Here is a 109,550-nt window from a genome sequence, read left to right as displayed (position 1 = left end):
TGCAATGTGGATAAATTTATCGGTTTCCAAGAGCAAAATTGGTAGCGCGTCATCCCCTACAATGGCTTCCATTTCTACGATTGTGAAAATGAACTGGTGTAATGGGGAGATAATTTTGACGAAGTAGCTTCCTGACTGACTAAAAATAAAACAGACAGATTTACCTATATGTAGATTTTAATTCTTCTCTTTACATATATTAGATATCAATCAATGGTCTTGAGGTTTGAAAACGTACTTTAATTACCAACCGTATTTATTCACAGAACAAACAAATGAAGTAATTTACCGAACGTGACTTTTCTTCATTTAACATGTTTTTCTGTCTAGGTAATTTGACAGAGCGTGAGATTTGCACATAACATAAAAAAAATCATAGATATACATAATGTATTTCTTTACTTCGTGGATTTTTTTTCTATTTTGATGTATATTAAACTTTTGTAGAAAAAAAAATGCAGGAAAATGTATAAGTGACAACGATTTCATAATAAATCATTTTAGGTTAATGGTTCTCTACCTTTCCATGTGGTTCTTTCAGTTTCCTGAAAAAGTGTTCCAAAATATTGTACGCCTATAACATAACACAAGTGTTTCGTCGTTTGAACGCCTGGGTTTTTTTTTCTCTCGGAGGATTTTGGTGATGGTGTTTGGGCTCTATTCTTTTTCCAAACAATTAAACTAATAAACATTATTGCACAAGTGATGTTGTACCGAGATAACAGCTTACATCTGGATTACCCTTTTACATTTATAACTGTTCCGTATGTCGCGATTTTATTTGTGTAGTTTGTTACCTTATGTCGCCCCATTTGATTCAATCGCTCAAAAAACCTAAAGACCTAGATGAAAGTCACCACCATTTTTGTTTTGAAATATTTTTTCACTCCTGAAAACAGAACTTAAGAATAAAATTTAAATGCGCCGCCTTCATTTGATTATGTCTTTATCCCATTGGCAACATCACAACAACTACAAATTGTTGTTTCCTTAATTTGTGGTATATACCCGAAGTTTTTTTTATTTCTTTATACTTGCCGATTATTTTTTCTGTCGATCTCTTTATTGAAAAGAAATCATTTTAAAGGCATTTTAAATTAGTTATATCAATATTTTTATTCTAATTAGGAGCTTGCCAAGTTGGGGCAGTTATAGTGTGCCTTTATATAAATTTTGAGTTTTATTTTATGTCAATGTGTATCTGTATGATAAACATTTCCGAACAATACATGATCTGTAATGGTAAGGGGAAATAATATATATATAGACTGAGACTATACTGTATCACATATGTCAAAGTACTACCAGTAATAGATTAACGTAAAGCTGAGGATTTCGTGATTGAACGATTCCTATATTTGTACAAAGAAATAGTTCAGAATTTCATGACGATCATCAAAGAAATATATATTAGAACAAAGAGAGAATTTCATTATATATCAATAACGAAAGTATTGTCTCTGCACGTCACGAGTGAGAGCGTGCTATCGTAATTACCATTTCATGTTGGAAATATACAATCGGACTACTACAACAGGAAATAGGATTGTATCAAACGTTTCTAATAATACAAACGTGGTTCATTATGACGACAATACAATCTATTTCTTTAAGAAGTAAGATGAATAAATAAGACCCTTTAATAATATTGCCGGAAAACCATGTGATTTCAGAAAAAGTGAAATCTTGGTTCATCCAATCATCGGAAATGGGATACCAACCCGTTAGTATTATACGACTTATACGCCAGGTCAATATTTATATTCATAGGTTCACAGTGATTAACTGTTAAAGATTCTGTTTATAAAAAATAAAGGAGATGCTGTATGGATACCAATGAGACAACATTCCATCAATGTTCGAACAAATTCGGGATGTAAGCAATTATAGGCAACAGAATATCTGGTCAGCATCTACCGAAAAATTCTGGACACGCGTTAATGACAGCCAATAAAGTGTTAAATTTATTTGGGAATTCCATATAGAATTGTCCAATAAGTGTGTTCAATGTAACATTCACATGGATAATCTACAATGTTAAGCTGTACTTCTACTATTTTCTTAATCAATGTTGAAATATTTATAAACATGCAACTCCTTTGTTGTAATCTTCTATAAATGCTCTCGACAACAACAGACTCCTGTGTTGTAATCCTCTACAAATGCTCTGGACAACAACAGACTCCTTTATTGTAATGTTACACAAATGCTCTCTACAACAACAGACTCCTGTGTTGTAATCTTCTACAAATGCTCTGGACAACAACAGACTCCTTTGTTGTAATGTTATACAAATGCTCTCGACAACAACAGACTCCTGTTTTGTAATCTTCTACAAATGTTCTCGACAACAACAGACTCCTGTGTTGTAATCTTCTACAAATGCTCTCGACAACAACAAACCCCTTTGTTGTAATGTTATACAAATGCTCTCGACAACAACAGACTCTTTTGTTGTAATCTTCTACAAATGTTCTCGACAATAACAAACTCCTTTGTTGTAATCTTCTATAAATGCTCTCGACAACAACAGACTCCTGTGTTGTAATCTTCTACAAATGCTCTGGACAACAACAGACTTCTTTGTTGTAATGTTATACAAATGCTCTCTACAACAGCAGACCCCTTTGTTGTAATGCTATACAATTGTTCTCTACGTCAACGAACTCATCCGTGTTAAATCTTATTCAATTATTATCAACAAACTAATAATTCTATTATATTTTACCAGAATTTGTACGTCCCTTGCATGGTCGGCGGGTTGGTACTTAGATATGTTATAGGTACTCTCAACGCCATAATCCTTGTTGTACAAGTACTCCCAACAGACTTATCTATGTTATAGGTACTCTCAACGCCCCAATCCTTGTTGCACAAGTACTCTCAACAGACTCAGCTATGGCATAATATCTTAAAGTTACGCCAAACGCACCTATGCTTATTGTGTAATTACTCTCAAAATATGTTAGAAATTAAGAACATGGTCAGTATTTCAGTTAAATGTTCCTTTTATAGAAATAAGGAGATATGGTATGCTTGCCAATGAGACAGCTATTCACCTGAGCGTAAAGTACACGGCCTTCAACATACTTAGCTATGGCATAATCTCTTACAGTTACCATTACCGCATCAATCCTTGTTGTACAATTACTCTTAAAAAGACTTAGCAATGTTATAGGTACTTTCAAAGCTCCAATCCTTGTTGAACATGTACTCTCAACAGACTCAACTATGGCATAATATCTTACAAATACACTCAACGCACCTATCCTTATTGTGTTGTTGAGTGGTAAATAACTCAGTTGTTGTTGGTTTACGATGCTCACTTATCCAGTATATCCTATCTTTGATGAATATATGTCTGCGTTGTTCGGCACCAACATCAACTAACTTCTGAGATGGCAATGAAGGATTCACAGATCCATCTGAAATAATCGATACGCTCTGGTGATGAGGTTGAGCGTGTTGCAGGTTACAGATGGCCTTCACTGAGTCTGGTTGAATGGTTTTAGTACATCTAGATAATCCATCGGCATCTGCATTAGCCTTTCCTTGTCTGTATACAATGTTGAAATTGTAAGATGACAAAGCTGCGATCCATGTGTGTCCTGTAGTATCTAGTTAAGCTGACGTCAAGACAAAGGTGAGTGGATTGTTGGCCGTTACTACAGCGAAGGTGTTGCCAAATAAGTAGTCAAGGAACTTTTCTGTCACTGACCACTTTAATGCCAATAATTCCAATTTGTGGACAGGGTAATTCTTCTCGGATTTACTCAAACCTCGACTGGCATAAGCGATGACTATTTTCTTTTCGTTCTGTTCCTAGTACGAAACAGCACCTAGTCCAATCATCGATGCATCTGTATGAATATAAAAAAGAAGATGTGGTATGATCGCCAATGAAACAACTATCCACAAAAGACCAAAATGACACAAACATTAACAACTATAGGTCACCGTACGGCGTTCAACAATGAGCAAAGCCCATACCGCATAGTCAGCTATAAAAGGCCCCGATAAGACAATGTAAAACAATTCAAACGAGAAAACTAACGGCCTTATTTATGTAAAAAAAAAAGAACGAAAAACAATATGTAACACATAAACAAACGACAACCACTAAATTACAGGCTCCTTACTTAGGACAGTCACATACATAAATAATGTGGCGGGGTTGAAGTTCAAATGGCTTGGAGTACGATGGAAAGCCAAGGATCGGGTGACATGTGAGCTTTGACTTCAGTTGTTGAAATGCATCTTCTTGTAGTTTTCCCCATATCCATAATGTATTAGCTGATTGAAGTTTCGTCTTGCGCTTTCTTGTCTTCTTAGGTGGTTGTATAAGGTCAGTAAGTGGTCTGGCAATCTTCGAAAAGTCCTTAATGAACTTCCGGTATTATCCAATGAAACCCAGGAACTGTCTTACCTCATCGGCAGAGGTTGGAGGTGTCCAGTTGACAACGTTCTCTGTCTTTGCTGGTTTGGGTTGTATACCATCTCTAGACACCATATGACCAATGTACTTTACCTTTTCCTGAAAAAATGCGTACTTCTTTGATGAAAGCTTGAGTCCACTCTCTCTTAGTCTCTGTAGAACTCTTTGCATGCAGTCTATCAAGGTGTGCTTCGTATGTATCAGAAAAGATAATCAGGTCATCAATGTAGATGGAACAGATGATCAGGTGCAAGTCTCCAAGGATTTCTTCCATCAAACGTTGATTAGTGGCTGGACTGTTGACGAGTCCGAATGGCAGTCTGTTGAATTCATAACATCTAAGGGGTCCAACGGTGAACGCTGTTCGTTGTTTATGGGTTTCCTCTATCTCTACCTGATGAAAATCCACTCTTCATGTCTAGTACTGTGTAACAGATGTTTCCTCCTAGTGCATTCAATATTTCCTCGCTTCTCGGCAATGCGTAGGCATCTTTATAGGTGTTCTGGTTCAATTGACGATAATCTATGCACATTCTGAGTTTTCATTCCTTCTTGCGGCATAAAACAACGTTCGAAGACCATGGTGAGTGAGAGCGCCAGATAATCCAAGCGGCTAACAACTCTTGAAGATTGTCACGTACTGCATTGATCATGGCTGGATGAATACGGCGATGTCGCTGTTTGAAAGGTCTTTCGTCCATGCGATTGTAACACAATTGTGTTTCATATCATTAATTATCAAGGAATATTAATTAGGAAATTTATTAAAAAGGAATTAAACAATTCAATGACAATCATGTACGCTTTGGAACTTAATAACGATCTGTTCAAATATTATAGACATATATCCTGCAGCTAATAAATGACCATGTCTACTGTGAAATAACATGTATCCTTCAGGGGTTAATTGCATAGTTTGACAATTAACCATAGACTAGAATTATTTAACATTCAGACTGAATACGTAATCGGTCATTAGCTATGGGCCAATGTTTATGGACAACCGGACTATATAAGATCCAGCTTTGGACTTTAAGGAGGACAGATTGGTACAAGCTATTGGTACCGGAGATTCCGTCAAGGTCTTCCCCCTCGTGGGTAGGCTGGAACTCATGCGCTTAATATCCGAACGTACTTAATTAGGACTGAACAGTTATAAAACTATACGATCACGTGCCCTTGTGAGATATTGAACATTCGAACAATTGAACTTTAAAAACAGTTTGTGAACATTTCAACATTTGAACTTTAGACTCTTTCTTGACTTTGTAATTACGTAATAAAATATATTTATCCTTAATGACTTCGTCACATAAGTCACAATTTGGTGCCGTGACCAGGATCGACTTGGATTGTTTAAAATAACGCGAAGGAATATTAAAGGTAAGAACTCAGTTACTTTCATATTTCTTAATGGAAAATCAAGATATTTCTATGTCAGTACAAAAGGTAGAAATGGCTTTTCAAGGGATGGCACACATATTAAGTAAAGTTTTTAATTTTAAAGGGATTGAGGCCTTACTTTTAAAAGGCTTAAAATCTGATGGTTGTTCACGAGATGTGGTTTGCACGATTTTTGTTATTAGGTATTTTTAGGTATTTTATATATAGGTAAATTTAAAAATTATGAGTACACATTTTTTTTTTCATGATAAGAATGAAATGTTATTTTTGGTGGGTTTTTTTAGTTGCTGTTATTGAATTCAATAGATATCATAGGATAAATGATTTTTAAAAAGAGTAAAATATATTTTTTTTTAGAAAGTAAGAAGCTAGTTTTTCGTTCAGAGTAAATATGTTAAAAAAAAGAGTAAATATGGCTGATACAATATCATTTTTTTGGAGGTATTTTGGGTTTTTGTTTTGATCATATATTTTATGGGTTGTTTTTTTGAAGATACATGCAATTATTCTAGAAAATATGTATTTTACGTAAAATAAGCAGAGCACCGGTGTAAATTAAGGTTGATTTAGAACCTTTGGTAGATGCAGTTAAGGGTACTTTGAGGATACATTGTTTGCGTGTAAGAACCATTGGGTGATGGTTTCGCAGTTGGATAGTATTAACGCACATTTGTTTAGAGAAAACAAATAGTCTATAATTTTAGATTCCAACCCCTTCTTCGGATGATTAACATAAGTGATGTTAAGTTATTAAATGGTGCAAGTTGTTTATGGTGTTAGATTACGCCATATTTACATATTGTTAATAGATTAAGAGAAGTATCTTCATAAAGTAGCACATTAAAGAAAAACATGGATATGTTTGCCCTTAGGGATTTACTAGTAATGTTGTAGAAGACTGATATTTGTAAAGAAAAAAGAGACATATGAACTTCAGAACTTAATGACAAATCTTAAGTGAAATAGAAATTTGATATTAAAGGAAAACTAGCATTCAAATAAAATTAAAATTGAAAAGTAAACAATTATGAGGATTATTATCAGAAATTAAAATAAGAATAAGGAAATAATTAATTAAGGTGTTTAAAAAAAAAAAAGAATCTTAACGATGTGTTTAGTTCATAAGTAGGCATAGATTTTTTTTTAATTGTTTTAGTTTTTAAGAGGTTAGTTAAGTTTTAAATGTATATAATATTTTAAACTCAGATCTCAACATATACCCTAACACTGAGTCGTGTTGAAATTTATAAATATGATAGGCAGTAGGTTTGAAATTTTAAAACAAATGAAAAATAGATATATAAAAAAGAAAGGAAATAGTATGATAAGAAAACTATATACTTATTTTAGAAAAATGTAATACATTTCAGAGAAAGACATTTTTTTCGCAATAAGGTGTTGTCAAATATGAAATGTAGTCAGTAACTAATTGTGAAAAATATAAAAAAAAAATATCAATGGAATCTTATTTTTTTTAAGAGTATTGAGAATAAATATGTGGTCTTTAGCGTTATGATTAATTAATGAGGAAGTATCATGTAGGTGCAGGGGTTATATAACATGATCGAATTGAATTTTTTGTTGTTGTAAATTAATGATTTTTTTTAAGCTTGTGTAAATACACATATTTTTGTTTTTATTATGTAGGATTTTAAAAATTATAGAAGTTGTATAAGATAGTTCTCCCCTTTTATTTTTTTTGGTTTTAAATAGATAATTTGATATAAAAAAAGAACGTACTTTTTTCAAAATAGATAATTTGATATAAAAAAAAAGAACGTATTGATTTATATACGTAGAAATTGTGAAAATTTAATTTTGCTAGGCTTAGATAATTTTTGGAACTAGCGAGCTAACAACCAACAAACTATCAATAATCTGATAGATGATAAATAAAAATAAAAGAAACAAGGGGAAGTAAACAAGTTTTAGTTTGTTCAAATTGAGATAAATTTGTCAGTGGGGTTTAGGTGCGATCTTCATTGGAATAGCCATATTTTTGTACTGTTAATTAATTAAGAATATATCTTGGTTAGCCAAAAATAATGTTGTGAGTTCTGGTTCTAATGCCACGAACAATTGGTAAAAACAAATGGTGTATTCGCAATTGGTTGGAATAGATGTTACTGATTCCAGAGAGATGTCTTCCTCTGCGCCATTGATCAAGGACAAAAGTTAAGCGAATGCCGATGTTAACAGCCTCTAAAAAAGGACAAACCAACCAGCTAGATACGTCAAATACTACGTAATGGAGATGGTGATGACCGACACTTGTACAAAGATGTGCGCCCTTTCCAGCAGTTGATGAACTTTATACTATGATGGTGACGGAAATAAAACATGAACTATGTATATCGAAATATTTAACTATGTGTAGATATATCCAGCTATTGGACTTGATGAATGTAATCAACTTATTATATCCTGATATTGGACTTATAGAACTTTATAAACTTTAGTGGTGTGGTGATGGTTACCAGAAACCTTACAATGAACTATTAGAATAACCTACAGGAAGAAAAACTACCGAATTTTTTTTGAACTTTCGTTCTATTTAAGAGGAAAGGCATTTGTAACACAATTGTGTTTCATATCATTAATTATCAAGGAATATTAATTAGGAAATTTATTAAAAAGGAATTAAACAATTCAATGACAATCATGTACGCTTTGGAACTTAATAACGATCTGTTCAAATATTATAGACATATATCCTGCAGCTAATAAATGACCATGTCTACTGTGAAATAACATGTATCCTTCAGGGGTTAATTGCATAGTTTGACAATTAACCATAGACTAGAATTATTTAACATTCAGACTGAATACGTAATCGGTCATTAGCTATGGGCCAATGTTTATGGACAACCGGACTATATAAGATCCAGCTTTGGACTTTAAGGAGGACAGATTGGTACAAGCTATTGGTACCGGAGATTCCGTCAAGGTCTTCCCCCTCGTGGGTAGGCTGGAACTCATGCGCTTAATATCCGAACGTACTTAATTAGGACTGAACAGTTATAAAACTATACGATCACGTGCCCTTGTGAGATATTGAACATTCGAACAATTGAACTTTAAAAACAGTTTGTGAACATTTCAACATTTGAACTTTAGACTCTTTCTTGACTTTGTAATTACGTAATAAAATATATTTATCCTTAATGACTTCGTCACACGATCAATGCGGTGAAGAACTGTTGTACTATGACCAAGTCTATATCACTCTTGCTGAAAACATCTCTGAACTGTTGGATCAAATCTTTTCCTTGTTGTAATTGTGCATCTGACAAGTTCGTTGGCAGGGTAACTTGATGTGTAGGATCATCATCTAACTCAGCATCTATCTCTACATCAGCTACTGACACTGGCTGTATCTCGCATAAGATGGCATTCGGCGAAATAGTAACTGTCCTAGTGGTGACGTTGCTTATGTGGACTGGAATAGTGCTGTTGTTTCTGTACCTATATGACATCAATGTAGGAGCCACATCTAAGTAAGTGGGAATAGCTGCTTTCTAAGTTGGTTGTAGCATAGCACATACTGTGTGGTACGGTAACTCGTGATCTGTAAAACCTTGTACATGGTCAGTATTTCGGTTACTAGTATATGTTCCTTTTATAGAAATAAGCAGTTATGGTATATGATTGCCAATGAGACAACTATTCACCGGAGCTTAAAACTAATAAACGTCCCCGCACGGCCTTCAACAATGAGAAAAAACCATACCTTACTATCATGCATTTTACGTGTGTCATAGAAGGTTACCAATCATTCGTGATTTAAAATCTTAAATTGTATCCTTAATAGAATTGTGTTACATAGTGCAACCCATAACGCTGGTTTCAGGTATCGGGCCATTTTTTGTAAGTTAAGTTAATACTTTGTGTCGTAATCATTTTACGAATTATTACATCTCTATTAATCCCACTTCAAATGTTTGAATTAACTTCAATCATGTTAATAATTCGAATAAAATATTGATAAACCACGATGTTAATTTTTGCTAAATAAAATATGTAATAGAGCGGACGAGATTTTTTTAGGGGATGCATGTATGTTATGTAATATTAATCAATGGACTCAGGTGTTATTGACGTGTAGATGATTATCAGCTTCCGTTGCTTGACCTTTCGCCTTCTATAGTGACGTCACTAAACACAATTCCGTTAAATAAACAGGTGGATCATCGATTGGTCGTATTTACCTTGCTAACAAGTCACAAGAGACAGATTTATTTTTTGTTGCAATGTTTTTAGTTTAATATGCGAAGCGATTGATAGAATCTTATATCAACGTCGAATTAATCGAACCGAAATTTTTACCACTGCTAATCTTTATATAAATATGGAAATTGGCACAGTCAGTTGAAAGGGATTTAAATACATTAAACGTTGTGTCGGTAATATACATAGGGCTGCACTGAAAGTCAAATCTTCAATTATAACGTTTTACTGTTATGGTATTGGATGTATAGGGTATGAAGCGTAGAAAATGCTACGTTAAAAGTGTTTGATTTGACTAGAATGATGTCTAGTCCTATACGCCAGATGAATCAGCGACGTCTACCCCCACTCCCGGGAGTTCAACAGGGAAAATCTGGTCGTGGAGGACGCCCTACAACGGAAGAAATGATCATAACGGGTAAGCCAGTTTATGTTTCTTATTTAAGAATTCTTCATCTTTTATTTAATTTAAAAAATATATTTTTTAAATATCATTATGATAAATTCTTCATTAGCCAAGCTACTGTTAAAATTAAAAAAAGAATACAAATATTAGGAAAACTCTAAATTATCACATTACGTGAGACAATATGAACTCTCTGCATCATATTACGTGTGATTTAAGGAACGCTGTAGTTCACTTGACTTCAGGCATGAGGAACACCATAACTCGCTTTAGTCAGACAGTTGAAAAACCATAATTCACATTAGGTCAGACGTTAGGAGCATCACAATTCACATTTCATCGGAAATTAGGAACACTGTAATTCATATTACTTAAAATTTTCGGAACACCACAATTCACATTACTTCATACATTAGAAACCCCATAGTTCACATTACGTGAGACGTTAGGAACACCATAGTTCATGACATTAAGAGTACAATAATTCATCGCATTAGGTGAAACCAATTCCAGCATTTTTTTCTCTTTAAGGGACGAACATACAAGTTTTCTGGGTCCAGGAAGATTTCGGAAATTAATATGTTTACTTGTTCTTTACTGAAAATATATAGTCTTGCCCAAAACGGGATGCTAATAAATATTTTGTTCAACTAAATGCTTCGATAAATTGTGTAAAAAATCGAAAATATTTTTTCGTGGTTGCAAAGCACTCGAAATAAACAAGCCGACTTAGCAACAGGTGAAAGTGAATATTTCATTCACGAAAAATCCTCCTACATCACCCCCAAGTTATAAAATGGTCGGAACCTTTATGATGCATATACATGATATGGCTAAACTATTTCTTAATCTTAAATTAATACGAAGGTCGATGACCTATGAATGTAAAACCTAAACTAAATTATTTTAAAGTCTGAACATAATCCCCATGATATAATTTCGGTAATTTAAGACTTTCGGTTGCTTTCGTGTGGTATCTTATAAAGTCCTTCGGTTACTTGCATGATATCTTTGTTTCAATAATATTACAAAAACTGACTATAAGAATCAATTTAAAATTAACACATAATATTGTGCTTGGTTCTTTTTATATATAATATTTTTTTATTTTTTAATTATCCTAAATACAATTTACATTTTAAAAGTCTCTTTATAATTTCAATTAAATAGAAATGAATTTTCGCTTCATAAAATTTTATGAATAATTTGTTGATACTAAGATGTTACATTATTTTGTATTTAAATATCCATTGCAAAGTAACACTGGAACTTACTTAATATGTTCTACTATGTAACGAACTTATGTTCAAAATTAATTTTGTTCGAATACCGATGTATGTTAGACATCTAAATGATTTAAAAGAATTTTTAAGTATATTTCCAAATATTTAGTTAAATGTGGCGTAAAGTTTAATAAGGAATTATACACTTCTTTTGTAAGAACTTTACCATTTCTAATAATAACCTTCTATAACTTTATTACGTTACCTTTATATCTTATGCAGACCATGAACTTACCTCTTGCAATTAAAATGGGTTACATCAGAAATAAAGATATAAATGTGCATTATTCAATTAACTCTAAAGTAACTAAACCTGTAGTAATGAGTATGGGTAATATCAGAATTGAAGCATAAACGTTACACATCACATCACCAAAAACTTTAGAAATGAGCATGGGTAACATCTGAATTGTAACATGGAGCGGTACATCACCAAACCTCTAGCAATGAGCGTTGGTAACATCTGAATTAAAGTCTGAAGCGGTACATCACCAAAACATTTAGCAATGAGCATTGGTAACATCTGAATTAAAGTCTGAAGCAGTACATCACCAAACCTCTAGCAATGGACATGGGTAACATCTGAATTAAAGTCTGAAGCGGTACATCACTAAAACCTTTAGCAATGAGCATTGGTAACATCTGAATTAAAGTCTGAAGCGGTACATCACCAAACCTTTAGCAATGGACAGGGGTAACATCTGAATTAAAGTCTGAAGCGGTACATCACCAAAACATTTAGCAATGAGCGTTGGTAACATCTGAATTAAAGCCTGAAGCGGTACATCACCAAAACCTTTAGCAATGAGCATTGGTAACATCTGAATTAAAGCCTGAAGCGGTACATCACTAAAACATTTAGCAATGAGCATTGGTAACATCTGAATTGAAGTCTGGAGCGGTACATCACTAAAACCTTTAGCTATGAGCATTGGTAACATCTGAATTGAAGTCTGGAGCGGTACATCACCAAACCTCTAGCAATGGACATGGGTAACATCTGAATTGAAGCCTGAAGAGGTTCATCACTAAAACTTTAGCAATGGGCATTGGTAACATCTGAAGTAATGCATGAAGCGGTATATCACTATACTTCGAGAAATAAGCACGGGTAACTAACATATGATGCTTTACATCACAATCCCTAGAGCAAAAAGCACAGGTAACATTTTGAGTTGTACATCACCAAAGATTCGGTAACATCAGAATTGAAGCATGAACCGGTACATCCCCAAACTTCTAGCAATAAGCACGGCTTACGTCTGGAGCTGTACATCACCAACTCTAGACCAATATGCACGGGTAACAAATAGAGCTGTTCCTCGCCATCCATAGAGAACGAGCACGGGTAACTTCTGAAGCGGAACATCACCATCCCTAGACCAATGAGCACGGTTAACATCTTGAGCGGTTCCTCATCATAACCATGCACAGATCTCGCAGTTATGCTCTCTTTCTTTTATATGGAGTACTCATATCTCCACCAATTAAAAAATACAGCTAGGACAAAGTATCCTTAATTTATCAAATTGAGGATTTAATTTTCCAACAAAACATAAGAATTTATTGTGGAAACTTTATTTTACCTAGATCTACATAAATTGAATTAAAGTTAAACTTCACAACAAGCGTAAATTAGTGTTCAAAGTAAAGTAAACATGTTATTGTTTTTTTAAATATTATTCTTGAAAATCCTTATTGATAAAGGTTACACATATAGATGTAAGAAGATATAGTCTTATGCTGTTAATTCACTGTTAATTCACTGGTAATTCACTGTTAATTCACTGTTAATGTTTTAAATGTACATAGCAATTCCCTAGTTTATAGTTTTAAGCAATACTTAAATAATTTCCTGTATTCAGAAAACACATTGCTCTTGACATTGGGTGTCTTCCTGGATAATTTCAAAATATTCCAACATAATAAAAATGATAAAATAATTTCTCTGTTGTGTTGGGCGTTAAAATGTTTTTACAAGACCTAGTTAACCCTTTTTGTGAGTTATCTCTATTTTGACAAATGAAATTGTAGGATGGGGTTGCTTTTTGTAGTATCAAGGAGTCTTTACATAAGTTAATTTACTGTAAATATAACAACTATTCGAGTAAATAGTATAAGAGTTGTTAAATTTGAGTACAGATAAGGACATACGCTAAAATTAAGTATGTTAAAGTACCTCTTAAACGACGGATAAAATAAAGTACAAAAAACCTAAGCCAACAAAATTATTTTTTCATAGCGTATTGAAAACTGCGCACAGACACTACATTTCATAAGCTATGATACAATACAAGCAAGATCTAACAAGTTCTGTCTCAATTTAAATATGAGATAGAAAAAAGAAGATATTGCAAATGTCACATTAACACGACCTTCATATCATGAATTTTTATTAGAAAATCAACTGTGACATAATTTGTCAACACAAGAAATGAATAAAACTGAATACCTAATTTGTGCATTTAAATGAAAACATCCAACTGAGATAAAGAAAAACGCAATAAAATAAAATAACAGACAAGTTCCCAGTGTATTTTCAATTTAAATACGTTAAAAAGTGCAAAATAATGTAAGCGCCAAAAAAGGGTACTGATGGTTAGAGTTCCATATGACCCCCCTACCAGAAACGTTGTAAAATATATTTAATTGTTAAATATTTAAAACGTTGTAAAATATATTTAATTGTTAAATATTTGAGACGTTGTAAAATATATTTAATTGTTAAATATTTGAGACGTTGTAAAATATATTTCAATGTTAAATATTTTATCTACAATAGTAATTTGATACATTTGTTTTACAATGTTTTAACTCATGCTGAAATTCGATTTTAGTTTCGAAAACAATATCTTTTAATTTATTATTTTTCTGGCTTTGTTTTCGTTTTTGAATTAAAAAAAACATATTATCAATTCAGAAACGTCATCGTTTACATCTGCAAACGTCATTATCAATGATTGGCAATAAAACGTTAAATGACATGTATAAGTATTGTATGTATTATCAAATATGACAAATAATATTAGCAAACTGTAAAACTGCGATAAAATATTGCTTGAGTTAGGTAAATGATAAAACTAAATGTCTTTGGATTTCATTTAAAGTCCACAAAAAAAAAAAAATATCTAAAGTATCATAGTGATTCTCTCACTAACAAATTGATCTACGAATTAAAGTAATTCGAAAGTCATAATTTAATTTATAAGGGTGTATAAAATCATATGGTGTATCAACATCTACAACCTGTGCATGAGGTTGACATAACTGACATTTGAAAATAAAAAAGAGCAAAAGAACTTGTAATTATTAATTCAGGGATTCCTTCACAACGAATTACCTATAACATTTATTCGCGATTTCCAGAGTACAAAGTTAATTGGTTTATTTACATTATTATTCGTAGTTTGTTTACATTTATTTATTACACGTAGCTGGTGTACATCTAGATATTACATGTAGCTGGTGTAGATCTAGATATTACACGGAGCTGGTGTACATTTAAATATTACACGTAGCTGGTGTAGATTTAGATGTTACACGTAGCTGGTGTACATTTAGATATTACACGTAGCTGGTGTAGATTTATATATTACAAGTAGCTGGTGTAGATTTATTTATAAAACATAGCTGGTGTAGATTTATTTATAAAATTACACGTAGCTGAAGTTCATTCATCTATAACATGTATCTGGTGTACATAATATTATGAGTAGTCGGTGTACATCTAGATATTACGAGTAGCAGGTGTACATTTAGATATTACACGTACCTGGTGTACATTTGCATCTTACACGTAGCTGGTGCCCATTTTGATGCTATATAAAGATAGTGTACTGTTCTACACGTAGATGGTGTTCATTTATATAATATTTTTAACGAAAAATTTAGTGTCAAAATAATTGTTGTAGGTCGCCACAAGAAACGAAAAATAAAAGGTAAAACATCACAACCTTGACTAACTATGTTTGCTGTTGTTTGGTTTTACTAAAATTACATATCCCATGTGTGCTTCAGTGGTTCATTATTATTGTGTGCTTCAGTGGTTCATTATTATTGTGTGCTTCAGTGGTTCGTTATTATTGTGTGCTTCAGTGGTTCATTATTATTGTGTGCTTCAGTGGTTTATTATTATTGTGTGCTTCAGTGGTTTATAATTATTGTGTGCTTCAGTGGGTATTATTATTTTGTGCTTCAGTCATTCATTATTATTGTGTCCTTCAGTGGTTCATTATTATTGTGTGCTTCAGTGGTTTATTATTATTGTGTGCTTCAGTGGTTTATTATTATTGTGTGCTTCTGTGGTTCATTATTATTGTGTGCTTCAGTCATTCATTATAAATGTGTGCTTCAGTGGTTCATTATTATTGTGTGCTTCAGTGGTTTATTATTATTGTGTGCTTCAGTGGTTTATTATTATTGTGTGCTTCAGTGGTTCATTATTATTGTGTGCTTCAGTCATTCATTATTATTGTGTGCTTCAGTCATTCATTATTATTGTGTGCTTCAGTGGTTCATTATTAATGACTCTTAAAATAAAAAGGGACTCCCATATCAGACTAAATATCCGTATGTATGTATTCGTAGCTTGTCCAATGTGTGCTTCAGTGGTTCAATATTAATGTATGCTTCGGTGGTTCATTATTAATGTGTGCTTCGATGGTTCATTATTAATAACTCCAATAAAGGACTAAAAATCACTATGCATGTATTCGTGACTTATCTTTTCTCCAGAAGAGGAGTAGAAGGACAATATTTTCAAACGAATAGACATCAGTTTAATCTGTCATATACCAATCACTTGTTAGGCAAAATTAGCACATATATAATATATTCCCTATTTCGTATAACTCTTATACTACTATTATTTATTGTCATTTTCTTTTGTCTGCGCTCTACAAAGCATTTCAATTGCAATACATGTATGGGAATAGAGACTGAGAACGATGAATGTGTAAAAGAGGCAACAACCCAACCAAAGTGCATAAAACAGCACAAGGTCACTAATGTGTCCTTAAAACAGCGTGAAAATCCAGCACACGGATGCGTACTTCAGTTGGTCCTAAACTCAAATGACTCGACTTGGTCACTAGCACTTGACTCTGGGCATGCGCAAAAATGAGTCGGGTTAATCATATTTAGTCAGATAGTCCATTCGGCAATCCTCGGTAGAATCTATACTCTCCTTCTTTCCTTATATTAGGGTACGGAGTTGATACGAATGTCGTTATAGCGGTCTCTCTGTTACATACCTGTTTGAGCTCAAAAACCTCTGCAGTCAGAGAGGGACATCTGTCGACTCCAACTCAAACACTTTGCTGCCCAAAGTTAACTAAATAATTTACTTTGGAATCATTTAAAAGTTAACTAAATGATTTACTTTGGAATCATATTAATATAACAATGGAAGGATAATTTAAAAAAAAAACACCAAAGGAATAAAATTTATTCCTTACCATTGTAAGAGACGCAAAGAAAATCCGTTGGACTCGGGATATCATGGAAATAAAGATTTTTTTCCATAAAAGAATATAACATGAACCCAAAATGGAGTTGAAACACGAACCATGACACACACTTTCCTACACACATCACATGTTCGTGATATATCAGTTTGGAAAAGTCGAGGGAGTCAATTCAATATAACAATTAAAACTAACACATTTTGAATTTTTTTTTTCATAGTTCGCTTTAATTCAAAAACAGAAATTTGTATATAGCAAATGAAAACGTTAAAAAAGAAGAATATGTAGTATGATTGCGTAAAGAGATAAATTTGCACCTAAGCCAAAAAGCAAGCGATATGATGTTATACATGAATTAGGCCGTCAGTTTTCTCGTTTGAATTGTAAATACGTTGTCATTTCACTATGCGGTATGGGTTTTGCTCATGGTTGAAGGCCGTACGATGGCCTATACTTTTTTAAGTTCTGTGTCATTTTGGTCTCTTGTAGAGAGTTGACTCCTTGGCAATTATACCACATCTTCTTTATATATATATACTAGTATGTCTACATTTTGCAACATGTCGGCTTATAAAAATCAGCAAAATCCAAAAACGTATAGTAAACTACAATAGACACCGAATTGATAAAATACAAAGTCCGGCTTTCTATTGCTTTTTCAAAATTTTGAGTTTCATATATCAAAATTATTAATTTTATACTTTGCTTAAAAAACATTAGAAAAGTGTTTGCCATTTTAGAAATTATACTGTTATACATTTCTGTTACGTGTTTTTTGTATCTTAATTATCGGTTTTCTTAACATTGTTAATTCGCACAAAAAAGAAGTAACCAACTTTGTTAAAACCTGACGAAAACAAGATATAAAAGATTTAAAAGCTTAGTTTAGTACGCTTCCTTCAAAGGAGGTTTTTGACTTAACATATAAATAGTGTGTGAGCATTGAAAAGAAAAGTCAACATATTAACTTTTTATTAAAATGTTTAGTTATATTGAAATATTTTGTAAGAAAATAAGTATTGACTATTTCTCCATTCTTCTTTTATAAATTGAATGACATTGTAATTGTCGTCTATCCAGCTGGGTTAATGTCAGATACTTTCCTTTGGGTTGTACCAAGCAGTTTGTACCTGTTCACTTCATTTCAGAGTACACAAATTCTTCAATAAACAGGATTTAATCGAACATTAAATAGTTTTTTTAAGTGATTTTTTATTTTTTAAACTTCAAAACATTTGTCTTGAATTTTTCCTTTTTTTATTACATATTAACTTGCCATTCAGAAACAAACAATCAAGGGGATTAAAGGTACAAATCAATGATACGGCAACCAAACTACAAAATCAACCAAACACCTATTGGGCAACATTCGGGGAGTCTTAAAAAATATATAGCCTAGGTGTCCGTACAATATGTTCAGCTTTGAATTATCCCGAGTCTATAAAGTTGTGGAAAAATTTTAAAGAATTAATCAAAGACAAGATAATATCGTCAAATTCCATTGAATGACAAAAAAAATATCAAAATTGATTGAAACGGTAACTTTGCTAGTTGTATTTATAAAACTGTGTTTTGTGGTTTATCCTGTATACAGATATACTCAACCCCAATTCATATGGTGTTCATTTTTTAGCAATAGTGACTTTTTAGTAAAAACTTTATATCGTTTGTGATATTTAAGTACACCAAAAAAATATATACGTGCTATTTCTATCTTGCTCTTCTTGTACCTGTTTTTATTATTCCTCCATATCTCTCTTCTTTTTTTTATAATTATTGTAAATTTATTCTCATTTTTTTCATTAACATGTATATATGTAGTACAACCTTCGCTTCCTTCCCCGCTCTCCATATCTCTTAAAATGTACAAACAGAACTATCGTTTAAAAGAGAGGCTTTGATGGGAAAAAAACAAAATCAAAACTAAATAAACTAAAAGATTGCGTAGTTTCAGACCTAATACTCATTCATATTCCTCTGTGTTTCGATTCTATATGCACTATAACTAAAGCCAAAATCCAACCCTTCGGTATTTTTATATGATCACTATTCCTGGTCTGTGACACTGTTATGTATGGCACGCCGTTATTATATTTATTCAATTTCGAGATATCTTATAAACTAATTGGGATATCTTATAAACTTTTAGAGATATCTTATTAACTTATAGAAATATCTTATTTGATTGGTTATAAAGTTATCTTATTTAATATATAAGATATCTCCATAAGTTAATAAAATATCTCTATTAGTTTATAAGATATCTCTATTAATCAATAAGATATCTTATAAAGTATGTATTTAAAAGATGTCTTTATAAAGAAGTAAGATATCTTATATACTTTATAAGATATCTTATATACTTTATAAGATATCTTATTAATTAATAGAGATATCTTATTAATTTATAGAGATATCTTATAAATTAAAAGAGATATCTTATAAACTAATAGAGATATCATATTTACTTTCAAATTAAATAAGATATCATATTAAAATTAAAGATATCTTAATACTTAATATGATATCTTGTTAGATAAATAAGTTATCTTCAAATTTGAATAAATATAAAAAACGGTGTGCCATAGTTATGCTTCAGTATCATATTTGTGTGTCAATCTTTGTATGTCTTATGTATATATATATATGTATTTATGTATGTATTTGTTTGTTATAAAAGAGCTGATATTATTGGTATGAGACATGCCGACTTAAGATTAAACATTTCAATAGATATGTAATGGACCAGCATTATTATGCAATGTTTACCTATCCCTAGCAGCGTGACTCTCTAACAGGAAGGAGTAATTGTTTGTCTCATAGTGGATAACTCTGTGGTCTCATGGTGGATATCTCTGTGGTCTCATGGTGGATATCTATGTGGTCTCATGGTGGATATCTCTGTGGTCTCATGGTGGATATCTCTGTGGTCTGATGCCATCTTTAATTTTCAGTATAATTTGTATAGTCTGTTAGTTTGGGTTTTTTTAGTTGTTTTTTGCCGCATTGATGTCGGTCTCCGAATGATAATTGGCATTGTTCCTTTGTATCGTCTGTCTTTTTCATAATCCGGTTGTTCATCAGCTTTACAGCTCGGAAATCTCAAAATAATATGACACGAATAATGATAAATAAATGGTCATCTTATAAGGACTGTACTGGTGTCGAATTTCAAATTTTTAAAAATGTGGAAATCATTTGGTTTAGTTGTCTCCTTGTAAGTTTCAGATATAAGAAATAACGTCATCTCTGTGCGTGATCGACAATCACATGTTCAGTTGTTATAGCTGTTTATCACTTAAATGTTAAAACATTTACTTATTGTCCAGATTAGATACCTACGTATACGTTCATTATGAGTGTCCGTCTCTCGTTCATTGATTCTATTGTATTTTTTAGGAATTAGTTCTGTCCTTAATGATCAGCATGTGACGTCAAGTCGTAGTCGACATTACATGGCAACAGGTAGGAAAATCCATAACGATACATTACTCATTAGCCTACCGAACGCTTTATACTATCTCTATCTAAAACACATTATTTTCTTACATAAAAGCTGCATTAAAGTATATTTAGAAGTGTTTCCGTACTTTCAGGATATTGGATATGAAACGAAAGACTACAAATTAATTTATGAGCTGAAATGAAGGGTTATATTGGTGTAGGTACTCCAATGCTGCATTGCTATTCCTTTTAAGGGGAAATTTCTAAGAGTCTATTTTTTCATAAAATCTGCTTACTGGAAAATATAGTTTTTCTGTCTTACAATTCTATTAGCTTTATAAAACTCTCGATTTTTTAGTCGATTTGTATTTTGAAACTTTGTAATTGAACTTTATTCTGTGGAACATATATGCACAGCTACGACCACAAATAGGAACGAGTTTGGATTGACTTCTGAGTCATTCTTCAGATCTAGCATGTTATGTAAATTGCAAAAAAAATAATGTTTAACGTGTATCTTTACACCAAGTTCCTATTGTTGTAACCTTATCAAGAGAGACAGATTTATATAAGTTCTTCTTATGTCCGATCCCTGTATTTGTATTGTATTAGTGTGTGCACTTTTTGAAAATCTAACTATTTTTAAATCCAAAACCACAAACTACAAAAAAAAAACGAAAACAAAATTTACATTAAATATTTGGAGGTAATGTAGATGATTAAAAAAAATTGAGATATTGTGGACGATTAGATACATTGGATGTAATGTGTACGTGTAAAGAGAACTCTCAACACACACAGGTTCTATGATGTCTTATACAGCAGATGATTATGTGTGATAACGATCATGTTAGGCACAATATCTGTATCAGTCTCAGCCGATTTGTCATGGCTACCGTGAATTAACATGTGGGTCTAAATTATTTTTATAGTCTTACTGATGTAATATATTATTATTTACTTTGGTATCGATAATTCTTTCTAAGTCGTGAAATTCTGAGGGAAAAAAATGCAAAACCATACAAAACTCTATTCAGTTTCCCTCTTGAGTTAAAGAGTGTCGGTAGTCTAGTTTCTAGCCTCAAATAACTTTCAAGATAAGGGCGACATCATATTGCAATGCTGTTAATTTGTCATACTATTATTTCCAAGTACATGTATTTGTAATCAAGATACTTTATCATAAAAACAAAAAATGCCAATCAATTAAAAGATGTCTTTATATGTTAAGTAACGGATTGTATGTTGTCTAAAGATACCAAAATGTGTTATGCCATGAATTTCAAAATATTCAAAAGATCCATCTATATTAAGACAAGAGTTGTTCATGTGCATTAACTAAACAACTTTAAACCCTAGCAAATCTACCCGAATCGTTCAATAATCCATATCATGGAATGGCACTAATTTGAAAATAATAATGTCTTTATATCTTGGGCATTAATGGTAATTAAAATAACATTGAAATAGATAACATGTTTATTTGCTTTAATCTTCTGAGAATATTCTACTAATTAAAGTCTTAATCTGCCTCCATATCAGACATTGATTAATACATGTCTTAATCTGCCTCCATATCAGACATTGATTAATACATGGCTTTTTAGTATTTCATACGCATCTGATGACAAACATTAACTAAAACGTTTATTCGACTAGTGCTGGCATTCATTTTCATGTTATCTGATTTAATAAAATAGTTACAGTAATGTCTGTTTTAATTAAATTTGCAGAACATTTTCCTTTATTGACAAAAAATATGATATTGGCATCATAAAAACGAAACAAATAATATTGAAATGTTTGAATTGCCTCAGAGTAGTGACCATAACTATCATTTGTTGCATTGTGTCTGATGTTGGATTGCTGCCTGGTTGTCTCAGAGTAGTGACCATAACTATCATTTGTTGTATTGTGTCTAATGTTGGATTGCTGTCTGGTTTTCTCAGAGTAGTGACCATAACTATCATTTGTTGCATTGTGTCTGATGTTGGATTGCTGCCTGGTTGTCTCAGAGTAGTGACCATAACTATCATTTGTTGCATTGTGTCTGATGTTGGATTGCTGCCTGGTTGTCGTAGAGTAGTGACCATAATTATCATGTGTTGCATTGTGTCTGATGTTGGATTGCTGTCTGGTTGTTTTAGAGTAGTGACCATAACTATCATTTGTTGCATTGTGTCTAATGTTGGATTGCTGTCTGGTTTTCTCAGAGTAGTGACCATAACTATCATTTGTTGCATTGTGTCTGATGTTGGATTGCTGCCTGGTTGTTTCAGAGTAGTGACCATAACTATCATTTGTTGCATTGTGTCTGATGTTGGATTGCTGCCTGGTTGTTTCAGAGTAGTGACCATAACTATCATTTGTTGCATTGTGTCTGATGTTGGATTGCTGCCTGGTTGTTTCAGAGTAGTGACCATAACTATCATTTGTTGCATTGTGTCTGATGTTGGATTGCTGCCTGGTTGTTTTAGAGTAGTGACCATAACTATCATTTGTTGCATTGTGTCTGATGTTGGATTGCTGCCTGGTTGTTTCAGAGTAGTGACCATAACTATCATTTGTTGCATTGTGTCTGATGTTGGATTGCTGTCTGGTTTTCTCAGAGTAGTGACCATAACTATCATGTGTTGCATTGTGTCTGATGTAGGATTGCTGTCTGGTTTTCTCAGAGTAGTGACCATAACTATCATTTGTTGCATTGTGTCTGATGTTGGATTGCTGCCTGGTTGTTTCAGAGTAGTGACCATAACTATCATTTGTTGCATTGTGTCTGATGTTGGATTGCTGCCTGGTTGTTTCAGAGTAGTGACCATAACTATCATTTGTTGCATTGTGTCTGATGTTGGATTGCTGTCTGGTTTTCTCAGAGTAGTGACCATAACTATCATTTGTTGCATTGTGTCTGATGTTAGATTGCTGTCTGGTTGTCTCATAGTAGTGACCATAACTATTATTTGTTGCATTGTGTCTGATGTAGGATTGCTGTCTGGTTTTCTCAGAGTAGTGACCATAACTATCATTTGTTGCATTGTGTCTGATGTTGGATTGCTGTCTGGTTTTCTCAGAGTAGTGACCATAACTATTATTTGTTGCATTGTGTCTGATGTAGGATTGCTGTCTGGTTTTCTCAGAGTAGTGACCATAACTATCATTTGTTGCATTGTGTCTGATGTAGGATTGCTGTCTGGTTTTCTCAGAGTAGTGACCATAACTATCATTTGTTGCATTGTGTCTAATGTTGGATTGCTGCCTGGTTTTCTCAGAGTAGTGACCATAACTATCATTTGTTGCATTGTGTCTGATGTAGGATTGCTGTCTGGTTTTCTCAGAGTAGTGACCATAACTATCATTTGTTGCATTGTGTCTGATGTTGGATTGCTGTCTGGTTGTTTTAGAGTAGTGACCATAACTATTATTTGTTGCATTGTGTCTGATGTAGGATTGCTGTCTGGTTGTCGTAGAGTAGTGACCATAACTATCATTTGTTGCATTGTGTCTGATGTTGGATTGCTGTCTGGTTTTCTCAGAGTAGTGACCATAACTATCATTTGTTGCATTGTGTCTGATGTTAGATTGCTGTCTGGTTGTCTTAGAGTAGTGACCATAACTATCATTTGTTGCATTGTGTCTGATGTTGGATTGCTGTCTGGTTTTCTCAGAGTAGTGACCATAACTATCATTTGTTGCATTGTGTCTGATGTAGGATTGCTGTCTGGTTTTCTCAGAGTAGTGACCATAACTATTATTTGTTGCATTGTGTCTGATGTTGGATTGCTGTCTGGTTTTCTCAGAGTAGTGACCATAACTATCATTTGTTGCATTGTGTCTGATGTTAGATTGCTGTCTGGTTGTCTTAGAGTAGTGACCATAACTATCATTTGTTGCATTGTGTCTGATGTAGGATTGCTGTCTGGTTGTCGTAGAGTAGTGACCATAACTATCATTTGTTGCATTGTGTCTGATGTTGGATTGCTGTCTGGTTTTCTCAGAGTAGTGACCATAACTATCATTTGTTGCATTGTGTCTGATGTTAGATTGCTGTCTGGTTGTCTTAGAGTAGTGACCATAACTATCATTTGTTGCATTGTGTCTGATGTTGGATTGCTGTCTGGTTTTCTCAGAGTAGTGACCATAACTATCATTTGTTGCATTGTGTCTAATGTTGGATTGCTGTCTGGTTTTCTCAGAGTAGTGACCATAACTATCATTTGTTGCATTGTGTCTGATGTTGGATTGCTGTATGGTTGTCTTAGAGTAGTGACCATAACTATTATTTGTTGCATTGTGTCTGATGTTGGATTGCTGTCTGTTTGTCTCATAGTAGTGACCATAACTATCATTTGTTGCATTGTGTCTGATGTTGGATTGCTGTCTGGTTTTCTCATAGTAGTGACCATAACTATCATTTGTTGCACTGTGTCTGATGTTGGATTGCTGTCTGGTTTTCTCATAGTAGTGACCATAACTATCATTTGTTGCATTGTGTCTGATGTTGGATTGCTGTCTGGTTGTCTTAGAGTAGTGACCATAACTATCATTTGTTGCATTGTGTCTGATGTTGGATTGCTGTCTGTTTGTCTCATAGCAGTGACCATAACTATCATTTGTTGCATTGTGTCTGATGTAGGATTGCTGTCTGGTTTTCTCAGAGTAGTGACCATAACTATCATTTGTTGCATTGTGTCTGATGTTGGATTGCTGTCTGGTTGTTTCATAGTAGTGACCATAACTATCATGTGTTGCAATATGTCTAATGTTGGATTGCTGTCTGGTTTTCTCAGAGTAGTGACCATAACTATCATGTGTTGCATTGTGTCTGATGTTGGATTGCTGTCTGGTTTTCTCAGAGTAGTGACCATAACTATTATTTGTTGCATTGTGTCTGATGTTGGATTGCTGTCTGGTTTTCTCAGAGTAGTGACCATAACTATCATTTGTTGCATTGTGTCTGATGTTAGATTGCTGTCTGGTTGTCTTAGAGTAGTGACCATAACTATCATTTGTTGCATTGTGTCTGATGTAGGATTGCTGTCTGGTTGTCGTAGAGTAGTGACCATAACTATCATTTGTTGCATTGTGTCTGATGTTGGATTGCTGTCTGGTTTTCTCAGAGTAGTGACCATAACTATCATTTGTTGCATTGTGTCTGATGTAGGATTGCTGTCTGGTTGTCGTAGAGTAGTGACCATAACTATCATTTGTTGCATTGTGTCTGATGTTGGATTGCTGTCTGGTTTTCTCAGAGTAGTGACCATAACTATCATTTGTTGCATTGTGTCTGATGTTAGATTGCTGTCTGGTTGTCTTAGAGTAGTGACCATAACTATCATTTGTTGCATTGTGTCTGATGTTGGATTGCTGTCTGGTTTTCTCAGAGTAGTGACCATAACTATCATTTGTTGCATTGTGTCTAATGTTGGATTGCTGTCTGGTTTTCTCAGAGTAGTGACCATAACTATCATTTGTTGCATTGTGTCTGATGTTGGATTGCTGTATGGTTGTCTTAGAGTAGTGACCATAACTATTATTTGTTGCATTGTGTCTGATGTTGGATTGCTGTCTGTTTGTCTCATAGTAGTGACCATAACTATCATTTGTTGCATTGTGTCTGATGTTGGATTGCTGTCTGGTTTTCTCATAGTAGTGACCATAACTATCATTTGTTGCACTGTGTCTGATGTTGGATTGCTGTCTGGTTTTCTCATAGTAGTGACCATAACTATCATTTGTTGCATTGTGTCTGATGTTGGATTGCTGTCTGGTTGTCTTAGAGTAGTGACCATAACTATCATTTGTTGCATTGTGTCTGATGTTGGATTGCTGTCTGGTTTTCTCAGAGTAGTGACCATAACTATCATTTGTTGCATTGTGTCTAATGTTGGATTGCTGTCTGGTTTTCTCAGAGTAGTGACCATAACTATCATTTGTTGCATTGTGTCTGATGTTGGATTGCTGTATGGTTGTCTTAGAGTAGTGACCATAACTATTATTTGTTGCATTGTGTCTGATGTTGGATTGCTGTCTGTTTGTCTCATAGTAGTGACCATAACTATCATTTGTTGCATTGTGTCTGATGTTGGATTGCTGTCTGGTTTTCTCATAGTAGTGACCATAACTATCATTTGTTGCACTGTGTCTGATGTTGGATTGCTGTCTGGTTTTCTCATAGTAGTGACCATAACTATCATTTGTTGCATTGTGTCTGATGTTGGATTGCTGTCTGGTTGTCTTAGAGTAGTGACCATAACTATCATTTGTTGCATTGTGTCTGATGTTGGATTGCTGTCTGTTTGTCTCATAGCAGTGACCATAACTATCATTTGTTGCATTGTGTCTGATGTAGGATTGCTGTCTGGTTTTCTCAGAGTAGTGACCATAACTATCATTTGTTGCATTGTGTCTGATGTTGGATTGCTGTCTGGTTGTTTCATAGTAGTGACCATAACTATCATGTGTTGCAATATGTCTAATGTTGGATTGCTGTCTGGTTTTCTCAGAGTAGTGACCATAACTATCATGTGTTGCATTGTGTCTGATGTTGGATTGCTGTCTGGTTTTCTCAGAGTAGTGACCATAACTATTATTTGTTGCATTGTGTCTGATGTTGGATTGCTGTCTGGTTTTCTCAGAGTAGTGACCATAACTATCATTTGTTGCATTGTGTCTGATGTTAGATTGCTGTCTGGTTGTCTTAGAGTAGTGACCATAACTATCATTTGTTGCATTGTGTCTGATGTAGGATTGCTGTCTGGTTGTCGTAGAGTAGTGACCATAACTATCATTTGTTGCATTGTGTCTGATGTTGGATTGCTGTCTGGTTTTCTCAGAGTAGTGACCATAACTATCATTTGTTGCATTGTGTCTGATGTTAGATTGCTGTCTGGTTGTCTTAGAGTAGTGACCATAACTATCATTTGTTGCATTGTGTCTGATGTTGGATTGCTGTCTGGTTTTCTCAGAGTAGTGACCATAACTATCATTTGTTGCATTGTGTCTAATGTTGGATTGCTGTCTGGTTTTCTCAGAGTAGTGACCATAACTATCATTTGTTGCATTGTGTCTGATGTTGGATTGCTGTATGGTTGTCTTAGAGTAGTGACCATAACTATTATTTGTTGCATTGTGTCTGATGTTGGATTGCTGTCTGTTTGTCTCATAGTAGTGACCATAACTATCATTTGTTGCATTGTGTCTGATGTTGGATTGCTGTCTGGTTTTCTCATAGTAGTGACCATAACTATCATTTGTTGCACTGTGTCTGATGTTGGATTGCTGTCTGGTTTTCTCATAGTAGTGACCATAACTATCATTTGTTGCATTGTGTCTGATGTTGGATTGCTGTCTGGTTGTCTTAGAGTAGTGACCATAACTATCATTTGTTGCATTGTGTCTGATGTTGGATTGCTGTCTGTTTGTCTCATAGCAGTGACCATAACTATCATTTGTTGCATTGTGTCTGATGTAGGATTGCTGTCTGGTTTTCTCAGAGTAGTGACCATAACTATCATTTGTTGCATTGTGTCTGATGTTGGATTGCTGTCTGGTTGTTTCATAGTAGTGACCATAACTATCATGTGTTGCAATATGTCTAATGTTGGATTGCTGTCTGGTTTTCTCAGAGTAGTGACCATAACTATCATGTGTTGCATTGTGTCTGATGTTGGATTGCTGTCTGGTTTTCTCAGAGTAGTGACCATAACTATCATTTGTTGCATTGTGTCTGATGTAGGATTGCTGTCTGGTTTTCTCAGAGTAGTGACCATAACTATCATTTGTTGCATTGTGTCTGGTGTTGGATTGCTGTCTGGTTGTTTCATAGTAGTGACCATAACTATCATGTGTTGCAATATGTCTAATGTTGGATTGCTGTCTGGTTTTCTCAGAGTAGTGACCATATCTATCATGTGTTGCATTGTGTCTGATGTTGGATTGCTGTCTGGTTGTCTCAGAGTAGTGACAATAACTATCATTTGTTGTATTGTGTCTGATGTTGGATTGCTGTCTGGTTGTCTTTGAGTAGTGACCATAACTATCATTTGTTGCATTGTGTCTGATGTTGGATTGCTGTCTGGTTGTCGAAGAGTAGTGACCATGACTATCATGTGTTGCATTGTGTCTGATGTTGGATTGCTGTCTGGTTGTCTTAGAGTAATGACCATAACTATCATTTGTTGCATTGTGTCTGATGTTGGATTGCTGTCTGGTTGTCTTAGAGTAGTGACCATAACTATCATTTGTTGCATTGTGTCTGATGTTGGATTGCTGTCTGGTTGTCTCAGAGTAGTGACAATAACTATCATTTGTTGTATTGTGTCTGATGTTGGATTGCTGTCTGGTTGTCTTAGAGTAGTGACCATAACTATCATTTGTTGCATTGTGTCTGATGTTGGATTGCTGTCTGGTTTTCTCAGAGTAGTGACCATAACTATCATTTGTTGCATTGTGTCTAATGTTGGATTGCTGTCTGGTTTTCTCAGAGTCGTGACCATAACTATCATTTTTTGCATTGTGTCTGATGTTGGATTGCTGTCTGGTTGTCTCATATTAGTGACCATAACTATCATGTGTTGCATTATGTCTAATGTTGGATTGCTGTCTGGTTTTCTCAGAGTAGTGACCATAACTATCATGTGTTGCATTGTGTCTGATGTTGGATTGCTGTCTGGTTGTCTTTGAGTAGTGACCATAACTATCATTTGTTGCATTGTGTCTGATGTTGGATTGCTGTCTGGTTGTCTCATAGTAGTGACCATAACTATCATGTGTTGCATTGTGCATAATGTTGGATTGCTGCCTGGTTGTTTCAGAGTAGTGACCATAACTATCATGTGTTGCATTGTGTCTGATGTTGGATTGCTGTCTGGTTGTCTCATAGTAGTGACCATAACTATCATTTGTTGCATTGTGTCTAATGTTGGATTGCTGTCTGGTTTTCTCAGAGTAGTGACCATAACTATCATGTGTTGCAGTATGTATAATGTTGGATTGCTGCCTGGTTGTTTCAGAGTAGTGACCATAACTATCATGTGTTGAATTGTGTCTGATGTTGGATTGCTGTCTGGTTGTCTAACAGTAGTGACCATAATTATCATGTGTTGCATTGTGTCTAATGTTGGATTGCTGTCTGGTTTTCTCAGCGTAGTGACCATAACTATCATTTGTTGCATTGTGTCTGGTGTTGGATTGCTGTCTGGTTTTCTCAGAGTAGTGACCATAACTATCATGTGTTGCATTGTGTATAATGTTGGATTGCTGTCTGGTTTTCTCAGAGTAGTGACCATAACTATCATGTGTTGCAGTATGTCTGATGTTGGATTGCTGTCTGGTTTTCTCAGAGTAGTGACCATAACTATCATTTGTTGCATTGTGTCTGATGTTGGATTGCTGTCTGGTTTTCTCATAGTAGTGACCATAACTATCATTTGTTGCATTGTGTCTGATGTTGGATTGCTGTCTGGTTGTCTTAGAGTAGTGACCATAACTATCATTTGTTGCATTGTGTCTGATGTTGGATTGCTGTCTGGTTGTCTCAGAGTAGTGACCATAACTATCATGTGTTGCATTGTGTCTGATGTTGGATTGCTGTCTGGTTGTCTTAGAGTAGTGACCATAACTATCATTTGTTGCATTGTGTCTGATATTGGATTGCTGTCTGGTTGTCTTAGAGTAGTGACCATAACTATCATTTGTTGCATTGTGTCTGATGTTGGATTGCTGTCTGGTTGTCTCAGAGTAGTGACCATAACTATCATGTGTTGCATTGAGTCTGATGTTGGATTGCTGTCTGTTTGTCTTAGAGTAGTGACCATAACTATCATTTGTTGCATTGTGTCTGATGTTGGATTGCTGTCTGGTTATCTTAGAGTCGTGACCATAACTATCATTTGTTGCATTGTGTCTGATGTTGGATTGCTGTCTGGTTATCTTAGAGTAGTGACCATAACTATCATTTGTTGCATTGTGTCTGATGTTGGATTGCTGTCTGGTTGTCTCAGAGTCGTGACCATAACTATCATTTGTTGCATTGTGTCTGATGTTGGATTGCTGTCTGGTTGTCTTACAGTAGTGACCATACCTATCATGTGTTGCATTGTGTCTGATGTTGGATTGCTGTCTGGTTGTCTCATAGTAGTGACCATAACTATCATGTGTTGCATTGTGTATAATGTTGGATTGCTGCCTGGTTGTTTCAGAGTAGTGACCATAACTATCATGTGTTGCATTGTGTCTGATGTTGGATTGCTGTCTGGTTGTCTTAGAGTAGTGACCATAACTATCATTTGTTGCATTGTGTCTGATGTTGGATTGCTGTCTGGTTGTCTCAGAGTAGTGACAATAACTATCATTTGTTGTATTGTGTCTGATGTTGGATTGCTGTCTGGTTGTCTTAGAGTAGTGACCATAACTATCATTTGTTGCATTGTGTCTGATGTTGGATTGCTGTCTGGTTTTCTCAGAGTAGTGACCATAACTATCATTTGTTGCATTGTGTCTAATGTTGGATTGCTGTCTGGTTTTCTCAGAGTCGTGACCATAACTATCATTTTTTGCATTGTGTCTGATGTTGGATTGCTGTCTGGTTGTCTCATAGTAGTGACCATAACTATCATGTGTTGCATTATGTCTAATGTTGGATTGCTGTCTGGTTTTCTCAGAGTAGTGACCATAACTATCATGTGTTGCATTGTGTCTGATGTTGGATTGCTGTCTGGTTGTCTTTGAGTAGTGACCATAACTATCATTTGTTGCATTGTGTCTGATGTTGGATTGCTGTCTGGTTGTCTCATAGTAGTGACCATAACTATCATGTGTTGCATTGTGCATAATGTTGGATTGCTGCCTGGTTGTTTCAGAGTAGTGACCATAACTATCATGTGTTGCATTGTGTCTGATGTTGGATTGCTGTCTGGTTGTCTCATAGTAGTGACCATAACTATCATTTGTTGCATTGTGTCTAATGTTGGATTGCTGTCTGGTTTTCTCAGAGTAGTGACCATAACTATCATGTGTTGCAGTATGTATAATGTTGGATTGCTGCCTGGTTGTTTCAGAGTAGTGACCATAACTATCATGTGTTGAATTGTGTCTGATGTTGGATTGCTGTCTGGTTGTCTAACAGTAGTGACCATAATTATCATGTGTTGCATTGTGTCTAATGTTGGATTGCTGTCTGGTTTTCTCAGCGTAGTGACCATAACTATCATTTGTTGCATTGTGTCTGGTGTTGGATTGCTGTCTGGTTTTCTCAGAGTAGTGACCATAACTATCATGTGTTGCATTGTGTATAATGTTGGATTGCTGTCTGGTTTTCTCAGAGTAGTGACCATAACTATCATGTGTTGCAGTATGTCTGATGTTGGATTGCTGTCTGGTTTTCTCAGAGTAGTGACCATAACTATCATTTGTTGCATTGTGTCTGATGTTGGATTGCTGTCTGGTTTTCTCATAGTAGTGACCATAACTATCATTTGTTGCATTGTGTCTGATGTTGGATTGCTGTCTGGTTGTCTTAGAGTAGTGACCATAACTATCATTTGTTGCATTGTGTCTGATGTTGGATTGCTGTCTGGTTGTCTCAGAGTAGTGACCATAACTATCATGTGTTGCATTGTGTCTGATGTTGGATTGCTGTCTGGTTGTCTTAGAGTAGTGACCATAACTATCATTTGTTGCATTGTGTCTGATATTGGATTGCTGTCTGGTTGTCTTAGAGTAGTGACCATAACTATCATTTGTTGCATTGTGTCTGATGTTGGATTGCTGTCTGGTTGTCTCAGAGTAGTGACCATAACTATCATGTGTTGCATTGAGTCTGATGTTGGATTGCTGTCTGTTTGTCTTAGAGTAGTGACCATAACTATCATTTGTTGCATTGTGTCTGATGTTGGATTGCTGTCTGGTTATCTTAGAGTCGTGACCATAACTATCATTTGTTGCATTGTGTCTGATGTTGGATTGCTGTCTGGTTATCTTAGAGTAGTGACCATAACTATCATTTGTTGCATTGTGTCTGATGTTGGATTGCTGTCTGGTTGTCTCAGAGTCGTGACCATAACTATCATTTGTTGCATTGTGTCTGATGTTGGATTGCTGTCTGGTTGTCTTACAGTAGTGACCATACCTATCATGTGTTGCATTGTGTCTGATGTTGGATTGCTGTCTGGTTGTCTCATAGTAGTGACCATAACTATCATGTGTTGCATTGTGTATAATGTTGGATTGCTGCCTGGTTGTTTCAGAGTAGTGACCATAACTATCATGTGTTGCATTGTGTCTGATGTTGGATTGCTGTCTGGTTGTCTCATAGTAGTGACCATAACTATCATGTGTTGCAGTATGTATAATGTTGGATTGCTGCCTGGTTGTTTCAGAGTAGTGACCATAACTATCATGTGTTGCATTGTGTCTGATGTTGGATTGCTGTCTGGTTGTCTAATAGTAGTGATCATAATTATCATGTGTTGCATTGTGTCTAATGTTGGATTGCTGTCTGGTTTTCTCAGAGTAGTGACCATAACTATCATTTGTTGCATTGTGTCTGGTGTTGGATTGCTGTCTGGTTTTCTCAGAGTAGTGACCATAACTATCATGTGTTGCATTGTGTATAATGTTGGATTGCTGTCTGGTTTTCTCAGAGTAGTGACCATAACTATCATGTGTTGCAGTATGTCTGATGTTGGATTGCTGTCTGGTTTTCTCAGAGTAGTGACCATAACTATCATTTGTTGCATTGTGTCTGATGTTGGATTGCTGTCTGGTTTTCTCAGAGTAGTCACCATACCTATCATGTGTTGCAGTATGTCTGATGTTGGATTGCTGCCTGGTTTTCTCAGAGTAGTGACCATAACTATCATTTGTTGCATTGTGTCTGATGTTGGATTGCTGCCTGGTTGTTTCAGAGTAGTGACCATAACTATCATGTGTTGCATTGTGTCTGATATTGGATTGCTGTCTGGTTGTCTCATAGTAGTGACCATAACTATCATGTGTTGCATTGTGTATAATGTTGGATTGCTGCCTGGTTGTTTCAGAGTAGTGACCATAACTATCATGTGTTGCATTGTGTCTGATGTTGGATTGCTGTCTGGTTGTCTCATAGTAGTGACCATAACTATCATTTGTTGCATTGTGTCTAATGTTGGATTGCTGTCTGGTTTTCTCAGAGTAGTGACCATAACTATCATGTGTTGCAGTATGTCTAATGTTGGATTGATGCGTGGTTGTTTCAGAGTAGTGACCATAACTATCATGTGTTGCATTGTGTCTGATGTTGGATTGCTGTCTGGTTGTCTCATAGTAGTGACAATAACTATCATGTGTTGCATTGTGTCTGATATTGGATTGCTGTCTGGTTGTCTCATAGTAGTGACCATAACTATCATGTGTTGCATTGTGTATAATGTTGGATTGCTGCCTGGTTGTTTCAGAGTAGTGACCATAACTATCATGTGTTGCATTGTGTCTGATGTTGGATTGCTGTCTGGTTGTCTCATAGTAGTGACCATAACTATCATGTGTTGCAGTATGTCTAATGTTGGATTGCTGTCTGGTTTTCTCAGAGTAGTGACCATAACTATCATTTGTTGCATTGTGTCTAATGTTGGATTGCTGTCTGGTTTTCTCAGAATAGTGACCATAACTATCATTTGTTGCATTGTGTCTTATTTTGGATTGCTGTCTGGTTTTCTCAGAGTAGTGACCATAACTATCATTTGTTGCATTATGTCTAATGTTGGATTGCTGTCTGGTTTTCTCAGAGTAGTGACCATAACTATTATTTGTTGCATTGTGTCTTATTTTGGATTGCTGTCTGGTTTTCTCAGAGTAGTGACCATAACTATCATTTGTTGCATTGTGTCTAATGTTGGATTGCTGTCTGGTTTTCTCAGAGTAGTGACCATAACTATCATGTGTTGCAGTATGTCTAATGTTGGATTGATGCCTGGTTTTCTCAGAGTAGTGACCATAACTATCATGTGTTGCAGTATGTCTAATGTTGGATTGATGCCTGGTTGTTTCAGAGTAGTGACCATACCTATCATGTGTTGCAATATGTCTGATGTTGGATTGCTGTCTGGTTGTCTCATAGTAGTGACCATAACTATCATGTGTTGCATTGTGTTTAATGTTGGATTGCTGTCTGGTTTTCTCAGAGTAGTGACCATAACTATCATGTGTTGCATTGTGTATAATGTTGGATTGCTGTCTGGTTGTCTTAGAGTAGTGACCATAACTATCATTTGTTGCATTGTGTATAATGTTGGATTGCTGTCTGGTTGTCTTAGAGTAGTGACCATAACTATCATTTGTTGCATTGTGTCTAATGTTGGATTGCTGTCTGGTTTTCTCAGAGTAGTGACCATAACTATCATTTGTTGCATTGTGTATAATGTTGGATTGCTGTCTGGTTGTCTTAGAGTAGTGACCATAACTATCATTTGTTGCATTGTGTCTGATGTTGGATTGCTGTCTGGTTGTCTCAGAGTAGTGAACATAACTATCATTTGTTGCATTGTGTCTGATGTTGGATTGCTGTCTGGTTTTCTCAGAATAGTGACCATAACTATCATTTGTTGCATTGTGTTTGATGTTGGATTGCTGCCTGGTTGTTTCAGAGTAGTGACCATAACTATCATGTGTTGCATTGTGTCTGATGTTGGATTGCTGTCTGGTTGTCTCAGAGTAGTGAACATAACTATCATTTGTTGCATTGTGTCTTATTTTGGATTGCTGTCTGGTTTTCTCAGAGTAGTGACCATAACTATCATTTGTTGCATTGTGTCTGATGTTGGATTGCTGTCTGGTTGTCTCAGAGTAGTCACCATACCTATCATGTGTTGCATTGTGTCTAATGTTGGATTGATGTCTGGTTTTCTCAGAGTAGTGACCATAACTATCATTTGTTGCAGTGTGTCTAATGTTGGATTGCTGTCTGGTTTTCTCAGAGTAGTGACCATAACTATCATTTGTTGCATTATGTCTAATGTTGGATTGCTGTCTGGTTTTCTCAGAGTACAGAGTAGTGACCATAACTATCATTTGTTGCATTGTGTCTTATGTTGGATTGCTGTCTGATTTTCTCAGAGTAGTGACCATAACTATTATGTGTTGCAGTATGTCTGATGTTGGATTGCTGTCTGGTTTTCTCAGAGTAGTGACCATAACTATCATGTGTTGCATTGTGTCTGATGTTGGATTGCTGCCTGGTTGTTTCAGAGTAGTGACCATAACTATCATTTGTTGCATTGTGTCTGATGTTGGATTGCTGTCTGGTTTTCTCAGAGTAGTGACCATAACTATCATTTGTTGCATTGTGTCTTATGTTGGATTGCTGTCTGGGTTTCTCAGAGTAGTGACCATAACTATCATTTGTTGCATTGTGTCTGATGTTGGATTGCTGTCTGGTTTTCTCAGAGTAGTGACCATAACTATCATTTGTTGCATTGTGTCTAATGTTGGATTGCTGTCTGGTTTTCTCAGAGTAGTGACCATAACTATCATTTGTTGCAGTGTGTCTAATGTGGATTGCTGTCTCATTCACTTATGATAAATATCATTTATTTAGCCAACATCTCAAAAGTTTGTCAATCTTGTTTCTTTGGCCTTCGTAAACAAACCATACACAACACTCTCATCCTTCTGTATTTTTCTACGTACTTGTTGTACTTATATCAGAATCATAACTGATTGAGCTAGGTGATCTCTGTCGTATGGATATACTAAAATCATAATTGGTCATATAAAGCTAGGTTAACCTTATCGTATGCTAGTGACGTCGTTGTTTCTAAGAGCTATTCCGACTGTTTAAAATGAAAACTTGTCTAGACTCAATGCCTTGCGGCTTTATATATGTTATGGACACCTCTATCCTTAATAACCTTATGTTTGGCTATTAGCTTGCTGTTCCGAAGACGTTTACCACAGAGCTTTTCTAACTATGTTAGAGTAGCGCATTATAATAAGTTACTTTGTTATACTTATTAAAACAGAAACAATCTGATTCAATGCTCAATGTTCTGTTAACCAAATCGTTTGTTTACCTTTCGAAAAATACCTTGATAAACCATTAAACAGTCTCATCATGTATACCCTCCTTTAAAGTGTAAAAACCTTTAAACAGTCTCATCATGTATACCCTCCTTTAAAGTGTGAAAACCTTTAAACAGTCTCATCATGTATACCCTCCTTTAAAGTGTGAAAACCTTTAAACAGTCTCATCATGTATACCCTCCTTTAAAGTGTGAAAACCTTTAAACAGTCTCATCATATATACCCTCCTTTAAAGTGTGAAAACTAGACAACAAGTAAGATAAAGATCTATAGCGGAGGCAATGTAGTATGAAAGATTTAAACCCATATATCTATATAAAAGATTAATAGCTGATTATACCAGATTTTTACAAAAAGGTGCATTTTAGTTTTGTTTAAAAAATCACATTTTTGTGGAAATTAATTAAAACTTCCTTAGAATAAAAGTTCCAGATCGCTTATGTCAAATTGTTTAATATGCATTTACTTTATAAAATCCTTTATGCGTTTTATGCATCTGTTTTCGCAATTTCATCATTTTTTTGCATGTACAAAACATTGTTGTAGTGACCCATGATGATGCTAGCGTTCTTGTTTTGAGATATAGGTTTCTCTCTTGTCAGTCTTTTAGAAAACGATTAATATACCGTACCTTACATTCCTCCATTTTTGTAAGTGATAATAGTGATAGTGATACTTAGCAATACATCAGCGTGCCGTGATATATGTGATCCTTGTTGTTGGTATTTTTTGTATTCTAGTTTGAAATGTTATTCATCAGTTAACGGCCATTAGTTAAAGATGACAAAATTTCATTTTTGAATATGAATATACGCAAAACAATACATAAAAAAGTCAACATTTCCAAAATTAACAAAAATTAATTAGTAAACGTGAGATTATGTATTGATTTCAGGTTAATAAACTGTGAATGTAAAAGCGATTGACACAGTTTCCCATCATACACTGATTTCTTTGCGGTGATTACGATAAACTATATAAAAAGTTTGTTTGTGAAACACTACGTTTCAGACAAAATTCAACACTTTTTTGTACGATTGTGAACTTTTCAACAAAAAGTCACTCCGAAGTAGAAGCAATTGTAAAACTATTTGTGTATAGATACTTTTTTTGTCCGACAATACTGGTATCATAAACAGATTTTCTTTTACTATGTTAAATAGTCTTTTAAGTTTATAACAAAGTTTGCCTAAGTTTGGAGACGTCATAAGTTTACTTAACCTTTTAGATTAAATAAATAAAAAATCATGAGTCTTGGTTTAATCACCCATGAGACAACTATCCATCAGGGTCCATCGGACGAGGATGTAAACAAGAATAGGGCAATGCACGACCTTCAACAATGAGCTTAACACATATCTTCTAGTATAAGCTATACAAGTTGAATGCATTTTTAATGACGTAAAAATGTCTCCATGGAGCAGAAAAAAAATATAATATATATTTGAATAAATCTATTTTCGTGTGAAACCTGAATATCTGAAAGTGATACCTTCGATAAATGTGGTACAAGGTTTTAATACAAATTCTCTTTGTGACAATGTATTAGTTATTCTTGTCGCATACATGAAATGGACATAAATCATTCAGACTTTTACGTAGTATGTTTAAACATTCACAAATCATTTAACTAGTCCTTACAAATGGTTTATTTACATTTGACAATTTAAATAAGAAATTGCAGGAATTGCAAAAGTTAATACATGTTAATGTGTTTCATTAGTGAATCAATAATACGCGAAAACGACTATATCATTTGTTTAAGTACACAAACTAAATCTAAATTTAAATTGTATGTTTGGATTTAATTTCTAATTTATCTGACTGTCGAACGGGTACCAGTCTTTCAAATTAAAATATATATTTGACTAGTGTGTGTTAGGATTTCACGGTTGTTGGACATATAAGTTTATTTTGTGGATAAGTCCAGTGTTTGGCAGAACCCGTCTTTAATCAGCTTATACCAATATTGAGTTCTGTACGTGTATGGATCATTGTATACCAAAGTCGATTTTAAAAACTGTGCTTCAATTTTAATGGGAAAGAATTTGTGCGAATTTATATTAAAAAGGATTTTTCATGTTACGGTTTTGTGCATGGATACAAGATGAAATGGATCTAAGATAGAATGGTTAAAGTTTTACTATGGCAGGTAAAATCATTTATAAGCGTGGAAAAGTCAATAAACTTTTACCCACTTTTTATTTGTTCAATTGACATTTTCAAGCGCATTTTTCATTCAAAGATTAAATACGTGAACATTTTCATTTCAAATTTTGAATGTTATATCAATAAAAGCAAAATGATTTTTAAACAAATATTTTTTGAAAGTATTTCGAAGCATAAGTTAAACAATAAATGATCATATTTTAATATTGAATTTAATGTAAACAACCTTGTTATTCTATGTGTAGCCAAACATTTTAACCTAGATAACGTAATTATGTATTGTTTCTAAAAGAAAGAACTTTATTTAAGTTATTGTTCTTTTGACTTCATGTACGAACTTAATTATTCACAGTTAGTAATATAACAGAGTAATTGCATGCTTCAATAACTTTATAGTGCAACCGACTTATCCGATATGTATGGCATATTACTTAAATTGTTTGTTTATAAAATTTAAAGTTTGTTTGTGAGGCTGTTGATAATTTCTCTATCTCAGTCTATTATTACAAGGGCGACTGTTGACATATGTTTCTACCTTAGTGTAAATTGTTTGTGAGGCTGTTGGTATATTTCTCTCCCTTAGTGTGTTATTTTGCATGAGACTTAACATATTTCTCTACTCTAATGTATTATTGTTTGTGAGGCTGTTGACGTATTTCTCTCCCTTAGTGTGTTATTTTGCATTAGACTGTTAACATATTTCTCTACCTTAGTGTATTATTGTGCATGAGACTGTTAACATATTTCTCTACCTTAGTGTATTATTTTGCATGAGACTGTTAACATGTTTCTCTACATGAGTGTATAAGTGTTTGTCAAACTGTTGACAAATTTATCTACTGAGGTTCAAAATTGATATTGAGACGTTTTACATATGTATCTATCCATAGTGCAATATTGTTTGTGAGACTTTTTAAACATGTATCTATCCTTAGTGTAGTATTGTATGTGAGACTGTTAACCTATTTTTCTTACTTAGTGTATTATTGTTTGTGAGACAGTTGACATATCTCTCTACCTCAGTCTATTATTGTGTGTGCGACTGTTGACATATTTCTCTACCTTTAGTGTATTTTTTACACGTGTATCTATCCTTAGTGCATTATTTGTTTGTGATACTGTTGACATATTTCTCTACCTCAGTGTATCATTGTTTGTGAGACAGTTTACCTATTTCTCTGCCATATTGTTAATTGTTTGTGAGAATATTAATAAAAAAGAATAATGGCTGTTTGCTAAGTGTGCAGTGGCAAATACTTCATAACTACTACAGACCGTTTAAGGGTTCTTTGTCGTGTTGAAGACGTGACACTTTTCATACACGATGTACCATATTTTATAATCCCACTCCGAACAGACATTGCTGAATGCTTATATACCAAACTCTGCCAAGCAGAAAACCGTACACTAGACCCAATGCATCACCTAAGCCAGAAAAAACTTTTATTTCGTCAACCGTCGTGGGGGGGGGGGGGGGTAGTATCAAATGTGGTAATAATCTCAGTGTATATATTTGTAGTTCGATTACTGCACATAGTTTTCTGTTCCAGCAATTTGTATTTGTTTCCATATATTTTTGTTCATCTTTTATCGTTTTAAACTTGAAATTGTATTGAGTAAATATTGGTAGTGTTAGCGATAGAAAAAGGCGTAAACAGATTTCCATAAGTGTGTTTAGAGTATTGATTTTAATATATTGTAATGTATTTATCAAAGAAATCGACCTTTCATATTTTATCAGTAGTAAGTCCTTTTTAAAATATTTTAATAGAAATTTTATATATATTGTGCAGATGTGAATGCGAGGCCATCAACATTTAACATATTTAATCTTTAACCGACAACGAATTATCCAACATTCCACTCCCTTCCAATGAAAGGGGGAGGGCAATGAAGATGCTGGTGATACAAATGACCCATATATATTCAGACTGAGTAAAACCCTGCTTTCCTCTATAGTATCCCCTACTTAGAAGTAGATTTTTTACATCGTTTAAACGTACAAAATATCGCAAGGTGTTTTTTCCCCAACACTTCACAAGTGCCTGTGGACAACGTCATTGCTTTGACTAGCAGATTAACAGATACTGTCCCTACTCCAAAAGCGGTTTGGTTACAGCATAAACATGGACAAAAAATAAACTGCGCAATGAAAAATGAGTATGCCATTAACGCTGCCTTAAAAACAAAAACGTAAGAAAATGTTCAGTAATTATTAGTTCTTTGACATTAGTCTAAGTACGTATGTTACTGAAACGTAAAATTAAACAACAACAATACACTTACCAGTAATATTGCAATCCGATTAGTAACACCTTAACGTGTTTTTTTTTGTCTACAAATTTTGTTTATCCACTTGAAAAAATACATAATAAATTTATTGAATGAAGTTCGAAAGTCATTATTTTATGAACAAGAAACTCGATCGAATTTGGATCTTTTGTGTAAATTGTTCTCCTATGCTGGGCCTCTTCTGCTTTGTGATTGAGTTGGTCTTCTTACTGTTTCGACTGAATCAGTTTCATGTGCACTAAACGCACATTGTCTAGAATATAAGCCTGGTATCTGTCATTGTACTTCTAATAGAAAAAAATAGGGCCGATTTCCCCTTATATGTTTGACACGATGCTTTTATAAATTCCAGAAATAGCTGTTGGGAGAGGAGTAAGGGCAATAAAGGCCAAAATGAAAAATAATTTAGTTTTAATTTCCTGATTTACGTAACAAGTACCGTATTTAACTAATATTCTTATAATAGGTGTTAGATTATATCTTTATGTATTAAAAACCAACAGAAATTTAAATCCGGCGTTAATTCAAAAGTATGTCTTATGAAAATATATAAATTACAGGTTACTATTATGGCGTTCGGTAAAATCCTTTATGGATTACCGTGCTTGTATATTTAAATATTAAAAACGGTTTGTACTTTTTCGTCTGATATACGAAAGGAAAAACTTGCTCACCAAACCGGTCAAATTTTCATGAATTAACCACAATTGATATTTACTTCAGAAGTCATCACACAGTAAACGAACAAAAAGTTGTCCAAAATCATTGCATACTCACTATGAATTAATGAACAGTTATAGTAACTCCTTAGAAGCTCCTCTATTTTTTTTCTTGTTTGAAGAGAATATCTACATGAAAAAGAAATAGATGCCATATTTATATATTTTATTTAGAAAACTAACCCTTTACATCGGGGGCACCAGTCATCAGGGTAGAAGTGAAAGTGCGTCTATACTATATTATTTACAATTATATACATTATAGTTAATGATTTCATTATTTATCTGAGGTGCGAGGACTGATTACGCGAGCCAGAGTTGTTCATTCTTTTTGGACATAAATAAATAAAGGGTGCTGTGTTCGGATACTAGTATAACTGATTAAATTCCAATAGAAAGTCCTAAAAAACAAAAACTCAAATATTTAAAAAAAAACAACAAAAAAAAACGAATGTCCAATCAGAAGCCGCCTGAAAACTAGAGTTTTTTTTTCATTATAAATAAATAATTGGTTTTTTTTACAATATAATCACAATAATTTTCATTATATTTCAGATGTGTCTCCTGAATTAGTTACGCATTTTTTAAACGAAAATCCAGAATTTCTAGATAGATATGTAACTACACATGTTTCAGAGGACAAAATTCGACAATGGTCACTACGCAAAGGCAGTAAAAACGTCCACACCAGACAACATAACTTAAATGGTAAGTTTCTTGAAGTTAAAAGTTTTAATATTAACAGATTTTGGACAAGGAAATAACCAATATATTATATAATAGTCTTTACTAGTAATTTGTATTGCTGTTAATGAATTTAAATAAAAGCTTTTATTATTCTACTAGTCTACTATTGACATTCTGCTTCTTTTATTTGAACTTCTGACAACAACGAGTACTTCAAGTGTGATTCAACATTGAAAAATGTCTAGTTTATTGTCGATATAGGGCGATTTAAAAAAAATCTTCTGAAAAAAGAAAGAGCTATGAGTTTCCAATCCAAGCCCGAAAAAGCCGCTTTTTTCATAATTATGCCATGTAGCTTGCGTAATTTTTTCTATTTTTATTTTCCAAATTCCCCCAAAAATGATTAATAAGCTGCAGTAAAGTAAGCCTGTACAGTGACCTATATTTCGCGAACTTCTACTGTTCATATTTTGAATAGGAATGCGATGCATTGTTTTTTCAAGCCCTCATTTTGCCCTTTATTATTGATAATACCAAACAGTTCTTTTATAACCAATTACATAGAAATAATTTATGACATTATTATATTGTGATCATAGTAGAAGTTAAAGGTGAAGAAATGCATGTGGCTAACAGAAAAATTTAATTCGAAATGTTTGAAAACAGTTACATAATGAGAATAGCTTATACCACTGATAAAAACTAAAGATGTGTCAATAATAAGATTTCAAAATCAGCCGGAACACTTTGAACATTATGGTCGTTTTATTCTGTATGCAGCTTTAAATACAAATTCAAAAATTAAATGACACACGGCATAACACGAACCTGCAGAATCTTGATATAACAACGACCAGGGTTTACACCAAAGAAGATTTGTTTGTACGTTTATCCCCAAAAAATGGAAATAGGGTTTTATCGTATGTTTTTATATGTTGTGATGTTATGCTATTGTTTCAGAAAAAGGGAGAAGGTTTGGGCCCATTAAAACGTTTAATCCCGCTGCAAATGTTTGCACCTGTCCTAAGTCAGGAATCTGATGTACAGTAGTCAGGGGCGTAGCTAGGTACTTGGTCAACTGTAGGCACCAATCGGCAGGGGGTCTGGGGGCCGCTCAAGGCCCCCAGTAGGTCCAGGGCAGAGCCCTGGTAGGGGGTTCAGGGGGGCGAAGCCCCCCGACGGAAAACGGTTTTCAGCGTTTTAGCTGCAAAATTTTATGTACAAAATATTAAATTTACTGGTTATTTTATCAAGAAAATTATAATATACATGATGAAAAGTTCGAAGAATTATGAATAATTTACCATAACATCTGACTGGTGAATTAAATTAAATTAAGTACTATCGGAAATATATATATAAAAAAATATTTACAATATAAAGGACTTATATAGACTCTATATACGTCCCTGACAATATGCATTGCCCAACGTAGATTAGCGTATCCCTTTAACATGTTTAATTAAGCAGTACACCCTGTTTGGTATTTTCATATCTCTGATATATACGTTTAATTTGATTATTAGTACTTATTGACGATCGTTCATTAAAAAAAAATAGGCACGTAAACAATGATATTACTATCCTTTTGGCTAGACATCAACCATCAATCTTTTGATTCTTAAACCTTTACCGAAGCCACACAAACACATACACACATAGTCGATGCCTGGCTTATGCAAAAGTTCTGTTCTGTTCATACTATCGTAACAAAATTCAAGAAATTCATATATCTTCATATCCTCTACTTTAAAATCCCTACCTGCTTAGGAATTTGATAATTGTGGTCATTACACACAGATTGGAGAGTACCCAAAATTACTGGAAACTAGTTGATTGATGGATTTTCATAAATATTTATGCAAGTTCAGGATTTTTATAAATACTTATGCGAGTTCAGGATTTTCATAAATATTTATGCAAGTTCAGGAGAATTTTTTTTTTTTACAATAAATACAACAGGTAGCTAGTTCCTGTAATAGGTGTCGTACGGGACGAAGTTCTGGAAATTTTAAAATGCCATGCATTACATCGGAAAATGATGGATTATTGGATAGGAGCAGAAACTTTGCCTTTCAGTAGACAAACTACGAACTCATCAAAGAGTAGCATTCTCTCTACAGCTAGGCGTCGGATTTATTGTCCCCATTCTGACCAGACGTGACTATGTATTTGTACATCCCACACAGCCAAACAGACGACCAACATTGGCAAGGGTTTTATTGTAGGTCGGGTGAAGACAAAGTGGATAGCTAGTTGAAAACTAACAACAACTTTAATTTAAAAAAATCATGTCTCTAAATTGAGGTTCATTCAAGTTTTTATTGACAGAAGTTAAACTATCTGAACCAAAGTTTTTGTTTAGTTTCTATATAAGTACGTAAAATCATATATAACATTCAATTATATCCAATATTCCATTCACTAACTTAAGGACGAGAGACTAGTGTACAAATGACATTCGTCATTGGCAACTTCACTGGCGTTCATCTACGAATAACGTTGTTTATTATTTCTTTTAATAAAAAAAATATTTGTGCAAAAATTATGTGTAGGCACGTGCCTATAGTGCCTAACGGCAGCTACGCCCCTGGTAGTTGTCGTTTGTTTATGTAATATATACGTGTTTCTCGTTTCTCGTTTTGTTTATATAGATTAGACCGTTGGTTTTCCCGTTTGAATGGTTTTACACTAGTAATTTTGGGGCCCTTTATAGCTTGTTGTTCGGTGTGAGCCAAGGCTCCGTGTTGAAGACCGTACTTTAACCTATAATGGTTTAATTTTTAAATTGTTATTTGGATGGAGAGTTGTCTCATTGGCACTCACACCACATCTTCCTATATCTATTTTAGATCATTTCACTTACGTCAGGAACATATATATCAGATATACTGTTCCCAGCTTAAGTTAGAGAGTAAAATTAAACCAGAAATAAGGAAGCGAAAGGGGGGTCTCTCTATTTCTGATTCCTCCGAAATAAATCTATAACGTTCTTTAAAAAGTGCACATAATTGATTTTTAATTTTAAAATAACACATGATCAAATAAACTGTCAATAAAGTTATGTTTTCATGCCATTGCAAAGACTGTGCAAGAATTTCCGGAAATAACTCACAATAGATCCAGATTCAGTGGCTAATTAGTATATAAGTTTCCGGTATCAACAAATGAATGTGTTTCTGTCCAAATAATTTCCTTGGTAGTCTCAAGGATGTGTATAGTCTAACTATACAAATCCTTGGTAGTCTCCAGATTATTTTAAACATATCCAGTTGAACAATTTAATGAGCTCATATTTAATTTTGTGCTGTAAACATGCGTATTAGTTTTTACCTTTGAATAGACTGCCACATGCGGTCCTACTAAAATGCGCCCGGGAGCGCCCGGGTGAAGAAAAAGCGCCCGGGGAAAAGAAAAAGCGCCCGGAGAAGAAAATATATCGCCCGGGGAAGAGAAAAAGCGCCCGGGAGAAGAAAATAATAATATTTCATAACATTTTTTTTCTCCCTTAAACTTTGAAATAACTAATCATTGCTTGTTTTGTTCTAAGTAATAAAAATGGGGATATGTACGATGCTACATCTAAAGTGTTGTTGTACTTTTACATTTTTCAAAATAATCGGTGCATGAGGTCTATTATTTTCGAAACTGCATGTTGAAACATGTCTTTTGATGTCTTACATGTTATAAATCTGCTGCATAAACTGTGATCCATTAATATTATTATCAGTCTTTCGAAATAGTATTCATATAATATTGTTAAAAGTGAAATATTCATACTTGTTTTTGTGCTTTATTACAAATGTCTATTATCTGAATTTGCAAATTACTTGTCTAAAATTAAAAAAAAATCAATGTCCATAACTTAAAAGTTGTCTCATGCCAATAAAATATCTAAATATTTTTCCCGGGCGCTTTTTCTGTTCCCCGGGCGCTATATTTTCTTCTCCGGGCGCTTTTTATTTTCCCCGGGCGCTTTTTCTTCACCCGGGCGCTCCCGGGCGCATTTTAGTAGGACCCGCCACATGAGCGTGCAATGTCTCTAAAAAGAACTATAACACTACTGGGAATGGCCATGGGAACAGTATATCTAACCATATGTTCCTGAAAACTATAACTACAAAAGTACGAAAAACACAATTTTAACACACAACCATTGCATTGTAAGATACATTTGCCTTTGATGACATTATAAAATTTAAAAGCATAGTGTGCAAAAAAATGTACAGTATGTATATATCTTAAAACATAATATAAGTTATAAATCAATCTAAATCCAGAAAAATGTCTATCAGACTATCAGTGTGTTTAAATATTTTTTTGGAAGATACTTTAACAAACCTGGCTTTGAATGTTATATGGTAAGATTCTTAACATTGAATGGCCCCTGTTTCCTTGTATTTCTAGCCTAATTTTTAAATTGGATATTGTGACTAATTTCACATCTAATATATCTTTATGGTCATGACAATGACTATATCTATATTTTTGCTAAATATTCATATATCAACATTCTATTTTGACAACACAAATTACCACATTTTGTATGAAGACCTATATAGACACAAAAAAAAGTCGTTAAATATACATGTAATATCATGGGAAAAAGTAATTTGAATAAATGGATATAGATGTTATTCCATTTTAAGAACAAATGTAGATGTAAATTTACGGTGACGTCAATTAACAATAACATTTTTATTGGCCAGGCAGACCTTATCTTTCCTAAAATATTTTTTTATTGATGTAGTACTGTTGATGAATAAAAATGAAATAAGTTGTATTCTGAAAAATCAAACTATTCCAGACAAATTGCAATCTTATTAAAATTAAATCCTTGAATTGCTCTTGTTCTGATATGTCATACTACATGTATTAAAAAAAGAACAATTCAAGGATTTGATTTTTTATAGATTGGAAAAACTGGTGAAATCTAAGACATATTGGTCATAAAAGCATCCATTTCTTTCACAAAAAAAGTGTTTCTCAATTTAGAAAGTCATGAAATATTTGCCACTGGACATTTAGCAAACAACAATCAATCTATGTACACACAAAAATGAATTTTGATTTTATTTGATTTAAAAACAACACACACATATGAGACAAAAAACAGATAAATAAAACATTTATTATAACATAAAAAGAGTAACAACATCTGAGGTCATCCTATGTCTTTCATTACCTGATTAATTGTTATTTTTAAACAATTTTATTATTTACATAACATGCAATTGCAGTAATTAAACATGCACAGAGCTGGTCATGTGGAATTATGGACACTTAGCACCCACTCACATGAACAGAGCTAGCCATGTGGAATTGTGGACACTTAGCACCCACTCTCAGCACAGAGCTGGCCATGTGGAATTGTGGACACTTAGCACCCACTCACAGCACAGAGATTTGGGCATACATGTATGTTTTAGGTTTCAAAATATATACAGTTTTTGTCTGTTTAAATGTTTTACAATTTTTATACATGATAATATATTTTGTTTTCTTTATTAGGGGAACTATTGAGAGAAAAGAAAAGTAGTAAATGGAAGGTGAGTATTTTGACTAGTAACAACCTCAGGAATATCCTGAAATCTATCATAAATAAACTTATATTGCTAAAAAGAAGAAAAAAAAAGGTTGAAAAGACAAACAACAATTTACAGAACAAACCACACAAACTTTACATCTAAGCATCATGTTTACCATCTTTAAAAAAAAGGGAAGGGGTGGGGTGATCTCTAGTGCTCAGAAAGGTTAATATTTCATTATTTATCAATAAAACATGTACTCCTACAATACATGACACAAGGTGCCACATTTTATAGATATATTATTTCAAAAGATTCGTAATGTATTCCATTGCTATTTGACAAGTTTTGTAATGTATTCCATTGCTATTTGACAAGTTTTACACATGAATGTGAACATTAAGCAAACACAGATTATATTAATGTCGTCACTTTAAACTTTGGATGAAATATTGTCCTTAAAGAAATGTGGTTTTGATATGAATGGCCATTAACTGTCATGGTTAAGATAACAATGTTAAATCCTGCTGGTCAGTTTACCTACTGATAATACTCAGAGATTTATTACTTACACCTAGGTTTCCTCTTACCCCTCACTTTAGGACGGTACTTAGCCATTACTTATTAGTAGTAAATGTAAGATGGGTATAAAACCTTGTATATGATTTGTTGGTTACATACTGTTTAAATAAAATATTAGTTATTATGTACCAAAACCATTTATAGTATGAATGTCTTTTAAATGTAGATTAAACAGTTGGTTTTCCAGTTTGAATGGTTTACACTAGTAATGTTTAGGGCCCTGTATAGTTTTCTGTTCAGTGTGAACTAAGGCTCTGTGTAGAAGGCCGTACTTTGACCTTTACTGGTTTACTTTTATATATTGTGATTTGGATGGAGAATTGTCTCATTGGCACTCATACCATGTCTTCTTAGATCTAAGATTGTCATGTTGAAAATGTATCTTGTATTTAGTTTATTGTTTATAAATGTCTTTTGTTCACTTTTTTATTTTGTGTCAGGAGAATATACACATTCATTGTAATATGTTTTCGTATCACTAATACTGTGCCATGTAGGAGGCCATATGTCATGACCCCGGAAAGTTTATTATGAATTTTAGAATCCAAGTTTTACTTTTATTATTTGAAAATATGATTGATCTCCGACAGTGCCACTCCAATATATATTACATATTTAGTAAACTAATGACATTGTACTTGTAGCTTCCCTTTATGGTAGGAATTTCATGTTTTAAGGTATGAAATTTAGGTGATTAGGTGAAAGAATTCTCATTTGTCGTAAATCACTTTTAAATTGAAGATGAATAAAACATAACCAATTTAAAACAAATTTCAACATATAGTTTTAATATATCATGAAAATTGAATTTAGTTAATTTTTTTGAATTTATTTTTCGTTTGGTAGAAAATATCTTTACAGTATTTCTTAAATGAACCTTGCATGAACCAATATAAGTAAACTTTATTATGATTTTCAATGAAGAAAAAGACATTTTTTTTTTAATTTGCATGTGTTGAATTTGCCTCTAATGAAGTGTAAAGGTCCTTGGGAAAATGTTTATGGTATTGAATAGCAGCTTAAGTAGTCTTATTTCTCTATGATGTTTTCTGAAGAGGTGTAATAAGTTTTTGTTGACAAGATATTAAGATAGGATTATGTTTAATATAACTTATTTTGATGAGTTGGGGTTTATTTACGTATCTCTGGGTAACAGGTAATCTTCAGAAATCGGTGTAACGTTCGTTATGGATTTATTTAGTAGGTGTATTACAGGTTACTCTCTCTCTCAGTTTAAATCTCTTTTTGATCGTAAAATGCAGTGAATGGAAATCTCATTATATTATTTTATACTGTTCAAACATAATGACGTAAAGTGTGACACAGTTTTGACAGGGGATAAAAACCGTTACACTTACTGGTTATAATAAAGTATTCACCGCAGTCTCGTTAATTGATAAACCTCTCATTGATTTCTATTTAAATTATAGCATTGGAAGTATGAAGAGTTCATATTAAATATAGTGAAAGTATTCCAATTTATTAAGTGTCTAATCTGGTTACCTGATAAATTCTAAATAAATATATAATACTGTTTACAATGTTATATATTTTAAAAAAGAAAAAATATAGCCTTATGAGGTCACCACACATGAAGCACTGGTGTCATAAATAACTAAAAATTAACATGTTCATCAAAGGAACAACATTTTTATTGCTGTCCTTCATCTTGACAGTAATTGGAATGTTTGATTAATTAATAAATTACAAGTCTGACACCTTACCACAAGTAAAAGACAAGTAAAAGACAATGCTCGTAATATTCATTAATTAGTAGCAAGGTAGTTCATATCTATATGTAGGTCAGGGAACATAAGGGGATGTAATCAATGGATTGCATTTAAAACTTGTGAATTCTGCCTCAAATTATTATCGTTCTTTGACCATAAAAGGATGGGGTTTTTTTAATGTCTAGCAATTCAATACAAACCTTGGCACCTTTAGGTTACAGAACATGTTGAATCTTAGAATGCAGCCATGGTTTTCCTTAGTTGTCTGAAAAATGCTCAAAATAACATTTTTTATAACATCTCTAAATTGTGCTGACCTTGGAGCCTATAATGTACTCTCATTGAGATTTTATTTTTACTAGGCTTTTATTTAAGGTTTAGAAAAAAATTCAAGGCCATATTTTGGCATAGGTGAACCTGGTGCTTCAGGGGACACCTTTATCTTCCATACGATAGAGACTTTATCAATATAAATTTGAAGTGATTTTTAAGTAGTTTCAGGTACAGTATATATAGTTACAAGATTTCTGATTGGACAGTATATATTTTTTGTAGACCTGTGTACAATCAAGCAAATGGAAGGTGTTACATGAGATGACAAGGGACATAAGTTATCAGACAGACAGATTACAGATTCTCGCAGAACTAGCTCAGTGTGCCGTAGATTGTAAGTTATAGTAATAACTTGTCTATAAGATCAACTTGTGGTTGACTCATGTTGACCTTTATAGATAACTTATTTATTTTTAGCTAGCTTTTTGCCATGACTTGGCGTCCGTTGTCATGGTCCGTCTTGTGTTAACTATTTTGAACATCTTCTCCTCTGAAACTTAAGCTGAATGATCCTTAGGTTATCGTGAATACAGTTTGTGTTTTACTTTCTGTTTCATCAAAAATATGGGGGCCATGCCTCAAAATAAGATATATGAGTAAAATGAAATTTTTGGCTTGTATCTCAAACACGAAAGCATTAAGAGCAAATCTGATGCGCTGTAAAAATGTGCATAAGTTCAAGTTCTATCAGCCATGAAATCTTCAGGTGAATCTAACAACCCATTGTCAGGTTGCTGCCACTGAATTGGTAATTTTAAGGAAATTTTGCAGCTTTTGGTTATCATATTGAATATTATTAATGATAAACTGTAAACAGCAAAATTGTTCAGCAAAGTAAGATCTACAAATAAGTTTATATGATAAAAGTTGTCAATTGACCCTTTTTAAGAGTTATTGCCCTTTATCTGCAATTTTTCACAATTTGTTCATCTTGTTTGCTTACCTAAAAAATCTTCAACAAGGAGCCTTGGTCCCAAAAAAATGACTAGTGTATAACTATTCAAAGGGGAAAACAAACAGTTCTCTTTACGTCGGAACTAAACACATTTATTCTAAAAACAGTTGTTGGCATGACACGGGTTATGTTCTTCTCATATATGTTATGATGGTATGATACTAAACCCCTAATGGGAAGGATTGTGCCTGATGTTCCTATGATGAAATCATAATCTTTCAGTCAGTTTAATTGAAGTCTGGAGCTGGCATGTCAGTTAACTGCTAGTAGTCTGTTGTTATTTATGTATTATTGTCATTTTGTTTATTTTCTTTGGTTACATCTTCTGACATCAGACTCGGACTTCTCTTGAACTGAATTTTAATGTGCATATTGTTATAGGGTTGAGATCTCACAAACATATTTAACCCCGCCGCATTTTTGCGCCTGTCCAAAGTCAGGAGCCTCTGGCCTTTGTTAGTCTTGTATTATTTAAATTTTAGTTTCTTGTGTACAATTTGGAAATTAGTATGGCGTTCATTATCACTGAACTAGTATATATTTGTTTAGGGGCCAGCTGAAAGACGCCTCCGGGTTCGGGAATTTCTCGCTACATTGAAGACCTGTTGGTGACCTTCTGCTGTTGATTTTTTATTTTGGTCGGGTTGTTGTCTCTTTGACACATTCCCCATTTCCATTCTCAATTTTTCATATCTATATAAAAAAACTAAAACAAGAAACATTTATGAACCACATCAACAAATGACAACCACTGAACATGAGATTCCTTGCTTTGTTGGGTATTATATACATAAATGATAGTGTATTATAGTGATTTTCTCTTTATCTTGTATGTTATGATAATGACACATTTATTTTTCAGCAACCAGTGCAGATGGGTTCAATTTATACCTGGCAGACAGTAATCAACAGGTAAAAAATTACCTGCTTCAAATTGATATTATTTTATGTTTGCTTTTGGGTGGAAACATTTCATTACTTTACATATGTGACTGAAAATAAATTGATTTTAAAGGAGATCAAGGGGCAACAAAAACCAGTGAAATAGAAAAATTTCCATTTATATATGTTGTAATTCCAAATCCATTATGGTTAGTGTATGAGAAATGACATATCCTCCATGGAGGTTGATAGCCTTTGGAAGCAGCTCCTGATTAATGATACCATGTACCTTTGGGTCAGATTAAGATTATATCTAAGAATAGAAATAATATTCCAGTAATTGTACTGTAATCCAATAAACCAAAATAATGATGGAGAAAATACTTTTCTGTATGATTAACCACTCTAGCAGAAAGAAAAGGACTAGGTTACCATGGAAACTATTTTGAAAACAAATGTTATATTTTTTATTTGTAAAACAAAATGATTATAATCTGAAAAAGAAAAAGGAATCAGAATGTCTTTGTGGCATGTAGGAAATGTTTATTCACATATTTTTGAACCCTTCAAGAAATTATTAGAAACAAGCAAAAATTTCAAAGAGTTACATAGTTCTTAAAAAGAAAGTGCAAAACTATTTATATATAGCTCAAGTTATATCAGGTGAATTGAAATATCAAAGGCCTCAGCTGCTCAATTCATGTCCAGCCAATAAACTCAAACTCGCAAATTTGATTAATACTAAAATGTATATCAGAATTACAAAGTTTTCAATAGGAAACAAAATAGAGGAGATTAAGGGTGGGGGTGCTTGGGGCCACCATATGAAGCTACACATATGATAACTGCAGACATTTTACAAGTATTACTCTTAACTTTGACTTCCATGTTAGAATGTTATTATTCAATATTCTGATCTTGTAAATGGTCAGAACAAAATCATAGTTAATGCTGTTTTAAAAACATATTTACTGACAAAGGAAATAATATTTAGTTTGATTTAATGTAACCTAATTTGTATGTAAAGAAGATACATATTATTATGTAACTTTGCATGTTCTCATAATAAACACATTAATTATGGATGAATTAGTCAGTATATATGTGCCATGGGCAAATTCATTTATAGTTAACAAAATACCAGAATAGTTTTTAACAATTATTAAAACTGGCACTCTGAAGGACACAATCAAGTTAATTCACATCACACTGTCACATTACAGAAACTCATATATTTTTACAAAATCATATAAATTTTAGAAACACTTAGTGCCAGAATAAAAACTTTAAACTCAATACATCATTGATATAAACTTAAATGTTACAGAAAGGAAATACAATATAACAACTCTGTGATTGTGTCATTACAAGATACAGAGTCCTATAGCTGTGGAACTGTAGATCTAAGGGCATTCTGATATTTTTGACTATTTATGGACAAAGGACCTAAGAGCTACAGTTCCGAAGCTACATAATCCTACTTTTGTACATGAAGGCTGGGACTTAAGTTTTATTTTGGTACCTTATTTTATACTAAATGTTGCGTAGGGTTACTGTTACTTATAAAATACGTTGAAACATAAACCTAGAAGTTGTAATGGAACTATACATTAACTTTGAAGAGAACTAACAACAAGTCCAAACAGATCATTAATTAATCACTGTTTATGTCATGTCTTTAAAAAGATAATCCAAAGTAATTATCAAAAGCATGTACCTTAATAAGATAACCATTGAAGTATACTACTAAAACAGCTGAAACCTTTTTTCTGGAGGCAAATTTACCCAAACTGCCTATCATTAAAACAAAATAATAAAGATTCATTTATTTTTTTGTGGGTACAGTTTCTGTGGTTTGAGTTAAACTTGCAAATTTGTGGTTTCTCCCAGTCTGCATATATTCATATAGAAAATTTGTATTTCATTGAACATGAAATTTTTAGTTCCCCTGTGCCCATGAAATCCACAAAAATTTGTACCCATGATAACAATACCCACAGCAATTAATCTCATAAAAAATGGAAAACTGTCTTTATGGAAAAAAACTATCTAACTACATGGAATATAATGAGGTTGCTAATTTGTGGCGTTATAGTGCTGACAATGTAACAGATCAATATTATTGGCTGGTTATAAAGATAATTGTCTCTTGTTTTCACAGCTGTATCATCATAAAGTATCACCTATATCATCCAGCAGGTTAGTAAACCTATGGTACTATATGTTCTCAGGCTTGAAGGGTTCATGACTCAGTAATCTAAAGCTATTTATCGATTGACAGTACAATATTCTGTAATTCCACAGATATTCATGATAACTCTACATATACTTACAAATACAGACAAATACAAAATGAAATTATCACAATTCTTGTCCTCACCAATAAGGAATGTCTGTAATTCTACAGATATTCATAATAATTCTACATATATGATATACTTACAAATACAGACAAATACAGAATGAAATTATAATAATTCTTGACCTCACCAATAAGAAATGTCTGTAACAGAATGTCGTATTTGAAAATAATATTGCCTTCATGGTGACAATGATTAACATATTCTTTTCGAAAAACTAAAAATAAATTAAAGATTAAATAGTTTACACCAATGATTGGTGTGATTACTATTTATTATTTTCTCACAAGTGTAAGTCATTCTCATTTGTTATATTTATATTATGTTTCTGTATAGGGGAAGTCGTACAACAGACAGACCTTCTGAGGGATCGTATATTGGTAACATAGAAACTGGAACATCCCTACCATCTTATGTTGCCAAAACAAAAGATACAATCAGAACTAACCATGTTCAGGGGGTAGGTTCAATCAGGATACAATCATTTATTTAAGGTCTTGGATTGAATAAGTGAAAGCACTTCTAGAATTTTTCATGCTATTTTATTTATTCATCATAGCTATTTATAATAATGTACTTTACTAATGTGAGGGATGCATGAGTCTTAAATAAAAAAAAAATAGATTTCTTTATTAATTCATGAAAGATAAAGTCTTAATTTAAGGCCTCTGGCTTAAAAGGACCATAGATATTAAACCAATTAGAACCAACCATGCTGTAACTTTAGCTAATTTACAATAGAAATTTACTAATATCTGTTCAAGGGATGTGATAAAGATTGCACAGTTCCAATTATGTTTTGACTTTCTGAAAAAACTTCAAATAAGGTGTAATATTTATCTTTTTATTAGTGAATTCACTTTCATTATCAGGACATGAGGTTTCCAGCTGGCCTAGGTATAAAGATGGAGCACGTCCAGACTGTTCTAGCCATTCCAATATTACAGGAAGACTCAGGGGTGTTAGGTAAGTGTTCTAGCCATTCCAATATTATAAGAAGACTCAGGGGTGTTAGGTAGGTGTTCTAGCCATTCCAATATTACAGGAGACTAAGGGGTGTTAGGTAGGTGTTCTAGCCATTCCAATATTATAAGAAGACGCAGGGGTGTTAGGTAGGTGTTCTTGCCATTCCAATATTACAGGAAGACTAAGGGTTGTTAGGTAGGTGTTCTAGCCATTCCAATATTACAGGAAGACTCAAGGGGTGTTAGGTAGGTGTTCTAGCCATTCCAATATTACAGGAAGACTCAGGGGTGTTAGGTAGGTGTTCTAGCCATTCCAATATTACAAGAAGACTCAGGGGTGTTAGGTAGGTGTTCTAGCCATTCCAATATTACAAGAAGACTCAGGGGTGTTAGGTAGGTGTTCTAGCTATTCCAATATTACAGGAAGACTAAGGGTTGTTAGGTAGGTTTTCTAGCCATTCCAATATTACAAGAAGACTCTCGGGTGTTAGGTAGGTTTTGTTAAATCTTCAATTTCACCAGAAAACAGATGAGGTATGCAAGACACATGACTAAATATGAAGCAAAGGTTTAACACAAACATCTTAGCCTAAATCTACATAATAATCAAATATAGTTCCTCAACTTCCAAATCAAGTACATGTATGTCAATTTTATAGGTGATCGATATCTGATATTAACGTAAAAGATAAGAAGATGTGGTCTTATTGCCCATGAGACAACTCTCCACCAGAAACCATATGAAGTACAACATTAGCTACTATAGGTCTTCAACAAATAGTAAAACCCATTCTGTATGGAAAGATAATGATCTCACAATGTCAAAAGCAAAAAAAAAATCAAGTGAGAACTATAACAGCCTGATTAAAGTACAAATCAAGCAATAAACAAAAACAAATTTGATATACAGCATCAAATTAAGTTCTACATGTCTCTTTGCATTAGTCATAGTTTAATTTTAATATATGTTTTGTAGGTGTAATAGAACTTTACAGACAATTCAGTACCGACTCATTTACTCAAGAAGATGAAGAGGTAGGCATCAGACCTCTACAAGTTAAACTTAGATTGTCAGTTATACAAAGAGGGATAATTCATAATTCATAATATGATAAAAAAAGATCATGTTATGTGTTCCCAAAAGACACCTCTTATGATTCTTAAAACAATTTTCACTAAGTCATTATATAAGTGTAACCTGCAAACTTATTTTTTTATTTAAATACATGTCAGAATTGATTCCTTCATAACTCAGCCTAATTCATTTGTAATTCAACTTGTTATTCTGACTGAAGGTTTTAGAAGTGTTTTTTCTGAACAATTCTTATTTCTTTAAAGCATCCCTTATTTCTTCATTGGATCTAGTTACTTCGTAAGTCAAAAACGAAAAACTAAAACTTTTACCTCAAAAATTGTAACCATTGGGAATAAGTCAACCTCACTTTACATATACTCTGTTTAATTTACTATATCAGACATTGTCCTTTTAAATTCAGGGTAGTTTTTACAACTTTTAAAACATATATTAAATGCAAATACATAATGGCTTTGAAATTTAAACTAGAATAAAATGATAGAATAAAAGCTTGTTGACAAAAAGCTAAGTGAAAAATGAATTGATAAACATATTTGTTCCAAGATTTTATGTAGACTTTTAAAACTTTTGACTCCATGTGAAGTTAAAATAGGGTTTATATAAGGTAATGAATTCCATTCTATACAAACTGCATATTGCATTAATTTTGAATAGATATCTTATCAATATTTACAATGAGTTAAGCATCAAGGGCTAACATCGTTCTTTTTAACAAAATTTTAGCATATTCTTTCTAGATTTTTGTTTGAGCATGAAGTTGTTTAACATAATAAAATCAATTTAACATATGTAAATGTAATTTGATATGCAAACAAAATATGAATAAAGATATATAAATGTATTATTATGTATAAAATGTAATTGAATGTTGAATTCCATTGCTTTACAAGACCTGTTGGTGACCATCTGCTGTTGTTTTTTTATTTGGTCGGGTATTTGTCTCTTTGACACATTCCCCATTTCCATTCTCAATTTTATTATTATGTATAAGAAAAAGGGCAATATTAAAGATATATCAACAGACTCTTTGAAATCGTTAAACCAAAGATTTGTTTGAATAATGAGTTGCTGTCTCATTTACATTTACTGTAGATTCATTTATTTAACAGAAAATAATACTTTAAACAAATGTATAACTAAAATTAGTAGATAGTGTGATTGCCAATTATACAACTATCCACCAGAGCTTAACAGAAGTTGAAGTTAGCACTTATAGGCAACCTCACAGCCTTCAATAATGAGAAAATCCATATATAAGAGGCCCTGACATGAAGAAAAATGAGAAACAATTCAAGGGAGAAAAAACTAACAGCCAAGTTTGTAACAAAACTATTTTTGAAATACAAATATGGCAGATATGAACTGATGCAACCAATGGCATGACATTATTTCATCATGGTTTCAACCAATGGCATGACATTATTTCTTCATGTTGTCAACCAATGGCATGACATTATTTTATCATGGTTTTCAACCAATTGCATGACATTATTTCTACATGGTGTCAACCAATGGCATGACATTATTTTATCATGGTATCAACCAATGGCATGACATTATTTTATCATGGTGTCAACCAATGGCATGACATTATTTTATCATGGTATCAACCAATAGCATGACATTATTTTATCATGGTGTCAACCAATGGCATGACATTATTTTATCATGGTGTCAACCGATGGCATGACATTATTTCTTCATGGTGTCAACCAATGGCATGACATAATTTCGTTATGGTGTCAACGGATGGCATGACATTATTTCGTTATGGTGTCAACCAATGACTTAACATTATTTCATCATGGTGAACAAGCAATTAAATTACCCATCATCCTTTGCATATGTCAATTGATAATTTGTAAATAATATTTTTGTTTCTGTATAAAATGAGAATTCCATTGAATATTGTAATAGTGTAGTTTGTGTGCATGTTTCACTGTTGTGTGTTCTAGGTGACTGCTACATTGTTAGTCTGGGCTGATGTATGTGTGGAGTATGTGCAGGTAAACCTAAGTGTGCTCTATATATAACCATATGTGTGCTGTGTACTTTCTGCTTTAATCGATTAGAATAGCCAAATTGCATATTAATATTTTATTTTTGATTTCTCCTGAAACTATATAGTTGTAATGCATTTTGTAAAATAAATTGATCAATGAAATGGCGGCGGGGGGGGGGGGGGGGGGGGGTAGGTTTTGAGAGGTCCAATTACAGTGTGATGAATATTTCAACTTCTTTTCCCTTTATTTTTGAAAAAAGGTTAATATGCAATGTCTATATTTATTAGTCATATAGTTATACAGCTGTAATGAATAAATATATATTATGAAAAAAATGATGCTATACTTTCAAAATTATTTATCAGAAAGTATTTCTCTGTGATAATGAAGCCACCATTTACCTAAAATGTGTAAAGAAAATTCAGTTGAATTTAATTCACAGATAACAAGTTTTGGGACACAAAAGTAAGATATTTATGTGAATAAAGAAGTTACATTTAGCTTTTAATGTAAAACTCACGTTTCGTTCTTTGTATGTATTGTTCATTACAGCAGAATAGTTTTATGCATTTTCTATATCCCTGGTTTTGAGAGGTCCAATTACAGTGTGATGAATATTTCAACTTCTTTTCCCTTTATTTTTGAAAAAAGGTTAATATGCAATGTCTATATTTATTAGTCATATAGTTATACAGCTGTAATGAATAAATATATATTATGAAAAAAATGATGCTATACTTTCAAAATTATTTATCAGAAAGTATTTCTCTGTGATAATGAAGCCACCATTTACCTAAAATGTGTAAAGAAAATTCAATTGAATTTAATTCACAGATAACAAGTTTTGGGACACAAAAGTAAGATATTTATGTGAATAAAGAAGTTACATTTAGCTTTTAATGTAAAACTCACGTTTCGTTCTTTGTATGTATTGTTCATTACAGCAGAATAGTTTTCTGCATTTTCTATATCCCTGAGAGTGTTATATATATTTAATGCACTGATATATGTCCTGCTTTGCACTTTTCTAATTTTTGCATAGTGGTATTAATTCAAGCACATAAATCATGTTTTAAATTGCAGCAAACATGTTTTGACTAATGATTTCTGCTTTAGATTGCAGCTAACATGATTTTCTGGGGGAGCTTTGCTGTCTATTTTATAGAGGTAGTATATCATGTTGTCTGGCTGCATGAGTCTACCATGGAGTAATGTTACACCCTTGTTAATCTGTATCATTTTATGTTCACCATCTATTGCAACCAGCTTTTATTTAAAGCTTCATGCCTGATTCCTAGTATTTGGGGGCTAATCTAGAAATAAATGTCAAATGGGTTGAAGGCACAATTTTGTCTATTCAAATTTTTCTATGAAGCTAAAAATCATTTTTTTCTCATCTTGACAAGACTTCAGTGTTGTGTTTTTCATCTGCAATGTCACCTTGAATGAGTTTGCATTTGAATAGGTCAGTTCATATGGAAGCCATTAATAGAGGTAGGTGAAGGATATATGGTATGCAGTTATTGTTAAAGCATTTGCACATTTCATTTCTGTAGATATTATTTGCCCCCTCCCCCATAGTCTTGGTTTATTGACTTTTAAGTTTTTGCTTAGTTTTATAAAGTTTTGATTGGCTCAGTTTAATGGAAACCAATAGTGATAGATCAATGATATTTGGTATAGGGTTGTTTTAGCATTGACAGATTACATTTCCATGGTGGTTAATTGGCACCTTCACCTAACTAATGGTCTATCAGACATTAAAACTCTTGCATAGTTGACACTTTAAAGCTTGTGATTAAGTCAGATCAATATGACAAACAAACTACTAATGGTAAAGTAATGATAGTTGGTATACAGTTGTATCAAAATTTGCATGTCTCAGTTTCATGCAGATTGTATTACCTGACAACCAGGGTCATCATGGTTCATTGACTTTCAAACTTTCAATAATGATTAGTTTTAGCATTTTCATTTGTATTGAGATAATTTGACCCCACACCTTTATTTCTGGTTCGTTGACTTTGAATGTTTTAGAAAGTTTATATGTTAAAGTGTATGCTATTTTGATCTCAACATTTGCACTATTATAATCATACTTGCATAAAGCCAGTACCAGTGACAGATCGAGCACTTTTCATAAGGGGGGCACTCTGCAGTCATGCTTCAGTGATTCCCTATATAATCAACCAAATTTTCCCCAAAAAAGGACCCCCCACCATCCCCCTGGATCTGCCTATGAGTACATATTTATGTGTCAACAGTGTATTTCCAGATAAGTTATTCATACTTCTCATATATATATAAAAAAGTATCCTAAAAATATATAATTATAAAAAAGTGCCTCTCAACCCCCTTGTCGCTTTATTTCTAGAATAAGCAAGTTGTAATGTTATATCCTTGCTCAATAATTCATAAAATATTTGTTTACCAAATTACATGAACACAACTCTGAGAAAACTACTTTTTAGTTCTAAAGAAACATTACTGTCAGGTGTCTTGACAGCTTATATATATTTTTATTGAAACTTTCATTGAAAGAATTTTGAATAAAATTAATTTAAGTATTTTCAAAGTAAAGATTTGTAGATAAAAATGTTTTTTGGTAAAAAGAGTTTCTATTTTATCATGTAAAATATGTTATTCTTGTGGAAGAAATTCAATAATTGTTAAATATTGCTTTACTTTACTGAAATAGAAGTCAACTGGATAAAACATAGGATGACTAAATGTCTGATTATTAAAAGAGAATTGTCTTTATGCTTATAATGATCAAGTTGTTTTTCTTATTAAGGATAATTTTAGATAAATTGAAAATTTAGATAATATTTGGTAACTACTAGTATTTCATTTGAGAGAAGCAAATAGGTTTCAGACTGTGTATTTCAGGTAACCTTTATACAGATGTTTTGTAGTATATATCCTTATCATTTTACATGTATTATAGTGTGTTATTATATATATTATTACAGATGTATAATAGTATGATGAGACAAAGAAAATTAAACGATTTCTTGTTAGCAGTCACAAAGTAAGTTCTGAAACATTTTATTGTTTTTAAGACATTCAGGTTTGAACATTTTCATGCCCCATTTATGGGCATTATGTTTTCTGGTCTGTGCTTCCGTCTGTTCGTTCGTTTGTCCGTCTGTTTGTCCATCCGTCTGTCCTGCTTCTAGTTAAAGTTTTGGTCAAGGTAGTATTTGATTAAGTTGAAGTCCCATCAACTTGAAACTTAGTATACATGATATTTCCTATGATATGATCTTTCTAATTTTAATGCCAAATTAGAAATTTCCCCAAGTTTTCACGGTCCATTGAATGTAGAAAATGATAATGCGGATGTGGCATCCGTGTACTGGGAACACATTCTTGTTTATATATGTAGATGTTTATGAATGTTTTTAGCTACATTTGACAATACATGGTAACCAAAAGTTAAAAAAAAATACACAAATATAAAATTTACATGTTGTTGTACAACATTAAATTATAACAATATATAAAAATCAGGATAATGCAGGGATATTCACACTCATAGGTCAACAACAAACTGACAATGCCATTGCAAAATACATGAACAGTTGTTCAACAAAACACAAAAAGAGCGAAGAATGAGCAACACAAACCCTGGGTTAGCAGATCCAGCTCCACATGTGACATCTGTCATTTTGCTCCTTTAAAGTATGTTTATTAGAATTTCAAGTGATAAAAGGCATCACAAAACAGCTTTAAGCTATAAACTTGTAATTTTTTTGTTTGTTTTATAGGTCAATATTTCAAGACATAGTCAGCATGGATACAGTTATTATGAAAATTATGGTAAGTAGCAAACTGTAATCTCTCAAATATTTGACATGAAAATTTGTCATATATTCACAATAGTGCAGACCTTTTCAATTATCTAGTACCCATTCAGTATTTCTTAAATTTTGCTATTTTATACATGTACCTGTTTTCAGTACTGTTAAATCTGTTTTGTGCAATTTGCTGTTTTACAAGGCAATCTTTGCTTACATAAACTATGTTCTAAATAGCTGAGCTATGAAATTTATATTGAGAACTTTTCAGATATTGTAGTTGAATTCCCATTGGTTTAATACTAGATACTGTGGATTCATTTATTTTCCTTGGTACCAATTTTCATGAATTGAGTAAAACTTGTATATTTGTGGATATTTAATTTAGTGGTTTTGGCCAAGTCTGCATACATTTCTTTAGAAAAAAATTATTTTGTTTCCCCTGTACCCAAGAAATCCACAAAAAATAGTATCCAACAGATATTAATGAATTTACAGTAATCAAGGGATTTTTTCATTTTCAGAATTATGCTAAAAAACTAGTGAATGCTGACAGAGCATCATTGTTTCTCCTAGACACAAAAACTACTGAATTATATGCTCGAATATTTGATACGGGTAAAGAACATGTTCCACAGAAAGAAATTAGGTAAGAAAATCTGTTTATAGCCTTGTGAAACACATGGGTTTTTTGTTCATCTCTTCACACTTTCTAAAATCTACAAGCAAAAACCAAGGACTGGATTTCATTAAAACTTTAGAATTCTTCAGTGCATTTTCTGCCTGTATGGGACATTGTATTGCATATGCCATAGCCAAAATTTTGTTTGTTTTTTTAAGTCTGACACATATTTTTGCTACTATGCTTTCCCATTAACAGATATATGTTTTTGTTTCAGATTTCCTATGGACAAGGGTGTAGCTGGTCATGTTGCCTCCACTGGGCAGGTGCTAAATATAACTGATGCCTATAATGATGGAAGGTTCAACAGGTAAGTCACATGACCTCCACTGGGCAGGTGCTAAATATAACTGATGCCTATAATGATGGAAGGTTCAACAGGTAAGTCACATGACCTCCACTGGGCAGGTGCTAAATATTACTGATGCCTATAATGATGGAAGGTTCAACAGGTAAGTCACATGACCTCCACAATATTTATGATACATTGTACATTGTACATAATAAGGAATGTTATTTTGCTTCGATGATGTCAGTGTATTTATTATGTTTATAGATTGGTTATTATAATCCCAAAACTAATTTACATAATGGAAATTTAGGCAATAGCAATACACTGGAATGCCCTCAACGGTCATCCGCTGTAAAAAGGACAAAAAGAATTACCACAAATATTTGAGAGTCCAACAGAACACATCAAACCTGTCCAAAACTTAACTCATTTATAAAAATAGACCTACATGACAACACAAGATCAGGATATAGCAATGATTACCTGATATAAACCTGAATGACAACACATAGTACTCAATACTTGTTTGCTCTTTACCAAAAATATCTTGTCATGGTAATTACTGTTATATTTGGTGGCAATTGTAGTCTTTAGTTATACAAATTTATAAATGATTTCCACTTTACCACATACATATACATGTAAATAAAACTGAGCTTTTGCAGCTGCTCATGAGCTCAACAGTTTGTGTAAGTCTTCAACACATATCTTACATTCTACAGTCCTTGTTGATAGACACTTATATATATTTATTATTATTACAGGGAAGTTGATATGCAGACAGGGTACAGAACAAAGTCTATATTGTGTATGCCTATTTATATAAGAGGGAGGTTAGTCAACAGTTAATATTCTTGTATTTGTTTACATAGAAGAATGAAAAAAAACACTGAATATGAAAACTGTCAATCCGACAACTATTCAGCAGAGTTCAAATGGACAGTAACATAAGCAACTATTAGGACACTGTATGGCTTTCAACCATGAGCAAGACCCATACTCTATTGTCTAAAAGTCCCATACAAAACCATAAACAAAAATTGAATATGACAGACAGCAACCAACAACAACATAGAGTCACAGGCTTCAGGCATGTAGTAAGTGGTGAACTCACCACTAAAATAGGAAGTTGCTGTTAGAGCACAACATCAAGACAAACTAACATTTAGTTAGAAATGGCATGACTCCATAGATTGATATAAAACACAAGAAAGAGTGAACACAGAATCAAAAGACACAATTAAGTACTGATATGAAAATGTTCACAGTGACTGAAAGACAGTTCAAAACCAATTACAACTAACAAGTAAATCATGTTCTATCAAACTAAATTATCAATCAGTATACATCTACCAGATTTAGTGTAAATTCATGATAAATTGTCCTCAGAAAAACTTCATCTAATTTGCAATATGTTGTATGACATTAGAGGAGTAAAATTATGGATATTTGTTTGACTCTGAAATAGCAGTATTTACCACCTATTTTCATCTTATATGATAAGTAAATTTAGCAACAAAAGATGATAATGTGTGGATATTAGTGACTACTGATAATTTCTTTTATTTCAGTATAATTGGTGTTGTACAGATGGTCAATAAAAAGGAAGGCACATTTACAATGGCTGATGAAGAATCATTTGAAACATTTGCTATATACTGTGGACTTGCCTTACATCATGCCAAGGTATGATACCAACAAAAGAAAACAAAAAAATGATTTATTATAGGATTAAACACATTTTTTCTAGAGGTTATTGATGTGTAAACCGGGGTGATTAACTCACAAACTGAAAAAAGTCGAAGGACTTTTATGTAAAGTTTGTGAGTAAGAGCCCCGGTTTACACATCAATAACCTCTAGAAATAATGTGTTTAATACTTATAATTCTTCAGCCGACCATACAGGATTATTAATTAACAGTATTACTTTGATGGCTACTATATGCACCATCAGAAGCACAATGGCATGTCGTAACTAAGGAGTACGTCACCATCTTGACTTTCTAAAAAACTTAAATGTTCGATAAATGCAACAGAATCTTAAATGAACTAGCACCTACCTCAAAAACTTCATTTAAATTATATACTATCCGAATTTGAAGAATACAAGTAACGAAATAATCTTTCGTCTGAAAGTTTTCAATCGTATGACGTCCTGTTTTGCTTTGACGAAAATTCGCCAAATCATTCGTGAAATTTGCCGTAATTTTATTTTTATACATTTTCGAAGGTTTAGTGCATTTATTTTATTTCTTTTTATTGGATTAAATATACATTAGAATATAAACAACTGTTATGCAATTGTTTTATAATTTCAACTTGCTGAAAATCCCAGTATCCCTGCAAGAATGTAAATCATGCATGATTAGATTACAAAAGTAGTTTCGGAAACATGGTTTATCGAAGTGTAAACCAAGAGAAAAATTCTAATTGACCAATCCAATTCAAGTATTTATAGATATGCAAATGAGATAAGAATTATAACAGATTGTTTTGGAATATTATTGTTAATTTAATAATTAACAAAATTCTAGAGTCTGCATCATATATTTTAATTGGTAGATATTCTGCCAAATCAAAATTTTAATTGGACCTACAATACATTAAACATTAATATATTGTTGATTTGACCTTTACAGTTGTATGTGATTTGACCTTTTGTTTACAGTTGTATGTGATTTGACCTTTACAGTTGTATGTGATTTGACCTTTTGTTTACAGTTGTATGACAAGATAAGACGATCAGAACAGAAATATAAAGTGGCATTAGAAGTTTTGTCATATCACGCTCAATGTACCGATGACGAGTACAAAATTATCAAATCTACACCGTTTCCAGATAATATACCAGGAATTATTGAGTAAGTATTTAACTGTAATTATACGTTTCCAGATAATATACCAGGAATTATTGAGTAAGTATTTAACTGTAATTATACGTTTCCAGATAATATACCAGGAATTATTGAGTAAGTATTTAACTGTAATTATACGTTTCCAGATAATATACCAGGAGTTATTGAGTAAGTATTTAACAGCAATTATACGTTTCCAGATAATATACCAGGAATTATTGAGTAAGTATTTAACAGCAATTATACGTTTCCAGATAATATACCAGGAATTATTGAGTAAGTATTTAACTGTAATTATACGTTTCCAGATAATATACCAGGAATTATTGAGTAAGTATTTAACTGTAATTATACGTTTCCAGATAATATACCAGGAATTATTGAGTAAGTATTTAACAGCAATTATACGTTTCCAGATAATATACCAGGAATTATTGAGTAAGTATTTAACAGCAATTATACGTTTCCAGATAATATACCAGGAATTATTGAGTAAGTATTTAACTGTAATTATACGTTTCCAGATAATATACCAGGAATTATTGAGTAAGTATTTAACTGTAATTATACGTTTCCAGATAATATACCAGGAATTATTGAGTAAGTATTTAACTGTAATTATACGTTTCCAGATAATATACCAGGAATTATTGAGTAAGTATTTAACTGCAATTATACGTTTCCAGATAATATACCAGGAATTATTGAGTAAGTATTTAACTGTAATTATACGTTTCCAGATAATATACCAGGAATTATTGAGTAAGTATTTAACTGCAATTATACGTTTCCAGATAATATACCAGGAATTATTGAGTAAGTATTTAACTGCAATTATACGTTTCCAGATAATATACCAGGAATTATTGAGTAAGTATTTAACTGCAATTATACGTTTCCAGATAATATACCAGGAATTATTGAGTAAGTATTTAACTGTAATTATACGTTTCCAGATAATATACCAGGAATTATTGAGTAAGTATTTAACTGTAATTATACGTTTCCAGATAATATACCAGGAATTATTGAGTAAGTATTTAACTGTAATTATACGTTTCCAGATAATATACCAGGAATTATTGAGTAAGTATTTAACTGTAATTATACGTTTCCAGATAATATACCAGGAATTATTGAGTAAGTATTTAACTGTAATTATACGTTTCCAGAATTATTGAGTAAGTATTTAACTGTAATTATACGTTTCCAGATAATATACCAGGAATTATTGAGTAAGTATTTAACAGCAATTATACGTTTCCAGATAATATACCAGGAATTATTGAGTAAGTATTTAACTGCAATTATACGTTTCCAGATAATATACCAGGAATTATTGAGTAAGTATTTAACTGCAATTATACGTTTCCAGATAATATACCAGGAATTATTGAGTAAGTATTTAACTGTAATTATACGTTTCCAGATAATATACCAGGAATTATTGAGTAAGTATTTAACTGTAATTATACGTTTCCAGATAATATACCAGGAATTATTGAGTAAGTATTTAACTGTAATTATACGTTTCCAGATAATATACCAGGAATTATTGAGTAAGTATTTAACTGTAATTATACGTTTCCAGATAATATACCAGGAATTATTGAGTAAGTATTTAACTGTAATTATACGTTTCCAGATAATATACCAGGAATTATTGAGTAAGTATTTAACTGTAATTATACGTTTCCAGATAATATTCCAGGAATTATTGAGTAAGTATTTAACTGTAATTATACGTTTCCAGATAATATACCAGGAATTATTGAGTAAGTATTTAACTGTAATTATACGTTTCCAGATAATATACCAGGAATTATTGAGTAAGTATTTAACAGCAATTATACGTTTCCAGATAATATACTAAGTATTTAACTGTAATTATACTTTTCCAGATAATATACCAGGAATTATTGAGTAAGTATTTAACTGCAATTATACGTTTCCAGATAATATACCAGGAATTATTGAGTAAGTATTTAACTGCAATTATACGTTTCCAGATAATATACCAGGAATTATTGAGTAAGTATTTAACTGCAATTATACGTTTCCAGATAATATACCAGGAATTATTGAGTAAGTATTTAACTGCAATTATACGTTTCCAGATAATATACCAGGAATTATTGAGTAAGTATTTAACTGTAATTATACGTTTCCAGATAATATACCAGGAATTATTGAGTAAGTATTTAACTGCAATTATACGTTTCCAGATAATATACCAGGAATTATTGAGTAAGTATTTAACTGCAATTATACGTTTCCAGATAATATACCAGGAATTATTGAGTAAGTATTTAACTGCAATTATACGTTTCCGGATAATATACCAGGAATTATTGAGTAAGTATTTAACTGCAATTATACGTTTCCAGATAATATACCAGGAATTATTGAGTAAGTATTTAACTGCAATTATACGTTTCCAGATAATATACCAGGAATTATTGAGTAAGTATTTAACTGCAATTATACGTTTCCAGATAATATACCAGGAATTATTGAGTAAGTATTTAACTGCAATTATACGTTTCCAGATAATATACCAGGAATTATTGAGTAAGTATTTAACAGCAATTATACGTTTCCAGATAATATACCAGGAATTATTGAGTAAGTATTTAACAGCAATTATACGTTTCCAGATAATATACCAGGAATTATTGAGTAAGTATTTAACTGCAATTATACGTTTCCAGATAATATACCAGGAATTATTGAGTAAGTATTTAACAGCAATTATACGTTTCCAGATAATATACCAGGAATTATTGAGTAAGTATTTAACTGCAATTATACGTTTCCAGATAATATACCAGGAATTATTGAGTAAGTATTTAACTGCAATTATACGTTTCCAGATAATATACCAGGAATTATTGAGTAAGTATTTAACTGCAATTATACGTTTCCAGATAATATACCAGGAATTATTGAGTAAGTATTTAACAGCAATTATACGTTTCCAGATAATATACCAGGAATTATTGAGTAAGTATTTAACTGCAATTATACGTTTCCAGATAATATACCAGGAATTATTGAGTAAGTATTTAACTGCAATTATACGTTTCCAGATAATATACCAGGAATTATTGAGTAAGTATTTAACTGCAATTATACGTTTCCAGATAATATACCAGGAATTATTGAGTAAGTATTTAACTGCAATTATACGTTTCCAGATAATATACCAGGAATTATTGAGTAAGTATTTAACAGCAATTATACGTTTCCAGATAATATACCAGGAATTATTGAGTAAGTATTTAACTGCAATTATACGTTTCCAGATAATATACCAGGAATTATTGAGTAAGTATTTAACTGCAATTATACGTTTCCAGATAATATACCAGGAATTATTGAGTAAGTATTTAACTGCAATTATACGTTTCCAGATAATATACCAGGAATTATTGAGTAAGTATTTAACTGCAATTATATCTTAATTGAAAATAACTATCGATTAGGATCGAGCAGCTAATTTTATGATTATTTAGGAAATCCAAATAATGCTGATTCATTAACCACTTTCACAGTTCTAATGGGCCAACGTTCTTTTTGTAATTAGAGTACAAATCGATCAATTGGTGACATTTTTAGCCATGTGTTTCTTGTTGCATTTGTGATAAAATTAAGTTTCATATTAATTGTAAAATAAACTTAAATATTGTAATTTATCTTACCACCTATTCATTTCAAGGAATTTCATTGGTTAAAAGCAAACACGTAGAGACCCTGTATCTTTGATATTGGGTCAGCTGTGTGTTTTAATAGAAAACACGGTTAGTAGAACTGTTACATCCCTGTATAAGAATGAACAATATTACATTGAAAAAAAATCAAAAACATTTTGCCCAAACAGATATGGAAGAAATTGATGATAAACAACTGAAAATAAACGAAGCTTACAAATTGATAATGTGTGCTAGTGACTTGATTTGATAAATATTGTATAAGGTCAACTAACACTCTGTGTAACTAATAATATGTGTCCCTTTGTTAAGAAATATTTAATGTTTACTTAACAGTTATGAGTTTTCTCCATGGGACGTAGAAGACAACAGAAAATGTTTGTATGTGTTATATATGATGAAGGATATCTTTAGTATGGCCACCAAGTAAGTATATAAACTGTTTTATATTCATCTTGTCAGTGGTATTCATTTGGCCATTATAAGCAAAGGGAGACAATTCCATATTGGATATTTGAGCTGAACAGTGTTATCTCCCTTAATAATTGATTCATGATTTTCATTCACATATTTTGCCAGGTCACAGAAACCAGATAAACTTTATGGGTCATCTTGCTTACAAATTGCTTTAGTTTTTGACATCATTATTTTGTGAGGTTTAGAAGCTTTATGGTCTGTAAATAGCTGTCAAGGACCAACATAGTATTGCTGTTGGAGCTTTTTTAAAATGGTCTTTAGAAACAATGATTTAGTTTTTGATTTGCCTCTTTTATATAGTATTTGACTTTTTAGCTCACCTGGCCCGAAGGGCCAAGTGAGCTTTTCCCATCACTTTGCGTCCGGCGTCCGTCGTCGTCCGTCGTCCGTCGTCCGTCGTCGTTGTTAACTTTTACAAAAATCTTCTCCTCTGAAACTACTGGGCCAAATTAAACCAAACTTGGCCACTATCATTATTGGGGTATCTAGTTTAAAAAATGTGTCCGGTGACCCGGCCAACTAACCAAGATGGCCGCCATGGCTAAAAATAGAACATAGGGGTAAAATGCAGTTTTTGGCTTATAACTCAAAAACCAAAGCATATAGAGGAAATCTGACATGGGGTAAAAATGTTTATCAGGGCAAGATCTATCTGCCCTGAAATTTTCAGATGAATCGGTCAACCTGTTGTTGGGTTGCTGCCCCTGAATTGGTAATTTTGTGGAAATTTTGCAGTTTTTGGTTATTATCTTGAATATTATTATAGATAGAGATAAACTGTAAACAGCAATAATGTTCAGCAAAGTAAGATCTACAAATAAGTCAACATGACCAAAATGGTCAGTTGACCCGTTTAGGAGTTATTGCCCTTTATAGTCAATTTTTAACCATTTTTCGTAAATTAAAGTAATCTTTTACAAAAATCTTCTCCTCTGAAACTACTTGGCCAAATTAATCCAAACTTGGCCACAATCATCATTGGGGTATCTAGTTTAAAAAATGTGTGGCGTGACCCGGTCAACCAACCAAGATGGCCGCCACGGCTAAAAATAGAACATAGGGGTAAACTGCAGTTTTTGGCTTATAACTCAAAAACCAAAGCATTTAGAGGAAATCTGACATGATGTAAAAATGTTTATCAGGTCAAGATCTATCTGCCCTGAAATTTTCAGATGAATCGGTCAACCCATTGTTGGGTTGCTGCCCCTGAATTGGTAATTTTGTGGAAATTTTGCAGTTTTTGGTTATTATCTTGAATATTATTATAGATAGAGATAAACTGTAAACAGCAATAATGTTTAGTAAAGTAGGATTTACAAATAAGTCAACATGACCGAAATGGTCAGTTGACCCGTTTAGGAGTTATTGCCCTTTATAGTCAATTTTTAACCATTTTTCGTAAATCTTAGTTATCTTTTACAAAAATCTTCTCCTCTGAAACTACTGGGCCAAATTAATCCAGACTTGGCAATCATCATCTTTGGGGTATCTTGTTTTAAAAATGTGTCCGGTGACCCGACTATCAAATCAAGATGGCCGCCACAGCTAAAAATAGAACATAGGGGTAAAATGCAGTTTTTGGCTTATAACTCAAAAACCAAAGCATTTAGAGCAAATCCAACACGGGGTAAAATTATTAATCAGATCAAGATCTATCTGACCTATAATTTTCAGATGAATCTGACAACCCATTGTTGGGTTGCTGCCCCTGAATCGGTAATTTTAAGGAAATTTTGCTGTTTTTGGTTATTATCTTAAATTTTATTATAGATAGAGATAAACTGTAAACAGCAATTATGTTCAGCAAAGTAAGATTTACAAATAAGTCAACATGACCGAAATTGTCAATTGACCCCCTAAGGAGTTATTGTCCTTTATAGTCAATTTTTAACAATTTTCATAAAATTTGTAAATTTTTATTAACATTTTCCACTGAAACTACTGGGCCAAGTTCATTATAGATAGAGATAAATGTAAGCAGCAAGACTAGTAAAGTAAGATTTACAAACACAAATTTTGTCATGAATCCATCTGCTTCCTTTGTTTAATATTCACATAGACCAAGGTGAGCGACACAGGCTCTTTGGAGCCTCTAGTTATGCTTTTACTTGCCATTTTAATCATGAATTCCATATATGCATTGACTCTGAACATTTCCACAATTATCATTGAATATTTTCAGCAATATAAAAGGGTGAGATTTTAGTTCTGAGTGTTTTTGATTCTCTGACACTGACTGATTGCTAACAAATATGAGATAAACTTTTTCTCAAAATATTCCTGTAGAAAAAAATTGTTTTGCTAAACAAGAAAATGTTGTGTTTCTAGTTATGAACCTTACTTGGGTCTGATTGGTTGCTAAATTTTTATTTCAACTTACAACAGCAATATGTAAAAACAGAATGTAGTCAAAAGTGTGGGGAATCATAATTGTTTTTCTGTTGTGGAGAATTTCTGTTTGTAAATCAATTTTAATGCACTTGAAAAAAGCTTTAATATTTAAAGTTGTAAAATCCAAAAAAGAATCCATCTTTGGAAAGTATTTAACAGACTTCATATTCTTATTTAAGAATCAGCTTGAAAAAAGATTAGTTTAAGAAAATATAGGATCTCATTATTAACTGTTAACACAACATTTTTTTATTTTGGTTTATCTATGATACTATTTTGCGGATATATGGTCCTCTCTGAAATTATAGCTTTGGTTCTATCAAATATGCTTTTCGCTTTATAGATATCCCCAGCCTTAGCTTAGCTATCATTAAAAGTTAAGTGAAGTTTTTTTATGAGGACAAAAAGTTTATATTTTTTTTTTCGTTTTGGGGAATGCAAAATTGATTTTAAAATATTGTATTAGTATTTTTTTACAAATTGAAGATAATTTGTAAAGCTGCATAGTGCTATAAGATCATTTCTTCTTTTGTGTTTTGCAGAAAGAATGAAAATGAGAAAAGGTATATCCATTTAAATCTCACTGTTTAGAAGAGTAGACTGTTTGCAGTGGATCACTCACTAATTCCATTTCTCATTTTCTATCTTCACAATTTTACAGCTTTTTAATTTATCTGCAAAAAAAGTTGCAATTGTATTATAGTACAGGTATGTTGTCATGTGTGGCCTGCACTTTAGAGTCAGCATGTAGGAACTGTTTACCATTGTACAGCTATTTGTGTCTGTTGTAAATAAACAACACTCAAGAACTTAGGGGTATATCTCGTAAATATGTATGTGTACATTCACTATGTCAGTACATTTGTCCGTTTGTATAAACGTCTGTTTGTCCATCCGTTTGTCCATTAATTATTTACGTCACACTTTTCTTAGGTTTTACTGATCCTGATTTTATACATGGACAGCAGCTTAACCACATTAAGCTGGAACATGAGATCATTTTTAGAATCTGTCTGACACCTACCTGCTTACAGAAACTTTGAATTTTTCAACATATTGAATGAAATTTTGATTGTTTATGTCTACATCCTTAAATAGATAGTTACCTCATTGGCAGTCAGGCTGCATCTCCTTATTTTTATGCCCCACCTACAATAGTAGAGGGGCATTATGTTTTCTGGTCTGTTGGTCTGTTCGTTCGTTTGTTCATTCGTCCATCCGTCCGTTCATTCGTCCCTCTTCAGTTTAAAACTTTTAGTCGAGGTAGTTTTGATGAAGTTGAAGTCAAATCAACTTAAAACTTAGTACACATGTTTCCTATAATATGATCTTTCTAATTTTAATGCCAAATTAGAGTTTTTACCCCAATTTCACGGTACACTGAACATAGAAAATGATAATGCAAGTGGGGCATTCATGTACTTAGGACACAATCTTGTTATGATTATAAATTATTTGCTCACATGTGTTTTTTAAATACCCTTTATCAGATAAACTTAAGACTAAAATAGCTCCAAAGCCCAAATATAAACAAAAACATCTTATATGAAGCCCCTGCTTGACCAATTAATAAAAACAACCTAACTGCATTGTTCTATTGGAAGTGACATTGGGAATATCTTTTTATTATTTTAATTTTATAGCTTTCCTTTATATGGTTTTGGTAACAATTTTTTAAAAGGGATTTTCACAACCAAACAAGGATTTCCTCATAAAAATCTTGATGATAAAAAAGAGATGCATATTATTCTCTTAACCTGCAAGCAACACAATTTCCTTAGAAACTCATATCTGTGTCTTAATATTATTTGGTAATAAATGGCAGGAAAAAACTGGATATTTCAATTTTTTTTTTAATTATTCAAATAATTGTCAGTTATTTCTTTGCTCAGTTCTGAATTATAGATCTTCAAATACAATTGTAGATAAAAAATAATGGAAAGAGTGAACTGTATAGATATATAATGCGGCTAGTGGGGCAACTAGTTGTTTTAAGCTATAAGCAGCATTCCAGGTTTTTAAACCAGATTTCCGAAGTATTGAATTCTGGATGTATGGCGGGGTTGGAGGAAATTGAGGTATCCTGGGGAAAAAATATTAAACAGTTATCTTACCCATTGAAAATGTAACCAAAAATAGCTTGCTCATTATAAACCACTTAAATGTTAGACTGTTAGTTTGCCCAATTGAATTGTAATTGTTTGACAGCTTATTAATCTAAAATATTGAAAACTTTTCCTTATATATTGATTTTACTCTATTTCAGCTAAAAAATAAATAGTTTTAAAATAAAAGCTAAAATAAATGTAGAATAGTTTGTAAATTCATGACAATTTCCTTTTCCAAAATATGAATAAAAAAGATTGTTAAACATCAGTGTGACAGTAACCCAACAAGTTTATTAAAGCAGAAATCTAGAGGATTAAAGACCTGTATTGATGGTTGTAAGATATTAGACTTCTGAACTTTTCTTTCCTTTTTATATATTCAGAGCAACATATCTTTGTATTATATTATATATGTAGATTCTACCACATCTCCTGGTTGATTATGTAATTCATAAACTCAATAAAGTAAAACTTTCAAACATTAAAACCAGAGGTTTACGGTGGGAAATTACATAAAAACAATTTAGTTAGTTTTTAATAATGTGTAAACATGTATATACAATCTTAAAAGGGTGATAACTCTTTAACAATTTATCATAATGCTAAGAAAGTAGTAAATATTTGTTTGTACAATATTTAACTAGGGCAAGGTTAAGATTGAAGCGCACTTCAAATCATTGTAGCAATATTGTTGAACTAACTGAATATTTCATGAAATTGTGTAAACAGATGAAATGTCCTCATTTTCATGTTACGAGATTAAAACATTAATGCAACTATAGGATTTTATATTAATTTGGGATTGGGAAAATTCAACATAGGGCCTCATTTTACTGAAAGGATTAACTTTTGTTATGTCAAAATACTAAATCACAACATCTCACTGTAAAACAGTCTCTCCATGCCACATTAAAGTTAACTATTTTTGTCATATTGTTACCTTCCAATGCCACATTATAGTTCACTGTTTTGTCATATGTGACATTAAAGTTACCTCTCAGATCATGTTGTTATTGGCTAATGTCACATTATAGTTGACTGTTGGATCATGTTGTTACCCTCCAATGCCACATTATAGTTGACTGTTGGATCATGTTGTTACCCTCCAATGCCACATTATAGTTGACTGTTGGATCATGTTGTTACCCTCCAATGCCACATTATAGTTGACTGTTGGATCATGTTGTTACCCTCCAATGCCACATTATAGTTGACTGTTGGATCATGTTGTTACCCTCCAATGCCACATTATAGTTGACTGTTGGATCAAGTTGTTACCCTCCAATGCCACATTATAGTTGACTGTTGGATCATGTTGTTACCCTCCAATGCCACATTATAGTTGACTGTTGGATCATGTTGTTACCCTCCAATGCCACATTATAGTTGACTGTTGGATCATGTTGTTACCCTCCAATGCCACATTATAGTTGACTGTTGGATCATGTTGTTACCCTCCAATGCCACATTATAGTTGACTGTTGGATCATGTTGTTACCCTCCAATGCCACATTATAGTTGACTGTTGGATCATGTTGTTACCCTCCAATGCCACATTATAGTTGACTGTTGGATCATGTTGTTACCCTCCAATGCCACATTATAGTTGACTGTTGGATCATGTTGTTACCCTCCAATGCCACATTATTTTTGACTGTTAGATCATCTAGTTACCCTCTTATGCCAAATCAAAGTTAACTGTTTGGCTATTTTTTTACCATGATCCTGAGCCACTGTATATTTGACTGTTTGATCATTTGTTGTCCTCCAATGCCACATTATAGTTGACTGTTTTGTCATGTTGTTACCCTTCAATGCCACATTATAGTTGACTGTTTTGTCATGTTGTTACCCTCCAATGCCACATTATAGTTAACTGTTGGATCATGTTGTTACCCTCCAATGTTACATTATAGTTGACTGTTGGATCATGTTGTTACCCTCCAATGCCACATTATAGTTGACTGTTTTGTCATGTTATTATCCTCCAATGCCACATTATAGTTGACTGTTTTGTCATGTTATTATCCTCCAATGCCACATTATAGTTGACTGTTTTGTCATGTTGTTACCCTCCAATGCCACATTATAGTTGACTGTTTTGTCATGTTGTTACCCTCCAATGCCACATTATAGTTAACTGTTGGATCATGTTGTTACCCTCCAATGCCACATTATAGTTGACTGTTTTGTCATGTTATTATCCTCCAATGCCACATTATAGTTGACTGTTTTGTTATGTTATTATCCTCCAATGCCACATTATAGTTGACTGTTTTGTCATGTTGTTACCCTCCAATGCCACATTATAGTTGACTGTTTTGTCATGTTGTTACCCTCCAATGCCACATTATTGTTGACTGTTTTGTCATGTTGTTACCCTCTAATGCCACAGTATAGTTGACTGTTTTGTCATGTTGTTACCCTCCAATGCCACATTATTGTTGACTGTTTTGTCATGTTGTTACCCTCCAATGCCACATTATTGTTGACTGTTTTGTCATGTTGTTACCCTCCAATGCCACATTATAGTTGACTGTTTGGTCATGCTGTTACCCTCCTAAGCCATATTGTAGTTGTTTGGTCATGTTGCTACCTTCTAATGCCTTATTATAACTGACTCATTTGTCATGTTTTTCCCCTTTAATGCCACATTATATTAAACTGTTGTATCATGTTGTTACCCTCCAATGCTACAGTAAAGTTGACTGTTTTGTCATGTTGTTACCCTCCAATGCCACATTATATTTGACTGATTGGTCTTGTTGTTACCCTCAAATTTTACATTCTTGTTAACCTTGTTAACTGTTTTTCATGTTGTTATCCTCAAATGCCACAGTAAAGTTGATTGTTTGGTCATGTTGTTACCCTCCAATGCCACAGTAAAGTTGATTGTTTGGTCATGTTGTTACCCTCCAATGCCACAGTAAAGTTGATTGTTTGGTCATGTTGTTACTCTCTTATGTCAAATCATAGTTGACTGTTTGGCCATTTATTACCATAATCCTGAGCCACAGAATAGTTGATTGTTTGGTCATGTTGTTACCCTCCAATGCCACAGCATAGTTGACTGTTTGGTCATATTGTTACCCTCTAATGCCACAGCATAGTTGACTGTTTGGTCATGTTGTTATCCTTCAATGCCACAGCATAGTTGATTGTTTGGTCATGTTGTTATGGTCCGAGACCACCATTGTCGTCCCTTGATTTTCGTTGTTCACAAATATAGTCCCTAGTGTTGACAGTGGTTTACTTGCCATTAATTTTTATACCCCTTCCAAATTTATTTCTCCATGTTCACTGCCTCAAATTGCAAGTAGGGGGTTGAAATTACACTGTAAAAAAATTTGGGTACAGAATTTTAAAGGAAAGTAGTGACTTGGTCCAGCTGAAAAAGGTTGAAAATGAGCACTTCGGAAGCTGTCAAAAGATTTCAAGACGCCCTAAACATAAAATTGTCCATATTTTGAGTTAGAGGCGATGAAGTTTTCTATAAATTTGATATAATTTGTCCCAAAAGTAGTACAACACACTGTAAAAGTTTCTTTGAGAAAGCGCAGGTGGGATTTTTTTTATTTTCATTTATGTTCTAAAAGAAATGCACTACGAATTAATTGTGTTCTCGGACCTCCTCTAATACCACAGCATAGTTGATTGTTTGGTAATGTTGTTATCCTCCAATGCCACAGTATAGTTGTTTGTTTGGTCATGTTATTACCCTCCAATGCCACAATATAGTTGACCCTTTGGTCATGTTATTACCCTCTAATGCCACAGTATAGTTGATTGTCTGGTCATGTTATTACCCTCTAATGCCACAGTATAGTTGATTGTTTGGTCATGTGATTACCCTCTTATGCCACAGTATAGTTGATTATTTGGTCATGGTGTTATCCTCCAATGTCACAGTATAGCTGATTGTTTGGTTATGTTGTTACCCTCCAATGCCACAGTATAGTTGATTGTTTGGTCATGTTGTTACCCTCTTATGCCACAGTATAGTTAATTGTTTGGTCATGTTATTACCCTCTTATGCCACAGTATAGTGGATTGTTTGGTCATGTTGTTACATTCCAATGCCACAGTATAGTTGACTGTTTGGTCATGTTATTATCCTCCAATGCCACAGTATAGTTGATTGTTTGGTCATGTTGTTACCCTCCAATGCCACAGTATAGTTGACTGTTGGATCATGTTGTTACCCTCCAATGCCACATTATAGTTGACTGTTGGATCATGTTGTTACCCTCCAATGCCACATTATAGTTGACTGTTGGATCATGTTGTTACCCTCCAATGCCACATTATAGTTGACTGTTGGATCATGTTGTTACCCTCCAATGCCACATTATAGTTGACTGTTGGATCATGTTGTTACCCTCCAATGCCACATTATAGTTGACTGTTGGATCATGTTGTTACCCTCCAATGCCCCATTATTGTTGACTGTTAGATCATCTAGTTACCCTCCAATGCCACATTATAGTTGACTGTTGGATCATGTTGTTACCCTCCTATGCCCCATTATTGTTGACTGTTAGATCATCTAGTTACCCTCTTATGCCAAATCAAAGTTAACTGTTTGGTCATTTTTTTACCATGATCCTGAGCCACTGTATATTTGACTGTTTGATCATTTGTTGTCCTCCAATGCCACATTATAGTTGACTGTTTTGTCATGTTGTTACCCTTCAATGCCACATTATAGTTGACTGTTTTGTCATGTTGTTACCCTCCAATGCCACATTATAGTTGACTGTTGGATCATGCTGTTACCCTCCAATGCCACATTATAGTTGACTGTTTTGTCATGTTGTTACCCTCCAATGCCACATTATAGTTGACTGTTTTGTCATGTTGTTACCCTCCAATGCCACATTATTGTTGACTGTTTTGTCATGTTGTTACCCTCTAATGCCTCAGTATAGTTGACTGTTTTGTCATGTTGTTACCCTCCAATGCCACATTATAGTTGACTGTTTTGTCATGTTGTTACCCTCCAATGCCTCATTATAGTTGACTGTTTTGTCATGTTGTTACCCTCCAATGCCACATTATAGTTGACTGTTTGGTCATGCTGTTACCCTCCTAAGCCATATTGTAGTTGATTGTTTGGTCATGTTGCTACCTTCTAATGCCTTATTATAACTGACTCATTTGTCATGTTTTTCCCCTTTAATGCCACATTATATTAAACTGTTGTATCATGTTGTTACCCTCCAATGCTACAGTAAAGTTGACTGTTTTGTCATGTTGTTACCCTCCAATGCCACATTATATTTGACTGATTGGTCTTGTTGTTACCCTCAAATTTTACATTCTTGTTAACCTTGTTAACTGTTTTTCATGTTGTTATCCTCAAATGCCACAGTAAAGTTGATTGTTTGGTCATGTTGTTACCCTCCAATGCCACAGTAAAGTTGATTGTTTGGTCATGTTGTTACTCTCTTATGTCAAATCATAGTTGACTGTTTGGCCATTTATTACCATAATCCTGAGCCACAGCATAGTTGACTGTTTGGTCATATTGTTACCCTCTAATGCCACATCATAGTTGACTGTTTGGTCATGTTGTTATCCTTCAATGCCACAGCATAGTTGATTGTTTGGTCATGTTGTTATCCTCTAATACCACAGCATAGTTGATTGTTTGGTCATGTTGTTATCCTCCAATGCCACAGTATAGTTGATTGTTTGGTCATGTTATTACCCTCCAATGCCACAATATAGTTGACCCTTTGGTCATGTTATTACCCTCTAATGCCAAAGTATAGTTGATTGTCTGGTCATGTTATTACCCTCTAAAGCCACAGTATAGTTGATTGTTTGGTCATGTGATTACCCTCTTATGCCACAGTATAGTTGATTATTTGGTCATGGTGTTATCCTCCAATGCCACAGTATAGTTGATTGTTTGGTTAAGTTGTTACCCTCCAATGCCACAGTATAGTTGATTGTTTGGTCATGTTGTTACCCTCTAATGCCACAGTATAGTTAATTGTTTGGTCATGTTATTACCCTCTTATGCCACAGTATAGTGGATTGTTTGGTCATGTTGTTACATTCCAATGCCACAGTATAGTTGACTGTTTGGTCATGTTATTATCCTCCAATGCCACAGTATAGTTGATTGTTTGGTCTTGTTTTTACCCTCCAATGCCACAGTATAGTTGACTGCTTGGTCATGTTATTATCCTCCAATGATACAGTATAGTTGATTGTTTGGTCATGTTGTTACCTTTCAATGCCACAGCATAGTTGACTGTTTGGTCATATTGTTACCCTCTAATGCCACAGCATAGTTGACTGTTTGGTCATGTTGTTATCCTCCAATGCCACAGCATAGTTAATTGTTTGGTCATGTTGTTACCCTCCAATGCCACAGCATAGTTAATTGTTTGGTCATGTTGTTACCCTCCAATGCCACAGCATAGTTAATTGTTTGGTCATGTTGTTACCCTCTAATGCCACAGGATAGTTGGTTGTTTGGTCATGTTGTTATCCTCCAATGCTACAGCATAGTTAATTATTTGGTCGTGTTGTTACCCTCCAACGCTACAGTATAGTTGATTGTTTGGTCATGTTATTACCCTCCAATGCCACAGTATAGTTGACCCTTTGGTCATGTTATTACCCTCTAATGCCACAGTATAGTTAACTGTTTTTTCATGTTATTACCCTCTAATGCCACAGTATAGTTGATTGTTTGGTCATGTTGTTACCCTCTAATGCCACAGTATAGTTGATTGTTTGGTCATGTTATTACTCTTTAATACCACAGTATATTTGATTGTTTGGTCATGTTATTACCCTCCAATGCCACAGTATAGCTGATTGCTTGGTCATGTTGTTACCCTCCAATGTCACAGTATAGTTGACTGTTTGGTCATATTGTTACCCTCTTATGCCACAGTATAGTTGATTGTTTGGTCATGTTGTTACCCTACAATGCCACAGTATAGTTAACTGTTTTTCATGTTATTACCTTCTAATGCCACAGTATAGTTGACTGTTTTGTCATGTTGTTACCCTCCAATGCCACATTATAGTTGACTGTTGGATCATGTTGTTACCCTCCAATGTACATTATAGTTGACTGTTGGATCATGTTGTTACCCTCCAATGCTACATTATAGTTAACTGTTGGATCATGTTGTTACCCTCCAATGCCACATTATATTTGACTGTTGGATCATGTTACCCTCCAATGCCACATTATAGTTGACTGATGGATCATGTTACCCTCCAATGCCACATTATAGTTGACTGTTGGATCATGTTGTTACCCTCCAATGCCACATTATAGTTAACTGTTGGATCATGTTGTTACCCTCCAATGCCACATTATAGTTGACTGTTGGATCATGTTGTTACCCTCCAATGCCACATTATAGTTGACTGTTTTGTCATGTTGTTACCCTCCAATGCTACATTATAGTTAACTGTTGGATCATGTTGTTACCCTCCAATGCCACATTATAGTTGACTGTTGGATCATGTTACCCTCCAATGCCACATTATAGTTGACTGTTGGATCATGTTGTTACCCTCCAATGCCACATTATAGTTAACTGTTGGATCCTGTTGTTACCCTCCAATGCCACATTATAGTTAACTGTTGGATCATGTTGTTACCCTCCAATGCCACATTATAGTTGGCTGTTTGGTAATGGTGTAACCCTCCAATGCAACATTATAGTTAACTGTTTGATCATGTTGTTACCCTCCAATGCTGCAGTAAAGTTGACTGTTTTATCATTTTGTTAACCTCCTATGCCCCATTATTGTTGACTGTTAGATCATCTAGTTACCCTCTTATGTCAAATCATAGTTGACTGTTTGGCCATTTTGTTACCATCCTGAGCCACTGTATAGTTGATTGTTTGATCATGTTGTTACCCTCTAATGCCACAGTATAGTTGACTGTTTGGTCATGTTGTTACCCTCTAATGCCACAGTATAGTTGATTGTTTGGTCATGTTGTTACCCTCCAATGCCACATTATAGTTGACTGTTTGGTAATGTTGTTACCCTCCAATGCAACATAATAGTTGACTGTTTGGTAATGGTGTTACCCTCCAATGCCACATTATAGTTGACTGATTAGTTTTGTTGTTACCCTCCAATTTCACATTCTTGTTAACTGTTTATCATGTTATTAACCTCAAATGCCACAGTTAAGTTGATTGTTAGGTTATATTGTTACCCTCCAATGCCACAGCATAGTTGACTGTTTGGTCATGTTGTTACCCTCCAATGCCACATCATAGTTGATTGTTTGGTCATGTTATTACCCTCTAATGCCACAGTATAGTTGATTGTCTGGTCATGTTGTTACCCTCCAATGCTACAGTATAGTTGATTGTCTGGTCATGTTGTTACCCTCTAACGCTACAGGATAGTTGATTGTCTGGTCATGTTGTTACCCTCCAATGCCACATCATAGTTGATTGTCTGGTCATGTTGTTACCCTCTAATGCTACAGTATAGTTGATTGTCTGGTTATGTTGTTACCCTCTAACGCTACAGGATAGTTGATTGTCTGGTCATGTTGTAACCCTCCAACGCTACAGGATAGTTGATTGTCTGGTCATGTTGTTACCCTCCAATGCCACATCATAGTTGATTGTCTGGTCATGTTGTTACCCTCTAATGCTACAGTATAGTTGATTGTCTGGTCATGTTGTTACCCTCTAACGCTACAGGATAGTTGATTGTCTGGTCATGTTGTTACCCTCCAACGCTACAGGATAGTTGATTGTCTGGTCATGTTGTTACCCTCCAATGCCACATCATAGTTGATTGTCTGGTCATGTTGTTACCCTCTAACGCTACAGGATAGTTGATTGTCTGGTCATGTTGTTACCCTCCAATGCCACATCATAGTTGATTGTCTGGTCATGTTGTTACCCTCTAATGCTACAGTATAGTTGATTGTCTGGTCATGTTGTTACCCTCTAACGCTACAGGATAGTTGACTGTCTGGTCATGTTGTTACCCTCCAACGCTACAGGATAGTTGATTGTCTGGTCATGTTGTTACCCTCCAACGCTACAGTATAGTTGATTGTCTGGTCGTGTTGTTACCCTCCAATGCCACAGTATAATTACTGTTTGGTTGTATTGTTACCCTTCAAAGCCACAGAATAGTTTATTGGTCATATTGTTGTTGTGTTTTTCTGAGTAATAATGTGATTTGCTGTGACTAACTTTTTAACATACCCATATTAATTATTACTCTAAATGGTATAACTTATAAAATACTTGTCTGATAAGGTAGTGGTTTGTTTGTATTAGTAGTCCAAATGGTTACTGTACAAAACTGAAAGTCTTCAACATTTGACTGCCTGTGCTATTGATTGATTAATGAATTTCATGGTAAAAAAAAACTGTTTAACCTTAGAAATCAGAGAAAATTATTTTAAGTTTTAACATTTTTCTTCCTTTTCACTGCTTTGAATATAACCCTACACTGTAACAGCTTTATATTTTATTTGTTGAATTATTTACTAAATGGATTTTTTGGTAGATTTTATTTTTACAGAATTGCCCAAAATTGGTAAGAAATCAAGAAACTGAGATATAACTGCAAAGAATTAATCAGATAACCTTTGAACTTATATAGGAAATATTTGAATATAAACCTAATTACAAGGGAAATGAAAAGATTATTGTTTCAAAAACTCTTAAGCCATCACATTTTACTATATTATACATGTTGTAAGAAACCTATTGTAGCTTTCTCTTCTTGTAAAGTCAAATAGCTAGTGCATGCTTTCCTTTGCTACAAAAATCAAGACAAAATGTTAACATAAAATTATTTGCAGCACACTCAAAATGACAAATCATTTAATCTTTTTCATAGTAAACTTAACAAACAAGCAAGTTATACCATGCCCCAAATTCATGTTGGGTTTAGCTACACATGTTCTGGTGGACTGTGACATTGTGAACTAGAACATAAAATATCACCATGTTGGTCTAGTGGAAAGCAGCGTTCATATTCATATCACATTAACATTCTTTGTCTAATATAGATGTATAATTTTACAAGATCAGGATCCTAGATATGTTAAGAGTAAGGACTTGATTTGTAGGTAAAACTTTCCTGGTCTTGTTCAATCAGGCAGCATGTTAAACCACTATATAATGATTAATTTATATGTGTTTTCACCATACTTTATTTTTAAGACTTGAACAGCATAGATCTTAACCTGTACAGCATACTTTACATTTGACACTTTAATGAACTAGATCTTAACCTATTTACAGCATACTTTATATTTAAGATGACCTAGATCTTAACCTTAACAGCATACTTTATGGGAGTAGGGATTTGTTTTGTTTCAGATATGACCTGGATGATATGATACGTTTCACTATGACAGTCAAGAAGAACTACCGCAATGTTCCTTACCACAACTGGGCACATGCCTTCTCCGTGGCCCATGCTGTGTACACTGTAATCAAGACAACTAAACACAGTTTCTCTCCAGTTGAAGTAAGTTTGTAGAAAAAATAGATTAATATGATTATTCTTACTTAAAAGATACTTTCTTAGCAGTTAGTTTGCACGGGTGTAAAATTTTGTAATTGTCATTTGATAAAGTAAACACAATATTTTGGCGGTTGTATTTTTGGCCAAAAATTTAAACCCGGAAAAAAACCTTTATACAGTATTCCTCAATGGATAAGATAAAAAATTGTTCTCAAATGTTTAACCACTTGTTTCTTCAGTACTGCTAAAATTTATATTGACTAATGAATTATGCGTGACACTTTTAGGTTCTGTCAAAGTTGTATGTCATGTTTAAGATAAATGCTGTTAAACTTTTATATGAATATGTTTATTATTTTTGATTTCAGTGTTTAGCACTGTATGTTGCATGTTTGTGCCATGATTTAGACCATCGTGGTAAAACTAATGCTTTCATGGTCAAAAGTGCTTCCCCTCTTGCAGCTATATACTCTACCTCAACGATGGAACACCATCATTTTAATCACACTGTTACAATACTTCAGGTAAACACATTTTTAAGTATTCAAATAATTTACACAATTTTTTTCTTTGAACAGACTTCATTTTACACATTAGAATGAACTTGGTGAATGACTGCTAAAACATAATCAGCTCCATCTTATTGTGAAAAGAATTTTTATATTAAGTTGCTTAAATTTTTTAATTTTTTTTTTAGCATACTCTCTGATGGAATAATTAGGGAAAAATATTTCCAATAGCATTGAAACTTAAAATGAAAAATTTGCCACTGGACATTAAGCAACAAACAATCTATAATGCATCATCAATGATTATTTATTTTCAGAATGAAGGACACAATATTTTTAAGCACCTGACTTCTGACCAATACAAGCAGGTATGTTGCTTACCTTAATATTTTGTAATATAATAATATTGGTTATAAATTATTTTTTAAAGTTGAATGAGAGATCGGATAAAGGGTCCTTAAACTTTAACATGAAATTGAATGTTTCCTCAATGATTAATGATATTAAAAAAAACAAATGGATTATAGTATGAGGGAAAAAAATAAAAAGCACTGGATCTTTAATGGTGCAGATTTATATATACTGTAGTGTGTTATTTTTATAAAAGAAACATGCTGTTGAAGCCAGGAAATAATTTTCCATTCATTCTGAAATTTAACATCAATAAGACAGCAGCCGATCAACACCAGTAACTGAAAAAACCTCTTGAGGCAAACATGCTGACTTCAACAATAAAACCATATTTGATGTTCTGACATGTATTTTATCTATAGTTTTATAAAAAGGTAGATATAAGGTCTTGAAAAAGATATCAATTTCAAAATGTAAAAGGTAACTAATATTGCTGCCGCTGATTTTCTGTAGTTTCCTGTTATGTTTGTCAGGGATAAGTTATTTCTAAAAAAAAACAATTACCTTAATTCTCCAATCCCTTTCATCATATATTTTATAGAAACACTAGTTATGTACATTTGTAGTTTTTCTGATGCAATTAAAATAATGGTCTGATTCTTTTGTAGATTTTAGGTGACATCAGGCAATGTATTCTGGCAACAGATTTAGCATTATTCTTTGGCAACCGGGCGAGATTACAGGAAGTTTCTGATAAAAATGAATTTTCCTGGGATGATAGTGAACACAGGTATATATAACCTCTTGTGTAAAACTCATATAAATTATGTCGTCTTTGATTCTTTATAGTAAAGAATATTTATGAAATAAATGTAGGTTTTAATTCAAAATATGTTTTTGGGTTTTTATGTTATAGGAGATGAAATAAGGTTAGAAATGTGAAAAAAAATATGGTAATTTAGGTTCATGGGTGGGGGGGGACATACAACATTAACATGTTATAAATCTGAAACTTTGTGTAATATTTACTGCTGGAAATTAAGTATCTGTTTATTTATTTGTTTAGCAGCCCATGCTCTGATGTCTATATAAGGGACTTAATTTTATTAGAATAATTTGGACAATGACATTTTGCCCATGAAATGAACAATGGGCTTTGTCAGTTCATCAAAGAAGTTGTAATTCATAACCCCTGAACATAGGTTAACTTTTATTTACAGTTTTTAGCTGTGAGCATATTCATGAAGTAATATAAAAAGTTGATATTATGAAAATAGTCTTTTTAATACTAATTTCTACCCATGTGTTTATTACAATTTGATTGAATGAAGTTTTATTTAATAACAGACGATTATTACGAGCTGTTACTATTACTGCTTGTGATCTCTGTGCTAGTGCTAAGCCATGGGATGTACAACTTCAGACCGTACACACAATATTTGATGAATTTTACATGCAGGTATAAAAGAAATATTTGCATGTTATGATGTCGTTTGTAATTTTCTATAGTAGCAATCAAGTGCAAGGGTCAGGTTAAAAACATCATCAAATACCAAAATTTTAGATTGTGGTTTAATTTTGGAAGTACTGTTTATTATCCTAGATTCTCCAACTTACCTCACACAATCACTAAGGATTAATAAATATAGAAATCACTTTCTGTTGATGTGAGACAGATATTCCTACATATCACTAAATAGTTTGAAAGTGATAACTGCTATTGTATATAGGATATCTATAGCAGAATGATCTCACAGCAAAATTATCTCCACTTGTTTTTCTTTTATTTTATCTGTTTGTTTTATTTGAATGTGCATGATGTAAATACTTCTTCTTTCAAAAAATATTCAATCCAACATTTGGATACCAGAGAGAAAACAGAAACTAAAGGCAACAAATTATTTATTTTTTATATATATAATTGTATGGTTAAGAAAAGGGGAGATAACTGATGAGTTATTAATGAAAGGGAGACAATTGCAGACAATTTTGTGTTCTTTACTACTGTAGATATTGTATAGCATTTGTATTCTGCTTTATTAATTGTATTCTCTCTATCTGTCTGACCCTCTGAACAGTTTGATATGTACTGTACATTCATTATGATTTGTGGGGAACTAAATTTCATGGATTTTGGTGTTAAGAGGTGAACCAAGAATTCAACTGGTTCATGTAAAATACCACAAAAATTTAATTATTTCACAAAAACTGGTACCCACAAAAATTAATGAATCCATAGTAAGATGTGATATGAAATTAAACATTTTACTGATTAAAAAGTGAAAAATTTATATTTCCTTTACACAAGGACTTAAAATATACGTCCCTGCTTTACATTTTTAGTAGTAAAAAGTTGTTTTCATATCATATCTTATATCTTTATTATACAGCTAGATATTTCATTCAGGATAGAAATATGCTTGATAGTAAATTGTTCATTCAATATCTATCAGTACCTGAATTTGCCACTCTGCAACAAATCTAAGGCTTTTGGGGGGACTAGTATCTATCAGTACCTGTATTCCCCTTTCTGCACTGTACTGAACAACAAATCTAAGGCTTTGGGGGGGACAAGTATCTATCAGTACCTGTATTCCCCTTTCTGCACTGTACTGAACAACAAATCTAAAGGTTAGGGGATTATTATCCAGTATCACCAGTATCTACGTCCACCCTTCATGATGAATAATAACAATAAGGATTTGGGGACTATTATCTGGTACTTCTTTCATCCACCTTTCCACTCGGATAGACAATGAATATAAGGATTTGGGGACTTTTTTCTGGCATTTACAGATCTCAGATTGACAGTATGGATAAAGCTTTTAAGACAATCTCATATCAGTACCTAAACGTTCGCCTTTTTTCATTTTGAGTCAACAACTTTCTGTAAGATCATATATATAATAAATTCCACTCACCTTTTTACCTTATGATGGACTAGGAAGGATAGGGCTTTGCAAAAATGAGTTGGTTTGAGAGAACATTTTACCTACAATTGGTCATGGGATAATAATGTGTAATGTGTAAAGAGAATTTTCTCTTACATGTACAACATAAAAATGAGTTGGTTTACAGTATCTTTAATTGGCCAAGGAGAAGTAGGTGTGCTATTTACCTAACGCTAGTGACTTTACTCTAGCGTTTATTATTGTCCATTATCACTGTACTATTATGCATATTTTTAGGGGCAAGCTGAAGGACACCTATGGGTGCGGGAATTCTCGCTACATTGAAGACCCATTGGTTGCCTTCGGCTGTTGTCTGCTCTATGGTCGGGTGGTTGTTGCTTTGACATATTCGCCATTTCCTTTCTCAATTTTTTTACTCTAACACATATGAGATAGAGATCCTAGCTCCTAGAATTCCTGATTTGGAATCAGAGTTATAATAAAGCTGTATGGTAAACTAACGTAAATGTTGAGTATGTTGTTCTGCTTCATGTAGTGTATGTATTTCCAGGCATGTATTGATGGCTATTAGCATGACCGCATGTGATCTTTGCTCTATGTATAAACCATGGGATGTACAGCTCCAAGTTGTTAATGTTATCATGGAGGAGTTCTGGCTCCAGGTTTGTATATAGAAATCCTCGGATATACAGCTCCAATTCGTTAATCTTGGGATATACAGCTCCAGTTTGTTGATATTATCATAGAAGAGCTCTGGGTCAAGTTGTTTATATATAATCTGAGATTTAGAACTCCCAAGTCAAAAATGTTTTATGGCGGAGGTAAGTCTCAAGGTTTTTATTTGTAAATGGTGGGATATGAGGCTCCTATTATCTTCAATAAATTATGTTTTTAAGGAGGAGTTCTGGCTCCACATTTGTATATATCAATCTTGGTATATACTGCTCTAAATCATTGATGTTATCAGTAAGGAGTTCTTGGAACAGGTTTGTATATAGCCCTTTTAGGGTACACAGCTCCAGGTTGTTAATTTATTATGAATGAGCTCTGGCTCAGGATTTGTAAATGTAAATCTTGGGATATTCAGCTCTTTCTGATTCATGATATGGAGGAGTTCAGACTCCAGATTTGTATGTTAACATAATCAAAATGATATAGAGCACCAGGTTGTTACCAATAAGGAGCTCTGGCACCAGGTTTGTATAAACCCATGGAATGTACATTGATTACTTAGAGGAGCCCCAGGTTTGTATAGTCAACCAATATGTACAGAATAAGTTATAATAGCATATGTTTATTCTATCATCTGAAAATAAATACATTAAGTTACACTTTATATATATTTTAATGAATTTCAGATAGTTTCATTTCAAGCAAAAATCATCCCTCTTGAATGTAAACATATTTTATTTATGAATTTGCCATGTGTGAATATTAGTTCATGTTTTCAAAAACAAGAATGTGGTACACAAGTGTATAATTATACACAAGTAAATGCTATAACATTTATATTGATCTCGCTATATTCTGAAGTATGCAGCTTGTTAGGTCATCAACTGGTATAGAATGAAAACTATTATTTTAGGGGGATGAAGAGAAACGATTGAGCAATCAAACAATACCTTGTATGGATCGTAGTTTTGCTAATAATTTACCAGATAATGAGGTATAGGAGAATACCAGTCATTATCCTACTGATTTAATATCATATACTTTTAAATGGCTACAGAAATAAATATATTTTATTCTATTTTTAATTCATTAAGAAGTTTTTACCTTTTTGTGGTAATGACTGTTTGGTGACTGTTTTGTATTAGATAATATTTCTGTATCTATTTATAGCACTGTGATTCATCTAATTATCACAAGATTTGTATTAACTGATCACCAATTCCCAAATTTTATTTCTTTATTGGATTTGATATAAGAAAAACATATAACATAAAAAAAATTAAAAAAAATATTTAAATGTGTATGATTAGATAAAATCACTTGTGCATTAAATCATATATGTATTGAAATATTTGAAATATTATGAGAATATTCTTCATTGTCAATTTTGATGTGATCTGAATTTTAAAATTTAAGAAAAGGATTGAGAAATTATAGAGAATAAAAATTTGGGGATAGTTTGAATTAAATCACTTTTAACACACAGGGTGATGAAGAGAAATCCCAAGGCCTGACACCCATGCCAATGATGGACAGAGATAAGAAAGACGAACTTCCACACTTAGAGGTATTCATAATCACTTTTATCAGTTTTAGTCGTATAATCAATGATCATCTATATTTACAATATTTGTCCATATGTAATCCTCTAGATTATTTAATGTCCTTGAAAAAAAATAATTAGACAGATTCTCAGAAAACACAATGAATTGTGAACTTTTATGCCCCATTTCTGGTCTGTGTGTCTGTTCGCTCGTTCATTCGTCCATTTGTCCTCCTTCAGGTTAAAGTTTTGGTTAAAGTTTTTGGTCAAGGTAGTTTTTGATGAAGTTGAAGTCCAATCAACTTGAAACTTTGTATACATTGATATGGGAAGATGTGGTGTGAGTGTCAATGAGACAACTCTCCATCCAAATAACAATTTATAAGAGTAAACCATTATAAGTCAATGTACGGCCTTCAACATGGAGCCTTGGCTCACACCAAACAAAAAGCTATAAAGAGCCCCAAAATTACTAATGTAAAACCATTCAAATTGGAAAACCAACGGTCTAATATATATAAAAAAAAAGAGAAACGAGAAACATGTATAAATAACATAAACAAACGACAACTACTGTACATCAGATTCCTGATTTAGGACAGGTGCAAAGATATGTTCCTTAAGATGTGATCTTTCTAATTTTAATGCCAAATTAGAGTTTTTATTCCATTTTCATGGTCCACTGAACATAGAAAATGAAAATGCGGATGGGGCATCTGTGTATTCTTGTTATAGCAGAGTTTCTGTTGAGTTTGTTAATTGTGTGCCTTGCAATCCCTTTTATATAGATATAGGAAGATGTGGTGTGAGTGCCAATGTCTTGAAATAAGGTTTTTCATTAAGATATTTTTGAAATTAACTTTAAATTCACCTGGAAAACAAGAGAACAACCTCTAAGAAAATTGCCAGCTCTCAACTTCTAATACTAATTCTATAGACTTACTAACATACATTACATTCCTGTTACTCTAATTTATTTTTTGTTCTTGCTTTCTAATAATTGTTTTCTGGCCTTCTAAATGTTGTTTGTTCTTGCTTTCTAACAATTGTTTTCTGGCCTTCTAAATGTTGTTTGTTCTTGCTTTCTAATAATTGTTTTCTGGCCAGATTCTAAATGTTGTTTGTTCTTGCTTTCTAATAATTGTTTTCTGGCCTTCTAAATGTTGTTTGTTCTTGCTTTCTAATAATTGTTTTCTGGACTTCTAAATGTTGTTTGTTCTTGCTTTCTAATAATTGTTTTCTGGCCTTCTAAATGTTGTTTGTTCTTGCTTTCTAATAATTGTTTTCTGGCCTTCTAAATGTTTTTTGTTCTTGCTTTCTAATAATTGTTTTCTGGCCTTCTAAATGTTGTTTGTTCTTGCTTTCTAATAATTGTTTTCTGGCCTTCTAAATGTTTTTTGTTCTTGCTTTCTAATAATTGTTTTCTGGCCTTCTAAATGTTTTTTGTTCTTGCTTTCTAATAATTGTTTTCTGGCCTTCTAAATGTTGTTTGTTCTTGCTTTCTAATAATTGTTTTCTGGCCTTCTAAATGTTTTTTGTTCTTGCTTTCTAATAATTGTTTTCTGGCCTTCTAAATGTTGTTTGTTCTTGCTTTCTAATAATTGTTTTCTGGCCTTCTAAATGTTTTTTGTTCTTGCTTTCTAATAATTGTTTTCTGGCCTTCTAAATGTTTTTTGTTCTTGCTTTCTAATAATTGTTTTCTGGCCTTCTAAATGTTGTTTGTTCTTGCTTTCTAATAATTGTTTTCTGGACTTCTAAATGTTGTTTGTTCTTGCTTTCTAATAATTGTTTTCTGGACTTCTAAATGTTGTTTGTTCTTGCTTTCTAATAATTGTTTTCTGGCCTTCTAAATGTTGTTTGTTCTTGCTTTCTAATAATTGTTTTCTGGCCTTCTAAATGTTGTTTGTTCTTGCTTTCTAATAATTGTTTTCTGGCCTTCTAAATGTTGTTTGTTCTTGCTTTCTAATAATTGTATTCTGGCCTTCTAAATGTTGTTTGTTCTTGCTTTCTAATAATTGTTTTCTGGCCTTCTAAATGTTGTTTGTTCTTGCTTTCTAATAATTGTTTTCTGGCCTTCTAAATGTTGTTTGTTCTTGCTTTCTAATAATTGTTTTCTGGCCTTCTAAATGTTGTTTGTTCTTGCTTTCTAATAATTGTTTTCTGGCCTTCTAAATGTTGTTTGTTCTTGCTTTCTAATAATTGTATTCTGGCCTTCTAAATGTTGTTTGTTCTTGCTTTCTAATAATTGTATTCTGGCCTTCTAAATGTTGTTTGTTCTTGCTTTCTAATAATTGTATTCTGGCCTTCTAAATGTTGTTTGTTCTTGCTTTCTAATAATTGTTTTCTGGCCTTCTAAATGTTGTTTGTTCTTGCTTTCTAATAATTGTTTTCTGGCCTTCTAAATGTTGTTTGTTCTTGCTTTCTAATAATTGTTTTCTGGCCTTCTAAATGTTGTTTGTTCTTGCTTTCTAATAATTGTTTTCTGGCCTTCTAAATGTTGTTTGTTCTTGCTTTCTAATAATTGTATTCTGGCCTTCTAAATGTTGTTTGTTCTTGCTTTCTAATAATTGTATTCTGGCCTTCTAAATGTTGTTTAGAGTGTACCTAATGAGTGTTATTGCAGAAACTTGTCACAACATTATTGCTTTTTAAAAATAACATTCACAATCACATTTAGTTTGATGTATGTAAATTTTTACTTCAATGTGTTCTTTGAATTACATTTTCGAAGTGATGTATATTGTAATGTCTAAGATTTCATTAATTTTTTACTGCATTTTAATTTTTGGATAAAGAAAAAATGTAACAAGCCAAAAACTCTTGAAAGAAATAATAAAATAATGATATTGATTATTTTTTATCAAAAGTTAACAGTTTAGTTTTAACTTATATGTTTTGTGACTTCAATCTTCATTTAGTTGAGAACATGATTCATCTTCATCAACTGCATAGCTTTGAACTATTAATTGTTATTGATATAGTCTTGGTCGTGTTCATGGTTAACTTTTTCTAAGAAACTATAAACATAAGATCAGCAATATTTGATGCATGGAACCAACAACAATGACTGAACTACTCCCTCCTGACTTGGGACAGGCATATAAAGATCTATAAAGAATGTGGCTGGATCAAACATGTTTGGTAGCTCAATCCTCGTAACCATGGACAGTAATGTAATAGCACAACATAAGAACAAACTATCAAAATCAGCTGAAAAGTTTGAAACTCACCATATCAATACAAAGCAAAAAAACATGATACAAATACACAGAGTTGATATGACAGGGTACTGTAAAACAACTTATTTTCACAGATAATTTATTTCATGTTGAGCCCTTTCTAGGCCAACTTTGCTACGATTTAATTTCAAGATTTTCAAATACAATGTACATTTGATGTAGTTAGTTAAAGAAAGATCCAAATTTTAAGATATCATGAACTATATATATTTGCTTTATTTTTCTTCTCTGAAAATCCCAAAAATAAATCCCTCCTTTTAATTAGTTGGTTGACAGTATTTATACATTCCTCATCCCTAACAACAAAAAAAGAAACAAAATTAAGTACAGATCTGAGAGTACTCAAGTTACTGGCAGCTAATTCAAAGCCAACAACAAATAATAAAAAAATCAACTACCCGGTATCTAATTAAAATATCAATCAGTACACATCTAACTTTCAATGGATTAAGTGTAAAAACATCAGTCTATCTGACAGGGTTCATCTGACCTTGACCTCATTTATTAGGTGTATTCATGAACATTAGATTTTTAAGGTAAGGACCAGTTCCCTCCAATCATTTGTTTGTATAAACATTGATTTATGTGTTTTCTGTTTTAACAGGTTGGGTTCCTGGTTGGTATTTGTTTACCATGTTATGAACTGATGGCTCAGGTTTTACCAAATACCAAACCTATGGTGGATGGTGCTGTGTAAGTATAGTGTTATGTAATGGACTCAAGCAATTGCTGATGGAATTTACAATGAGAATATAAAAAAAGAAGATGTGTTATGATTGCCAATGAGACAACTCTGCACAAGAGACCAAATGACACAGAAATTAACAACTACTAGGTCACTGTACAGCCTTCAACAATGAACAAAGCCCATACCACATAGTCCGCTATAAAAGGCCTTGGCATGCCTATTCAGATACAGTAGACAAGATTATAAAAGCCTTAGTATTGATGAACCTTAGTATAGCTGAAGCATTTACCTTATTATAATTGAGCCCACTCTAAAAATGGGGGCTATAATGCATTTACCTTTCCAGTTTGTCCGTCTGTTTGTCTGACGAATATTATGTCACACTTTCCTCATGTAATATTTTAAAAACAGAGTGACTGTATATTCTGGCAAAAAATCTTGAATATATATATGATAAACACACATACAAGAATAAGATTAAAACTATTGCAATAAAACTAAAAAATGTATAGGTCTACAATATATTTAAGTTCTGATTGCATTTTTTTTAAGGATTTATAAATGTGCATTGTCTGTTTCAAAATGTATACTATGTTCATTATCACTAGACTAGTATATATTTGTTTAGGGGCCAGCTGAAGGACACTTCCAGGTGCAGGAATTTCTTGTTACATTGAAGACCTGTTGGTGACCTTCTGCTGTTGTTTTTTTCTATGGTCGGATTGTTGTCTCTTTGATACATTCCCCATTTCCATTCTCAATTTTATTATAATTTTGATTTGAAGACTGATATTAATCATCTGTTTACAGGTCTAATTTGAAAAAATGGAAATACCTCGCCGAAAATAAACTGACAGTAGATCAACTTCCTCCTGAACAGTGCGTCAAACAATTGGAATATAAAACTAGTGAAAACAAACAAGACTCCTCAAAAACAAATAAACAAACAGAAGAAGATGACTCAGACATACAAAACAAAGTTGACGCTAATGCAGAGAACAAAGATGAACTTACAGAAGAAAGCAAAATGGAATCAGTGGAAGAAAACAAAAATAAGTCTATAGAGAATCCATCTGAGAAAGGGAGCTTACTCACAGACGTTAGATCTGAATCATCTGTGTTGGTTCATAGTGATAACGATAATAATTTAACTGAACGGGACAACACATAATAAATCATCCACGTTTACAGTTCTAAAGTGCTCATTCATCTGTTCTATATATAGTATGTGCCATTGTACTGGTCAACAGTCATCATGTGATATTTATTTTTTATGCCCAACTTCGGTAGATTGGGGTGTAATGTTTTCTGGCCTATTCATCTGTCTGTCTTGTATCATTAAAGTTTTTGGTTAAGGTCTATCATGAAGTTGTGGTCACACATCACCTTGAGACTATTATGAACATATGTCAATAATAATGTTTAAAAAATAACTTGAGAGTCTTATTTCATGGTTCACTGAACATAGAAATGTGAGAGTGTGAATCAAATTCCTTCTCTGGATAAAGTTTTTGATTTACCATCAATGAGTAACTTTTGGCACTTGTTCCTTGTGAGGCAAGGTTTTCCAATTCTATGCCACATTATGATTTTGACGGTATTTACCATTTACTAATCATTGGCACTTGATGGTGTAGGCAGGGCATAGAGACGCATATTCTTGTTTATATTTCATTATGGAAAGCCATTTATCAAACAATAGAAAAACACATTTTTGATAAAAATCCTTATATTTATATTTTAAGAAAGTTTATGGCTTTCTTGATTTAAGGTCTTGTCAACAGTTTAACTCTCATATAAAAAAACATTATATAAATGGTCTAATATTAAGAGAAGAGATTGAAGTTTTATCTTTCGTGCACAGTGGACATGATTACATTGGTGCAAACAAGCCGTGAGGTTTTGTGTATGTTACTTCCATTATTGGTATTGTCCTAGTGTACTCACATGTATGTAAGTTAGTGTAAAGTATTGTCATAGTGTACACACATGTATGTAAGTTTGTGTAAAAGTAGCATTATTTATACATTATTGATATAGAATTGTTAGAGATCTCCAAACAACATAATCCAGTCATGCCAAAAACAATACATGTAGGTGTGTCTTCAGTTTATATAAGCAGAATTATTTTTTATTAACTGATCACCAATAACATTTGTTTACTCATGTTTTATTACCTTTCCCACATTTTTTTAAGAAATTGATTAAAAGAGTTAATAAAAAAAATACTGGTATATTGTTAATTCTCATTTATCAGTTTATTCTTTAATGAGAAGCAGAAATATTTTCTGAAAATTGAACAGAGCTTTTATTTTGAAAACAGTTACAAAAATTATAGTTAATTCAATTATTTTAAGCATTGTGTTATTTTATTGAATAAGCTTAATTTTATATTGTTAGGTAGAAAAACAGCTTGTATATTGGTTCATTATTTATTCTTAAACATTTTATAAATTATTCCCTAGAAATTTTTAGTTGTGCTTATATTTGGAGATATAATGTAAAGACAGACATTTTGGGTACCCTGTAAAGAGATAGATTGTTTATTGTTTTTTTCATTAAGAGTCTGTTGCTATATGTTTTTATTTGCTTCTTCGAAACGCAAAAAAATACTCAACTTTACTTTGAATTTTTAAATAAGTGATAGACTGATCATATGATTTATTTATTTATTTTCTTTGAATTGTTTATTTATAATTACTGTATAATTCATTGTAAGATTTTTATGTGTAGAATTGATATTATTTCCCTAAAAGTATATTATTTAGTAAAATCATACAATTATTAAATTTATGAACACACTGTTGATCTTCTTGGTAAATTGTTCTAAAAGTTTCATTTTAAACTGAACATAATTCCATGATAAACTAAATTTAAATCCAAGTGATAATCATCATCCCACCATGATAGATTTCTTGAACATGCTTTTTGGTTTATTCCAAAATATGAAAATTCAAAATTACAATAATTTAATATGACCATATTAATAAATGCTCTCACAAATTCTGGCAAAATTTTGTTTCCATGGTAGTACCATTAACATGTTTTAATGTTTGTAACAGAAAAACTAGTTGTTTTACATAAATTATAATAGTTAACTCTCCTTTTAATGTTGGTTCAGTAATAGCTTTCATATCGGTACTCCAGCCGCTATAATGCACTGGTCAGTTGTTTTAAGTGGACATATTTGTACAATGTATATTATACAGTATTTTATTGTAGATCAAAAGGAATAATATATTGATAATATTGATATTGTGATATTGTTATTCATTAAATTATTATTTTATACTATGTGTCTCTTACTTAATCTCAGTGAAAATTCTTACCTAAAGAAACAGACTTTACTTTTGTTTCTACGTTTACTTTTCTACATTGGCTAGAGGTTTAGGGGAGGGTTGAGATCTCATAAACATGTTTTACCCCTCCACATTTTGGTGCCTGTCCCAAGTCAGGAGCCTATGGTCTTTGTTAGTCTTGTATTATTTTAATTTTAGATTCTTGTGTACAATTTGGAAATTAGTATGATGTTCATTATCACTGAACTAGTATATATTTGTTTAGGGGCCAGCTGAAGGACGCCTCCGGGTGCGGAAATTTCTCGTTACATTGAAGACCTATTGGTGACCTTCTGCTGTTGTTTTTTCTATGGTCGGGTTGTTGTCTCTTTGATACATTCCCCATTTCCATTCTCAATTTTATTTCTGTTAATTTACATAGCACAGTAGTTTATCTAATACAGATATTTAATACAGGAGACCATTAGTGACTACGGCTGACCTGCATTAGTTAGTTTCTTGATTAAAGTAATACATGTATTACAACATCCTTTCAAATTAATTATTTTGAAAATGGATACTACATATGAAGGAAAAGTGAAACCTAAATTTTGTCAGCTAGGAATTCAACAATTGGAGGTAACAATCCTTGGTGTTCTGTCTCATTCAATGTGTCCATAGTTTCTATGTATTCTGTAAAACTCTGTGTGATGGATAACATGTCCTGATTGGTGTCTCTTGAAACATGTCCTTAACAATCAGTAACACTGAAAGATTCATCTAATATGTTCCTCATAATCATTGCCTTCAGTGACCACATCAGTATGACTATCCGTCTCATGTAAGATGTCCTCAGTTTCCTGTACATTTCTTTAGGTTTCAATGAAACTAAATTGTTTATGTAAAATGTCTTGTAGTACATTCATGGTGTTCAGTAACACTAATTGTCATGATGCACATCCTCGGTGTTCAGTAACACTAACTGCCATGTAGTTTGTCCTCAGTGTTCAGTAACCCTAAGTGGCATATATCACATCCTCTGTGTTCAGTCACACTTAGTAAAATTGAGAATGGAAATGGGGAATGTGTCAAAGAGACAACAACCCGACCCATCCTCAGTGTTCAGTAACACTAACTGTCATGTGTCACATCCTCAGTGTTCTGTCACATTAAGTGTAATGTTTTCCATCCTCAGTGTTCAGTAACACTAAGCGTCATGAAAAACATCCTCTGTGTTCAGTCACACTTAGTAAAATTGAGAATGGAAATGGGGAATGTGTCAAAGAGACAACAACCCGACCCATCCTCAGTGTTCAGAAACACGAAGTGTCATGTATCACATCCTCAGTGTTCTGTCACACTAAGTGTAATGTTTTCCATCCTCAGTGTTCAGTAACACTAAGTGTCATGAAACACATCCTCAGTGTTCAGTAACATTAAGTGTCATGTATTACATTCCAGTGTTCAGTAACATGAAGTGTCATGTATCACATCCTCAGTGTTCTGTCACACTAAGTGTCACGTGTTCTATCCTCTGTTCAGTAACACTAAGTGTCATGTGTCACACCCTCAGTGTTCAATAACACGAAGTGTCATGTATCACATCCTCAGTGTTCTGTTACAATAAGTGTCATGTATTACATCCTCTGTGTTCTGTCACAATAAGTGTCATGTATTACATCCTATTTGTTCAGTAACACTAAGTGTCATGTATCACATCCTTGGTGTTCAGTAACATTTAATTGTCATTTATCAAATCATCCATGTTCAGCAACACTAAGTGTCATGTATCCCATCCTCAGTGTTCAATAACGCTAAGTGTCATGAAACACATCCTCAGTGTTCAGTAACATTAAGTGTCATGTTTCACATTTTAGTGTTCAGTTACACAACGTGGTATGTATCACATCCTCGGTGTTCAGTTACACTAAGTGTCATGTATCACATCTTCAGTGTTCTGTCAACATTCAGTGTCATGTATCACATCCTCTGTGTTCAGTTACACAAAGTGTCATGTATAAAATCATCGGTGTTCAGTAACACTATGTGTCATTCATCACATCGTCAGTGTTCAGTAACACTAAGTGTCATGTACCCAGGTCCCTTGTATCCCATCCTCATTTACACTAAGTGTCACGTACCACATCCTCAGTGTTCAGTAACACCTAGTGTCATGTATTACATCATCAGTGTTCAGTAACACTAAGTGTCATGTGTATCCCATCCTCATTTACACTAAGTGTCATGTACCACATCCTCAGTGTTTAGTAACACTAAGTGTCATGTTATACATCCCTAGTGTTCAGAACCATTTAATTTCTCATTTATCATGTCTCATTGGTTTTTTTCTCAGTTCTTCAAGTTAGTCTTATGTCCTTAGTCAGCGTTGAATATTTAATGTATAAAGTAAAACGTCCTGATTAAACAGTTACAATTCTTGTCTACTGTAAAACGTCCTGATTAAACAGTTACACTTCTTGTCTAATGTATCAGGTCTTAATTGAGCTTTTAAACTAGGTTGAAGCTATTTGTTGTTTTATTACACTTAATGTCTGAAGGAACAGTTACTTTGGTGTTATGTTTCACTGATGGTCTTTAGGAACAGTCACTAGGTGTTAGGTTCTGCAACGCATGGCTAGTGTACGTATCTGTAACACCGAAGGTCTGAGAGAATATTTGCTTAGTGTTCTGTAACACTGAATGTATTTGAGAACAGTTGTTTGATGTTTTGTTTTACTTTTTGTCTTAGGGGGAATTTTCGCGGTGTTCTGTCACAAAGATTGTCTTGGTCATGTTTTAGTGGATTATTTGAGAAAAAGGGCCACCTTCCTAATACTTTTGATCAATATCCCATATCATAGCTGCATGATTAGACCGTGACAAAACAAAAAGAATCTTGTTACTCGAAGCAAGCAAATGTGTGAAATATGATAGACAGTGTCTTTGTTAAAAGTGATGACTATTTCTCTTTTGAAATCAGTATTTAATTGTATACTCTTTTTACGTGGGATATAGTGTTTATTGTATCCTAAGTTGTCTGATAATTTCCTTTCACACGCAACTTTAATTGATTTTAAATCGTTTTATTTGTATAAGTTTAACAAAGGATATTATAGATTACATATTTAAAGCGACCCTGAATTTGATGTCATTATGCCATTTTAAGTAATTAATATAAACTAATATAAAGGGTTTATGCTGATCTGAGGATTACAAGTCTACTAATATTCTTCTTTGTTCAATACACAAATTCTTACAATACACGTTTTTTTTGTCGTCAGATCTTTATATACTAGTATGACCTTTTTCAGGTAAAAACAGGTATTTGGTTTCGGATATAAACCATTTTTAAGATCGAAACTACAACGATATTATCGGGAAAATCTCTATAGAACAAAAACATGTCTATATGTGATGACTGATATGTTGCTAATGTTTGATGGAAAACACCCCTAATGTCAAATTCGAGCTAAATATATAATGTATAAATAAGAAATAGTATACATAGACATATAAAGGTGCTTTGTGTCTTGTTTTAAATAGATCCATTGTATAAAACACTAAATATCGGATCATATTTACGTTTAAAATCATCAATATAGGTTTATCCTCGGTCTTTTCAGTTCATCTTCCATACCTAGAATTTGTCTGTACGTTGCATGATATAAACCATTTTGAGTCTGAGAGTTATGAGGACAGAGGGGATAATTTGATGAAGGGTTACTCCCTTTTATTCCACAGCAATATACAAATAAGTTGTGTTATGATTACCAATGAGACAACTATCCACCAATTCAAAAGTTCAGCAATTACGGGCGACCGTACATGAAAAATGTGACTTTTTTTTACGAGAAATCTAACGGCTTAATTCCCCTTAACTTGAACATTGGTGTGACAATGCAATACAGAAGTAAACTGTACAAATCAGTTGCAATTCGCTCAAGATTAGAAGATCGGTTCATCAGTTGAATCAATATTAAATAAAACCTAATTTTAAAATATTTAATTTTATGTATTATTACATAATTAAGCAATATGTCTTGTGTTCATAATGCCATTTTTGCCGTGTAAGACGTAACTACAATAACTTACCATACAAATATAAACGGGGAAAAAAATAAAACTACTGAATGAATTACGATGAAATTCGAACATGTGGTATATAATATGATCATATGCATGGTGTGAAGCGGTTACGATAAATATCATGTCAGTTCGCATTCTAGTGGCTATTTTCGAAATTTCATACAGCTCACGGTAAGATCTGAAAATTCGAGTTTACAAAAATGAAAGCAAACACTGCGATATTACAATATTTTCACATAAGTCATAGAAAAGGTTCGCCACCTCTCCATGCAAATGTAATTTTATTGAATTTTACGAACACATATCTATTTCTAACATAGTCTCTCTCATTTTATTTTTTTAAAGGGTTTTCCGTGTCTCCCTTAAATGTTACCATAGAGCCATTTTTAAAGATTTTCAGTACCATGATAATTTAGGCTATTTTAAATTTGTGACAGACAAATGAACCATGAAAACAAATGTTACTACTGAAATGCCATGCCATAATACAAGATGTACAGAGTGTTTTCTATGACCAAATAATACAGTAGTATTAATCAACAAAGTCTGCAAATAAAACTTTAATAAGGTAATCACAATACTAAAATAATACTTTAAAGTTTACAAAAAATAAACTTATCTTCGCATAATTATTTTAAGAAATAATTTGTTAAATTTTACACTTCACTAAATCATTTATATATAAACAGATCATTCAAATAATATTTATCGCTTCATTTCTTTTAACAAAACAGGAAGGAGATCAAAGCAACTGGAGTGCTAGGGATTGTAATAAGTAAGCGGAAATCAAATCAAAAGCGAATCATTTTAAAAGTGCTCTTATTCAACCCATTATATGTCTGCAAAATATCTGAATAGCCTATTTGGTTACTAAAATGAATTTATTATATTACTAACATGGAATACAGCCTCACTCTACTGACTTGCTTTGTTATGTCACTGAGCTTTAGAATTAAAAGAAAATACAGTCTTCCTTCTAACAGTAGTTTTAACTTGTGATTACCTGTAAATAAAGTAAAGGACGAATGGTAATATTCTTGTATAAATATTGATAGTCCAAAGATCCGAGAAGTGGGGGTATTAAAATAATACAATAGTCTGGGTGGGTGCGAATCATTTGGACAACTTGACATTTATAAGAACGAAATCTAAAGAAACATTGTTTTCATTTATTTAAAATGCATTGAAAGTCACAAAGATTAAGGACCGGTAGATTAAGGACTGTCTTCAGCCTGCATTATAGAGTAAGTATAAAAAAGAAGATGTGCTTATCCCGCTGCAAATGTTTGCACCTGTCCTAAGTTAGGAATCTGATGTACAGTAGTTGTCGTTTGTTTATGTAATATATACGTGTTTCTCGTTTCTCGTTTTGTTTATATAGATTAGACCGTTGGTTTTCCCGTTTGAATGGTTTTACACTAGTAATTTTGGGGCCCTTTATAGCTTGTTGTTCGGTGTGAGCCAAGGCTCCGTGTTGAAGGCCGTACTTTAACCTATAATGGTTTAATTTTTAAATTGTTATTTGGATGGAGAGTTGTCTCATTGGCACTCACACCACATCTTCCTATATCTATTATGAGACAACTGTCCACAAGAGACCAAAATAACACAGAAATTAACAACTATAGGTCACCGTACGGCCTTCAACAATGAGCAAAGACCATATCGCATAGCATAGTCCGCTATAAAAGGCCCCGAAATGACAATGTAAAACACTTCAAACGAGAAAACTAACGGCTTTATTTATGTACAAAAAAAATAAACTTGTTAGTGGGATTCCACCCCCCCCCCTTTTTTCCCCTAACCTGGGACAGTGGTATAACAGTACAACATAAGAACGAACTATAAAAATCAGTTGAAAAAGGCTTAACTCATCAGATGGACAAAAAATCAAGTTGACGTGGCAGGGTACTTGTACATTCCAACTACAAAGTGACACTAGGAGCATGTACTTGTTCACTGAATACCTCCTAGTTTTCCACTGAATACCTCCTAGTTTTCCACTGAATACCTCCTAGTTTTCCACTGAATACCTCCTAGTTTTCCAAGAATTTCATCGTTCATTTGATAAGATGAGTGTAGTTTGTTGTCGCTTGTTATTGATATTGGATAAATATAAGAAAATCGAAATGCGCTAAGGCATTTTTTTCAAATATACATCGAGGTAATCAAATTTTGAAATTTTGCTGAAAAGGATATTTTCGGACTAAAAACGGTCATGCCACCTCCCCTTTATTGCAGGTATGCAGCACAGGAAGATGTGTGACTTGTCTGAAAATGCACAATACATTTTATAAAAGTTACAAATATGAAGAGTGGTACAGACCATCACAACAAGGGGTGAAAGATACCAAATGGACACTCAAACTCATCATTCGACTATAAACTGACAACGTCATGGTTAAAAAGAAAGACAAAAACCTACCAACAACACAGCATTGAAAAAACTTAAAACTGAGCAACACGAAATCCATCAAAATCTAGGGTCATTTCATGTGCTCTGGGAGGGTAAACTGCAGATCCTGCTCTCATATGTAGCATCTGTTATAGCTGCGATTTAGCTGTAGTTGCTGAAGAAATGAGACTAACATTCCCGGACTTCTACACGCATGAACGAGAAAATTGTATGTATGCGGCAAACATAAAATATATACGACACAAACAAGTTTGGAATTGAAGTTGCTTATTGAAATATGCGATCGACATATATATATTGGACGGATACAAGATCTATACAAACATAGTCTCATATATTGATCAGTGAATCAACCTATACGACACAGAATACTGGCAATATACATTAAATTCAATTGAGTTTGTAGAGTATGAAAAATTTACTATTAAATCTTTTTCGTAAATAGAACCTAATAGCTCACGAGTGTCTTTTTAATGCATTGACTATCTTTCAATCTTAATGTTTTTATTATTATTTGACTGACAGAAATATTTACCAAAAAACATTCAAATTCTAGTTTGTTGCATGATTTTGATATTTGTTGCTGAATTCCTTCTTTTTTTCTCGTCTTTAGATTTGGTTCAAGTAATATGCGTATTATTTATTCACTTATTTCTAATTGTTTAAATCATTCATTTCTATAGTACGTATTTGAGATATTTGGACCTTTTTTGCCTGTGGAAGATAATAAAAATTTGCAATTGTACAGCCTGAATTTTGTATCATCATATTGCAGAAAATCATATGGTGATATTTTTCAGTTTACCTGCGTATTGTTTTCAAATGTCTTTACTATATACCTACTTAACACTTGATCTTTGTATTGGTCAAAGTGATAAAGTCGTTAAACTGGTTTATTCACCCAAAACGGATCAATTGTCAATCAATTATAAACATTTAATCTGATTAACCTCTAGTGGTCGTCTTTTGTCATGCGGTAATTCATATCTAATAAATTGTATGAATATTAGTGTCTTCGTAGGGCTTCAGCGAAAAACAAGAATAACTACTTTGTTACTTTAAGTAATAATATTATAAAACATGACATGATAAAATTTTGACTTTGATGCTTATAATACTTAAATAAAATATAATCTCCCTCGGTCTTTGACTAGTTATCTTTTAAACAACACACACACTCGCTCCGGAAAGGATTCACATTTGCACCATTAAAGTGTGGACACTGATAAATGACAGTTATAAATACAAAGTGTTTAATGAATGGCGTCGGGTGCCTGATGACCCAGTTCTTGAACTCCTGTTATCTTCCTGTTGCTGAGGAGTTTGTTTTGGCTTATATTTATCCTTATGTTTAGACAGTTTGGTTTTTCTCTGTAATGTTGCTTCACTGACTATACGATGAATTTCTTTGGAACCTGAGCCACTTGATGAGTCTGTTGGACGAGGATTGTCTATGATTTGAGGAGCAGAGTCTGAGCGAGAGAACCGTCGGGGCGGAGGAACTGGAGGAGGCGAGTCCTCCTTGGTACGATCTGTTTGAGGTTTACTCTCTATTCGGACGTATGTTGGTGATGATCCAGTGTTTGTACTATCATACATAGTCGTTGGTTTATATTTACTATTGTTATATCCTGGTTTACCTTTGTCGATCATAGCGAGACGAGACCGGAAGTCATCAAGAGGTTCATAAGCAGGCTCCTCAAAGTAGCTCTCCTCGTCAGATTCATAAGTAAATTTGCTCTTCGGTGGCAGTTTTCCTTCCCTGAGATATTGGTAGAGATCATCCACTTCCTCGTGGAGAATATCTTCTCGACTACTGGCTCGTTTAAGTTTATTCCCGTTTTTATTTTCTATAGGTGGTTTGGTTTGTCCAGAAAAGATATTCGCTAAAGAGTGAGTTCTATTTTTCTTCACAGATTCCGGGACGGATATAATAAGATGAATTGTATTGTTATAATTAGCAACCATTTTGTTGCATTTTGTTATCATATCTTGACAAGGCACTGTCATAGAGATATTAGACATGTTTCTGGCTGTCACTAGTTTGAAGGGAACGTCTGTTGGAACTGGTGTAATCCTAATTTCTCCCTTATCGATGGGGCACATAAAGGCTGTTTCATCCGTGTATGCCCAATCAAATCGCGTTAATCCTGTGAAACGGTTTTTGTCAACTTTTGGCCAAACCCCCTGCACAAGTTTTACAGTCATAGGAAGTCTAAATCGACTGAGTATATCTCTTATGGTAAAGACACCGGCAACATCATTAGGTCCTGCTATAGGCGTGAATAATCCTCTTTGATCAAAGCTTAAAAATAATGTATTGTTTCTCGAATCTGTGCACTTTAAAAACTTCAACCGCTCCCCAGAGGAAGTCGTTGTGGTAATTTCTCCTGATAATATTAACTGTTCGCCTGCAGGTATTATATTTGAATTGTCAGAAGTTAATTTACCTTCACTATTTGCTAAGAAGCCTTTAACATTTTGGCGAACTAGACATTTATTTGGCAATTCTTTGGCAAGTTTCTGAACAGTTTCAATGGGTCTGGATGACCTACCGTCTTCTGAGAGTATTTCAAACCACCCTTTGTATGATATAGGTATAGAGAGTCGTTGGTCCAATGGCACTATGCGACACAGTCCGTCTTTCGTTTCATATCTTTGAACACTATGTGCTAGAACTTTTACTCCAGTTTTAATCGAATGTACAAATACTTCTTGATGCAGTTTTCTTAAAGGAATTTTTGAAACTCCTAAATTACTAAACTGTCCTTTTATAACTTTAGCCACAACGGGTGTGTCGGATTTCATTACCAAGTTCTTAAGTTGTATTTGTTCACTATTCCATTCTGGGATCACAGTACTATACAATTCCCTCCCGTTCGCCATGATCATTGTGTATCAACTGTCGACATGTCAATTCCAATATTATGATTACCTGTGTTTACCTGTACAGGCTAATTATCATACCTGTTGGACGAGTTTAAAATCAGTCATATGTTGACTCACAATACAAATCAACCATTACTATAGGAAGTTCAATGAACATTTTTATTATAGCAGTTTTTAAAGTTTAGAATGTGGAAAAAATTGCCATCAATAAGTGATTGTCATAACCGTTTGATTTATTAAAGATTACGAAAACTTAAATAAAATTTCATTGAACAAAACATCATTTCCTTTCCCACACTAAAAAGGGGGTTTCCTTCACAAATTTATAAATCGATCTATTATATATGAAAATGCGTCGAAGTTCCCGAAAAACTTAAGTTATAAACAACGTAAATAAGAGCGCATAAATATGAGTTTTACTGATTTTTCGGGCAACCATAAAGTTTTTTTTATAAAAATTTATAATATTCAGCAAGGATTTGTATACAAATCCTTGTACTCAGTAACACGAATTGATATTTACGAGTCTCTAAAATAATCATCATATTGTCGTTCTCACATTATCCAAGAAATTACTAGTACATGTACTAAAATCCATGGAGCGACTAAGCATCATATTATGATGGTACGAATCTATCATTATGGACATAAGTGAATGAATGAATTTTAATTCTCATTAACTACAAATTACAGAGAATATATATATATAACCAATTACATTAAATATTAATATAGTAAGGCCCTTAGTTTTCTCGTTTGAACTGTTCTACACTGTCTTTTCGGGTGCGGTAGTTTTAATATCGCTACATTGAAGACCCATTGGTGGCATTCGGCTGTTGTCTGCTCTATGGTCGGGTTGTTGTCGCTTTGACACATTCCCAATATTATTGATATGAGTTTTGTGTATTGTGTAGAAGTCTTATAACATTTGGTTGAGGCTTGTAACTTAAGTTAGAGAACAGAAACGAAAACGACATCAATTTTGTAAACAGGCATAACTATAAAACGGTAAAAGTGACAACACTGAAATTCTAAAATGATCTGAATTTGTAGTAATACGCATTGTGGACAAGTTTCATAACATTTAGTCAGGAGGCAAATAAAGTTAGAGAACGGAAAACAACTTCAGGACG

General features: G+C 33.1%; 2 protein-coding genes across 13 annotated transcripts; one reads left to right on the top strand and one right to left on the bottom strand.

Annotated features, from left to right (window-relative positions):
* The first annotated feature begins 10,014 nt into the window (after positions 1-10,014).
* Positions 10,015-97,449, top strand: LOC134697203 (probable 3',5'-cyclic phosphodiesterase pde-5). Of its 12 annotated transcripts, none has more exons than XM_063559319.1 (30): positions 10,015-10,484; positions 15,667-15,693; positions 20,620-20,685; positions 42,456-42,608; positions 48,099-48,136; positions 50,983-51,094; positions 52,578-52,627; positions 54,759-54,796; positions 55,294-55,417; positions 55,830-55,923; positions 56,899-56,957; positions 58,974-59,024; positions 60,138-60,188; positions 61,994-62,052; positions 62,792-62,843; positions 63,346-63,470; positions 63,721-63,813; positions 64,560-64,628; positions 65,367-65,481; positions 66,518-66,657; positions 70,698-70,787; positions 73,772-73,792; positions 85,687-85,837; positions 86,203-86,358; positions 86,661-86,711; positions 87,363-87,484; positions 88,042-88,153; positions 91,765-91,845; positions 95,665-95,753; positions 96,559-97,449. In XM_063559319.1, exons 1-30 carry the CDS (start codon positions 10,367-10,369, stop codon positions 96,917-96,919), a joined length of 2,868 nt encoding a protein of 955 aa, XP_063415389.1. In that variant the 5' UTR covers positions 10,015-10,366; the 3' UTR covers positions 96,920-97,449. The 12 variants fall into 12 exon arrangements, with proteins under 12 accessions (XP_063415389.1, XP_063415379.1, XP_063415417.1 ...); XM_063559309.1 differs by lacking the exon at positions 88,042-88,153 and adding an exon at positions 90,157-90,268 and having other exon boundaries at positions 10,018-10,484; XM_063559347.1 differs by lacking the exons at positions 15,667-15,693; positions 88,042-88,153 and adding an exon at positions 90,157-90,268 and having other exon boundaries at positions 10,019-10,484.
* Positions 97,450-106,574: 9,125 nt separating this feature from the next.
* LOC134697197 (uncharacterized) lies at positions 106,575-108,491 on the bottom strand. The gene has a single exon (XM_063559294.1). The coding sequence runs from the start codon at positions 108,418-108,420 to the stop codon at positions 106,765-106,767; it is 1,656 nt and encodes a 551-aa protein (XP_063415364.1). The 5' UTR covers positions 108,421-108,491; the 3' UTR covers positions 106,575-106,764.
* Positions 108,492-109,550: the final 1,059 nt, after the last annotated feature.

This window comes from Mytilus trossulus, chromosome 1 (assembly GCF_036588685.1).
Source record: "Mytilus trossulus isolate FHL-02 chromosome 1, PNRI_Mtr1.1.1.hap1, whole genome shotgun sequence".
NCBI lineage: Eukaryota > Metazoa > Mollusca > Bivalvia > Mytilida > Mytilidae > Mytilus > Mytilus trossulus.
Note: the sequence above shows the minus strand (reverse complement) of the source record. Positions and strands in the feature narration are given on the sequence as shown.

Bases quoted from the DNA above. Each gene is read 5' to 3' on its own strand.
- LOC134697197 (XM_063559294.1), bottom strand. From the start codon at position 108,420: ATGATCATGGCGAACGGGAGGGAATTGTATAGTACTGTGATCCCAGAA.
- LOC134697203 (XM_063559319.1), top strand. From the start codon at position 10,367: ATGATGTCTAGTCCTATACGCCAGATGAATCAGCGACGTCTACCCCCA. The intron at 56,958-58,973 runs GTAGGCATCAGA...TGTGTGTTCTAG, and splicing joins TTACTCAAGAAGATGAAGAG to GTGACTGCTACATTGTTAGT. The intron at 86,359-86,660 runs GTAAACACATTT...ATTTATTTTCAG, and splicing joins ACACTGTTACAATACTTCAG to AATGAAGGACACAATATTTT.